General features: G+C 36.1%; 2 protein-coding genes across 4 annotated transcripts; one reads left to right on the top strand and one right to left on the bottom strand.

Moving 5' to 3' along the window:
- Positions 1 to 22,074: 22,074 nt before the first annotated feature.
- PFN2 (profilin 2) lies at positions 22,075 to 32,161 on the top strand. Of its 2 annotated transcripts, none has more exons than XM_074298348.1 (3): positions 22,075 to 22,483; positions 26,077 to 26,269; positions 30,369 to 32,161. In XM_074298348.1, exons 1-3 carry the CDS (start codon positions 22,352 to 22,354, stop codon positions 30,464 to 30,466), a joined length of 423 nt encoding a protein of 140 aa, XP_074154449.1. In that variant the 5' UTR covers positions 22,075 to 22,351; the 3' UTR covers positions 30,467 to 32,161. The 2 variants fall into 2 exon arrangements, with proteins under 2 accessions (XP_074154449.1, XP_074154450.1); XM_074298349.1 differs by having other exon boundaries at positions 22,222 to 22,483; positions 30,059 to 32,161.
- A 2,932-nt stretch (positions 32,162 to 35,093) lies between these two features.
- Positions 35,094 to 117,065, bottom strand: RNF13 (ring finger protein 13). 2 transcript variants are annotated; one of them, XM_074298346.1, is made up of 10 exons: positions 116,597 to 117,065; positions 104,968 to 105,090; positions 101,498 to 101,578; positions 88,242 to 88,367; positions 79,483 to 79,570; positions 69,737 to 69,827; positions 56,353 to 56,458; positions 53,019 to 53,112; positions 37,052 to 37,132; positions 35,094 to 36,577 (listed from the first exon to the last, which is right to left on the bottom strand). In XM_074298346.1, the coding sequence occupies exons 2-10, from the start codon at positions 105,079 to 105,081 to the stop codon at positions 36,210 to 36,212; spliced, it is 1,149 nt and encodes a 382-aa protein (XP_074154447.1). In that variant the 5' UTR covers positions 105,082 to 105,090; positions 116,597 to 117,065; the 3' UTR covers positions 35,094 to 36,209. The 2 variants fall into 2 exon arrangements, with proteins under 2 accessions (XP_074154447.1, XP_074154448.1); XM_074298347.1 differs by lacking the exon at positions 69,737 to 69,827 and having other exon boundaries at positions 79,473 to 79,570; positions 116,597 to 116,799.
- Positions 117,066 to 143,439: the final 26,374 nt, after the last annotated feature.

Below are 143,439 nucleotides of genomic sequence, written 5' to 3' on the forward strand. Positions count from 1 at the left end.
AAATGCTTTTCCTGCATCTATTGAGATGATCATATGGTTTTTGTTAATTTGGTTATTGATATAGCCAATTATGCTAATAGTTTTTCTAATATTGAACCAGATTTTCATTCCTGGTATAAATCCTACTTGTTCATGATGTATTATCCTGGGGATGATTTTCTGTAATCTTTTTGCTAATATTTTACTTAAGATTTTTGCATCAATGTTTATTAGGGAGATTGGTCTATAATAAGGCAAGAGTTCTTGACCATTGCATATCATAGACTCTCACTGGCAGTCTGGCAAAGCCCTATGAACTACTCAGAAAAATGTTTTTATATAATTTTTAAAAATGCTAATTTTTATTTAGACATTAATGCGGAGGTAGAAGATGGGATTTTTTTCCCCATCTCAGTTCAAAGGTCTCCCTAAAATCTGGTCTTGGGCATCCATGTACTTCAGGGTAAGAGCTCCTAATCTAATGCTTTGAGAATAAATGAGATTTTTTTTCTTCTAAATGTTCTAATCTCTCAAAAAAAATGAGAGCATTATTTGACTCAGTGTTGTGTATATATGTATGCATGCATAAAATAATCTATGATCTTTTAAAGATGATCCAAAGTCTACTTTTCAGGCAAGGTCATGGATAGACTTCCATTTAATTCAAATATTTTCCAGTTGCTTCAACACAACAATTAATTGATTGTTAGGTGATTGACTTTAGTTTAACTTCTGACCAAATTTCATAAACTTTGTGATTTGAGGCAAATGTTGTAATTTGACTTTTGGGAAATATTGTCCTTCTTTTCCATCAATTTGTTTTGAAAATCAGACTCTAGTGACAAACCTTTTATGAAACATTTAGTACTCTCTACAAAGCTTGTAATGCTGTTACTCCTTCCTAGCTCTTTGATTATTTATTTTCTTCTTTAAATTCATTCTACCAATTTTTAAAAACAGGTAAAAAGTGAATACTTTTGTAAACTTTTGTCATGTTTCTAGATTTTCTTGGGGAAGGGAGAACTGACAAAACTTTGGCATATACACACAAATATACATACCCAGTATATAGCTACTTCAGGTATGATTAAGCATAGGGTATATCCAAAGGCAAAATTTTTGTAACTGACTATCCCCTTATCCTATTTTCACAGATCCCTGAATCTAGCTATTCATTCTATACTTACTTTCTTTATCCATCCATATTTGCCTCTATGCTTATAATTCCCTTTTTGAATTTGTTTGGCCCACTCAAATTTGTCTATTCACAGTCTCCAAAATTATCCTTGTGCTTTCCTGCCTCCTTAACTTTTCTGAGACTACATTGAATAAAAAGTACCAAACTGCATTCATAAAGGTAGTTTTTTCATTTGGGAATTCCCAATATCAGTGTTTCTTAAAGTGTGATCCAAGGACCTCTCAGGTTGCCTGAAACATTTTCTGGGGATCCATGAGGCCAAAATTATTTTCATCATAATATTAAGATAGCATTTGCCTTTTTCACTCTCATTCTTTCATGAGTACACAATGGAATTTTCCTGAGATTACATGACTAGTGACTTAGGAGTTTAACTAACAAACATGAATTCTGAAGAATTACACTTTTGCCTTACAAATGGATAAATCTACAGACAAGGTTGGAATTGCTGTTTTGCTTGTCCAGTATCTTTTATGTGAATATTTGGCAGCAAATCCTAATAAATGAAATATTGAATATGAAGAATTAACTGTTATGCTGAGGCAGCTCAAAAATGTTTTAATTAAATGAAAGTTTACCCATGACCTTGCCTGGAAAGTAGATTCTTGATGGATATATGTATGTGTGTGTGTGGGTGGGTGTGGATATGTGTGTGTGTGTGTATATATATATATATATATATATATATATATATATATATATATATATATATATATATATATATATATATATATACATAGAGAGAGAGAGAGAGGCACAAACATATGAGCATATGTATTTTATATATATTTTTATGCATATAGAGAGAGAGAGCCAACAATGAGTCAAATAATGCTCCAGTTCTTTTTGAAAGATTAGAACATTTAGAAAAAAGCTCACTTATCCCCAAAACATTAGCTAAGAAATTAAAAATTCCTGGGGTCCATGGAATCCCACTGTGTTTGTGGACAGGTTTTAAAGATATCTTTGCACTGGAATGGGGAGTCCATAATTTCCCCCCATTAATCTCTAAATGTTAAAGAATTTTTTTGATCTCATAGTTGATCCAGGAACAATTGTGTTGATCTTTGCCCTGATAGTGAAGAAGCAAAGGTGGGTAAAACCATTGGTGCTTTAGCTCGGTTCAAAGCAGCAGCACCAAATTCTACTAGTTGCCATTGTATTCTTCAAGGTCAAAGTGCCAGTTGTCTTAAGAGTGACACTGTGATAAAGTGTTCATTTATTCAACCTCAGCCCTTGTGCACATGTCTCTTTAACATTCTGAGTGACAAAATGGCGAGTCTATTTGGGAAATACACTTCAGCTGCATTCCAAAACATGACAGTTGTGTCAAGGAAAAGCACTTATGTGGCTGAGTGGCGAGCTCAACTACAGGCTTTTTTTCATGAAACATCATTTTTTTTTTTTTAACTTGAAAGAATGACTGACAAACTACAGTTATTTGGGTGAGTATCTGGCAAAGAGTTTCTTGAAAACGAATGAAGTAAGCCTGTCACTTCAATGAAAACAACTGACAGTGTTTGTTGCCAATAACAAACTTTGAGCTTTCAAGCAAAAATGAGAATTTTGGAAATTTTGTAGCCATCATCATGAACTTGATAGTTTCCTAATACTTAAAGATGTTTCTAATGAGATTGGTGTAGATGTTAACAAATATAATTTTTAAAAATATTGTACAATGAAATGGTTCAACATTTGGGAAATCTGCATAGCCCAGTGAATCAATATTTTCTAAATGACCATTGCATGATGTTACAAAATCATGGTGGGTAAAATATCTATTCAAAGCACAATCTGAACCAATGGATTTTCATGTAACAGATGACAAAAAAGTAATTGACGTGGCTTTAGATACCACATTGCAATTAACTTTTAAGAAACTGCCACTGGGGGGACAGCTAGATAGTACAGTGGATAGAACACTAGCCCTGAAGTCATATTTGGTCTCATACACTTTACATTTCCTAGCTGTGTAACCCTAGGTAAACCACTTAACCCCAACTGCTTTGCCTCAGCAAAAAAAAAAAAAGAAAGAAAGAAAGAAAGAAAGAAAGAAAGAAAGAAAGAAAGAAAGAAAGAAAGAAAGAAAGAAAGAAAGAAAGAAAGAAAGAAAGAAAGAAAGAAAGAAAGAAAGAAAGAAAAAGAAAAAGAAATTGCCACTTGTCAAGTTTTTATCTAATATCACAGAAGAATTTCCACAATGATCCGAAAAGATTATTGAGATGCTCTTCCCTTTTCTAATTACCTATCTGTGTAAAGTCAGATCGCCTATATCAACCAAAACAGTATCACAACAAACTGAATGCAGAAGCAGAAATGAGTATCCAGGTGTCTTATTAAACGAGAAATTCAGGAAATTTTCAAAAACATAAAATGATGCCATTATTCTGACTAATAATTTTTGGTATAAAAATATGGGGTTTTTACTTATAAAAATATATTATGTTAACATTTATTGATTTATTTTTAAATGATTAAAAAAACTATGAAATTTTTTTTTTAATTTAAATTAAATAAATAATTAAAATTGATGAGTTTTCTTTGCTAATGTGACAATATCAATAGATGTGACTCACATAAACAAAAGTTCTTTGGAATCTTTAATACTTCTTTTAAGTGCATAAAAAAGTCTAGAGACCAAAAAGTCTAAGAACTTCTATGCTATACTGGTGAAATCATATTCCTGATCTCTTGGAACTAGAAAGAATCTTAGAAGTCACTTAATTAAGCCCTTAAATTTTACAGAATAGGAAATAAGATTAGGAGTTGAATTAGACATAGATTTTGAGCTAAAAGGAATCTCTGAGTTGATGATGTCTAATCCAATCATCTCACAGATGAAGGAAGGGAGGACCAGAGAAATTGAATGACTTGCCAAAAGACACAGTAGCAGAACTGGAATTCAAGTCTGATTTTGTGGGTTCCAAAATGAGGGTTATTTCTGATAGCCTAAAGGGTGTCCAGCTTATGTCTAAGAACTGAGATTGTAACAGTTGTCATCCCTATTTTGCCCAGAAAAGTTCTTTGAACAAGGTAGACACTCAATCAAAGAGAAGGGAAGACTCAATTTTATCAAAATAATAAGAGACAATCTTGAGGTTTTCAAATTGCTTATTTTAATTGAACCTTACAAGAAACTAGTGATGAAAAGACTATTGATATTTTCCCTGTTTTGTGCATCAATCAGTAATTATCTGAGGCAGAATTCAAATCCAGTTCTCCTCACCTTCAAAGCTTTCAATTCTGTCATTTCACAATATAGCCAATCTGGTGATATGATGAACTCTAAACTTACTTCCAGATATGAAGTTTGATGACTCTACAATAAAAGCATGAATAAGTAGTGGTAAAGAGAAGGAATATTCTCACCCAAACCTCCCCCAAAATTTATTGTTCTCATACACATAAATTTCCCTCTCTGTATTTCTAGCCTAATAATTTTCAAATTTCCCAAACCCGATTGGCCAATTCAAATAGCAAGAGTATCAAGCTCTGGGGAGAAGAGACATTAGGGGATATGAACCACTAATGAGTGGACTATAATTCCCAGACAATGAGAAGAAACTTTGCTATAATAGAAAGAAAACAGGATTTGGAGTCAAGAATCCCTGAATTCAAAACCTGACTATGTAGTATTTGTGTGACTTTGGGCAAATCACAACCTTTCTGAGCCTCTATTTTTATCATAGGCTGAGTATATAACCTATCTCTCATGTCTCAAGCTTGAAACTTCAATTATCTTTTTCACCCACCTGATATTTTCAATCAATTGCTAAGTTTTGCTGAACATACTTCTGCAATGTCTTTCACATTCTTCCCCTCTCCATCCATATAGTCATTACCCTAGTTTATGCCCTTATCAACCCTTGCCTGAATTGTTTCAAATAGTCCTCTAACTGATCCCCTAGCCTCAGATTTCCATGCTCTGCAAGCCATGCTCCACATAGCTGATAAACAGAGATTCTTACAACACATTCTGGCCATGCATCCCCTATTCAATGATCTCCAATGCCTCCCTATGAAATCTAGCACAAGGTACACCCCCCTTCTCCATCTACCCCTGGTTTGGTCTTTAAAGTCCTTTGAAATTTGATCCCAACCATCCCTTCTCTACTTAATCCATATTTATCCTTCTCACAAACACAAATTCCAGCCAAACTGGTCTACTTGCTGCTCTCTTGTACATGCCATTCTGTCTATTCCTCATCATTCCCTCCTCACTTCTGCTTTTTTTACTTCCTGGCTTTCTTCAAGATTCAAGCACTTCCATGTACATGAAAGTCTTTCTTGTTGACCCAAATTAGTATTTACGTATGTATGTATGTATGTATTGTTTTCCCACAAAGAATGTAAGCTTCTCGAGGACAGGGACTCAATGTCACTATAACGCTCCCTAATTTCTAATAGGTGCTTTATAAATTTATTGGAAAATGATGAGAACTAAATACTGGAATTTATGCTCAGAACAACAAGAATTACAAAAAAATTAAGTTTATTATTCATTTAATTGTTTTAAAATATTATCTGCATGTAAAAAACATGTAAAAGCTTTTTTTTAAGTTCTGAATTCCAAATTCTATCCTTACCCCCCTGAGACAGTTAGTAATCTCATATAGGTTATACATGTGTAATCAAGCAAACATTTCCGTATTTGTCGTTTAGTACTACTTCCACTTTTGAGGCTATTCTCCCTAGAGATCAAGGTTGTCACACATACCTCTGGGTATTGGGAAGAAATGTCTATAATCTCAGTTCTTGTTATATCTTCTTGTTGTAAAATTTTGTTTTTGTCATTTCAGTTATGTCCAACTCTTTTGTGACCCCATTTTGGGTCATCTTCCCATATAGGAATGCAAATAGTTTAACCTTATTGAATCCTTTATGATTTCTCTTTCCTGTTTATCTTTTTATGCTTCTCTTGAATCTTGTACTTGAAAGCCAAATTTTCTATTTGGCTCTGGGCTTTTCATCAGGAATACTTGAAAGTATCACTTCAGATACTGGAGTGCTTTGTCATTTTCTTTTCTTAAATATTCATTGGTTAAAATAAAGTAGAACTGGTCACTAACAGGAGGGGAAATACATTTAATGAAGCTTTAATTGATAGAATTAGAGAAAGTTACTTCAATCCCTTGGGATTATGCCAAATATCCTCCATCTACGAGATAGAGCTACACAGTATTGTTACAGTCATTTAATATTATTATACTCATTTGAAAAATTAGGAAACTAACTCTTGAAGAGGGAAAATTATCAGCCAAAGACAAACAACTAGAAATTACTATTATTTTTTAGGTAAAATACAAATCATCCGTCTGGTATTTCGAGCCCTTTACAATCTGGCTCCACCTGAGTTTCCAATCATTCCCTATTACTCTCTTTCATGTCATCATTCTATATTTTAGCTAATTGACTTTCTAGCTGGTTTTCACCCATGGAATTCCAATTCCTTCATATCTTTGTACAAGTGGCTGCCATATCTGGAATACTTTGTCTTCACTTGTGATTCATAGAATCCATAGCTTTGTTCAAAGTACAAGGCAGGTTACACCTCCAAAAGGACACTGCCTTGGTTCTTTCTTCCTTCTACATAAATACTCTCTCTACTAAGAAGAATGTAAACTCCTTGAAGGCAAGGATTATATAATATTATCTTTATATCCCCATTGTTCCTTAGAAAACATTTGTGCAATTAAGCCAAATATATTGCCTTAAAGTCTGCAAAGATACATTATTTTCTTTGAAACCTATAAAGTGGAGTCTTATGGGGTTCATTAATCCCATTTTACAGAAGAAGAAACTGAAGCTCCAGACATTACACAAGATACAGAGAGGGAATTTAAACCAGGAATTCTGGTGGCCCAAGTTCAGCCTTCTTTGTCTTGTGCAGACGCAGCCTAAATTGATAGAGTTTCATCTCCAGAAATTTGCCATCGTGTGATCAAACTTTTTGACCAAGGAAAATCATAAATGGGAGTAAGGATATGAAAAGGGGTAGCTATTTTTATTAATGGCAAAAGTATCTATAGAGATGAAATCTTGGAGCCTTGAAGTATTGACATAAAAATGCATAAGCAAGATGTGCCTTGCCTCCACCCATTTAAGGACTTTGATCTAACCTTGATGGTATCTCCCTAGACAAAGTGCAAAAGCCCTTAAAATATCTAGTGATTGGAATTTGGTTTGGTCATTGATAGGTCTCCTTGATAAGAGGTCCTTCCAGTCCTAGTTGACACATGAATGTGTATGTGATTAGATCACACTCCTGGAATACATCCTTGGGGAGAGGGCAAAGCTGGGGAGATTAGATAGAAAAAAAGGCAGTTCTGTGCTGGATGTGCCTGTCTGCATGCATGCATTTGAGCACATGCACCCTCCCCCCCCCACACACACACAGACTCAGTTCCCTAAGAGAAAGTTTCCTTAAAGGAAAAACCTCTTCAGGGAACTTGTATGCCCAAAAGGAGTGCTTCTCCATATTTTCTCCATACATCCATCTCTCACTGTTCCTTTTTTTTTTTTTTTTAATTATAGCTTTTTATTGACAAAATATATACGTGGGTAATTTTTTACAACATTATGCCTTACATTCACTTCTGTTCCAACTTTTCCCTTCCTTCCCTCCACTCCCTCCCCTAGATGGCAGGAAGTCTTATACATATTAAACATGTTAAAGTATATCCTAGATACAATATATGTGTGCAGATCCATACAGTTCTCTTTTTGCACAAGAAGAATTGGATTCAAAAATAATCTGGGAAGAAAAACAAAAATGCAAGTAGTCCACACTCATTTCCCAGTGTTCCTTCTCTGGGTGTAGCTGATTCTGTCCATCATTGATCAATTGGAACTGAACTAGAGCTTCTCTTTGTCGAAGACATTCACTTCCATCAGAATACATCCTCACACAGTGTTGTTGTTGAAGTGTATAATGACCTCCTGGTTCTGCTCATTTCACTCAGCATCAGTTCATGTAAGTCTCTCTAAGCTTCTCTGTATTCATCCTTCTGGTCATTTCTTACAGAACAATAATATTCCATAATATTCATATACCATAATTTACTCAGCCATTCTCCAGTCGATGGGCATCCACTCACTTTCTAGTTTCTGGCCACCACAAAGAAGGCTGCCACAAACATTCTTGCACATACAGGTCCCTTTCCCTTCTTTAAGATTTCTTTGGGATATAAGCCCAGTTCACTGTTCTTTTTTGAAGATCCTAACTCTTTTAATCTTCACCCCACTTGTATGCCCACCAATATGTTTTTGCTTTTCCAGCATCTCTGATTTATATCTCAATAAGAGCATTTAATGACAGACATCTAACATTGTTACTTAATCATTTCATGTCACTCCAAAGCCTGTAAATATCTTGGAAAGCAGAGATCTCATTTTTACTTTTTTTCATTTCCTCCCTCATTGCCCACCATAACCTGAAAGGCAATACTACAGCCATAGTAGATGCTCTTGTTAAACTTAGACAAGAAAATTTAAATCCTTGCTAGGAAGATATGATATAACAGAATTCATCCAAACAAAGCAGGCAAAACATTTAAAAACAAGTTACATCTAAACTAAAAAAAAAAAAAAAAAAAAAAAAAGGATAGAATCCAGGCCTTTATATTAAAGTAATAGAGATGACCTTTAGATTTCTAGCAGTTGAGCTTTCCAGTCCCCACCCTAGTTATGTACTTTAGCGTCATTCTTTATTTGCCCCTTAAATTCACTGACCTTTGACTCATAATTGAAAGAAATATCTTATCATTCATTCATGTATTGGTTTAATCAGTTATGTCCAAATATGATAAAATAATATCTTCCTTTAAAAAAAAAATAACATTGTGACTTTTTCACATTTCACAAAACAATTGGTAATTTTGTTGGCTCTTATGTTAATCAAATAAAATGAAGAATTTTGTCATAATATCAACCAATATTGAGCATGCAATAAAGTAATATAAACATGTTTACTGATATATCCCTTTTTCAATTTTAAAATCTATAGCTTACAAAATAATAACCATAATAATATTCATATCAATATGTTGAGTGGACTTGTTTTTCAGCATTACTTCACTAAATGCAATGTCACTGATGACATTACTTTCCTTAATTCCTCTTTGAGCACTAATCAATATCAATATGTCATCTTTCAGGTATAAAATAACAATAAAAATAAGCTTGTTTCATACCGATGATACATATGGTAATAATAAGTTGTATTGTAGTGTTTGATAAATCAGAGAATTCTTTTAATTACTTAGAACCAAACCCTAATGAGATTTGGGGGTTCAAAAACTTCTTTTAACAAACTATCTCAAGGCAAGCCAATTAATTATTTTTATTCAAATGGAGTAAGAACAAATATATCAATCATAATTATACATGGCAAATGGATTCCTTATCCATTCATATTTAGACTTAGGTCTTTAAAATAAAAAAAGGAATTTTTTTTCTGTAGATTAGCTGACTGATAGATATTAACTTTCTTCTAATGAAAAAGAAAATAAATACTTTTTTGCAAGGCGTGAGTTTTTTAATTGGGAAGCATATCAAAAATATTTTGTAAATTTACCATAGCTGTTTCATAATTAAGATCAATTTGAATAGTAACCAATCTTCTTTAACCTAATCTTTTTTTTTCAACAATATATTATACATATAAACTTTTCACCTTACTGCTGAAAACTCTCCATATTTGGCCCAACCTAGACCCACCAGGCTGCTTTCAGCTCACTTTTATACCATGTCTCCTGGATCCTAGCTTTAACCTAGGCTTCCTGCTCCATATTGTAGTTCTGGCACTGGATCTCTGGGCTTTTAATTACTGAGAGTTTTCCATATCTAGCCTGACCTAGATCTACTATAACACTCTCTGGCTATCATCATGCTACACCATGCCTTGTATGGATCTCTTCCTGCAGTGTCCCATTCCCAGCTCCTGCTTTCCATCTCTAACCCTGGAGACAGTAATCAAATCAACACTACCATTCCTGAAAAGGATGTGTCAATCAATTGGCCAGTCTAGATTGACTTTTGATACCAAAACAAGCCTCCCTAGCTACTATTTTCCTACATTTAACTCCTCTATTAGAATAAAAATTCCCCGAAAATAGTGTGTCTTGCCTTTTGTTTTTATAGTATCTGGCAGAGATGAGAGGTTTTTTCATTCATTCATTCATCCATCCATTCATTCAGATGTAATCAAATGAGCCTCTTTAAAACTGTTGTTTTACCATTCACATTGAAAAAGAAGATTATAGTTCCTCAGGTGAGTTTAAAGATTTTCAGAAAGAGATAATTCTCCTACCCATTGTATTATCTACATGTGGAATCATTTGAAGTTGTTCTGTATATTATTTGCTGAGTAGCATTTTGATCATATGTGAAGAGAAGAGGAAGATATAGGAAGCCCTATATAAATGTTAGTTGTTATTATTGTTGTTATGGTACCTATGATGTTCCAAGTGCTGTGCTAAATATTTGACAAATGTTTCATTTGATGCTGACAGCAATCCTGCAAGGCAGAAGCTATTATAATCCTCATTTTGTAGTTGAGAGAACTGAAGTACAAAAAAGTTAAGTAATAATATAATAATAGCTTATGTCTACATAGTAATTATTATGTGCCAGACACTGTGTTAAGTGTTTTACAATTATTGTCTCATTTGATTCTCATAACAATCCTGAAAGAGAAGGGTACTATTATTATGCCTAATTTACAGATGAGGAAAATGAGGCAGCAGAACTTAAATGACTTGTCCAGGGTAATACAGCTAGTAAAAACAGTCTAAGGTTGGATTTGAACTCCTGGTTCCTGATTCTAGACCCAGTGTTCTATTTCATCACCTAGTTGATTACTTAATCATAGCAATTGCTATAACTAATGCCAAAATTTCTTATATCAGATTTTGTCCTAGGAGGATGCACTCCCATCCCAGTTTGAAAAATTTAAGGTTTCTGCTCTGATTTTTTTCTCTTCCATATTTGTACATATATAAACATAGATCTATGTTTAATATGATAAAAAAAAATTTAGCAGTGGAGTAGGTCCACAAAATTTTCTATACACTAGATATGCTAGATAACTTCTTAACATATTTAACATAGTCATTTGGAAATTATTTTTAAATTCAATTCAATAAACAACCACAAAATAACCCTTATGTGCTTGAAATTTAATAAGATCTTTAATCCAAAAGACCACCACCACCACCAACAACAACAACAACAACAACAACAACAACAAAAACCACCAACTAATCAATCCAGTTCCTGCCCTCAGAGTGCTTATATTTTATTGGGAAAACCACATGTACACTGATAAGTAAATAGCAGGCAATTTGAGGAGAGGGAGAATAACAAAAATTGGCAACATTAAGAAAGACCAGGTATAGAAGATAGCATTTGGACTGTATATGCCTTGAAGGAAACTAGGGATACTAAGAATCTTTTATGATGACTTTTAAAAATTAATTTTATAATTATAACATTTTTGACAGTACATATGCATGGGTAATTTTTTACAACATTATCCTTTGCACTTACTTCTGTTCTGAATTTTCCCCTCCTTCCCTCCAAACCCTCCCCTAGATGGCAGGAAGTCCCATACATATTAAATATGTTATAGTATATCCTAGATACAATATCTGTGTGCAGAACTGAATTTTTTTTGTTGCACAGGAAGAATTGGATTCAGAAGGTAAAAATAATCTGGGAAGAAAAACAAAAATGCAAGTAGTCCACATTCATTTCCCAGTGTTCCTTCTCTGGGTGTAGCTGATTCTATCTATCATTGATCAATTGGAATTGAATTAGATCTTCTCTATGTTGAAGATATCCACTTCCATCAGAATACGTCCTCATACAGTATTGTTGTTGAAGTGTATAATGACCTCCTGGTTCTGCTCATTTCACTCAGCATCAGTTCATGTAAGTCTCTCTAAGCTTCTCTGTATTCATCCTGCTGGTCATTTCTTACAGAACAATAATATTCTATAACATTCATTTACTACAATTTACCCAACCATTCTCCAATTGATGGGCATCCATTCATTTTCCAGTTTCTAGCCACTACAAAAAGGGCTACTACAAACATTTTGGCACATAGAGGTCCCTTTCCCTTCTTTAGTATTTCTTTGGGATATAAGCCCAGTAGTAGCACTGCTAGATCAAAGAGTATGCACAGTTTGATAACTTTTTGGGCATAGTTCCAAATTGCTCTCCAGAATGGCTGGATTCTTTCACAACTCCACCAACAATGTATCAGTGTCCCAGTTTTCCCACATCCCCTCCAACATTCATCATTATTTTTTCCTGTCATCTTAGCCAATCTGACAGGTGTGTAGTGGTGTCTCAGAGTTGTCTTAATTTGCATTTCTCTGATCAATAGTGATTTGGAACACTCTTTCATATGAGTAGAAACAGTTTTAATTTTATCATCTGAAAATTATCTGTTCATATCCTCTGATCATTTATCAATTGGAGGATGGCTTGTTTTCTTATAGAGTCAGTTCTCTATATATTTTGGAAATGAGGCCTTTATTAGAATCTTTAACTGTAAAAATGTTTTCCCAGTTTATTATTTCCCTTCTAATCTTGTTTGCATTAGTTTTATTTGTACAAAAGCTTTTTAATTTGATGTAATCAAAATTTTCTATTTTGTGATCAATTAGGATCTCTAGTTCTCCTTTGGTCACAAATTCCCTCCTCCCCCACAAGTCTGAGAGGTAAACTATCCTATGTTCCTCTAATTTATTTATGATCTTATTCTTTATGCCTAAATCATGGACCCATTTTGATCTTATCTTGGTATGTGGTGTTAAGTGTGGATCCATATCTAATTTCTCCCATACTAATTTCCAGTTTTCGCAGCAGTTTTTGTCAAATAATGAATTCTTATCCCAAAAGTTGGGATCTTTGGGTTTGTCAAACATTAGATTGCTATAGTTATTCACTATTTTGTCCTGTGAACCTAACCTATTCCACTGATCAACTAATCTATTTCTTAGCCAATACCAAATGGTTTTGGTGACTGCTACTTTATAATATAGTTTTAGATCAGGTACAGCTAGGCCACCTTCATTTGATTTTTTTTTTCATTAATTTCCTTGAAATTCTCGATCTTTTGTTCTTCCATATGAATTTTGTTGTTATTTTTTCTAGGTCATTAAAATAGTTTCTTGGGAGTCTTATGATGACTTTTAAATAGAAAACTTTGTTTTCAAAACATCTACATTTAGTATAATCACTATATCTAGAACATGTATATTCTTACATTTTTGTATCAAATTTAGTATAATCAGTGCTTGTAGACTCAGAAGCCATGTGCCCTTGAAGTCAACCTTTGGTTTATTAGGAAAGAAAGGGAAAATCCTTCCACATATTTTTTTTTTTTTTTTTTTTTTTTTTTTTTTGCTGAGGAGAAAAAAAAATGAATAGAAACTTTTTTGTAGTATTGTGATAGAGGAAAAAATAGAAATTATCTATTTTAGTGATTTCATAGAGTTTATGCAAATCATGTGCTTGTCTCACATAGGCAGTGCACAATGAGCTAGAGTTATCCAGAGGGGGAAAAATACAATCCCTTTCCTCAAGAAGCTCATGTTCTAATGAAGAGATGGCATGCATCGCAAATAATACAAAAGCTAACTAAAATGATAAAAGTTGGAGGTTTTTTGTTTTTGTTTTTTGCTCTCTTTTATTTAGAAATACACAACTTGACTTCTCTAAAAATCTAATTTTTTGGATAGTAATAAATCAACAAACATTTATTGAATGCCCATTATCTCCAAGCATTGGAAATAAAACCAAAAAGAATTAGTTCCTGCCCTCCAAAAGTTTACAGTCATTATTGTTGTTGTTCAGTCACTTCAATCTTGTCTTACACTTCATCCTCTCATTTGGAGTTTTCTTGGCAAAGATACTTAAATAGGTTGCCATTATCTTCTCCACTGATTTTAAAGATGAGGAAATTGAGGTAAACAGAATTAAATTACTTGTCTAGGGCCATACAATTAGTATGTATCTGACACTGGATTTAAACTCAGGTGTATGGTTGTGCTACTTATGGCTACCTGCCATTTTATATTCTATAAGGAGAAACACCACACACACACACACACACACACCAAAAAGGGTTAAGTGACTTGCCTAGAGTCATACAGCTAGTAAACATCTGAGGCTGAATCTGAACTCAGGTTTAACTATTGGGTCATCTAATTGCCCTCTTGTGTTCTAATGAGGGAGATAATATGCAATAGATAAAATGTGTTCAAAATATAATTGGAGAGCACTAGTAGTTAGTGGGATCAGGAAATAGCTCACATAGATAGGACACTGAGCTTAGTTTTGAAAGAAACTAGAGATGCTAAGAGCTTTGCAAAGTGAGGAAGGAATGCCCTTCAATTACAGAGGTCACATGATGTAAAGGAATGGAGATGGGACATTGAATGGCATGCATGAAGAATTATACAAAAATTAATTTGGAAGGACTGAAGATTGGGTGAAATGGAAAAATGTAAAATAATTCTGAAAAGGTCAGGAGTCAGACAGTGAAGTACACAAGATTTTGTATTTAATTCTAGAGGGGCTAGGAAGCCACTGGAATTTATTGTGCATAGAAAGAAAATGGTCAAACCTGAGTTTTAGGACTATTACTTTGGCAATCATGTGGGAGACTGATTGTAGGGGGAAGCAATTTGTGGCAGGGATATTAATTAGGAGATTGTTGCAATACTCCAGTCAAAAAGTGATAAGGATGGGAATTCGGAGAATGGTTGTGTTAATACTGAGAAGGGGACTGAGAAGTGCTATGGAAGTAAAAAATGGACAAAGTTTGACAACTAATTGGGTATGTGATATGATAAGGAAAAGCTGGAGATGACTAGATTCAGGGACCTAGATGACCATAGATGGTACCCTCAATTCAAATGGAATTTCAGAAGAATGGTAGCTCTGGGGAAGGGGAGATGAGTTCAGTTTTGAACATGTTTTTGAGATGTCTCTTGCATATCCAATCACCAATTGACAATGCAGGACTGGCTCTCAGGAGAGAGAGAGAGTGGGATTGGATGTGTAGGTCTAAAATTTCCACAGATTTAGTGAAACCATAACAGCATACTAATGAAGTAACTAAGAGAAAGAATAGGGGAAGGGAGAAATAAGGCCAGGAGTGTTGGGGTCATAGTTGTGGGGGAGAATGCCATGATGACTCAGCAAAGGAAACTAAGAAGTCTGACAGGAGAACCCAGTATACACCCAGAGAGGGATCTAGGCAACAAAGTGGATAAACTTCTGGATCTGAGGTGAGGAAGACCCAAATCTGAATCCAGCTTCTGAAAATTAGCATCTGCATAGCCCTGGACAAGTTATGTAATTTGTTTGCCTCAGTTTCTTCATCTGCAAAATGGGGACAATACTTTTCAGGGATATTCTAAGAATCTAATGAAGTATTTGTAAAGTGCTTTGCAAATCTTAAGACACTATATAAATGCTAAATGTTTTTATTATCCAAGATGAGGAGGCAGTATACACTATCAAATGATGCATGTAGGAGACCAAGGAAGAGAATTGATTTCATTCCAGATTCATCTTTTTCACCCACTAAAGCAAAGATGCTGAGCCTTGTAGTCTCCAGTACATAAACAAAATGATAGCTTTTCCCTTAAGAAGGTACATTAACCCTTTCTGCCCAATTTGTGGCTGCCCTAATGCTCCTGAATCAGCTCTTTGTGGCTTGGACATTACAGCAGTGATGCATTACATGGCTCCTTAGTGACCTCAGTGGGTGAAAGCAGTTCCCTAAGGGCAAACCTTGTAATAGGAAACTTCAATAAATTAATTCAGAAGCCCTAATTAAGTGCTCCCTAACCTGCCAAGGGCTCCTAAGCCAAGGAGCCAAAAAGCAAAAACAGTACCTGCCCTCAAGGAGTAAAAACTCTAATTGGGGAGAGTTGGTTGTTTAATTGTTGTCCTTCATTCTCAAAAAAGACCAAAGCAACTTCATTATGTTAGCATCAAGTTAGTGTGTCTGGCTGTGGCTGATCAGACAAGTTCAGAATGCTCTGTCATAGGTCAGACACAAATAGTTTTTAATGAACATTTGGGGTGTGTTCTCTAACTTGGAGCATCCCAAGTTTCTTCTAAACTAATTCAATTCTGCACAGTACCTTCCCTAATGAAGGCATATCATGCTGGACAGACCTTTGCCAGTGTCTCCCATATTATACAAACAACTTCTAATAGGGGAGAGTATATGTATATGAATAGGTAGATAAGAATTCAGTGAATACTTGGGAAAGTATTGTGGAGAGGAAAGCTCTCATAGCTAAGCAGAAAGCTGATAGACTGGTTTGAAACTTGAATCAAGTCAGAGGTTCTAAGAGGTGAAAGAAAGGAGAAAGAATATTATCAAGAAATCAGACTGGTTAGAGATTGAAGTGTCTTGGCTAACAATTTTTAAGCACTTGTTTTAATGCTTGCATTTTGCCATCTTCCAAAAATGTATGAGTTTACTTTCCTGCTTAAGATAAATATATGAAATATAGTTGCATTTCTATTTGATTATTGAAATTTTTGCATTGTTCCAAGGCCATTATATTAACTTACAGTGTTCCAGAGCGCTACAGAATTAGATGAGATAGATTTAGGCCAATTATGTATTCATCTCAGTTCTGAGGAGTCCAAATTCAGTTCTGATTAAAGTTGATTTTGTTTTTTAAATAGGCCCTCCCCTTTACATCTCCTCTTTCAACCATAGTGAAGCAGAATTCCGTTTTAAAAGAATTTTTATATCTACATTATTTAGCACATGTTTTGCTGTGTTGTGACTTGCCCAGGATCACATAGCTGGAAAGTGTCTGAGTTCATATTTTGAACTCCGGTCTTCCTTATCTCAGTCCCAGTGCTCTATCCATTGTGCCACCTCCATACCACTTTAGCATAGTGTTTAATAAATGTTGACTGACTTCCTTCAAAGCACAGATTAGATGCCACCTCCCATATAAGGCTTTCTCATCCCATTAATTGATAATGCTATATTCCTCCTAAAGTTATCGTATATGATTTTATAGACAGCATGTAGTGGTTACAGGGTTTACCCAAAAGCACTAGGTTTAAGGCCTCTGACACATACTAGCTATCTGGGGCTGGTCACCTAATGTCTCAGTGGTGTAGCAATTTTCAAAGACTCTGTTTTGCACAGAAGGTGCTGATTTGCGCTGTTAGACAGTTTCTTCACTTGGGAGTTCCTCATGCCAATAAGATCACAAGTTTGGTCTTTATTCCTAACTCATGCTCCTGTTGTATTCCTTTCACTTCTTAGAAATATAAGCTCCTTGAAGGCAGGAACTAATGTGTTTCTGGTCCCCAGGACCTATCCAGTGCCTTTTCCCACGGAGTTAATATTTGTTGAACAGAATTGTCATTTGAGTTAAGTATATTCCCAATAGTTGAATTGAGATCTTAGCGTAAGTACAATCATCATACTAGCAACTGTTGGTTTCAGTGTTATTGCTGGTCAAGCTTGCTGTCCCTTTTAATTAGCAATAATAACTTAATGTAGATGCACACATATTAAATAATTCTTTAGCTTTTAGAAAGAACTCATATTAACTTAGGTACTAAAAAGAATGTAAAATATTTTGGTTTTACTCAAATAGAGAATAGGGAATCATGGCTTCATTCCAAGGATGATTGATTTCAGTTTCCATGTTTTTTAAGATTTAACTTCAATCTTATTGACTAGGTCAGTGATTCTCAAACTTTTTGGTATTGGGACTCCTTTACACTCTTAAAAAATAATATGGAGGACCTCTCTCCAAAGAGCTTTTGATTATGTGGGCTATATCTATTGATATTTATCACATTAAAAATTGAAACATGCTTTTTCCTTCTCACAGCTTATTTTCCCTTTGGGTCTGTTTTTTTCTTGCACAACATAACAGATATAAAAATATCTTTAAAAGGATTGTTCCTGTATAATCTATAGATTGCTTTGGGGAAGGTAATGAAGGGAGAAAAAATTTCAAACACAAAATCTTACAAAAATGAATGTTGAAAATGATTTTTACATTTGGAACAATAAAGTACTATTGATAAAAAAAAAATTTAAACTCAGGATCTCAGGATCCTCAAAGGTGTTAATGTCATCCTTTGAGAACTGTTGGATTTATCAAATCATCACAGTATCTATCTGTATTAATAAAACCATGCATTTCTTTTTTGACATACAGCCCAGCTATTCTTGTTATTTTTCTAGTCCTGAGGTTCCCCAAGAAATACATTAATAATGCATTCTCATAATAAATATTTAAAATAATGATGAATTGTGGAGGGGATGTGGGAAAACTGGGATATAGATGCATTGTCAGTGGAGTTGTGAATAAATCCAACCATTCTGGAGAGCAATCTGGAATTATGCCCAAAAAGTTATCAAACTGTGCATACTCTTTGATCTAGCAGTGCTACTACTGGGCTTATATCCCAAAGAGATACTAAAGAAGGGAAAGGGACCTGTATGTGCCAAAATGTTTGTGGCAGCCCTTTTTGTAGTGGCTAGAAATTGGAAAATGAATGGATGCCCATCAATTGGAGAATGGTTGGGTAAATTATGGTATATGAATGTTATGGAATATTACTGTTCTGTAAGAAATGACCAGCAGGAGGAATACAGAGAGGTTTGGAGAGACTTACATCAACTGATGCTGAGTGAAATGAGCAGAATCAGAAGATCATTATACACTTCAACAACAATACTGTATGAGGATGTATTCTGATGGAAGTGGATATCTTCAACAAAGAGAAGACCTAATTCAGTTCCAATTGATCAATGATGGACAGAATCAGCTACACCCAGAGAAGGAACACTGGGAAATGAGTGTAAACTGTTAGCATTTTTGTCTTTCTTCCCAAATTATTTTTACCTTCTGAATCCAATTCTTCCTGTGCAACAAAAAAAAAAAAAAAAAAAAAAAAAAAAAATCAGTTCTGCACACATATATTGTATCTAAGATATACTGTAACATATTTAACATGTATAAGACTGCCTGCCATCAAGGGGAGGGGATGGAAGGAAGGAAGAGAAAAATCAGAACAGAAGTGAATGCAAGGGATAAGGTAAAAAAAAAAAAAAAAAATACCCATGCATATGTACTGTCAATGAAAAGTTATAATTATAAAATAAAATTTTAAAAAGAGTTGGAAAAGAACTTAAAAAATAGTAAATATTTAATAAGCTTAGTTAAGACAAGTTGCAAGTCAATGTTCTATCTCTACCTTCTAAATTTGAAAGTGCCTAAGATAGGCTATAGCAAAAGCCACAGGAAACCAGCAAATTTCCTCTTTTTTTTTTAATAACCAAAATATATAATGTATCATGATGTGAAAGAAAATCAATTTCCAACTGTAAAAAAGAATAACCAAAGAATTGCCTTAAGAGAATACATATTAATGAAAACAGAAAGCATAAAAATTCTGTCAATGAGAATTAACTGATTAAAATTGTTTTTAAGCTGTTCATTTAAAATACTTTAATAAATATTTCTCAAATCTTAATTTAACTATGTAGTATTTTAAAACACCTTAATGTATGTCTGAGATCTGGAACCGTAATTTTTAAATGCCTTCACTACTTTCTTCATCAATAGTCCAAAAAAAAAAAAAAAAAAAAAAAAAAAAAGATAGTATGAGTGGGATTTCAAATTCTGGGGAGAATAGAATAGAAATTATACCATGTTTCAAAACATTTCTGCAACCTTTTGGAGGAATCAAAGTATATATAGCACAAAAGAACTGTGCTGTCTGAAAATTACACAGAAAATTGAGCAAAAACTCAAAGCAAAATAAATAAACGGATCATAAGACTGAAATGTCTTGCAAACCTTGAAATAAAGACAAAGTTTCAACAAATCTGTAAAATTGTCAAATTTTAAGGCAACGCTAGGATTGCAAATTACACATAATCACTAAAGGAGAAGGGAGTCCGGCACGGAGACATACAATCTTAAATGTTGGCTAGATTGAAACAATTTGGTGTCCTCTTTTGATAATGTCAAGATACTTTGTTTTCAAAGTAGGAAAATAATTTTCTTTCCATTTGAAGTCCAGGGAACATATACTTTGTAGCTTGGAAAGCCCTCATTACACATGAGGGAAGTGAGGTTGAGTGACTTGCTTGAAGTCCCACTAGTAAATGGAAGAGTGGCCGGCAGTTCAGTTCCTCAGTGGTGAAGCTGGGCTTGAAGTGGCGAAGTCCAACTGTGATCCCAGACACTTACGGTGTCATCTTGGACAAATCCCTTAATTTCTGTTCACCTTAATTCACTGGAGAAGAAAATAGCAAAGCACTCCAGTACTTTTGCCAAGAAAACCCAAGGGACAGCGCGTAGGTCGATGGGGTTATGAATTAGATTGAACATCTTTGTAAGTCCTCCAAACCAAACCCACGACCCATAATGCCATGTTGGCGACACTTCATTTTTTTTCATTCTGCTGTGTTTCAGCTACATTTCAACATATGCAAAGAAGAAAACAGATCTCTTTTTCCAGAACCCTCCACTCTGCAAACCCACATTGATTAGCAACACTTTCACCCCACTCCCTTCTTAACCGGCAAAGGAATATATAATCACTTAAGGCAGAGTTTTTATTTTTTTTTTTCCACAGTAGATCCCTTTTCACCTAAGACATTTTTACACAACCTCAGATATATAGGTATATAAAAAAGTATATAAATCAAACTGATAACAAATCATAAAAAACTAAAAAATGGTTTTGGTATCCTATCATTTTACTATTCATTAAAGCCAAAAGCAAATGTGCACATTGGGGAGATGGCTGTGGAGTGTTTATTTTTATTTTTACCTAAAGAATTAAATTTTTAAAAAATTAAAGAATCTTATCCTGCTGCCAAATTTCCCATCCTCGCCGTACCCCTCATGGGGTCGGGACGCGCAGTTTCAGGAGCTTTGATTTAAGGGGCTGAGTCTGGCCTGCGCCCATCATGGCTGTTAAATGGCACACGAGGTTACTTGGGTCACTTTGCCAGAATCGCAGGCACCTGGATTCTCTTACCTCCCTAAGCGCACTTTCTTCCGTGGCTCCTGCACTAACAATGAGAGCTTAAGAGCGGCAGAACCCCGAAGGACTGGGGGGACGCCCCGGCTCTAAGAATTCGCGGTCAGTTTCAGCTGCACGTGCCGAGGATGCCCAGGATTGACGCGCTGTCCCAAGGACAGCCAGGAGAATGGGCAAACGAGGCGCTGCGGAGGAGCTCCCCGTACTCCGCCGCTTCTCGGGGAGCCCCGCGGGTGATTTTTGTGGTGGTTTATTTCTTGACTAGCCTCTATGGACGAAGATGGGGGCACTCTGGGTGGGCGTGCTCAGGTAAGGGCAGCCACAGGGGGCTCCTGAGAAGGACTCGCCAGCCCCCCGGCCCCGGAGATTTCCCACCCCCTGAATCACAACAAAGGATCTGAGCAGTCTCGGTGAGACCCCTCCGCACTGAGGGGCTGCCCCCGCCTCCCACGCCTGGGGAGCCCCTCAGAGGGGAGTCAAAGACTGCGTCTTCCCCAGCGGCTGCGCCCTCGCGGACAAGGTCAAGGTCGCGAGGGGAGCCCCAGCGGCCCTCCCCAGCTCTGGGGAGGCGCGAGGGAAGAAGGGAGCGGCTCAGCCCGCCCTCGCCTCGAATCGGGGCCCCGTGGCGCGCCTCCCGCCGGGAGCCCGGGGCGGGGGGGCGGGGGGGGGGGGCGGGGGCGGCCGCACGTGTCCGTGTTCACGTATCCCTCCGCGCGCTCTCGCCCGCTGGCTCGCTGGGCGCCTCGCGCGGCGGAGGGATCCTGCCGGGCCGCGCACGCTCGCTCGCTCGCGCCGCCCCGCCTGAGCCGAGGCTCCTAGGTGCCGGCCGGCCTCTCACTCGGAGCGGGGACGCGTCGGGCGCTGCAGCATCGTCAACTAACAGCGCGAGGAGGGCTCCGAGCGACGAGCCGCCTCAGCCGCTGCCGCGGGGCGCACGCCGGCCCTGCCCGCCGTCTCCCGGGCCCGTCCCCGCCGCCTCCGCCCGGCCCGGCTCGGCCCGGCTAGGCTCGGGGGTGGTTCCGTGCGTGCGCAGACCCGCCCGCCGCCCGCGCCCCGCGCCCCGCTCGCCCCGCTGCAGTGCGGACGGACGGCTCGAAGATGGCTGGCTGGCAGAGCTACGTGGACAACCTGATGTGCGATGGCTGCTGCCAGGAGGCCGCCATTGTCGGCTACTGCGACGCGAAGTACGTGTGGGCGGCCACCGCCGGAGGCATCTTCCAGAGCATCACGGTAAGCCGCGACCGGCCGCGCGGCCCGGGAGCAGGGAAGAGGCCTTGGGGGGGCCGGGGAGGGGGAGGGGCTCATGGGCCCCGAGAGCCTTCATCCACCGGGGGGAGGGGCGCGTGGGGCCCGGGATGCTGTTCCCCCTCGGAGGAGGAGGGGGCTTTCTAGGCTCCGGAAAGCTCCCCCATCCCGGGAGGAAGGAGGGGGGGGCTCTCGGGACTCCGGGATGCTGCCCCCCCCCCACCTCGGAGGAGGAGGAGGAGGTGGCTTTCGGGGCTTCTAGATCCCCCCCCTTAAGAGAAAGAGGCCTGCAATAGGGGAGGGGGCGCACAGGGATCTGGGCTGTTCTCCTTGGAGGAGGAAGCTGCAATAGGGGAGGGGGACGCTTGAGGATCCGGGCTGTTCCAGTAGGGGAGGGGGCTGTGAGCCCTGGGCTGTTCCCCTCGCCTCTGCTGCCCCGGATGCAGGAGACTTAGCCCCCTCTTCGGATGTCTTCCCCGGTTGGGCCCTCATCGAATTGGCATCCCTCCTTCCATCTCCGCATCCTCTCCACCACCCCCCACCCCCAACTTCGTGCATCCAGAAGGAAGGGTTAGGATGGTGATGGAGGGTGGAATGGAAAGGAGCATGGGCAGAAGGGAGCGGTTTCCCTTGTAGATCTCCTCTTTCCCAGCAGTTTTGGGATGGAGGAGCCAGAAAAGCTTGACAGCCTAAAAATGCGACTGAACTAGTTTCTCACGGGGTGGGATTCTCCCACTGTTTCATTCTCTTTTTAAAAAACCTTTTTTGGTCGCCCCACCCCCATCCCCATCCCTATCTAGTTATAAGTTTCTCATGGATCTCAGTTAATATTGAGACGAAGAAAAATATTTTTTAAATTAATTTTTCTTCCATTCCCTTAATATCTTACCTTAAAATTTTGATTTGTTCAAACATGTAGGATTATCCCTTATGAGGATTAATCCTGTTGAGGGAATCTGTTTTTGCTGCTGTCTGGCTAGGCAGATATGTGTGTGTATGTACATATAAGTGCAAGGAAAAGCTTTATGTATATAGATAGGGGGTGTATACATTACATAGAAATGAATGTAAGCATAAAAGGCAAACCAAAGCTTTGTGTTCTTGTATGTATGTTGGGGGTGGGGGTGCGTGTGCCTAGCAAGACCAAGGCAGAAACTGCTTCCCTGGAACATGCAGAATGTGTGTGTGTGTGTGTGTGTGTGTGTGTGTGTGTGTGTGTGTGTGTTATATAACAGAAATGTCTAAGTAAAGCATAACGTTAAAGATGAAGGTGTGGCGGTAGGATCAGGGGCTAGGATGCTGCAGCCAGAGGTTACTTTACCTACTTAATCTTCCTTCTTTTCCCCACCCCCAACCTGAGGCCCGGAGCTTTGCCTCCTGCTTGAAGCCTAGGCAGTGCTGCCGGGCTTTCTCTGTTTCATTGCGCTCCTTTGGGCAGCCCGCAGCCCAGCCTTCTCGGGACGTAAAAAGGGATTTCTGAACCCAGAGGGGAAGGCACACTCCCAACCCTCATGATGACGGCAACAGTTTTTGGTGATTTGTGGGTTTTCCGTTTTTGCCCACCTGCCACTTTGGGGGATTCGGTGTGTCGTGAGAGAAAAGGGTTGGAGATGGAAGGACCGTTCCGCACTCTGATGTCCGTGCCTGAATGTTTCATTGGCTCCGCTAGCTTAAGGAATTGCCGGCATTGCGGCTTGGGGTGGGAGGAGGCCGGGCTGAGGGAATTCTCTGAGTCTTTGCGTAGGTTTTCTTGCGTCCTGGCCTCTAGTGCTTGCCGCAGACTTAAGCCTTCAACGTAGGTGTCTTTCGAGAATCCCAACCTTAACGTTGACACTGGGTTTTTTTTTTTTTTCCCCCAGATATCCTCCAAGATGGCGAACTGCCATTAATTTTTCATTCCATACACCGTTTTCCTTCTCCTGCGAAATATTAATCCCTAACCTACCCAAACTGTTATTCAGTTTAGTTCCAAAAAGACAGATTCTTGGGAGGGAGAAGAGTATGGGGGGAAGAGAAGAAGGGCTTTCAGTTGGTTATTTTAATATTCTGGCAATATTTAATATGTTTCTACCACTCCTTTTCTCCTTAGTGGTATTTCAGCAGGAAGGATTTGGTTTAAATTTATTTCTGTTGAACATAATATGTTTGTAGATCTGTATAGCAACCTTTTATCTTGTTTTAGACATAAGTAGTAATTGATTTTGTTTAAAGCATTAGAGGTTGGGAGGTCTTGACTTAGTTGCCATGTTTGAGGAGAATTTGCTTTTTAATCTTTAGCTACCAATCATTTTTGCTGCTTATTTCTGCCCACAGGCCTTAAAAATAAATCATTGAAATGGTACTGTATCAGATAGTTTTGCCTTTTTTCCTTCCTCTCATTTCTCTATCATTCTAAACTACTGTAGCTTTACTTAATGTTTGTGAGTTGATGGCATTTAAAGGGTAATCTTGGACACTGGTCCTTTAAGATTTTCTGTACCTGCAGTGGACTAGTGTTAAAGGAAAACCCTGAGGTCTGGCATCTGGGGATCAAGTTTCCCTTTACTGCTCTCAGCCTTCCCCAGCAGCCTTTGTGTGCCTGGCTGCTGTCTGGCTGGGCAGACTCCCCCAGTGTGCTTGGACATGGCTGGGCCTGCTGTGACTCTGCATTTCTGATGGGGGCGATGCCTTCTTTTTCAGTCCTAGAGTGTTAGAAAGCACATTTTCTCTTAAGGCCTATTGGCAACCTCACTTTTTTCTACTTCCCTCCATTTTCTGTTCTTTTGCCAGTGCTATCCCAGTATTAGAAAAAGAATTCTTATCCTTTTGCCTTAGAGCTCACTATCAAAAATGGGAGGGGGGGGGGAGAGATGGTGAAATGAAGTAAAATGAAAGAGGTGAAAGAGTAATGACTAGAAAGGGGGGGGGGGATGACTTAGAATCTTGTAATTCTTATGAAATTCCTCCACGTTTATTAGCTCTTCTATTCAAACCAAGAATACCAACTAAGGGTTTTGTTAGAGCAATGACTTTGTTAGGAGATTTCAGGACTATGATAAACTCAGATAATATTGGGTAAGAGACAGATCATAAATTCATTTTTAAAAATGCTGTATCTGAATCTGTGTAATTAGATGATTTTTAGGAACTTGATCTGATCTAAATAGAATTTTTTACTTTATTATAAAGAGAAGTTTTATAATAAAGTAATATGAATGTGTTACAAACAGAAATGTATATGACTGAAATATTTTAAAGGTGTCTGCCTTTGAAAAATTTTAATTTGTATCACTGTTTTTCAGTTAGCAAGTTCTGCTGTTAATTATATTATGGGGAGTATTTCCCATCCTATTAAAATTTAATCAAAATTACTTACTAAGATTTATAAAATCAAGTTTATAAGTTTTCTAACTACTTATTAATTGGATAAGACTACATTCAAAGTTCCAAAGTTCTAATTTTTCATAATGAAATTTGGAGGCCCTGATAACTTAGTGATAATGTTGCTAATTTCACTTGCTGAATTTTCTGTTGTTAAAATTTCAAAAGAATGTACTGATTTCTGGTTTGGTTTTGTTTTTGCTTTGTTTTTTTGGCAGCCAATAGAAATAGACATGATTGTAGGAAAAGATCGAGAGGGTTTCTTTACCAATGGTTTGACTCTTGGTGCAAAGAAGTGCTCAGTAATCAGAGATAGTCTGTATGTGGATGGTGACTGCACAATGGACATCAGGACAAAGAGTCAAGGTGGTGAACCGACATATAATGTTGCTGTAGGCAGAGCTGGCCGAGGTAAGTCAGTCTTTTTGAAAACAAAAGTAGTTACTGTAAGGTAATTAGTTAACTGCTATTGCATTGCCACCTTGTAACTTGCATCCTTTAAAAAAAAAAAAAAGCCTTTTAATATATAAAAAAATGTCAGTCCATAACCAAGGGATTAATCCTTAATTTAAAAAAAAAAAAAAACTATTAAGATGGTTTCCATGTATTGTGTAGCACTAGATGACAAATGTACTAACATTTCCTGTCAAGTGCTAAATCTTAATTCTGTCATCATTCTGAATTTGAATATTCTGTATTAACACTGATCTTTACATTTGTAAATTTCATAAATTTCATTTCTTCGAAAGTACTTAGCATGTCACTAATAATAAGATTATTAAAATATACACATTGATTAAATAAATTAATAGGGAGATAATCATAGAAGCATAGATTGAATAGCTGGAAGGGACCTAAGAGGTCCACCTAATTCTATATATTACTTTACACCTTAGAAAACCGAGTCCTGAACAGGTTAAATACCTTGCTAAAGGTCCCACAGCTGTAATAATGCAGAATTAAAGTTGAAATTTAGCCTATGTCCTCTGCTTCAGATCCATTGTTCTACTTATTGAACAGCACTTCCTTTGAAAATTAATTTTGTCAGGTTTCCAATTTTCCTTGCCTTCATAGTTTATTTGCTTTTTTTTAAATATTCATTTTATTACTTTCAGACTTTATTAGAGAAAGAAATCTTGGAAGAGATTGTGTAGTGCACTCTCCTGCCTCACACAGAGGCAGAACATCCTAGAACATCCCTGATAGGTGGTCATGTATTTTGTGCCCAAATAGACCTAGACAAGGAGCTCATTATATCACAGATCATCCTGTTTGATTTTTGGAGAAGTGTTCTAATCCTTCACAGAAGGAATCATGATTCAGAGAAGTTAACATGAACTGCCCATAGTGACACAGCTATGGATTAGACATGAGTCAGGACCAAGTATTCTGACATTAAATCCAGGACTCTATGCTACACTGTGTTAAAATGTTCTTCAACATGTTGAGCCAAAATCTCCTCCCTGTAGTTTTTACTCTCTAGGCCTAATTCTTTCTTCTGAAGCCATACAAAGTAACACTTACCTCTCCTTTTTAGAAAACATCTACCCCTCTTCTCTCTGGTTTTTATCCTTATGCTAAACATAGTAGTTCTGTTCCTTTAACCTTTCCTTAGGTAACACGTTATAGGGTCCCGCTCTGGATTGGTTCCAGTTTGATAAGTCCTAAAATGTGTTCAGATCTGAGCACAGTATTTCAGATGTGGAAAGCCCATCACAGAATATTGTTAGACTCCTTTCCTCCCTTGTTCTAGAAATTATATCCATATCAATACTGTCACTTGTTGAATTTGCAGTCAGTTAAATTCCTATTTCTCCCCTCATGTAAACTGCAATTTTAAGTTTTTCCCATTCTAGTAAAGTTTTTTTCCTTAAGTGTTTGTTTCAAATATCTATATTTACATATCCCTCTGAACTTTCATCTTCATTCTGTTAATTTTTTGGAACTTGATTCTCTTTGTTTTTAAAAGCCTTCCTTCAGGTTACATCATATCCAGATTTGATAAATCTGCCTCCTAGATTTTTATCAGGATCACCAATAAATTGCAGTTATTTCATTTTTCTATTAGACCTCTACTTGAGATGATTAAAATGAAGATTTATGTGATCTGCTTTTTCCATTCTATCCCTCTTATTGTTTTATTTTCAAAATCCTATAGGACTGAGCATCTGAGAATACTTAGATTTTAAAATATCCAGAGAACCTAAGTTCTTTTTCTGACAGTAGTCTAGCCTTACAATTCATTCAGATATTTATTAACTATATGGTCAAATTCCAAAAGATTTTTATTCAGTGAACTTAAAAGGAATAAACCCTTGCTGGTTTTTAGGGAATGATTCTAAAGGGGGTGGGAAGGATTGGTAAGGATTGGTATTTTCCTCAATTGCTGTAAAATCCATTTATAATATAAAATTGTAGAGTTATTAAAAACTTTATTTAAAAAAAGCCAATTGCTTCAGCAAAAAAAAAAAAAAAAAAAAAGGAAAATCCTTCTTTTCTAAAATATCCAGGTTTTGAGCATTTAATTTGAAAACAGCATTATCATATATGAACTAACCATCTAATAAATCTTTAAAATTGGCTTTTCATTTACAGTATGGTTTTAATGACTAAGATTGTCATTGCCTCAAAAGTTATTCATATAAATTGATTACAGCTCTGGTAGCTGAGATGACTGGGATCTGGAATTTTTTTTTTTTTAATGTATACAGAATTAGCTAAGTATAATATATCTGAAATGTAAGGTTCTACATGTTAGATGCATAGAGATGTAAAGACACTGATTTCAAGAAGTATCTTAGGAGTCCTGGCTCCTTGTCAAATGCATGATCTCTCAGGTCTTCAGTTTTATCTCTAACATTGGGCACAAATATTTGTACTGCTTGTATCATGGGCTGTTCCTTTCCAAAATCATAGCTTTAGATCTGAAAGAGAACTTAGAAGGATGGCTAGAGGATTCAGTCTCCTATAGTAAAGATAAAATGAGATAACATAAAAAGAGCCATGATAGGTGTAAGCTGCTTTAAAAAAAACAGTAACTACACACCCGTACTTAAAAGTTCTTGAACCATTTTCTTTAAAAGTCCCTTTTTGATGCCTCCTAGTATATTAAGAATTCCAAGTTCTTGAAGGCTATACCAATAAATTGTGGTAGATCCAATGAAGCTAGAAATGCCTCTGGGCACATCCTGGCTGGCAATAGACTCTATTTCATAGCTAAGTTTGGAAAGGATCAGCATCAGGATATTGACCACCAAATGGTAACTGTCTTTTAACTTTAGCACCTCTTCAGGAGAGTTATAATCCAGGTCTTCTTTAGACACTTATGGTCTCATGTACCGTCTTTTGTTTTACTACATAAATAGAAACATTTGTTTTATGTGGTATTTTGACGAGAATTAAAAAATTTTAAGGACGCTATTCTTCATTGAAGAAGTATCTGTACTGATTAATTAGTGAATACTTAAAGTTATAATTTTACTGACATCTAGTGGCAGTCAATATAAAATTTCCATCCATTCACTTTTTAATGAATTTTGCATTATACAGATATACCTCTTGTTTATTATTTTGGATCTAATTCACTTGGTTTGGTCTTACATAAGAACATCAGTAAACGCAATTTTAAAAATTTTATTTTTTCCATAGCTAAAATCCAATAAAAATTGTAACTCAATTACTTTTTCGTCTTAACATCCCATATAGCAATAAAAGGCTAGTCATTTCTTAAGTGGTATTTTAAAGTGTTTGGAGGAAAAAAAAATGCTTTAAAAATAGGAAAAATGTATATTCTATTAAATAGAACAGCATCTAGTTTAAGTTATTACTTGCCTAGGCATTTCGATATTTTTATCCCAGGTTTTCTCCTATACTATACAGGTTATTATTTCCCCATTACTATATTTATACAGAATTCATTCCCAGCTATTTCAAGGTTCTTTAGTGACCACAGTAATTGCTGTGCATGAGATTGTAGCTTCTTGCCAGTTTGAAAAAAAATCAATAAAATTTCTAGTTCTGTTTTGGAATGATTTTTAACTTTCTAAATGATCCATTTGGCACCAGTGCTTGGTAGCTCATGGAAAACCAGCTTAATATAATAACTTTTATTAATTTTTATTCCATGTGCTGTCTGCTAAAACTTACATGACTTTCTTGTCTAACACTTCTTTTGAAACACTTTTCTTTTTTCTCTTTCAGTCTTGGTCTTTGTAATGGGCAAAGAAGGGGTCCATGGAGGTGGATTGAATAAGAAGGCATACTCAATGGCCAAATACTTGAGAGACTCTGGGTTCTAGCTGCTAGGCAAGACTGTTAAGTATTAGGGGGATTGCTCTTAAACTTTCCTAATTGTAAGCGTAAGTCTTCATTCTGGAAATTTTATTAGCAATGCAGGTGATGGGATTATGAACCTGTGTCTTCTTTGTATCCCTTTGTTGGTGGGGAAAGGTGTTTTTGTTTTTGTTTCATAAGTAATTCTGTTCACTTTTTGTTTCCTTGTGTACTCCAGCATTGGTTATAGTCATGGGAAAGGAAGGTGTCCATGGAGGGACACTGAACAAGAAAGCATTTGAACTCGCTTTATACCTGAGGAGGTCTGACGTCTAAGCAGCCTCTCCCCATCCACCTAGCAACCGTCTTCATCGCCACCCCACTTATGTTCATAATACTACCAGACAGTAGATGGTAGTTCATTTGTTTTTATTTACCTATTTTCTAATGTCATGATTCTGTTTACCCAAATGGATCATTTGTATGTTAACCACTGTATGTAATAAGACCCTTATCTGGCACCATCATTGCAGCATAATAATGATATGCATGATACCTTGAAATTTGGGGGGAGGGGGGCATGCCAATTTGGGCATTGCTTTATTTTAGCAATTAGTGGGATCTTGAGACTCCTAAAATAAGTTAACACTAATTAAGCGAGGTGCCGGTTGTACAATCTCCAATTTGATCAATGTCTTTTCAGCACTTTGAGCAATTACACGGCTCCCTTAGTCTTCCTTTTATAGAGCATGGTTGGGAGGAAAAAGTGCATGCATCTCTCTTCTCTCCTCCCCTCTCCTCCCTTCCCACATACGGTATTTTGTTTGCTTCCATCTCCTCATGCAGTGCCTGGATTATTCAGCTAGTTTAACACTATCTTTGTTTATGAGCTGCTGAGAACTGCAGGACATTTTGCCTTAGTATTGTTGTTGTACTCCAGTAGAGACAAAGTTTTTTTTTTTTCCTAGTGTCTAGAGCACACACTTCTTTGAGTACAATGGCAAACAAGAGCAAAAGGTGCAAAAGGGCACACTTCCTTCTCAATCTTACAAAAACTATATCTGGATTGACTCCCCAGGGACATTCTGTCACTGCAATAGCTCAGGCACTTGAGAGGTCTGTGTCTGTCTTTTCTTTTTCATATCAGCTCCTGTTCTGTTTTTTAAAATTGATTTATGAAAGGCTGCCATCATGGACATTAGATACCCCAACATAACCATCTGGAGTGTGTCCGATTTTTTCATAGGACCAATTTTTATTTGCAGCTTGGGTTTTCGTATGAAATTATGTTGTTGTTGTGGAAAAACTGCCACCTTCAGCTATATATACTGGTAGTCTAGACTGACTTATTTTGGTCTGATCACTGATTGGTTAAAAAGTAAATGGAATTGCTGCTTTAATACCGATATTTGGATGAGGGTTGGAAGTTTTATAAGCTAAAATAGTTGAAATAGACACATTTCAAATTCTAAAACCTGCATTTGGCCTGTCACACCCTTGCTGTGGAGTAAATCTGCCTTGTGCTCTAGTCATCCAAAATATGTGTAACCAAGCTGTCAGTTCAAAGCACGGAACTAACTTGTATGTTCATTTTAAAAAAATAAATAAAAAAACAAATGAAGACTTCTGTATAAAAAAATAAATGGGAGATGGTATTGGTTGGAATAACTGACTTGGCTGTCTTGTGATGAATTTTTTAAATATGTATTCTGTGCCATACTATTGTTAAAAATGAACTGTTGCTATTGTGAGATGGATCTTAACTAACCCATTAAGGGTTTCTTATTTTGAATGGCACTATTTTAGGGACATTCTCGTATTTGCTTCTATTGTTTGGGCCTTGTGGATAATGTACAGATTTTAAAAAAAAAAAAATCTTGTTGCTGATTTATCCATTTCTTTCCCTGCACTTTGTTACATCTGGGATACAGTCTAACTCATCTGATTTAATATGCATTTCAAAAAATGCCATAATTATTAAAACACCTTGTTTACAGACAGATGAAATAAATTTATTCCAACCAAATAAAATATAGGCTCTTGTCTGTGTAACATATGGACTTCCTACTTTGGTTGACTTTCTATATCCATGTATATTTCTTCCTCTCCACTACAAAAATGGTAATATATGCTTGACTAAATCCTGCTGTAAACCATCATAACAAAAATTCTTAGCTGATTGGCCACTAATTTATTCAATACCAAGTGAACTATCCTTTGTTCACAGAAATGAAACATGAGATTTATTCCTGGAATTGGATTTTGATGGTGTGGGTGCTCAGTTTATCACTAACCCACCCATGCCTTCCTTCATCCAGAGGGGGTTCTGTCCAAGGTGCTGAGGAAGGAGTTGCTTTGACATCGTATAAAACCCAGGGACCATGTAGACAGTGCCCATTTATTATTCCAGTTGTTGGTTTTTGGCATCTACAATGACATTTGTTATGGTTCCCGAGTATTTCTCTTCCTTAAAGTTAAAAGGCAGTATAGTGGGGAGTGCCTCAGAGCCAAGAATGTTTGGGTCCAGGGTCTGACGCACATCACTCAGGGCACCTTATCAATCAATCACTGTACTTTGGACACCTCTCAAGATTAAGTCACAAAAGGCACTGGCAGAGGCATTTACCAATAAAACTACAAATCTAATCCTCGTCTGTTGTTTGTTTCTGGGTTGTTCCAGTTGTCTCATCCCCAGGTAAAGCAATTTCCCCCTAGGGGGCAAAAGATTAAAAAAGGACAATCTTCACTTTTTTGAAGAGTGAGGTGCAGAGAAGATTTGTGAGGAATACTTGCCACTCGAATGATGAGGATATGGATTGGAGCTCTTAGATCCTCTTTTTAGCTCAAAAGTTCCATGACACAATTTGAAAACTAGAATTTAAAAAAAACTAAATAGCTAAGCAAGTAGTAGTACTAGGGACACCTAGGCAGCACAGAAGCCTCAGACACTTTACTAACTGGGTACCTCACTTTCCTCATCTGTAAAATGATCAGGAGAACAAAATGGTTTCTTTGCCCAAGAAAACCTCAAATGGGGCCAGAGTCAGACACAACTGAATAAACAGAGCACTAATATAACTTGATAATGGGACTTCATTACACATTTAAGAGTTCAAGAGATGAAATAACTCAGATGCATTCTAATTGCTCTGTTCAACTACAGTTGGATAGCCAATGCAATATGCTCTATGTCGATAATGTACACCAGGCACTGCCAACATGACTACTCTTGTGGTTTCACAGTTCCACTGACTGTAGAAACAAGAGTTTTTGACTAATTAATAACTCACTCAAAGCTGGTATGGTAGTGACTACATTCTTTCTCTGCCCCTACTTAGTCCAAACTGGTTCAGATCTCTTTGATTTACTGCTAGGTCCAATTAAGAAACAACACTATTGCAAAGTGCCCCAAGCAAAGTCTATTCTTGTGGAAAAAAGTCTATCAACTAGTAATGATGGTCATAAAACTAATATTTAAGACTGCTAATTTTTTTAAAGGACATAAATTCCTTTCTTCCCACACTATTATATAATTTTGACATTATGTTCTTATACTAGTGATAATCTACCACACCCACATTATATAACATTACATATTGTACATTATTATAGGCTTCTTTGAATAATTCACAAATAGCATGTTTAAATGAACTGATACAATGTGTATCACTGAACTTGAGTGTGTGGATCAGTGTGTTTTAATTATGCTTAAATGCTGATGTTTTATTCCACCTTATTGAGATTTTAAATCTTGAATATGTTATTACTACTTGCAACTGAGCTGTCATGGGCTAGATAACAATTTCACAGAAACAAAATTATTTGTTAAAGATATTTAAAGCTAGAAATGATTTATGATCTATTCTATTTCCTCTCTTCCCCACTTTTTACAGATGAGAAAACAGTCCCAGACAAATATCATAATTTAATTAAGGGTGACCATCCTGATGTCACAGTTAAGGTTGGAAATCAGCCAGAAGATGCCCCAGTACACACACAGTTCAATTCCAATCTCAAAACACTTAAGAGCTGTGGACAAAATACTTTACCTCTCTGCCTCAGTTTTCTATAAAATGGTGATAATAGCCCCTATCTCAAGGCTGTTGTGAAGACTAAATGGGATGATCATTTAAAAAGTGCTTAGCACAGTGCCTGACACATGGCAGGAGCTATATTATTGACAGCTTAATACATATTCTGTGTCACTTGGTTTAAACAACGCTTATATGCAGAAATCTGCAAATGTGGAAAAATTGGACTTTACTATTGAGAACTTAGAAATTCCAAAGAATTTATCTTGCTGTCTTAACTGGAGCAGTTACTTGAAAATTCTACGTGAAGTAAACCCTGTACTCTAGTGTTTTGTTTTTAAAAATAACATTTGTCTTGGAAGGGAAAAGAGATTCCAACATGAGGTCTCTCTGAACTTAAAGGACCACCCACAACAATCCCCTTCTTCATGTGAGACAAATTAGTGTTACTATACTGTCATTTCTTTACAAGTAGATTTCGAGAAAAGCAAAAATGATAATTTAATAGTCTTGTGACATAATATCCATGAAATAGATAAAGGTGTTTCCTTGAAACTTGTATAAGATTCTTGTAGCTAAAAAGTTTTTCCCCACCTGGCAGAAAGTGTTTTTGTGAATGAAGTTAATAGAAGAACTGCTTCATTTAAGAAAATTACAATCTGTAATTTTTCAAGAATGTATCATTTTCATAAAGTTAGATCTAACAGCTGTACTTTAAACAGTACATCAGTTAAAATTAAATTTTAGCTTTCTTAGCATATATATAGACAATTCAGGTATCTGTATAGTAGTCAGAATCATACATTTATAAATACCTGTGTGTGTATATACATGGTACTTTTATGTTTTTGTAGCACTGTTCTTAGATCTAAAAAATGTTAATAAAGATGCAAATTGCTTATAATACTTTGGTACAGCATATCAGCTATAACTTAAAGTGGAAAACGTGTTTATTAACTTTCAAACTTCCCTCATACAAGGCCATAAAAAAATTCTCTATTTTCATTATACATGAGTCTTAACATCTTTCTACATAGTTACAATGGCATATATATTTATAATTTAGCTTTTCATAATACATGTTAAAGTACATCATGAGTTTTGTTAAATATTTATAAGCACTCATTTTCAAATCAAATACTTCAAAAAAAATTTTTCTGTACATAGTTTAGGAGATTAGCATATGATACTCTATTAAGGTGTGTGTGTGTGTGTGTGTGTGTGTGTGTGTGTGTGTGTGTGTGTGTGTGTACACGCATGTGTGTGCATGAATATGTGATCAGAAGATCAATAGAACATGTGCTAAATTTTTAGTTAGCATTCCTATGTGGTATTGCCTATCTTTTTGCTTTGGTCACACAAACACACAATCCTTCAGTTCTGAAAATTAATGTGGGGCCATATTAGTTTAGCTAGCAGCTGGATCAAACTAATATTCAACACTATTAAATATAAGAACTGTCTTAATATCAAATTTTTCTGCACTCTATTACAAACTGCTGGCTTCTGGCTTAAAATACTATCTGTGAATAGGAAAGAGAATTCTGCTACTAAGTATTTCTATTTCATTTTGTAGTATTCATAAGAAAAATACTGAATGGCCATAATGAAAACAGTTTTGGGGGTTCCCACAAGTTGATACCAAAAATTCTGGGAAGCTGGGCTAGGCCATGCATGGTATGGCAGCAGAAATCATCATGGGAATAAATATATTTGTACACTGTAATCAAGTCTTCACTTGCAGTGGTTTTTCTTTTTCAAACTTTTTGGCTATACTCCTTTCCAAAAAAGAGAATGATGCTTGAGATCCAGCACCTTGATAACATTATGCTTTAGTAATAAGCAGTGTGCTTTTTGTGGATGAAAACCTGATTAAGAAAAAAAAAATTATGCAATCAAATTAAACCATAGAACACACTAAGATTCCTCTCTACAAAGTAACTGAAGGGAGGTGGACAATGAAAGTATATACTTAAATACACATATAGGGATAAGCTGATAAACAATTTTTTTTCATACAAGGTATGAAGATGAATAGACTTGGAAGTTCAAACCGTATTTGCTATATTATAATCCCTTTCACCATTGGGTTGCAGTTGAACAACTACACTCTCTTGATTCACTTCATTTTCAGCATCACTACTATCAATATCTTCATTGTCATCCTCCTCCTCGTAGTCTGAAGATTCTGTCATATTCTGATGGGAATGTGATTCTGATAAAGCTCCAAACGACTGGGCACTAACAGAAGCTAAAGGTCTAAGTAAAGGAGTATGTTCTGAGACTTCATTCTCTTCTTGACTACTGTCCGTATCAGAGTCTGAATCTCCTTGTGAAGGAACAACTTTTTGTTTACATACTGGACAGGTTTTTTTGGTCTTAGTTAGCCAAGGATCCACACACTTGCAGTGGTACGCTGTTGAGAAAAAAATACATGTTATTCAGTTGGCAAAATGTGCTTGGAGTATACATCTTTTTTCATTAGAATGTTCTATATTAATTACTAACTGGATAAAAAGTACACTAGGAAATTGCAGTTTATATTTTCTTCTGAAAACAGGTACTCAGTGAAGTATATTCTACAATTCCCCTATTAGAAAGTATTCTTCTTGGGGACGAGAACTCTCTGTCTGTTATTTGTCTCCCCAGTGTTGACAGCAAAGTACCTGACACATGGCAAACACTTTTAAAATGTTTTTTCAGTCATTTACCTATTTATGTACTTTTATGAGATCATTATTTTCATGGAAGGACAAAAAATGAGACATCCTATTTCTGTAAAACTTTTCTCAAATACATCTCAAATATGAACTAACTAAACAACAAATACTACGATGCTTAAAACATTTTGAATACAATGACATAAAAATCAATTGAAAATTGCTCATACCATGGGAACAAGGAAGGATTCTGAGTTTATCTCCATCTTCATATTCATCCAAGCAAATGGCACATACGTCATACTCATCTCCTAAGTTAGAAAGTTGTAAATTGAAACTATAAGACTGATAGCTGCCATAAGATTTTAAGCATATCAAATTAGGTTTTTATTATTTTAAGAAGTTTTTAGAGTAGGATATTGAGGGTAGGGGGGGTATGTGCACACCATTCTTATTTGACACAGGCTAATGATATTTTAAAAACTTAAGGTATCTACATTCAAAAAATCAATTTCTATGCAAAATGCATATTGGATTTATTTATGCATGCACAATGCACTAAATGCATTTGCTACTATTACAAGGCAGACTTGGGAAAACCACAAATCTGAAAATTGCTATTAGAATTCTAATGTTAATTATTATTTAAAAACAAAAGACTCTTTCCTAAAAATACTCAAATTATTGATACTTCTTAATCCAGAGGACATTTCTAAAATTTCATTTATTATCATTTTTATTAATATGGAGATAATGGCTCAAATCCATAAAATGATGGAGGACTAGCTTTCCAAGTTTCTTTCAGTTTCAGCAATGTTTTGGCTGTCTGCTTCACTCCGGATTGTTTGGCTTATAATTATGAAACAATGTTCTAATTTAGCTCTTACATATGGCCAGAAAACTTGACTACTTTACAATATAATTTTCATCAATATTTCCTCAGTTATCCTCCAAAATCAAATTATAAAAAAGCTGATCTATAATTCGATACATATTACCTGCAAAGAGAAGGGTAAATGTTCACAACATCACAACCCAAGTGAGTTGCTCTCATTAATCACAGGAAGAATGTTAAAAAAGAGGCAAGAAAACTATTCTTTATGCCTGAAGCCTTCAGCCCACTCTCAACACCAAAATGAGGCATTTCCCCCCCCCCCCCCAGTAACCATGGGAAGTTCCACAGTAAGAGTAAAACATATGCCTCAGTTGCTGTGTGGCCTATACAGTAAACAAACTTCTGGAATCTAGAAGTGAGAAAACCTGGGTTCCAATACTATCTGATGCTTAAAGAATGTACTACAAATAGCTGGTTAATAAATGTTTGATAAGTAAATTGCATTAACTGGCACATCACTTAATTTTGCACCTCATCTTCAAAATAGGAATTTTAGTACCCACTTAACTTATTTCAAGGCTCAAAAGAGAATCTAAACTTCTTTGTAAACTTCAACACACTATCAAGTATTATTAGAGTTTTGTTCAGGATCTTTAAACATAAATGATGTCAAATATTAAATATATTTATAGTATTAACTATGCCAAAAGATACATTGTGCTAAATGCAATTATTATGTTGCTTTGACAATATACTGTTTTTCAGTAATGTTCTGTGGCCTAAAAGCTTGCTGCACTCAGCTCCCCCTTAGGTCATGACATTTAGCCTATGCTGTTTTCCTAGAATTGGCTAATAGCGTCAGATCACGTGGGCATGTATGCACACACATATGTGAAATTCTGAGTGGGAAGACACCTCAGACGTCATCCAGTCCAATATCTACCTGAACAAGAAAATCTTCACACATCCCTGACAACTGTCATCCGACTTCCACTTGGAAGATCTTCACTGATGGAGAATAGGTACTTCCCTGCCTAAGAGACAAGGTAGCCTAAAGTTCACAGCATTCTGGATTTGAATCTTACCTTGGTTACTTAACTATCCCCCTGCACAAGCCAGAGACCTCTCAGAACCTGTATTTCATTATCCATACAATAACATTTGCCTTAACTACTTTATATACTTGTAAAGAAGTGATGAGTTTTAAAATTCTACAAATTAGTATAACTCATCACTAGAGTTATTAGTAACTCTACTTTAGACAGCTAAAATTTTAGAGTGGAAGAGTGAAAGGCTGGGAATAATGCCAACATAGGAACTGAGGCACTGAAGAAAGAGAGGGGGTGCCTTTAATAGAACAGGGAGTCTGGAGGAGGGACTGGAAGGAAAAGACAAGGAAAGCAAGAGACATAAAGACTGAAGCTGTTTCCAGTGATCTGGAACCTAAGTGGCAGAGAAAGGGGCTGGACAAACATCCTTTGCACTGAGGTTATAGCTAAACCCTTGGAAGCTCATAAGGAGACTGACAGGGTCCCAAGGGAGAAGAGGGCTAGCTAATAGGGACTGAGGAATGATCAGACACATAACAGAAAAACGAGGAGAGAATGTCACCATAAAAACCCCAAGAGGTCAGCACCCAGGAAATGAGTATGGTCAACTGAGCAGAGAGAGACCAAGGAGGAGGAGGATTAAGGGGGAAAAAATTGATCAGATCTGGCAATCAGAGGCCAATAGTAAGTGCAATTTCAATGAGTGAAATGGTGCAAAGGTTGAGAAGTGAGAAGGGAAATGGGAGGCAGGAATATACATCAATTTTTCAAGTAATTTGACTAGGAAAGAGAAAAGATCTAGGAAAATATTTTCAAGAAGATGACAGTGAAAGTATTTTTAGGGATGAGTATGATCTGGGTACCTTTGAGAGTAGGACAGATGAAATTAGTTGATGAGAAGAGAGTTGATTAAGGGCACAATCTTCTAGGGGCTGGCAAAGAGTAAAAGAGACTAGGAGATTATATAAATGGGTTTTGAGGACTTCCTTTTTTACTAAAAATAAAGTAGCAGCAAGGTCTTCAATTGAGAGAGGAGCAGAGGAAGAGGTATAGGGGTGGGGGTGGGGGAAGAGGTCTGAAATAGCTCCTGTGTGTAGTGTGGTAGGGAATCAGATCTGACCATGTCAACACTCCATAACCTACCCGCAACTCCCAGTGAAAACTGATCATCTCCAGGATTAAATAGAAAATCACCTGTTTGGCTTTTAAGTTCCATCATGACCAATCCTCCTCTTCTCACACCTTCCATGAAATTTGTGATCTAGTAACAATGACTTCCTTGTGTTTCTTAAACACCACACTCTGATTTCCTCACACCAAGCATTTTTACTATTCCCGTGGCTGAAATAATTTCCCTCCTCTTCTCCAACTCCCTCTTAAACTTAGTGCTTTCACTCTGTTAATTATCATTTGTACTCAGTTGTTTGCTTTTTATTTCTCTGCTACATAGTGATATCTCTGAAAGCAGGGCCTGTTTTGCCTTTTTATGTATCCTCAGAACTTCCCACAATGCCTACAACCTAGCAGGTTCTTAATAAACAAATAACTATTTGAGTGACAGAAACAAAAGGCTTGCTTTACTGTACTCAGAGTCCATTTAAGGTTGGATAAAATGAAATTACAATATAGGAGTAAACCAGGGTTAAGGTCTGGCAGGAAAGGAGCAGGGACAAGACAAGAGGCCCAAGAAAGTCAAGAGCAAGGGGCAAGTGCAGAAGCATAGTGGATGGTCCTCAGATTAAGGTTGCAAAGAGAAAAGACAGTTTAAAAGCAGGGCTAATGGTCATTGCTGCTTCAAAATCATAGGTTCAGATCTCCTCCTTTTCCCCAAAAAAAGTATGAAAATATTTCTGACCCAAAGAAATCTATCATAATATCGTCCTATTAATAGGATTTTGTTCTTCTAAGGAGTTGTTTATAATAACCAATTCATACTCTTGTCATATCCCCTTTGTAAAACACACACAACGATAGGTTTGAGTTATTGGAAACAATCTGATAGCCATAGAATTAACTGAGGATAAGTGATTGAAGAACTGAAAAGTGGCTACTAGATACTGGAATCAAGCCCATGATCTTGATTTCATTAGCACCATGTTCTAAGAAACCTGAGTTAACTGGCTACAGAATCACAAAATAAATAAATACATAGTTTGCTTAGCCTTTTATGCTAATTTCTTTCAGGCTCCTTTGAATAAAGTCTACTTGTTTTCTACTAAGGCCAAAGTGTCATAAAGCATAACATTTACTATGCATCCAAATACATGTCACTATTTTGTTCCCTTAACTTAACTTATTTATTTTTATGTACAATGCTTTATAAAAATCATATTGGGAGAGAAAAGTAAGAACAAAAGGGAAAAGACAGAAAAAAGAAGTGAACATAGCATGTGTTCTCCTTAGTTCTTTTTCTGGAAGCAGATGGCATTTTCTGTCCAAAGTCTACTGGGACTGCTTTGGATCACTGAACCACTGAGAAGAACCAAGTCTTTCCTAGTTGATCATCACACATTCATGTAGTTATTGTGTACAATGTATTCCTGGCTCTGCTTGTTTCACTTGGCATCAGTTTATGTAAATCTTTCCAGGCCTTTCTACAATCAGCTTGTTCATGATTTCTTATGGATCAATAATATTCCAATGCCTTCCACAACTTATTCAGCAATTCCCCAACTGATGGGCATCTACTCATTTTCCAATTCTTTGTTCCCACAAAAAGAGCTATTACAAACATTTTTGCACTTGTGAATTCTTTTCCTTCCTTTATGATTTACATGGGATATAGACCCAGCAATGGCACTGCTGGGTCAGAGGGTATGCAGTTTGATAGCCCTTTGGGCATAGTTCCACATTGCTCTCCAGAATGGTTAGATCATTTCACAACTCCACCAACAATGACATGTTAATATTTTTAAATAGGAAAGAACCTTGTCTGTCCAAAATATATTTTGGTACAGACAGACATAACTCCATTTATTGCACTTTGAAAGTATTGCACTTTTTACAAATTAAAGGTTTATGTCAACCAGATTTTTCCAACAGCATGTGTTTACATCATATTTCATTTTGGTAATTCTCACAATATTTCAATTTTTTTTTAAATCATTACTATTATCTGTCATGGTGATCTGTAATCTCTGAGGTCCCTTCTATCTCCAAAACCAATAAATTCCTCCCTTCATACATCTGAGAGATAGGCTATCTCTTATTCTCCTAGTTTGCTTATAGTATCACTCTTTAGGTGTGATTCATGATCCCATTTTGATCTTATCTTAGCATAGGGTGTTAGATGTTGGTCAATCCCTAGTTTCTGCCACTTCACCTTCACTTACTCCCTTCTACTAGCTACAACAGGGGACTTAATGTGGCGTCTGTGAAATTGTTTTATTAATTTTTAACTATTTCTAACAACTGCTTTTCTTTTTAATTATAAGTATTTTATTTTGTAAACTTTTAAAACACAATTCTCAGAGGTCCATGAGCTTCACCAGACTGCCCCACAGGTTCAGTACATACAAAAAGGTTAAGAACTCCTGTTCTATGATCTCATTTCTAACATCTTTACTTCACTGAAATAGCTCTCTCTAAAGTTAACAATGCGCTCCTAACTGCCAGAACTAAAGACTTTAATTGCCAAATCTCAAACCTCATCCATCCTGGCCTCTCTGCAGCCTTTGTATCTTAATCACAGGCTCCTCCTACAATTTCAGTCCTCTACTTTCTCCCAGCTCCTTCCTTCTCAGTCTCCTTGGTTCAGTCTTCATTCCTGTCACACTCACCAACTATAGGTGTCCAGCAAAGCTGTCTTCAGACTTCTCCTTTTTTCATTCTATACTATCACACTTGTTTTCAGTTTTAGTTATTACCTCTAAGCCATTATTCTCAGTTCCAATTTATCTGCCCTCACATCTCACCTGATTGTCACCAACTGGCTTCTTAGACCCCCTCAAAATGGATGTCCCAAGTACATTTCAATTCAACATGTCTAAAAAAGAATTCATTCCTCTCCCCCCCAATCCCAACAGAACCTCCCCTCTTTCCAACTTATCTATTATTGTTGAGGGCTCCCACTATCCTCCCAAACAATTCAAGCTCACAGTCTCTGAATCATTTTAAACTTCTCACTTTCACTCCCAAATCTATAAAGGCACATCTTCAAAACATCTTTCATTAATAACCCTTTCTCTTCATTTACAAAGCTGCCATCCTGCTGCAAGACCTGTAGCACCTCCACCCTGGACAAGACCTTGCTAATTAGTCTCTTCCCACTCCAATTCATCCTCCACTCAGCTAGCTCAAGTCTGACCATACTTCTCATATACCCAAGCCTTCATAGCCCAGTCCTTCCACCTTTTCTAGTCTTCTTGTAACTTACACATCTCTACTCTAAAGGGCAGACTGACAACACAACCTCTTGCTGTCCCTCAGATATGACGGACCATCTCCTGGATCAGTGCAGGCTCCTTTCCTCATCCCCATCTCTTGACTTCCTTCGTCCCAAATTCAGGGAGACATTTTAAAACAGGAGACGTTTTTAAGTCCTAATTACTAGTTCCTTCCTTCTGAGATTATCACCTTCCGTTTTTTATATATATATAAAATTAATATTATATATATATACATGTATATTATTGCATAATTATATGCATGTTATCTCTCTAATTAGAACATGGGTTCCTTTAGGGAAGGTACCATGTTTTTGCCTCTCTTTATATCTCTAGCATATAGCACAGTGCCTGGAACATAATAGTAACAAATTAACAAATGCTTGTTTTTTTAAACTGGCCAAGTGACAAACTCTATAGGCCTCCGTTTTTGTAAAATCTCTGCACTGGATGAAAAAAGCATTCTGAAAAATAACTAGAGTGCTCCTACTTATATATTCTAAGTCAAGATCCCTTTGTATGGTTTGCATATTTACTTTGCTTTTAACATTTTATTTTTTTACTTCCAATTCTAGCTGAAAAACACAAAAAAACTTGTTTAGTTTATTTGTCCTTTTTTTGTAAATAAACAATTTATATCATATCTCTTACATTCTAAATTTGAAGTATTAGATCACCTTGGAAAAATAATCACTATGATGAAAATTCAGGCAGAAAACAATAGACTCTTAAGAGTCATGATTTTCTACTAAGCAAAAAAAAAAAATCACCTTAGGTTTCACATGTGGTCACATTGAAGAAAGATAGCTCCATGTCATCCCATATGCTTACCCCCTACAGAGATAATGTTACAGTCACACAACGTCTAAATAAACTACACCTGTTCATATTCTAATCAGTCATTATCAAATATTTATACATTTCAGGTGAAATACCCCCCCCCAAGCACATCAAGTTGGTTAAGCTCTTTAATCTTTTGTTTTATTTTATCAATACTTTCCACAGGAGGCTGTGAGAATTTCTACTTTGTAGAGGAAACTTTTTATAACTCTCATACTTTTTAGATGCTCCATCTTAGAAGTACCACGTAAGTCTGCTAAAAGGGACAGGACAAATGGATGTCCTTAAAACTACAAGTGCCATCTTTTGCCCTCTTTAATCTATATCTAGACAGATAATCACTAGCAAATCAGTAGAACTATTCATGGGTTCCCCATTAAGTTTTATTTCCAAAGATCTTCTTGAAAACAAAAGACATACTTACTGAACACATTCAAGACAAACACATAATTACCACTCTGGGGAAACATTTGCTCCATGCACTACTCCCCAGTGTGAACAAAGAAGATAAATATGATTAAATACCAATCTTGAATCTACACAGACAGATGCTAGAAACTCTAAGACATGAGGCTGAAATGGTTTTGTTGGGACCTACATGCTCCCATCAGTCATATGCCTCACTCACCTAGAAAGAAGAAAGGAAGAATGCTGATTCTCCAGCCTCGACAGAGCTGTAGCTGGCTAGAGATGGTGTCTTAAAATCAACACAACTGAAAACACAAAAAAATCTGGGTGAAAGAACTATAAACTAGATGCCTTAGAAAAGCCTGGCCAAAAAAAAAAAAAAAAATACATACATATATATGAATGTATGTATGTATATATCACGTCTGATGAGACTTCATCTTCTTGGTTATGAGAATTTTGTAGAACTTTTAATAAACAGCATCATCCATCTCAAAAGAGAAGATGTAGGTGCTTCTTAAAGAGGCAAACTATATAATCACTCAAGTACTGGGGCTAAAATTGCCCAAAATTTGATTCACAATGAAATAACTATGACTAATTTATTTTCTCTTCTTAAACATATTTTTCATGCATACTTAAAATTATTCTATTTTCTATAACTACTAAAGGTATTTTCCAAATATTTGCTACTTTGGCAGTTACACATATGAATAAAATATTACTTTCTGATTTTATTCAGTAAATTCAATATTAAACACCTACTGTATATCAAACACAAGGAATACAAAGATTTAGAACTAAGAGTCCCTTATTCTCGGGATATTTATCTACTAGTTAAATTATTACTGAAAATTTTACTAAATCAAAACTATTAAACATGAATGGTCTATGATAGAAATATAATATAGTGTTTCATGATAATTATCATGAAAATAATTAAATTCACAAAAATTGAAGAATATTGTATTTCACATATACAGAATAACAAGTCTTAAAATTCAGTTATGTTGAAAAAATTGGGAATAGAAAAATAGCATCTATCAATTCTAGGACGACTCAACAAATGTGTTCTTAAGCTGAATTAAGTTTAAATTCAAGATATTGAATTAAATTTTTTTATTTCAATTAATTGAATTAAATATATTTTAAGATATAAAGAATCTTATGATTATCTTTTTATTTAATAAATTTGGATATCACATATTAGAGACTATTAAAAGTCTGAAGTTTTATAGGAGGTAAGGATCTGTAATACAAGTGGTTTAAAAAAAAGATTGAAACTTTATGAAAAAATATTAAGAAAATGAAATACTAAAATAAAAAAGAAAAAATAAAAACCACCAATATTTTAAAATGTTTTAGCTAACCACAGTAATAGTCTTAAAAGTTATGCTTTTATTTCAGAAAAAACAAAATATAAATCAGGTATAAAATAATGCAGAGATATAAACTAGACTACATTGTGATCTAGTTGATTCCACCTTATCATTACGAAATGTGCCATTTAATAATTTATAAACTATACTCTTGCACATTAAGATAGCATTTGAGAATACTCAGTTACAAAGTGAAAAAATGTATACACACATATTGTATGTGTACATACACACACATGTGCACACATGCACATAACACACATCAGAGAGGGCTCAGAAAGATAAAAACAAGATTATGAGTCCAAAGGGAAGACAGAACTAAGTCACTGCCAATTTTGGCTTAAGCATGAAATTAGGGTTAGGGTTTGCAGGTCTAAAATCATCACATAGGTGAATCTGAATGAAGAATAATTTGTGCCTATGTACAATAGCACATCATAGATTAAGAATCGGCCCGTGGAAATGATGAGCAGAATGCTCCTGCAAAATCCTCCATGAAATGAAGCAAAATGAAATGTAGTATGTACAAAGTAATAGCAATGTTTTGGGATGATCAGCTATGATCAGTCAGCTATGAATGAATTTGCTATTCTCAGCAATGCAATCATCCATGACTCCTCTGAAAAACCTAAATTTTGATGAAAAATCCTATCCACACCCAGAGAAGGAACTGATTGTTCTTTGTCTCTCATTTATTTTTCTTGAGAGTTTTTGTTCGTTTGTTTGGGGGGAATATGTTTTCTCTCACAACATGCCTTTTATGGAAATATTTTCCATAACTTCATAAGTATTCTATTACTGGGGACTGGAGGTGGGGGATAAGGGAGAGAATCTGAAACTCAAAAGTTTTAAAAACAAATGTAAAATTATTTTTAAATATAATGGGAGAAAAATATTAAATAATTTTTTTAAAATGTGCCTATGGTTACATGGGCAATGAAATTAATGGGTCAATGAAAAGTTCTCAGAACTCCAAGTCCAGCATTCTTTCAATAATTCCATATCACCTTAAATACAGGACTTCACATTTATCCCTGTTAAAATTTCATCTTACTGGTTTTAGATCAAGCCTGTCAAATTCATGTAGAACATTCATTCATTCATCACTCACATGGCTATGCTTCTCAACTGTGTTAATTGCAAAAATACTAATTTCTTTTATATCGTCATCCAAAGCACTAAGAAAAATCTTCAGTAAGGAGCCTTGTGGTACTCCACAATGGATCCAACTCCAATTTAGCAAAGCTGTAATTTGATATAGAACCATTAATCAATACTATGCATATGGTTGTTCAATCAATTTAACATCCACCTTACAATTAAACTCAGTACAATTCAAAAACATTTATTAAATGTCTCCTACATTCAAAATACTAACCTTCAATCCAAAATTTATCATTTCAAGCCACAAAAAAATCATGGTTAAAATATTCCTGCGTACCTATTTCACTTGGAATAATCTGGTTGGGTTTAATATTAACTTTTTTTGGATATTTTAACCATCTTATTAATAACCTAAATTCCTTATTTAGGAAAAGTTAGTTCTGTTACCATTATGTTCTGCCTCCAATTTATGAAAACAACATGCTCTACATTCCTTCAAAAAATACTCAAATATGAAAATAAACTTTTTCTCATAGTGTGCCTATGCGATTAGCAAGCTTAAAATAAAGAATCAGGTTGCAGAGGCAAGAGGGGGGAAGTAATTGGAAAAAGTACACATCTGAACTCTATCCCACAACTATTGCAATCAGATCTAAAAAACGTTCCAAACTGATTCCTGATCAGAAAATTTCAAAAAAATTTCACACTAACTCATTTTTTTCCCAGCCCAGGTCAGCAAAAGAAGACAGAAGACTGAGGATTGGTGCTAGCCAGGAAAGACTGGGACATTCTGGTGAAGGGAAAGGCCATGTACCATTTAAAAAAAAAAAAAAAAAAAAAAAAAAAAAGAAAAGAAAAGAAAGAAATCCCAGATTCATTTAGAGGGACCTAACTAACATCTTGTAGAATGTATTCAAATTTACTTTGAGGGTAAAAACTCACTATCTGACAAAAATATGTGTTTGGGGGAGGAGGGGTTGTATATATATCTTCACATACATAGTATGTGAGTAAAATTTATAAAAATAAGAATCATTCTCCAATTGATGCATCATCAAGAACATGAAAAGGCAGTTTTCAGACAAGGAAAACAAAGCTTTCAATAGTCACATGAAAAAATCTATCTCCAGCAAGATAATGGTGAACTCTAAGTGCAAACTGAAGCATACTTTTAAAACTTTCTTATTTTGTATATGTATTTTATTTTGTAATATGGCTTATAGTTCATATTTTACATGACTTCACATATATAATTGATATATTGCTTACCTTCTCATGAGGTGGGAGAGAAGTAAGAGAAAACTTTGGAATTCAAAATTTTTTTAATTAATATTAAAAATTCTTTACATTTAACTGGAGAATATTTCACAATAAAAATATACTTAAAAGGGAAAAAAATACACTCAATTCTAAGTGACAGCTCTAAAATGGATTAAGAAGAGGGACCAGAGCCTATCAATACATTTTGGTCTGAGAAGTGGTTATGTGCCCTAAACTGTATAATGGAAAAACAAAAACAAAACCAAGATCAGAAGCAAGCAGCAACTGTGTGATTCTCTAATCAAGAAGAAAAGGGTTCCCAACTGAAGCCTGCAGAGGAATCACCAGGGCAGGAATCTCAGACCAAATGGAATCTTACCACTTTATCATGCAGACCTAGCAAAACTTTCCAAATGACTGTTAGTGATTTAGTCATGTAGCACTGCATTGGAATTTCCAAGCAAAGACAAGCCCATAGGAGTGTTGTTTAGACCCAAACCCAGAACAGAAACTTCTACTAAGAATTCAAAGTAGGAAGTCAGTGTTCAAACTTTACTAGGGATCACACTAAAGTTTGCAAGTTCTCAAGCTAGACTGTCCCTGAGATCCTAGAATAAAACAATACTCAAAACCCCAAGAAAGTGGCAGAAGGACCTAAGAGGATGCAAACACCCCAGATAGTCCCCTAGATATTACAAAGCACAGTCCAGAACCCAAAAATAAATAAATGTATAAAAAAGTAAATAAAGAAGAAAGGAAAAGAGGGAGTCAAAAAGTCAAAAAGTAGCCTGGAAAAATGAGCCAAAAAAATAAAAATCCCAGAATAATGAACAGCTATGGTAACAGAGACACTCAAGATGCAAACTTATAAGAAAATGATAACAGAGAATCTACAAAGCCTCTGAAAAGAAAAGCACAGCTTGGACATATGTTTAATCAGAATTACTGAAAGAGATGAAGAAAAAAAAAACTTTTTTTTTAAGTAAGAAGTGAAAGCTGTAGCTGTAGAAGAATTCCAATAAGTACAAAATTTGCTGAAAGAAACAATCTCCTTGAGAATTAGAATAAACAAAATAAAAACTAATGACTCTTAAAACAACAAAAATTACTAAAATAAATTTACTAGGAAAAAAAAAAGAAGAAAATGTAAGGTATCTCATAGCAAAGAAAAAAAAAAACAACTGACCTGGAAAACAAAGGAGAAATAAATTTAAAACTCACTGAATTATCTAAAAGCCAAGATTAAAAAAACAAAACAAAACAAAACAAAAAAAAACTACTCAGATACTTCAAAATAAGAGGGAAAAGTGAAAATGGAATCCACCAGCCATCTTCTAAAATAAATCTCAAAATGAAAACTGGAAACATCATAGTTAAAATCCAGAGCTTCTAGGTCAAAGAAAAATTAGTTCCAGAATGAAAAGATTGAAGTCACAGTCAGGATCAGATAAGATTTATCAATATAAAGTAGCAAAGAGCTTGGAATATGATATTACAAAAGGCAAAGAATGGATCTTCAAAAAAAAAAAAAAAAAATCTCTAAGCATTCCTTAAGAAATGGCCAGAGGGGCAGTTAGGGGACTCAATGGGAAACAAAAGTTTATTTGGCATTCCGTCTCCCATTCCTTCCTGCATGTTACTATACTCATATTTTCATGGACCCCATTATAAGAAATAGTAAGTTCTTCCCCTTCTTTCTTCTTTTTATGCTTATATACCACTCTTCCTCTCCCTTTCTTTTGTCCTTTTAAAACCTTCAGAACAGAACTAATCCACTCCCAAGTGTCCACTGTTTTTCTTATTTAACTTTCCCAATGCCCTGTGGAGACATTAATTCTGAAGGGACCTTGTTTCTTCTTCCTCCCTATTATATAAAGCACTCAGAGGCTATCCTCATCTGAGTAAAGCAGTGAGCCTGTTAACAGTGGGATGCAGTTCTGGAGTAGAAGTCATCACTTATGCTGTAGTTTCTGATCATTATTTTAAGGTCTGATCTGTTTCATTTCCCCTCTATTCTGGGATGACTCTGACTTCTCCATAATAATCCAGGAAGCTCATTACTAGAAGAACTTCATCATCCTGCAAGACCACAGGAGCCTTAGTCCTCTATCTCACACCTAGTCTCTGCCCCACTGATGGAAGAGCAGAGCCATTAACTCACCAAAACTCCACTTCCAAAAAGAGCTCAACATTTTCCCATTTCTCACCCAGCTTCACAACTCAGACTTCTCTGACCTTTCCACTACATCTCAAGAAGAGTACCTTCACTTACTCATCCCTACCCCTGGCCTATAGTAAGCAAATGCTTACTCAATATTTATTGACTACTGGCAATACCAGGTTTTTTCCTGGAATAAGTGTGAAAGAGAGGGCCAGCCTGCCATTAGGTTGGAAGTCCAACAGACTTCATTCTTGACTCCTCTATAAGCTTCTGACATTAGAAGAAACAATTCTCTCCTACATTTTCTCTCATCCCTTGGCTTTCATGGCACTATATTCTACTGATTTTTCTACCTACCTGACCACATAATTTCCTTGGTATAGGAATAGGTAGTTATACTTTTTTAAAAATAGTATTTGATGGATACATTTCTGATCTTGCTATCACTCATAATGTGAAACTCTAAAATTTCTTTGTTTTATTTCCTATCAGTCCATCTGCCTTACCTCTCCCTTAATCTATTATTCATATTCTTGCCAAGCACATCAATTCCTCTACCTTTCACTGTCAACATTTTTTAGGACATTATCCCTGAACTTGGCTATCTTCTCTTCCCTTCCAATCTCAACTCCTTGGTTATCCAGTAAAACTCTTCTCTACTAAGGAATTCATCACGTTCATGTCCTGCTAAACCTCAGTCCTGGATTATTCTAACCATCAACTCCCTCCTGCTTTAATTAATTTGCATGCTTCTGAACAGTTACCATGGACTTCAGATGACTGGGTCCTCATTGTGGCAAAGCAATTCTTCTCTTAAAGCCAGCCTCAAATCTATATACACATTCGAAATCTTCTCTAGGCCTCCTATTACACGCCTTTCCCCCATCTCTTCCTATCAAACTCCCAGTAATAATTATTTTCCAAGTGAACATTTTAATCATATCAAAATAAATTTGTTCTGATCTCACTGGTATTAGTATGGTTGTTCCATTCATCACAGACTGAAAACTTTCTGTATCTTCTCATGAAGATTCTAATCCATACCTTTCTATATAAATTTTCCATAACAGATTCCACCAAACTGTCTGGACAGATTTCTCTGATTCTATTACTACTTTACTCTGCAGGATGCCAACACAGCAAAAGACTGCACATTTTTTGTTACTTACTTTCTTTATTACATAGCATTCCCATCGCTCTCTCTGGGGCTAATCAAGTCTCTGATACTGTCTTTTATACCATTTTTTGCTGATAAGTCATTACTGGTAATGAGAGAGAAGCTATTCCTTAAGACTATATATAAAACAATTTGTTCTACCTACTGCCAATACACATATGATCTTGGTAAGTCTGTTTCCCAGAAAGTGGAATGGAAGGGCTGGCCCTGCACTTTAGAGCATGCTCAAATATTCTCTATTTCTTTCTGCTTACTACCTGAAGAAAAAGCCTTTTACTTGGCTGCTAAGGGAGAAATGAGTATGCATGTAAAAATCACAGACAGACAAAATCAAGCTTTCTCTTTCCTGGTAGTGACTAAGGTAAGAAACTCTCAGGATTAAGGCACAGGTCCTACAAATGGACAATTCCCACACTGGCTATCTGACAATGGCCATGAACATATGGATAGTGCTTTTGTTTCTTCCAACTCTGTCGAATTTATTCTTTCCTGATATCGGAAAAATGAGTATTATAAATGGAATAAACCAGATTGCAAACTTGTAAACCTGAAAAAGTTGGAAAGCCACCAGAAGTCCACTGTTGGGAATTCCAAACAAAGACTGGCACAGAGGCCACAGCTGAAAGAGAATCTGTGTTTCCTGGCCCAGCAGTGAACCCACACAGCAGCTGATTCATCAAAATCCCCGCATGCAAGGTAGTGACTAACCCATCAAAATGACCTCAAAAATGAGTGTGAGAGACAAATGTTAATAGCAGGCATTTTAAGTTTGGATATCACTCTCCTAGGATCTAAGGTGGTGAAGGGAAAAGCCCCAGTTGGGGGAAAATTTTTGTCCTTTTGGTTTTGCTATTTCTTTTCAATAAATATCCTTTTGTAAAAACAATGGATCCTAATTGCTCATCCTCGAATTTCCAATGTTAATTGATTAAATGATACTGGATAGGATACACTAACTGCCGCTGGCAAATGATACTGGGACACAGTAGAAGGAATGCACTGGATTGGGCTTGGAATATTGGAAGAGTAGCTCCACTGGAGTACTCCTGGGATCCTGAAGAAAGATGTATCTAGGAACCTGAACTACCAATGGAATTGGGCTTGAGAGCATGAGACTAGCAGTGCTAGAAAGGTAATATGCAACAATTTTTACCAAATGATCAATATTTCTAAAATAAGACCTAATAAAAAGTATATCAGAACTTTGAAAATAATTATCAGACAGAAAATGGTAGAGAAAATGTGCCCAATAGTGCCATTCTTTCAAAATTTTAAAAAATATTAAATTCACTTTCATCTGTCTGATTCAGAAAATTCACATTAAAACAAATACTTTAGTGAAAAGGATTTAGCTAGCAAATATTTAAACTGGAACCTCACCATACTATTTGTTGCCAAGTGGAAGTTGGTATAAAATGAAACTATCTTACTCATAATTCAATGGTATTCTGTTAACAAACTATCCAAAGGTCCACGTCAAAAATTCATATTCCCTAAGAGAAGGCTCCAGGAATCAACCTAAAGATAGTATTATAGTGAGCTTGCAAAATATTTAAACCCTACTGACAGCCATTTCAGAAACAAAAAATATTCACTTACCTTTCTTGAATTTATGTATAGGGAGCTTCTTAAGTTGATCTTTACGAAGTCGATTCCTTCTAGCTCTATGCCTGTCTTGCACAAATTTTGTGATCTAAAATCAAAAGAAAGGTATTATATATAAACCAAAAAAGGGATTTATTTTAAAGATATCTTAATAAATTTATTTTTATTTATTTGTTTGTTTTCCTAACAAATGGCTGCAAAGAAGGTTGAAATTAATTAGTGATTAGTTTCCCAAAGTCTTTTTGCATTTGGGTTGCATTGTATATGACCTTTGCATAATTAATTTACCAAAAAAGAATACAAAAACAAAAAATACATACATGTAAATTTGTATAATAGAAAGCTTACAGATTAAAATTAAAATATTGGCGATTAATGGGGCACTCACAATGGAATTCTATAATTCTATTATCCCCTGGGCCATAGTTAGTAAAATATCATAAAAAAAAAAAAAACCAATAGCACTATTACTTACCAGTGATTATACATACTTGCTTAATTTTATCTTGAACCAATACAATGGCTAACACAAGCATTTCTTTTGGCAAAATCATCACAAACTACAAAATGTTTATAATGCACTTTCAACAAAAAGCATTTAAGCATAAACTAGAAGAGCTAAACTTTCTCCTTTTCTAAGGAACATCAAAGTAGTATAAAGAATGACAGTCTAAGATGTGCATGTGTATGTATGCTTAAAAGGAAAACAAAGAACAGATCAAAATATTAAATTAAAGCTTTATTGTAATAGCCCAATATAACATTTTATATTATAGATCGATCACTGTTTAAATGTCAATTAGAAGCAGGAGAGAAAAAACAAAAAAATAATCAAAGAAGAGATCAAAAAAAGCAACCATGGATGGTTTCCATCTACAATTACGATGACAAGAAGCAGTAAGTAATATTTTGAACAACTCACAAGAATTTCTATTCTAATATGTGCAAAATACAGCTGCATAATAATTGTTTTAAGAGATTCTTTTCTTCTATGAGAAGGATGGTACAACTAACATGTACTATGAATTTTTAATTATTTAATATAAAAGGGAACTCTTTAATATTTTATCTTTACATATTTATATTTCATATGTTTGTTACCTTTAAGATGTTTTAAAAAGAAATGAAAAGCTAAAACTTCCAAGTTAATGACTACACATTGTGTATGTGTACGTACACACACACACACACACACACACACACACACACACACACACACACACACACACACACACACACACCCAGCACAGTGAAAGGCACTATGCTGATCTTTAATAAGGCACTCTAAATATTTGAGACAGACACAGACACACAACATAGACACACACACACAATTTTATTATTTCCTATAAATCAAAAGTTTTCTTTTGTCCATGGTGAATATGATATGGTTGTTTATTTGTGCCAATTTAAGGTACAATAAATTGAATCTTGAAAAAAAAGGTCATCATATTAGCAAAGTTAATGTTCTTGTCTGTTATGATGACTAGGGCAACAGATACTTTAAGTGATAAACGTATAAGCAACTTAAGGGGAAAAAAATATTCTCTTACTCATGTCCCCTACCCTCTACCACACTGTTACAAAAATGATAAATATGCTCACTTAGTATTTATGACTACAATATTCATATATAACTTTTCTTTCCCCTGTTCTTACAATGTCAACATGTTGCTGATTCACATTATGGATAACAGCTGGCACTGGTTGATGATATAAATGCAAGTCCCTTCAGCCTGTTATTCTACTTATATTTTACACAGTAGTTAGTGAGTTATAGTGATGGTGGTGTCAAACCCAAATAGAAATTAATCCCTTCAGGATGCATACTAATTTAGGAAGCCACAAAATACTATTATCTATTATATTTTTTGTTTATTTTGTTAAACATTTCACAATTACATTTTAATCTGGTTTGGTCACATTGGGGGATTTTGAAGGCTGTTGGCATCTCTAGGCCATGAGTCTGATTTAAGGTTAACTAATAACACAGGACACAATGGAATATACGAAAGTTACTTACCTCCTGATATTATAGTTATTAAAAATACTAAAACCCATATTCTGACACCAGAAGAACAAATGAAAATGTGGTCATAAAATTCAAACAATTAATTAATTCTTAAATAATTCTTAACTGTAACAAGATGAACTCCGACCGAAATTATACAAGTGGATTCCAAAAGACACACAACATATCTTCTGTTCAATAAAAATAATAAGAGATGAAACTAACAGAAAAGAAATAATATTTCTTGATTATAAATACTGACGGCTTAATTAATTTAAAACTGAATGACACAGAATTTTAAAATGCACTAAATTCTCCTGACTGTCCCTTTTCCTTTTTTAATAGAAGGTTAACAATCTTTCCTGCTTAAAAATTTATCAAATGTTCAAAATCTTCTACTCAACTCTAACGGTATCAGAACCAATATACTATATATTACATATTACAATATGCAATATGCTGTGTATAAAAGATCAATTCTCAAGTCTCCAGTCATATAAATTCAACACTCCTCCCTGATTCTCTATTCAAAACTGTCATTACTCTAAGCTTTTATACCAACCCTTCAACAGAGTACTCAAACTCATACTTTACTGAGAATAGAGACTATCGCCATGAGCCTTCTTCTTTTCTCTGTATTGTTATTCCCTTGACTTCATCCCCTGATCTTCTTTGCTCTGTCCTCTGCATAAGATGATCTTTCTTCTCATCAAAGTCAACCATATATCTTTAATATGACCTTCTTTAAATTTCTTCACAAGACTGATTTCACATTCTCTAAATTCACAACTACAAATTTGGACATTAGTTTCTTCTTTCTCCCTATCTACTTGGCTCTTGCTTTGATATTTAAAAATGCCCTTACTAACACCACAGCCCTCTCTCTATCAACTTCCAATGTTCTTTTTCACGTTCATATTTGCCATCTTTGCTTCTCCTCCTTCTCTCTCACTAAGTTCTTAAACCATTGCTAGAGCTTTCCATATTACTTAATTCTCTCCTCTCTAGGTTTTTAGAACATTTCTCTTGGTTGATTTTTGTGCAACCATATGACTGTTCCTATTGCTCTGTCACAGTCTCGCTTACTAAACCATTAGTCACAGCCCTCATTTCTCTTAAGTTCCAGTCCCTTTTCACCAATTATCCAGTTGTTTACCTGACTGGTTAACAAATTTCTATAACAATAATTATGTATTGCAAAAATATTTCATAAGGTCAGCACTATTAGGCATGTTATTCCTATAAGGAAACAAAAGTATCATGCTAATTTTTCACAATCCTTAATTCTAGTTTTAAAAAGTACTTACAATTACCTACCATGAAGATGACAATCAAGATGAGACATATTCCCACTATGATGAGAAATGGTATTAGATAGTATTCTAGAGGAAGGCTAAACTCCGGAACCAAAACAATATGGCCTCTAAGGAAAAACACAAAACAATATTTGCAAAACATCAGTATTTGTCAAATCATATTCTACAAATCCCTAATGCAGTAAAACAAGTCTCAGGCTCAGATTCTTCCCCTGACACTTCACAGCTAGTGATTACCCCACATAAGATCCTTTATCTCCTTGAAATTCAGTTTCTTCATCTATTAATGTTTTGAACCTCCAATGGAATAATCAATGGAAAAAACTTTATAAGGTGTCAAGTATAAAAACTCATTTTCATAGGAAAACACCAACAAATGAAAATGTACACTTTTAGACATCAAAAATACATTCTCTTCCATTAATTTTCACTAAACTCTTACTCTCCTATGTAGTACATAGAAGTGTTTCTAGATTCTCCAAGGTTATGCCCAAAGAGCACAAGCTACAGAGGATCCTTTCAGGCAGGAATATTATTATAGGATGAACCTGACAATAGAAGCTTTGTCATGTGAGTAGCCATCTAGGTATAGGAAGTAAGGCCCTAACAGAAGGCTAACCATCAGATGACTAATTTTTTGAGATTCAACTCATGAATATAGTCTGGGTTGATAGAAAGGATAATCATACCAGGGAAAACATGGATCCCTGAAGAACTGGAGCAAAAATGCTAATAATGATACACATATGGCAGTATGTGTCTGTGTATATGTGTATCTGTGTGTAACAAATAGGATAATAGTCAATGAAACATGAAATCAAATAAAAAATGATCTATATGATGGTAAGTATATTAGTTATTTAACGAATGCTGGACTCAAGTAAGAAGAAGCTTATTTTCAGGACTAGGTGATAGGCAATCAGACCTTACAATTACCTAGACAATGATCAAGGAGGACAGAGCTTCTTAAGCATTTTGTTTCAGGCCATTTTAGTGCAGTTTAAGGACTCCTTACCAAAATTATGGTTTTAAAAACATAAAATACAACACAACACATCCAAAACTGGACTCATTATCTTTCTACCAAAAACCCTCTCCTCTTCTTAACTTCCCTAGCAGGAGCCACCCAGTTCTCAGTTACCCAGAATCAAAACCTCTAGGTGTAATTCTCACATGCATTTGTTCTCATTGTTTCTTAGTCATCTATTGGTATCCAACTCTTCATGATGCTATGGATTATACCGTCCATGGAGTTTTCTTGCCAGAGATACAGGAATGGTTTGCCATTTCCCTCTACAGTGAACTATAGCAAACAGAGGTTAATTGACTTGCTCAGTGCCACACAAGTAGCTGTGTCTGAGGCTGAATTTGAACTCAGATCTTCCTGATTCCAAGCCTAACCTATCCACTGAGGCACCTCGCTATCTCAATCGTTCTTTTTACCCCCTCCCATATCTAATGAATGGTAAAATCTTGTCCTTTCTGTCTCTGTAACAACTCGTGTGTGTGTGTGTGTGTGTGTGTGTGTGTGTGTGTGTATCCACCCCTTTTCTCCCATGAAACGACCATCATTCCACTAGGCACCCTCATCACCTCATACCTAGATTACTACACTGGTTTGCTGCTTGGTCTTGTTTCTTCATCTCTCTCCTCACTCCAAACCATTCTTTGCTTGGCTGTTAAGCCTAAATCCTAAATCGCAGATCCGATTATGTCAATCCCCTTCAACAAACTTCAGTGGCTCCCTATCACCTTCAGGGTCAAGTGAAAATCCTCAGTCTGGCTTTTAAAAGCCTCTATTTGGGACCTTCCCAGACTTTTATAACTTCCTCCCTTTCCCCTGGGGGAACCACTAGCCTGCTCCCTGTTTCTCAAACATGAGACATCATCTCCCAAGCCTGAGTTCTCACTGGCTGGCTGTCTCCCATGCCTGAAACTCTGTCCTCATCTCTACCTGCTGGCTTGTCTGACTTCCTTCAAGTCTTCAAGAGATGAGAAAGTAATCAACATTATCAAATGCAGCATAGGGATTAAGGTGAATAGAGACTAAGGAAAAAATCCACTAGAGCTATGGATTATACCGTCCATGGAGTTAACTTTATGGGAGGAAAAATTAATAGAAGGATTAGCTGAGATGGAGGATAAGATGGCAAAGTGCTGGGTGGGGGTGGGGGGTGGGGGGGAGAGAATTAAGACTTCCCCCACCAAACACAAGCTAATTTGTCTTTTCAGGTTATTTTGGTTTCTCTTTAGAAATCTATTTCATTTGGTGCATAGGTAACATCAATAAGATTATTAATTTTAAGTATTTATTTACCTCTTCATATTTAAAATGTAATTTCTTGCCTATTCTGCCAAACTCTACCAAAAACTTCAATATGACACAATTCCATGGAATATCACCTACTTTCAAGAGCTCAAAATGGCAACAATGACAAAGGAATAGATTTTTAAAATACATGATTTTTTTTTACAATATTTTCTGAATTTTTGTTTCATAACAGAGCTATAATCACCTACCTGAGAGGATTACTGTGTCAAATAAGATCATACTGTAGACACTTTGTTTATCTTAAAGTGCTATTTAATCATTTGCTAGCTATTATCTTCATCCTCATCTTCATTCAGGTCACCTTGCTTCTTAACATTTGTTCTGTTAAATAAATCAGGCATATAGAAATAACTAGCAAAGGGAATCCTCTCTAAGAAAAGTATGTCTATTTCTATTCTATTTTTTTCAAGCTGTTTAAAATGCCATTATTTAAAATTATTTATTTTTAGCCATAGAAAATAGTTTTTATGCTATCTTAGTTTCCTTATCTATGATGGAATATAATTTTCACCTAAAAATATGCTACAATAACCTGGTATTGAGAAGAATTCTAAATCCTATATATGAATATTTCTACACTTCAAGGCTAGTACATATCACACTTAAGACTCAGAAAACCAACTCAAAAAGTCACAGTAACAAAGATACTTTCTACAGGGATAATAAATATTCTATTGTTCCAATTTTAAAAAGTAGAAATACAGTAGAACACTTTAACTTGATACCTCAGACATATTATATTCTATGGAAGAGCAAGGTTGGAAGGCTATTTTTTCTTTTTCCTTTCAAATCTAAACAAAGAAAGTCTGTCAGATTATACGTATAAATACATTTATTTAAAAGGAGAAGTAACTTGCCATGGAAGTTTTTGGTTTTTTGTTTTTGTTTCTAATACAGAAAAGCAGCATCAAAGCCAAACTAACTCATCTAAAGAGTCTCTTGCTATAACAAAAGGAAGATGAAGATTGAGCCTCTGTAAATAAGGTATCTGTGCATCATATTCCTCATTCTTTAATAAAACCAACAAGAGGAAACAAAATTAAAAGCAATGAAATGTCTCTACCACTTAGCCAAAGTTTTGTCAATTGGCTGGATGAAAAAACAAGAAATGTCTTGTGATCTCTTCACTTTAATATTAATCATGCTATTAGTTAATGAGCTAATACTATTATAAAAAATTAACAGTTTCATGAAAATGACCCTGTAATCAGCATATGGTGGCCAGCCTTTATGTTACAGTAACAAAATTCCGCTCCTGATGGCCATCGCACCAGACACCCTCTGGCCCCCCCTACTGGATGCTTGCTGTTAGGAAGCCAGACAAGGAAAGCAAAGAAAAGGAGCCACTGGGTTTTCCTACACATCCAATACTGTGAAAACAACCACAGGAAGGGAAAGACATAAAAACAATTTCTTTCTTTTGAAGAGCTCCTTGTTTTAAGACCTCATGCCTAATTGAGTACAATTCCGCCAAAGCTTAAGACTTTGAATACCACGAGATTCTTCATTTGCTTTCTGCTTAAGCTTCTTTGGGCACAAACGGAAGATGACCACGTTCCAATCAGGTCAATTCCACAATTCCTGCCCTGTCTGCCTTTACTGAGGATTCCTGCGGGAGGTTCACATCTGCTTCGGGCACACATCTCTAAGGGCCCAGACACACGCTCAGGTCACACACAGGCCCAAAGGGCCCCGGGCCCAGCGGAGGAGGCAGGTCTCCTAGCCTGCTTCCACAGCTCTGGCCAGTCCTCAGGGACTAGCCCTATACTAAGTCCTCTGCCTTCGTGCTTCTCTCCAGCCTTGCCTGGGGATTGGGTCACAAGGAGCTGCCTCAGATCACTGAGAGATCAGAAAGAGCAGGGGTTCAAGTACCATATCCTCCAAATATTCAACTCTTAGATATCTAGGAGAAAGTACTATATAAAGAGGGAGTTCAGTGTTGTGTGTCTTCAGCTTGTAGCTAAAGTGATTCATTAATTATAGGGAATAACACAGGGAAAAAATGCAGTAACTGTTAAAAGGGCTACATAAGTACAAAAAGGACCTGTAATCTCATCAATGTACCTCCTGCCTCCAACAATGCCAAATGAAATGAATTTTTTGCCTGTCCTTCCTGGAAAAATGTTATCCATGGCCCTGCTTAAATCTGTCCCAAGTGGTCTACCTAATGTTCTTTGAAGCCTCCCTCACTTTCTCTCCACATTATGAGGATATAAATGGATCACTAGTTATTCCTTGTTCCTACCTTTTTTATCCCCCTTTTCCTTTCTAAAAAATTTATTTTTTTGCACAGCTTCTCCTTTGCAATTTTTTTCTTCTAATGTGCTGCAGCCTTTTCAAATTCAGCATGAAATTCTCTACTGGATGGTCCTCAAATGAAATTTTTCAGAAACTAGAATCTCCCTAACTTATGGCCATACAACACTGAAAGAATGTACACCCCTGTCTGTCTTTATCTCACTATCTCTATATCCCTGTACTTGTCTCCATATTATTGTCTCCTCTGTCTCTCTCAACAGAAGAATAAACAGTACATAAAAGAAGCCTAATGTCGCACAAACAATCCTCTTTTTCTGTTCAGCCTCATGCAAAGGTAGATTCTATTTGTTATCTAGTGATCTTAAAAAAAACTTTGTAAATTACCCAAAACAACCCAGCACCCTTTCCTTCTTTTCATTTTGGGTCTCATTGCTCCTTGGCAATCTCTATCCAAAATTTTTATCTATTCATCCATTCATCAACCTAATTACCTGGATGACCTCACAAGCTGTCCCAAGACTCAGACTGAACTTTTTTTTTTCCTCTCTAGATAAGCTAAGCAAAATTCTTTAGGTAAAAACTCTTCTAACTGATCATGGATCTCACTTAAGAGATTTTGTAATGTTACAGGGCTTGAAACAATTAGCACAGTGCTATCCCCAATCAGTGGAGGGACTTGACTATTAAAAAAAAATAGGCACTGAATACTTGACTAGGTTTCTGCACTCAATCTCCTCCATGACAGTGGGAAATGAATAAATGAAAAAGGAAGAGAAAATATTTTTCATTGAAAAATAGAGTAAAATCATGTTAGCCCCAAATTTATGCTCTGGTGAGGTACCTAAAATCGGCTGCACTGAACTTTTTGTTATTTTTGTGCGTGTCACCTTTCATCCTGAATTTTAAATAGCAGCTCTCTTGTACATGAGATATTCAATAAAAAGTAACTGTTGGATGAATTATAATATACTGTGCAAGCAGGTTTTTTTTAAATAGTGTAAAAGAGTCTTAAATGAAGAACTCCATTTTGATCACTGTTTCAGAATATAGAATGGAACTCGTGATTCTTGGCTTGATTGCTTGCATAAATGATCATAAAAACACTCTCAAGGATGGGAATGAATGTGATTTCAGTTTTTTATCAGTTCATTAGTATTTCCTTTGGTTTAACTTGGTGTTATCTTTCTCCATTGTCTCTCCATGTTTGTAGGGAAACATGATGAAATTTGTGCTCCAAACACTCAGACACTGGAACAGAAAATTATGTCTTTGTAAATGAATGACAAGAAATGATATATTTATTAGGATTGGTGTTTATTTCAATACTTCAATGATATGTAATGTTGATAAGGGTAGATCTTACATCAACTGACCGCAATCTCTCTCCATGATAGATAATAAACTGAATGAAAAATTAATAATAAATTAATAAGTGAATGAATGAAAAAGCTTCCTAGATATTTACTATTTGCAAAACAATGTGTTAGATGTGTTAGAATAACAAGAAAATCCCTATTCTCAAGACTTCACTTTCTAATAGGAATAAATAGTACATAGAGAAGGCTTGAGCTGCTAATCAGAAGGAAAGGAAGAAAGTTCTCTGGGTGCAGGTGCACAACAGATTTAACGCTGGTAGCAAGAACTTTCTTTTTTAGGTCTTCAGTAGCTGCAGCAGCTGAGGAAGCAGGGGCTGAAGCAACTGTTGGTGGCAGTTGGTGGAGATAACAGGTCTCTTCTCTACAAATATGGAATAAATGATGAGGAATTGCAATTATCTAAATTATCTGCTAAAGCTCTTTATCTGTCTAAAGCAGAACTACTAGTATTTTTTTTTACTTATTTTAATTATTAAAAGGAAGAAGAACTAGTGAGAAAGTGTACTGAGAGTACTCTTGGGCAAAAAAATTCATAATCTTTTGGTTAACTTGATAATGAGTCTCTGCATATAGCTGGGCTGGTCCATGTACAACAGACAAATTATAACCATTCTTAGACCCCATTACACTGTGAAGATGGTTCTCAGTTCTCTGATTTTCTCAGCTACCAAATCACAAAATGCTTCTAGCTTGAGCTTGGTAATGATTAGAAGGCATATCTAGTTAACACTCTAGAATCCATGGCTAAATCCTGTAGAATTCATTACATTTACTCTCTTGCTCAAAATAGGAATCACTTTAAATTTTACCATTAAGAAAGGCATTTCTCATTACTCTGAAAATCAAAACTCCAGTCTTCCTTAGCAAACTATCCCTATTCTGACCCAATCAGTTTAGTTCAAGGCAATATGTCATACAACTACAAAGGTAATAGAAAATTTGGGAGTGATTCTGAATCTTTTAATTGAAGGAAAATTTATGAGTTGAAAAGGGAATTAGGAGAATGAGAGGAGAAAGAAAATGTAGGACTGAGAAAAGAAGAATTTCTGGAGAATTCTTGGACTAAGTGTAAGAGGAGTATAGGAAGGGGGGGGGGGGAGGAAGAGAAGTCTAAGATTGAAAGGAGAAAAAAAATGCAGGACTGAGTTAATGACAGTAAAATCTACCAACCAACAAATCTAAATCATTTGTGAAGCACCTGAGCCTCCAGTTCACACATTTCCTTCCCAAATATATTCAGTACTTAACTTATAAATCAATTTCTCTTCTCCAGCCCTTATAATACACTGACCTCCCAGTCCTTTCACTAAGCTTTCTCAATCATCCAAGTTCTAATCACAACCTCACCTCGTTTTCTGATGTTCAAATAAATTTCTTAGGTACCAGAATGTCTCTGCTTAAAATCTGCTTAAAATCATAGAAAATTCCTTAACAAAGACTACAATCAGAGAAGTAACTTCATTCAGTGACTGATTATTAAGCAGCCATTCACCACTCACTATCACAGAAGATGTTCTACACAACGTCCAAATGGAAAAGGGATTCCCAAACAGATACTGACATCTTCCAGATATTCTTTGGTTTACAAGAGCAAATTGCTGCTGTTATGCCAATGGCATGAAGCCCTACAACATTAGAGTATCTTTTTGAAGGAATCTAAAACTATTCTAAATAAATAAATTATAACAATTTATAGAGGGAAACCTAAAAGGATGAAAAAATGCTTACTACTGTCTACACTGAGGCATTTGACTAGATTGAATCTATGTAACAAGAGATAAATCTAGGTTAGGTTTTGTTTGACAGTGAGTTGGTCCCAGAAATGAGTAAGAGAAAAAGAACTGGCTGAATTGCTATTGGAAACTGTGCAATGTTTTAATGATCACAAATTTTTCCTTATTATAAAAATTCATTTTTTTTTTAAAACCACAAACATTCTCCCACTAGGGCTGTATGGTGTAAATTGTAAAACAAAACAAAACAAAAACAAAAAAACAGTCCTTAAGAACCAAAGTTACATGGGAGGCAATAGAGAATGGAAAAATAAATGGTAAGCACAAGAAGGCTATAGTATATATTGCATAATGATCAATATGTGCAAAACAGTGTCCAGGAAATATGAAATATGACCTAAAAAGGCTTCTCGGGAGGGCTAGTCATGTGGTGAGGATAACAAAGAGATAGACATTCTAAGTGCTTCAGTACTAATTTCCCTAAAATATAAAAAGAACTAAGAGGAAACCACAGGGAAGCGGGGCAGATTCTCTATGGAAGTTCTATGGAATAACTGCAAAAAAAAAAAAAAAAAAAAAAAAAGAAAGAATGGACAGGTTATATCCTTCATTGATGGAAATAACTAATACCTGTATATGAAACTACAGTTGCACTGAAAAATGAACATAAAGGTTCCTGTGAATGGTCTTTGAGTAAAATATCAAAGTATTACAAGAGACATGCAAACCCCACAATACAATGAGAAGAGTAAGGCTCTATTTCTGAACAGCTCTCAATGACAGCATCTGGTCCCTCCTTCAATACAAACCTTGAACCACTGTGTAATTCCATGTTACCACACGCAAAGAGCACACTCTAAATCTTCTCAAAATCAATGAAACCCAGCACCCTCCTAATAATATAGCTCCCCGGCTTTCCTTTCCAGTACTTCCCACATTTTAACTCATCCTACACTCTCCTCACCTTCACTGGTTGAGGTCAGGGAGGTAAAATACAACTTTTGCCACTTCCAAGCTCTCCCTCTGCTTCCATCTCTCAGTAAGCTTCTTTGGAGTTCATTCAAACCATATTTATCACCCAATCAAGATTTTGATAAGTGTCACCAACTGAGTTCCAGCACATCACTCTCCTTCAGGTGATTTCTGTCTCCCTCTTCCCCCCTTCTATCTGCACTCCAGTGGACTTAAATTACACGTAGTGACATGCTCTCAAGCACTCTTCCCTCCGAACTTCCCTCTCACTCATCCCCCCTACTCCCCTACCCTGCCCCACTGCACTCCCAACGCGCCTCTTCCACCTTCGGGGACTCTGAAATCCCCCTGACTTCAGTCAGGCGTCACCTGCTGCTCACTCCACTTTGCAACACTCCCTCACTTGGTTCTTTGGCTTCATCCTTCCGTCCTTGGGTCTTAGGCCACAGCTTTGACCCAGACTCCGGGACTTGCCTTTTTCCAGCCTGTCTTTTCCCTGGTCCCCCCTCCTATTGAAGATCTGAGACTGGAGATGGAGATGGAGGAATGAAAAGATGTGGGGAGCAAGATAGCAAATCATTCAGAGGCATAGAAGAGTCACTAGAGATTATGTAACACAAGTTTGTGGTGGATGGATAAATGGAGCAAGCATCTAAGTCCCTAATCTGTGCCAGGCCCTCTACTCAATGCTTTACAAATATTATCTTATTTGATCTCCCCAAGAACTCTGTAATATAAGTAGTTATTATTTCATTTTATAACTGAGACCGACAGAAATTAGATAACTAGTCCAGATTCATATAACTAGTAAGAGTCTAAAGCTGAATACTAATGCATTGTTGGTGGAATTGTGCCGTGATCTAACCATTTCTGGAGAGCAATCTGGAACTATGTCCAAAGGGCTACAAAACTGTGACTATCCTGATACAGCAACCCAAAGAAAGCATCAAAAGGAAAAAAGAATCTACCTGTACAAAAAATATTTATTGCAGCTTTCTTTGTGACAGCAAAGAACTGGAAATTAAGGGGAGACCCATCAACTGGGGAGTGGCTGAACGGTTGTGAAATGAATGTAATGGAATGGTATGGTGGTGTGTATAAGAGGATGAACAGGTAGATTTCAGATAAAACTGGAGAGACTTACATGAAATGATGCTGAGTGAAGTGAAGAGAACCAGAACATTATGCGCAGAAACAGCAACAATGTGTGATCAATTTTGATAGATTTAACTCTTCTCAGCAATAATCAAAGAAAATTCCAAAAGACTGATGATAGAAAATGCTATCCACATCCAAAGAAAGAACTATGAAGTCTGAATGCAGGTTGATGCATACTATTTACCTTTTTTTTCTTGTGTTTTTTTTGTTTTGCTCTGATTCTTCTTTCTTTCATAACTAATGTGGAAATATGTTTAATATGACTGTACATGGATAACTTATATCAGATTGCTTGCCATCTTGAGGAAGAATTAGGGGGAGAGAGGAAAGGAAAAAAAAAATTTTATAATTCAAAATCTTATAAGTGAATGTCGAAAATTATCTTTACATAAGGATGAATGTTGGAGGGGATGTGGGAAAATTGGGACACTAATGCATTGTTGGTGGAGTTGTGCAATGATTCAACTTTTCTGAAGAGCAATTTGGAATTATGGCCAAAGGGCTATAAAACTCTGCATACTCTTTGATCCAGATTTGTTTCTACTTGGTCTGTATCCCAAAAGATGCCCACATGCAAAAATATTTGAGGCAGCCCTTTTTGTAGTGGCAAGGAACTGGACACTGAGTGGATGTCCACCATTTGGGGAATGGCTAAATAAGTTATGGTATATGAATGTTATGGATTATCGTTGTTCTATAAGAAATGATGAGCAGGCTGATTTCAGAATGGCTTAGAAAGACTCACATGAACTGATCCTGAGTAAAGTAAAGTATAACTAAAAAAACACTGTACACAGAAACAGCAAGATTATATAATAATCAACTGTAGTGGACTTGATTCTTCTCAACAATGAGGTAACTCAAGGCAATTCCAATAGACTCATGAAAGCAAGTGCCATCCACATTCAAAGAAAGAATTATGGATACTGCATGTAGATCAAAGCATAGTATTTTCATCTTTTTTTTTCCCTTCTTGTTTGTTTGCTTGTTTTCTTTTTCCTTTTTTATGTTTTTTTTTCCCTTTTGATCTAATTTCTTTTTGCACAGTATGATGAATGTGAAAATGTTTAGAGGAATTGCACATGCTTAAATCTGGAATACAAGGTTTTGCAAAGGTGAATGTTGAAAACTATTATTGCATGTATTTGGAAAAATAAAATAATATTAAAAATAAATATGAGCAAGAAAAAACATATCTTTATATCTAATTGGAAAAAATAAAATAATATTAAGTGGTCCTTTCCTACCTTTCCAATCTTCTTCTATCTTACTCTCTTCTACATATTCTGGGATCAAGTAACATTAGACTGAATGGTCTTTCTTCTACATAGAACTCCCAATTCTCCATTTTCACTCAATGTCCCCCATATTTGGAATTGTCTCCCTCCTCATCTTCATCTCCTGCTTTCTCTGTTCAGATGCCTTCAAGTACCAGCCAAATATTATCTTCTCCAAGAGTCCTTTCCCAATTCCCCCTATTTATTATTTCCAAATTAGCCTCTATATATCAAATATTTGCCTGCTATCTTCCCCAGAGTAGTAGCTCTTTAAAAGCAAAGGGACTGTCTTTTGCCTTTCAATATGTCAAAAACATATAACACACCCCCCTCCAAAAAAAAGGACAGTTAGGTGGCAGAATGGAAAGAGCACCAGGTCTGAAGCAAGAAGAACCTAAGTTCAAATCCAGCCTCAGATACTTAACACTTCCTAGCTGAGTGACCTTGGCCAAGTCACTTAACCCCAATTTGCTTCAGCAAAAAATAAAATAAAATAAAACCACAACATAGCGCATGGCAAATTAATAGGTATTCAATCAATACTAACTGACTAACTTGCTAAGGCCCACACTATAAGTTTTGGATTAATCAGATCTCATGCTGATCAGGCTGATTATTATTTAATGGTTTTATTCTTGGCATAAATCCCTCTGAACTGCATGGAGTCACACCAATCTGTTTGAAAGATTTATAGTTGCAATACTGTTTCAGAACAAAGAGTGCCTTTTGAACTGGAAGATGCCACCCTAAAATCTGCCTTAAATTGTTCTTTCAGTAAACCAGCAAGTCAGCATTCCTTTATTCCGATTTCTTATGACTGCTTGACCAGCAAACTACAGTGTCCTATGAGATAATCACCAAGACTTCTCTTACTTGACAGGCAGCAAGAGGGAAGGTTACATAATTTTTCTTTCCCCAAAAAAAGCAAAGGAGCACAGAAGGTGAGAAAATAAATGAGTTTACGAGGAAGATGCACTGTGGTTTGTACTCTGATGAAATATCAACATCTAAACAGGCCAGTTCCTAAAGGCTAGAGGGGAACATGAGGTTCTAGATCCAGTATCCCCTTCTCAGCACTCACACCCTTCATGACCTGGCCCCTTCCAGCCCAGCCAGTCTTTGGACATGTTCCTCTGTGTCCCTCTGGGCAGGGATGTCCCCCACTGCTTCGCATTCTGCCGACTCTCATCTGGTTGGCTCCCTTTTCCAGACTCAGTTGAGACCCTATCTTCAATAGGAGGTTTTTCTCAGTCCCACAAGCTGCTTTGTTTTGTCTTCTAAAGTTACTTTTATCTGCTGTGTAGTACATAAACACGTATGTATGTAGTGTCTCCATGATTAGAATTTATATTCAAATTCCTTGAGAGCAGGAAACTATTTTTTTACTTCCATTGTATTCTCAGTTATTAGTATAGTACTTGGCACATAATAAATGCTTACTTTAATTTTTTACTTGCAATAAGTAATTCTTATAAATAAGTTTAAATGCTATTTGGGTAACTAATTGATTAGGATGCTGTGAGGAAAAGAGAGACCTTTACCACAGTAACTTAAAACAGGGGTATTATGTAAATTTTTATTATGAATTAACTATTAATTATTGATGATCATATGACAAGTTTAATCTGGGTAACAACATTACAAAATCTTAAAACTGAAATGAATCCTTAGAGGTCACTTAGTCTAATTCCCTCGTGATTTATAATTACTAGCTAAGTATGAGTTGGACTAAAAAAGCCTCTCAGGCATTTTCAGCTCTCTGAGTCAGAAAAAAAAAAAAGAGAGAGAGAGAGAGAGAGAGAAAAAAATCAAAGCACACAGAGCCTGAAACAAAGTCCTTATTAGGATTTCAGCTCTCCTAATCCAAGCTCCCTAATTTCATAGATCAGAAATTATATCTAAGTAACATTAAATGACTTGCTCAAGACTTGAGACTTGGATCTTAAGTGCTCAAATATCAAATTTATTTTTCTTTCCATGGATTTGCTGTTGCTAATTATAATTTTCTAATAAAATCTTTCTTCTTGTTCCCACTTTCCAAATTACTCACCCAATCAAACTTTTTTCATCATACTAAATATTACAATTAAATGGTCTTTATTTCACTTTTCCTTTCACTTTTTCCCTATCAACTGAAGCCAAGCATGGAAAACAAAATTGCAAAGGCTAGACAATATGAACAATATGGGAATCAGCATGAGATCTGATTAATCCTAAAGCCATACAAACATTATTATAGAATAAGAATTTCAAAGGAACATTTTTGTCAATTACTTACCCTTTTTCATATGTGAATTCATCTTTAAGTGAATTGGCTGATGCCTCACCAATAAAGACAGAAGGAATATCAATCTTCTTTAAAATACCAACTGTTTAAAAAAAAATATATCATTTCTATTTGTAAATGAAATTGACCTAATAATAATAATAATAATTAATACTTTAGGAAGTTTATTATTCACAGATAGATTTTTGACATGAGTTTTGTTCCAGCAAATTTTTTTTATTTAGAATTTTTTTCCCCACAGTATATATGCATGAGTAATTTTTTTTATAATATTATCCCTTGTATTCATTTTTCCAAATTATCCCCCCCTCCCTCCACTCCCTCCCCCCGAAGACAGGCAATCCCATACATTTTACATGTGTTACAATATAACCTAGATACAATATATGTGTGTAAATCTCATTTTCTTGTTGCATATTAAGTATTAGATTCCGAAGGTGTAAGTAACCTGGGTAGATAGACAGTAGTGCTAACAATTTACATTCACTTCCCAGTGTTCCTTCTCTGGGTGTAGTTATTTCTGTCCATCATTGATCAACTGTTCCAGAAAATTTTTATATTTTTATAAAGAGGCTAAGAACTATTTGGATTGGATACTAGATTGTTTTATTTATTTCATTACTTTAAAAAGTTAATTCTCTACTAAAGATCTCTAATACCACTGTGACAATTCTCTGAGCTCTTGAAGAGATAATATATATAAAGTGCTTTGCAAAGCTAACATGCTGTAGAAATGCTGTCAGCTGTGACTGCTGCAGTTAAAGGCTATGTCAGCAAAGTACATGTTCTGACAGATTCTATACCAAGCTGGAGAGGCTGTTCTCCATTCAGACTGAATGCTTTGTCACCAGACCACTGATATCACTCAGGGAAAAAAGTTTCATCACCAGGTGCCAAATGCTCATTCATTACAGCAACTCTGGAAACTTACCTACTAAGACATGGAGGAGAAAGCACTTATATCAGGGGAAGGGAACTCACAGTCTCTTTATGTTATAGTTTCTTTCCACATTTGGATCAGTTACTAAAACTGGTATTTTTCTAAAAATGAAAATACTACCCACTTTTAGAGGAAACTATAAATAAGCCAGATGTAGAATGCTAAAGAGAATAGCTATACTATGAGTTCAAAATGTTTTATGGTAAGAGTCTGAGAATTAACCTCATACTTCCCTAGGCTGCCATAACAATTAATAGTGCTATTTAAAGCTTTTAATCATCAAAGTATCAAGCTAAAGTTCAAGTCTCTTAAAAATGCTTCTTCAACATTTATTAAACTCTGTAGGAACTAACCACTGGGTAAGAGGGTACTTACTTATGTCTTTTATACAGTCTCCTAAGCCAAGGAAGAACTAGTGGTCTCTGGCCACAATCACATAGTAATAATATAATTAATGCAAAAGGATTTCCTTTCACTGTGGAAAATTAAAAAGCTCTTTTCTTTAATCTGGGGACTAACTGGGGGAAGTTGTGAGGAGGATTGCTACTTCACTCTCTAAAGCTCTGCCAACATGAAAGGCAGCGTATTTGATGACTTACTAGGTTAGACTATCTATCCTTGGTGGAAAAACAAAACCAAACATTTCTGTGGTTAGGTATCTAAGTGGTTAGTGGTTTCTAAAATGCCACTCAAGCTTGGACTCATGAATTACTCCTATCCTAGGAAGATATCCATACTTTGACATGGAAGTAAGGTCTATTTTAGCACTTAAAGTGGTCCCCAAAAAGAACAAAATAATAATAAAAGTATAGCACAAAAAAGTTTACAAAATACTCCCCAATAAATAATCAAAGGATATGACCATATGAAAAGGAAGAAATTCAGATTACCATTAGCCATGTGATAAAAATAGTTCAAATGACTCATAATTAGAGAAATACAAATTAAAACAACTCTGAGGTTCTCACTTCACACTCATCTTATTGGCATAGCTGACAAAAAAGGAAAATGATAGATGTTGACAAGTATATAAGAAAAGACATATTAATGTACTATCAGTGAAGTTGTGACATGGTCCAGACATTCTGAGAAGAAAAGGGGGAAGGAAAAGGAAGTCTTTTCAAACATAGAGGGAACTGAGTCAAATTTATAACGATAAAAAGTATTCCATATTTGATAAATGGTCAAGGATATGAACAGACAGCTTTCAGATTAATGATATCAAAGCTCTCTATAATCGAGGCAGCTAGGTGGGGCAGTGGATAGAGCACCAGCCTTGAATTCAGGAGGAACCGAGTTCAAATCTGATCTCAGACACTTAACACTTCCTAGCTGTGTGACCCTGGGCAAGTCACTTAACCCCAGCCTGGGGGGAGGGGGGAAGTTCTCTATAATCAATATTAAAAAAAAAAAAATCACTACTAATTAAAGAAATTAAAATTAAAATAAAAACTTATGAGATTGCCTTTAAAAATATATATATCAATCAAACAACAAATGTCAGTGGGAAAATTGGGAAACTAAGAACTGCTGGTGGAACTGGAACTGATCCAATCATTTTGGATAGCAATTTGGAACTCTGCCCAAAGGGTAATAAAACCATGTGTACCTTTTGACTCATCGATACCGGTAGTAGATCAGTATCCCAGAGATTAAAAAAAAAAAAAAAAGGAAAAGGATTTGTATATGCAAATATGTATAGCAGCTCTTTTCGTGGTGATAAAGAATTGGAAATGAAGGACTCAATTGGGGGAGTAGCCAAACAAGTTACAGTACATAATTGTGGTGGAATATTATTGTGCTATAAAAAATAACAATCAGGATGCTTTCAAAAAAACTTGGGAAGATTTATGTAAACTGATACAAAGTAAAATGAGCAGAACAAGGAAGACATTGTACACACTAACAGCAACATTATCTTAGCTATTCTAAAATAATATAACAAGACAATTCTAAGCAATTCATGATGTTAAAACATGTTATCCACCTCCAGTGAAAAAACTGATGGATTCTAAATGCAGACTGAGGTGTGCTTTTTAAAACTTTATTTTTCTTCAGTTTTTTTGTTGGTTATTTTTTCAGGGGGATCTGGGTAACTGTGGGGATATGGACTTCTCCAATGCAGGTTATGTTACTCATTATGGCTCATCAAAATTTACTTGCAGAAAGGTGGGCTTGAATGCTCTCTTGGGTTCTGTTTACACTTGTTCACACTTAGTAGAGATGTGTTCTCATCTGATAAAGATATCAATGGCTAATTACACAAAAGAAATAAATTTTTAAAATTTTTTTTTAATTTACTTGCAGAAATTCTCTAAGACTACAGATGAATTCTTTCCTTACTACAACTTTCTTCTCATCTTAAAGCCTTCTGGTAAAAACCATGAAAAGATTAGGGACTCTTGTATTTGAATTAACAGTCAATCAATTAAAAAATGTCTAAAGGATGTGCTAATATCTTTAGTTTCTATCTCCCAATGCATGTTTTAAATTTATTTTCTTCTCTAATAATAGCAAGTAAAACTAGAACTAGAGTTTTTATCAGTAATAGAAGACAGAAGACACTACCACTTTAAAAGTTCAACTTAGATTTTAACTTCTTAAATTTAATTCATCGCTGAATCACAGCAAAATAATATTTAAAAGCCAGATTTTAGAAGACTCGAAGGGACTTTTTGTTCCCAACATATTTAGCGTAAGCCATTAACTCAATAATCCCATGCCCAATCCTTCTTTGTCTTTAATGATATCCTTCAACAGTTGCACATTATAGTTCAATACATACTCTGAACCAAATGGTTCTTGATGATTTAATGGTATTCCAGTTTAGGTATTAGGAGAAAGAATAATTAAATATGATGGTAAAAGGAAAAATATTATAGTATTCTACACAAAACACTGCACGGGTTACACTGCTACAAAGCAATTAACAAATCTCTCTTCATTTTAGGCCTCTTCTTCTCCTGTTCCTTCCACCCTCCAGTTTTCCAGACTAATTTCAGATGATACAGCCTCTCCTGGCCATTCTTCTCTCATAATGTTGACTCAGTAATCTCCAAAAGGGAAGCAGAATGTTTCCTCTTGCCTACCATCACTCAGAAACCTCTCCCCCGTCCATCATCTTGCCATGCAAACCCAGTGTAGATATAGCCTAGCTGACTCAAGTCAAAAGTTCAAGCCATCAAGGTCTCTGACACTCTCAAACTGACAACAAAAACAAATATAATCTGACTAGGAGAAATGATATTAAAAAGAGACACTGCCTCCTACTTTATGTCTATGCCCTAAGGACTATAGGACCTTTCCATCTGACTTGCAGATGGAGCCTTCCTTCAACATTCAGCTCAAGCTCCCCTTTTTGTGAGAAGCCTTCTTTGATCAGCTGATAATACTCTCCCCCAAATTACCTTTTTTTCATCACCTATGTTTATGTGTATATGTTTATTTATTTATACATCATCTTCCCAATTAAGATTTCAGCTCAGTTGAAAGCAGAGACAGTTCCACTGCTGGCTGCTGTATCCCTAGGACATGGAATAGTGCCTAGGTACTTAATAAATGCTTATCGATGGGTGGACCACCATATGGCATGGGTTCCAGAACCTTCAACACCCAAGTAATAATCCCTCCTTTCTGATTTCAGATACAATAATGCTAATTTGGTATGAGTAAAGTAGATTTTAGAGGGTCTACACTTTCAGATTCATATGATCTTAAGGGCTACTAAAATTAAAGTGAAGAATAAAACAAATTGAAAATAATAGCTATACTTGAAAACATGTCAAGAGGAAGAAATTTGATTTATCTTTCTTGGCCTTAGAACTTACATAAAGGTAAATGCAAGAGTAATGCCAGTAAGAGCCTACTCATACATTTTTATGCAAGAGTGCAAAGGGGGCTTTCTCAGAGAAATGCTATACTAGAGGTCTCCAGCAGAGGCTGAGCACTGTGTATGGCAGAGAGAAGGTTCTTCTAGAGATACAGTACAGACTTGCACATCACTGAACAGCTTTGTAGTGCTTCAATCTGATCTTCCAAAGTCCAAGCCCAGTCCCAAGTCTCATCTCAAATCCTACTGTGTGCACTGAGTTAGGTCCTCATGCCCTATAAGATCCTGGGAAAAATCTGAGAGATGGAAATGAGGAAGAAGAACATTTCCAGCATGCGAGAATTATCTGTCTTAAGGCAAAGAAACTGGAGAAGGACTACTGTGCATGAGGAGCAGCAAAAACAAAAATGAGAGTCTTAACTCAAGTCTGGAAAGGTAGGGCAGAGGAGAATAATCCAGAGTTTTAAATGCTGAAGACCTTGTCTTTGATCCCGGATATCGCAGAAGCTGAGTGATGTGCAGAGAATAACTTGGTCAGATTCACACTTCATAAATGTAGATTTTGAATTAGGTATATTCTTGCACATTCATATTCTACCTAGTTAGGAATCAGGACATCATTGGTGACCTAGGACAAAGAAGTTTTAGTAGTAGGACTTGGAATATACTTCCATGCAGTAGCTTTTTAAAAAAGAGAATTTTTTTTAATGCAAAATACAAGTATGAGATAAAGATATGACAGTTTTATTCATTCTATTTTTTCAATTTTCAATTCTGTAATTTATTGTCCCTCTCTTACTCTCAAAATTCTGTTCTAATATTACCAAGGGCAACCTATATTCAAAGCTTACTTCACATCAAAAAAACCTGTCAGTTTATTCTCTGACATCATTTTTTACTTATTTCCCTTAGATAATCCTCCCTTTTCCTCCTACTGTTAAGAAGAGTGACATCTGCTTCTACAGAGATTCTCCCAGCATTACACTGTTAAGCTTTTCAGGCTTTTAATCCCTCAGACAAAGAAAGAACATGGGTTGCATAGTACCTATCCCCTTCCTCGTTTCCCCAAATTAGTTACTTAATTCGTAAGTCTGACTTGTTTAAACTTTCTTTCTCCTAAGAAGTAAAACCCTAGATTTTTCTTCTTTTCTTTCCCTCACTGTTCATGACTTTTTTTTTTTCACAGAAAATCATGAACTAACATATTATAAGTTTAGTTATCCAACTTCTCTAGAAGCTTTCAGTCTCAAAGGAAGAACAATTCCTTCTAGTCTAACAATCAGGAAAGACAACTAAACAGAAAAGAGAATTTAAATAAGCTTCATCACCATCTGTCCACATTTAATGCCAATATGATAGATTCCTAGTGTGAGATGAAGTACACCTAACAAAGGCTGATAAGAATAGAATTTCCAGCCATCTTGAGAATTTAATTGAATGGGCTTAAAATAAAAAGGACGGAGGGCAGAAAAGACTACGTATGTTTATATACAAGTTATATTCTATAGGCATCAATCATAAAGAAGGGGGGGAAATCATTCAGTAGTAAAACCCACATACTCAGGTACATAATACATACATGTCAAAGTTCAGGCAACAAATGAGGAAACAGAAGTCTTATGGAAAGGAGACAAATTTGACTTCACAGATTTGAGGGGAAAAAAATCTATTATAGGATTGTAGTTCTTAATGGATTCACCTTATGCAGAAAAAATTCTTATGCAGGAGAAAATCTTCTACAGGATGGATATGAAAGGAAGAAGTAAAGTATCACCTATTAGGAAGATATACTGCTATAAGGAAATCCAGGAACCAGAAGGAGGAAAAATAAAGGAGGATATTTTCCTGAAGGTTAGGGAAGAAGAAACAAAGTGATTATATCATTGGGTATATGAGAGAACATCTGAACAGAAAGGAAACAGATGAGTTTTTTAAGAAAAACTACAAGCCTGACACAGAGGCATGATACAGAGTGATGAGAAACCTTAATTATCCTGACATCTACTGGAATTTAGTGATGATTTCAGCCTTAAAAGTAACAAGGGAAAATTCTATTTTGAAAGAAAAGAAATTGTAGATAGAAGGAAAAAAAAATTCACCTATCTCTACGGTCTAAGATACTAAGAAACCTAATGAGGTTGATGAACTAGGAGCCCTGAAGACTAAAACATAGTTTACTGAATAATCAGCTTCTACTCCCAGCAGGACTCACAGACTTGAAACCAAGCTCTGCTCTGCCTTAGCCTTAAGCCCTGACCCCGAGCTTTAGAAAGCAGGAATCCTGCTCTGCCTGAGAGAGGAGCGGCTTTCTGTTGTTTTTCAGTGGAGCATCTGGCTCAGAGGGACCTTGGACAGACTGCCAGGATGAGCATGGGGCTTCACCAGGCCTGAGAGAAGAGGAACTAGCATCCAAGAGAGGTCATTCCCCCCTCCTTACCCCTAAAGTCATTTCAGACAGGGAAAGAGGCTGGTAAAACATGAACTAGTCCTCACAGGAGGAAGCTGAGACAGCTCTGAAGTTCAGCCCCAGGAGAAACTGCCATCAAAGGGACAGGAGTCAGAAATGGAGCAACAAGAGAATATGATGAAAAAAAAAAAAAAGAATTTTAAAGAGGAAGAAAACTAAAGGCCGTAAGCACAAGCAAGTAAATCAACAAGGAATAGATAAATAACAGAAGGGAATATGGACTCCAGATCAGCTAAGTGAATCCATTTATTTACGAATTAATGCAAAAATCAAAGGAAAATATATCAATATCGGATGTTCCAACAGAGCTTGAAGATTCTTAAGTGGAAATGGAAACACCACAGAATGTTAATGAATAGTTCAACAGAGAATAAACAATTACAAAAGCAGATTTTATGGGCTATGCAGCAGAAATAATAGGCAGAATAGAAACAATTGAATCCACAAAGGCAATCTCACCAAAGTAAAAGTGAAGAACAATCTGAAAAAAAGAGAAGCAAAAAAAGCATTAATGAGAGAAAGAGACAGAGACAGAGACATAGAGAGAAACAGAGAGACAGAGACTGAAAGAAAGAGAGGGAAGGGGCCAGGGAGGGAAGGAAGACCTCCAAACAAGAAAAACTCTTGAATGAAGACAGGATGAATAGAAACAATTTAAGAATTTTAGGTCTAGCAAGTCAAACATGACAAATCAAGAAACATAAAAACATAATGTGAGAAAACTGTTCAAAACTTTTCAAGGTAGAAAACAAAGTGACAATTCAAAGGATGCACAGAGTGGACAGGAGTCAGAGAGAATATAGAGATACCTATGGTGTCAACCACAACAGCATTGACTTCCCTTGCTCTCACTCACTCCTCAAATCTTTTTTAATTCTAGCTTCCAATGTCATCACTCAAATTGGAACTGTTTTCTCCAAAGTTAACAAACTCTTAAATTATCTAATTTTTTTTTTTACATATTCTTTTCTATTACTCTGGAGGATTTGACGTGGTTGACCATCCTTCTCTTCTGCTCTCCCTGGGTTTTGAGGACACACTCTTCTTAGTTTTCCTATCTGTCGAATTATTTCTTCTCAATTTCCTGTTATTTCATCTTCCAGATTACTAAAGTACAATGTACTCACAGGCTTTTTCTGGGGTTAATTTCTATTCTCTCTACGTTCTGACATTTGGTGACACTCTCAGATCCCATGAGTTTCATTCTGGATATAATCTTGGCACATTCTCTAATTTGGCACATTAGATACCCAATTTTCTTTCCATATATGTAGAATACATAGATATATGTAGATACACACACATACTATATATATAGATATAGATATAGATATAGATATAGATATAGATATAGATATAGATATATAGATATAGATATAGATATATAGATATATATAGATATAGTTATTTTCAATTAACAAAAATTTTATCTCGATATTAAATAGCTAATTTAACACTCCCGCCTTGGCAAATTGGTGTCCTAACCCATAATATTTAAATATATTTCACCAAAACCAGCTCCTTTCTCCCAAAGGTTAATATTTCACTCAAAAATCTAAAGGCATATTAAAATATATGTTAAATTACTAATAGCTAATTATCATACATTTTTAAAATGTCCATCTCCTTTAATTTGGAGATCCCATGATAAGGTATATATTCTAAAAAGACTAAAAGAAGAAAAGGTTCATACTTGCCAAAATAAATCTAATCAAATAAGGAGAAATGACAAATAAGAATTCAGAGAATCTTAGGAAGAGATATATGGACCCATGCAGATTGAAGCAACCAGTATCAGGAAAACAATAAACATGGTGACTACAACCAACATCAGTTTTAAGACTTGGCCGATATGCTTAGTTTTGATGAACTGCTTTTTCCTCCCTTATTCTTTGTTAAAAAGATGTCTGGAATTTGTTGAAAGGAGGAGGGATATATTAAAGCATGAAGATGTTGTAAAAAGAAGAGTTATCAATAAAAAAAAAAAAAAAAAAAAAAGCTCTGAGATTCTCGTGTTCTTATAAATTATTTTACTATATTATCAACACAATACTTGCTTATATAAATCACAAAAGAATTCTCAAAGGTCTTTTGCAACTGTCCTCTGACTTGACATTTTCCTACTTGTCTCTTACTGAAAAATAGAAAGGAATCTAAAAGGCAAATAATCTGATATAAAAGCAATGAATTTGCTGGATAAGAAACAAGCTTATTATGTTGATAATGTATAGGCCACTTTTTTTCCCCTGAGGCAATTGGGGTTAAATGACTTGTCTAGGGTTACATAGCCAGGAAGTGTTAAGTGTCTGAGGTCACATTTGAACTCCGGACTTCAGGGCTGGTGCTCTCTCCACTGCTCCACCTAGCTGCCCCCATGTATAAGCCACTTTTTAACATCCAAAGCATAACTACAAATTGAAACATGAAAGAAAGAGATATTCCAAGTAAAATTTGAGTACAATTTTCAAACAGGAGAGAAGAAAAGTGATACCTGTACTTACTGTCGTTGGATCCCATGCTAATTAGGTCATCAGAATCAACATTGTGTACTATGGCTGCTTTATATCCAGCTTTCTGTGCATGTAACACCTGCAAGTCAGAGCGAGGACAAAGTGTAAGGAATACTGACTTCTTGTACACTAAACATTAGCAAAGGTAAAGCCAGAGAGTTATAGCGATTAGGAAAGGGCAGGAACAGGACCAGAAGCTGCCAGGTGAAGAACCTCCTGCTGTGGAGGCTGGCACCTTTTCTACAACTCCCACCCCTGAAGGATGGTCAAGGACACTGGTGGGTTAACAGCTTGCCCAGGATCACAGGCAGCTGGAGACAATAGCAGGCTCTGAACAGAGGACTTCCTCAATTCAAGGCTAATTATTTCTACACATCCCTGACTCCTATTTACACCTATTTAAAATGTAAATCTTGTTTCTTAATGTACAATAATTTTCTTATTTCTTTTAAAATACTGTACAAAAAAAATGGATGCTTTCCTTTCCTGCTCTGACTTCTTAAGACAGATGTTGATGGTACTGACAAATAGTTTTAAGTACTAGATGACTCTGGATTAAATTTCCATCTTAATCCCAGATCAGTAACCATGCTCATACCTAAACATCTTCTGGGATCTCACCTGATTTTTAGACCTCCTAAAATCACAGGTAAGAAGATACAAGGATTCTGTGGCACATGGATCCTTGTTACACTTTTCTAGCCCTGGCCCAATCTATGCCACAACTACCCCAATACACACAGAAAGGACAAGGGAACAATTGAAAGTGAATGCTATGAAATTATAGTGACCAAGTGACCCTCCCCAGAAAGGGATATGAGACTGCACCTCTCCTTTCTTCTCTGCAGAATGTGGGGCCTATCTATGCACATGGAACTTTGCATTTCACAGCAGAGTTGGCTGATGTGTTGATTAGTTTTGCAGTGTTATTAAAAGAAAAAAAACTATACCTTCAATCAGAAAACATTAAGTTTTAGCTTTGACAATGATTAATGTCATCCTAGATACATCAATTAACTTCTCTAAAATTTCCTCCTTGAAAAAATTTAGAAAATACTACTTATACTATCTATCTTCACTGGGGTAAGTAAGGGTCAAATGAGATAATATATACAAGAAAACTATAAATCTTAAAGCTATTTTTATTTTTACTTGTAGCATCTGAGATGTTGTCAACATGGGTATTTTATTTACTGACACATATCACAAATTCACATATTGTTTTTAAGTGTGGCTGCTGTCTGAAAGTTTAATCACCCTGCAACCAATCATATTAAGTCTCTCCAGACTTAGTTAAGTTTATTCTCAGATAAGAGTCTGTCAGTGACCCCATACTTGGTAATAAGGTTCTAGAAAGACAGATGCACAGAGACACATATCACAGGACAGGCAAACAGAAAAAGACCATGAGGTGTTTTCTACATTCCACGTACTGTACTAAGAGCTGGAGCTATAATATAAGTAATTGACACAGACTGTCCCTTGGTAGAGCTACATACCAACAGGAAAAAACAATAAATTAAGATGTACTGGGAGGGGGCGGGGGAGAAGTTGGGGGGAAGTACCCACCCAAGGGCCTAGTTCTCACCAAGATCCAGTAGATTGGGGGAAAGGGAGAAGGGTATGCAGAAGTGGGAGTGATCTATGAGCACAGCCTCTGAGAAGCCAAGTTGTTTGTCACAAATCATTGTAACAAAAATTTAATGGATAAATATGGTATTATAATGACCCAAATAACACTGTTATTTGTAATCACAATATTTGTGATTAATTTTGCATGGAGCAACGTTTTTCCTTCAATATTAAAAAAACAGTTGTTTCCATTATCTTGACTGTAGATAATTATCTCCAAATGGTTACTGGATAGTCAAGAAAGAATCTGATTAACTGTATGAATAATTCAGTACAAATACATCCCTCTCCAGACAAAGGACACATTTTGCAGATGATGGTTCTATACCATCATTTAAATAAAGAACAGCACACCAAAACATGGAATGAAATGAGGCAATGGAGGAAAAAATATGTGGAGGAAAGAGCAAAAAAGACAGTTTACTAAAACCTATTTTAAAAATTATAAGAAAATTACATGAGAGAAAATGTCTCAAAGGTATATTTCTGGACAAATGAAAAAATAATAGGAGACATGCCTATTATTTTCTTCTCATGAGCATATGCTTCTTAGACAAAAGTAAAAATGTCTTCCTATCAAAAAAAATCTATATTAAAAAATGCTATCATTTCTAAGGAATAATTGCTTTTAGAGCAAAAGAAAAATTTTAAGAGGGTACTTTTGTTTAAAAGATCCCGTTACTTAGTTGTAATAATCTTGATGGAATCTACATAACATAGAAAATATCAAGATAATTATGAAAAAGAGTACTTCATTAGTCTACAGAAAGGATATTTAATTGTAGTTAAAATTTATTTATCAGTAGCTTGAATACTAGGCAGTTAAGCAGTGCAGGGATAGAGGATTGGGTCTGAATTCTAAAAGGCCTAAGTTCAAATCCAGCTTCAACTAATTACTAGCTATATGACCCTGACTAGCCAGCTCTCTTAGCCTCAATTATTAATATCTCTCTCCCAAGGTTATTGTAAGGTTCAAATAAGATCACATTTATAAAGTGCTTGGTACAGTATCTGGCACACAAGAAGGCACGCTTAATAAATATTTATTCCTTTGAATAATCTATTTTAAATTTTCTGAAGGTTAACAAAAGTATAAGCAAAAAAACTAAGGAAAAATGCTTCCATTATGTTTCAAAGCCATCAACAAAGCAACTGCTTAGAGATATGAAAGAAATGTAGAATCATAACAAAAAAAATTATCCCTTATCATGTTAACACACTTAAGGCACAAACAGTTAATGTACATAGTTCCTGAAATGACAAATATGAACTTTGCTACATTGCGGAGGTCTGAACATGAATGACTTCAAACTCAGTAAATTGCACAGGTTGAGTCTTACTAAAAGTAAAAACAACTTTTCCTCTGATGGAAAATGATCTAGTGAGAAGCCATGATCTCAGCTCCAAGTTTTCCAATGATTAATTCATCTCCTTGGGTTGTTTAGTAGAAGTAGCTGACAGATTTTCTAGGTAGTCACAATTAAGACAAATCCAGCAAGTAGATCCACATAGCTGCAAACTGCATGGGGATGCCTGAATTTAGATAATTAGGAAAAAAGACTCCAAAGCCTTTATGTTGACAGCTCTCACTCACTATTAGGTTCTAAAATATCAAGAGAATATCAATCAGTGCTAGGTTTCTGGTCTTGGATGGTCAACGGAGGATGCAGTAAATCATAAAAAGGTGAACTCCAAGGGGTTTAGAGATAAAGTCTTTATGCTAAGTTTTAATTAGAAAAAATCTTGACATACATATTTCATTCTAGAAGTATATACAGTATACAAAAGATTTTCACCAACCATATTTTTGTTTCTTTTAATATTTTTAAATGACAGAGTAGATTATATAAACATTATATAAACAAAGTGACAGTACATTATTTTCCTAAGATGAACAAGTTTTCCAAATTTTCCTTATTTTTCTTCAGAAAGAAATCGTTCAATTATTTGTAACTAATGTTGTCAAATGCCAACAACAATTCTTTAGAGTTGTCATGTCAACAGCAGAATTAACCATTGTTTTTACTCAGAATAGTAACCGTAATCGGTGAAATTCAAAGTGAAATTGCTAAAGATGCAGTTAAATCTGGTCACTGGACTTGAATATAATTATTGCTATCAACACATTTATTGAATATTCTTTGAAAAGTAAAAATAATCTTTCATTCACAATAATAAACTAATAATATTGGCAAATAATAAATAGAAAAAAACAAAATAGGAACATATTCAGTAGTCACAAAGCAAATGTTAACAAATATTAAAACATGTTTTCCAAATTTCAGAAAGTGAGAAAGCTTCAACAATCCTGAAAAGAATCAACAATTACATTAACATATGGACCAACAGGCATACAAAATATAAACAAGGAAAATCCATCCAAATTTAAAAACCATATTACATGTGTCAGTCAAATTAACTTATATTTTCAACCAAGAAGCAGCTGGTATTTTTAAGAATTCAGGAGGCAGAAATAAAATCTAAATCTTTTTATAAGCAAGTGAAAGCTTTCAAGTTTATAAAATGTAACTTTGCCAAACATATGGTATCAGAGGGAAGCAAATGAGAGAAGACAAAGTAAGACATGTAGAGCAAAGAGGGTGGAGGGAGATGTATATGTACCTCAAACAGTTTGACTGCCCACAAGAGCTCAGCAAAGAGTAAGCAAGCAGGCTGCCTGGCAATCTACTTCCCTGAAGGTCTTTGAAAGCCTTTTTAACCACCTCTCTGTTACAGCATTAGCAATCCTCTTCCAGTTTTTGCATCCTCAGCAGCTTTTTATATCTAAAAACTACAGACTGATGCATTTCACTTTAACATTGGATAAGAAAGTAGAATCTAAAATGAAAAATTATTTTAACAAAGACAAACAGAATCCTCCATAGAAAAGTCAACATAATTCTTCAGAAGAAATTGTAAATGATAACCTTTGGGGAGAGAATCACAACGTTAGAGCTTTGGAGATAACTCCATCCACCTCACAGGCTAGGAAACTAGTATGCAAAATCCATGGTGACCTTCCCAAGGCCTTACTAACATTAATCACTGAGACTTATTCCAAATCCAGGACTCTTTCCACAACTGGAGATTTTAGGGTTTTACCACTATCTCTTCCTCATCATCATTTCACAGTACGAGGTGAGTGGTTCTTTTTTTTTTGCCCAAAGCACTTAAGTGAAGCTAACTGTACAAGTGATTCCACTCACTCCTTTTCTTCTTGAGCCAAATGACCCTATCACTCTTACTCACTCATCTTCAATGGCTCCCTCTCTCTACTAATCAAAAACATGTCCTTTTCTCCCCAATCTTCAAAAAACTTACTGTTTGAAAAGCCTGAAAAGACTTACATGAACTGAAGCTAAGTGAAATGAGCAAAACCAGAGATTGAATGTGGTTTGAAGTACAGTGTTTTCCTTTTTATGTTTTTGTCTGTTTTTTCTTTCTTGTGGTTTTTTTCCCTTTTGGTTTGGTTTTTCATGCACAAATGACAAATATGGAAACGTTTAAAAGGATTACACAAGCCTATATCAGATTTCTTGCTGTCTTGGGAAGGGAGGAAGAAAAAATTGGAATGCAAAAGTCTTACAAAAATGAATGCTGAAAAAAAAAAAAACTATCTTTATATGTATTTGGAAAAATAAAATACTATTGAAAACTTAAAACAAGGGCAGCTAGGTGGCACAGTAGATAGAGCACCTGCCCTGAACTCAGGAGGACCCAAGTTTAAATCTGCCCTCAGACACTTAACACTTACTAGCTGTGTGACCCTGGGCAAATTACTTAACCCCAATTGCCTCAGGGAAAAAAAAAAACTTTAAAACAAAAACAAAAACAACTCACTGTTCTTCCATTCCAACTTGTCATTTCTATGTAGAGAACTCACAGGGCTATCTCAACAACCCCAACCACTCTCCCTCATCTTCCAGTCTCACATCTTCAATTTCCTATTGGGTATCTTCCCCCACAGTTTCCTTATCAGCAGAATCAAAGCCCACCTAGTAGCATTCAGCTTCTCATCATTTGGACATCTTTCCCCAATATCGCTTCCTCCACTCCAGTCTCAGACATAAAGGCAATTCTCCTCCCTGCAAAACCAAACCCTCTACATGTTATCTTTGATCTGGCTCTAGGCTCCTGAATAAGAACCCTCTCTCTGACAAGGCAGGTGTGGCAGCTTCTCTGCACCTTGTAGTTTCAGAATTTATTTCCATTACACAGAAGTTCACAGACTGATCTCTATCTTATACATAGGCCCATATGTGTCTGCCTTCACACCAGAACAAGAGCCACCTCTCCCCAAGCCTACCCTACCGCAGCAACCTGAGACATCTCTCCCCACTCCAGTCCGTCTTCCACCAAGCTACCCCAGTGATTTTCCTAAAGGGCAGGTCTGTAACTTCCAGACTAGAATTTCTCCTGCCCACCTCCAATCTTGTCACATACCCTTTGATCCAGGAACACTGGTCCTCTGTTCCTCACAGAAGACACCCCACAGTTCAGCTTTAAGGATCTTCCCCTCGTTCTCACTGCCCCCCAACTCTGGATTATTCTCCCTTTTCATCTATGCCTCCTGTTCTCCTTAAACTTCCTTCAAATCCAAACTAAGATATCACTTTCTACAGGAAGCCTTCCCAATCCCTTTCTTAATTCATTTCTTATTTATTTCCTACTTAGCTGTATGTATGTCACTCATTTGTACATATTTGTTTGCATGTTGCTTCCCCCCCTAGATTGCAAAGTTCTTATGGACAAAAATTATCTTTTGCCTTTTTTTAAATATTCCCAGCACTTAGCATAACACCTGGCACACAGTAGGGCCTTAATAAATGCTTACTGATCAACTCTGCAAATAGGTAAATGGCAAAAGGCCATGAATCAATAATTCCCAAATGAACTTTGGGCCATTAAGAACCTTACAAAAGAATGTCCCAAATCACTAGTATTGAGAAAGTTTTACTTCATAGTCATCAAAATGGTAAATCACCTTCTACTAATGTCCTTCATGTAGTGGTTAAATATAAGCTTCTGAAAGACAGAGGTTCAATGGGCAGCATACCATTTTGCTCTTATTCACTGAGATGGCTTAGTGATTTCACTGTTGTAGTTAGTATTTCAAATAGCTGTCTACTGCCTACCCATTCTCTGACTTTTGTCCATAGTCTTCCATAAAGTCACAAGGGATTCAAACATATTAGAAGCTTTCCTCTCAATCATTTTACAACCTGGGGACACCAATGTGATGATACACTGGCCATTCCAGTTATATTTTGCTCCTGACAAATGATGGGTCATCCTTTGTGTGTGTTAATCATATATTGCTTTGATGAATGAAAATATAATTAAATGAAAAAAATGTACAAAGTACTTTGTGAACTGTTAGGATTACTAAGTGAGAACTCAGGTTGTCTGGATAGTGACAAGGTGAGAATTCAGGTTGGACAATTACAAGGTGAGAACTCAGGTTGACTTGATGGAAGGAGCAGGCTCATTGGCTGAGGTGGTTCTTCCCAGAAGCCCTTGCATTATCCCACGCCCATTCTCTGGGAGTCCTCTCTTTTATTCTCCCAGAGAATGGGCGTGGGATAATGCAAAATCAAAATCAAAAGAAAGGGGGAGATGTTAGGATTACTAAGTGAGAACTGAGGTTGTCTGGATAGTGACAAGGTGAGAATTCAGGTTTTCTGGACAATTACAAGGTGAGAACTCAGGTTGACTTGATAGAGGGGGCAAGCTCATTGGCTGGGGTGGTTCTTCCCAGAAGCCCTTGCATTATCCCACGCCCATTCTCTGGGAGAATAAAAGAGAGGACTCCCAGAGAATGGGCGTGGGATAATGCAAGGGCTTCTGGGAAGAACCACCCCAGCCAATGAGCTTGCCCCCTCTATCAAGTCAACCTGAGTTCTCACCTTGTAACTGTCCAACCTGAATTCTCACCTTGTCACTATCCAGACAACCTGAGTTCTCACTTAGTAATCCTAACAGTGAACAGCAGAGGAAAGTTAGAAATCCTTGCTTTTAAGGAGTTTATATTCAAATGAAGGAGAAAATGCATATAGGAGATTTCAACTGCCAGTCCATGGAAAAGTCCCATGGTTGTTGGGAAACAGTGACAAAACAAAGAGCAACGCCTTTTCTTTAATGCACTTCCTACTGTTAAAATCTAACCCATATGTGGTATTCAACTTTCTGATAGTAACAAGAACTTGGATGACAAAAACTGTTTTCTGAAGGCTGCACTGCCACAGGGAATATTTACCACAATGATAACTATGGTGGAAACTTGGAGTAGAATCACTCCACAATAATTACCATTCATCATGATCATTGTGTAGAAATTATTTCTGCCATGTTTTATATATTGAAAAAAAAAATGAAATCCAAATGGAGCCATAAAAAAATTAATTTTAGTACAGATTTAAATAGACAGGCTGTGAAATTTTTTTAAAAGACTGTAGTATCTACTACATACATACATAGCATAGCATAGCATGCTTATATTATGCTGCATTTCATCAATAATGACACGTTAAAATTTTCCTTAGACCAATAACGAAAAAATAGTACAACATAAAGCTATTTCATATGGACTACACTAGCCAGTTATTTCCCTAAAGTTTCTCTTAACCCAGATCTAGCAATACAACTTTAGAAGAAATATATCTATAGCTTCTATATGCGTATAGCAACCATCTGACTCTCCTCTCTCAAAGCATGAGAAAAGGACATGTAAATGGAAGTTCATGACATCTGTCACAGAACCAGCCCAGGGGAGTGAGCTCTTTGTCTTGTAAAGCAATGAGAAGAGATTCCTGCTATACTTCATTTTACTACCAGACATCTCACAAAAATAAAGCAGCACTGGAAGCCTGACTAATCCAAGCCAGTCAAACTGCCAGGTGACAGAGCCGACCAAGTCTACTCACGACAGGGGTCTTTGATGAAACAAATAAAATGAAGAAACCACACATGTCATCAATTTTATCCCTGTTTCCATGTTAATTCATGATTTAAAACTAAGAACTGAAGGTTCCTGGGTCTATCTGAGATAAGAGTCTTAAGTTGGCATAAACAATAATCTAAAATTGTCCTTTAAAAATGATAAGAAATTATACAAGTACCTTAATATCAAAATTACAGTCAAGTCTTCTAATTAACACAATGAAGGCACTGGATGAGTTGTCTTTCAGTGGTGGAGGTGCAATGGGTTCGCAGGCATTCTCTGGTTTTGAGTTTATCAGAAATCCCTGAAACAAAGAAAGGTATGATAAGATTGTTTAAAAATAAACTTTCAAAATTTGTTCTTTCTAGTCCAAAGGCAAAAATAAGCCAAGGACATATCCAATTTTTAAAAAATAGTAACTGACAATTATATAACATTTTAAATTTTATGAAGTACTTTATAAGTCCTATTTATGAGGTCTCATAAATAAGTGATTATCCCCATTATAAATGAGAAAACTTGGTGCTTAAAAGGGTAAAATGATTTGTACATAACAAAAAAGCAGGAGAGAAAGGATAGACCAAAATTTTCATCATACCAGGTCCAACACTCTAACAGACATAGGTAGGTACCACACACACTACCTCTCTTTCTAGTTAATTAGGACTCCTTATCCTTATATATTGGAAAAGACCATGAAAATAAGTTCCCATATATTTTTCAGAGCTAAGAAATTAGAATGTATCTTTTAGCAATTCTAGGACTTGAAGAAAATTGATTAGTGAGTTATAAAACATGTACAAAATCTGTATCAAATCATTTGCATTTTCAATAGGCAGGAGAGGAGGGAAGGGAAAGAATCTGAAACTTAAAAGTTAAAAAACGAATGTTAAAAATCTTGATTCTATATATGAGGGGGATAAAATACTAAAAATTAAATTAAAACAAATAAAAGTTGCAGAAACATTAAAAAAAAAAAAACATGCAAAGTATTCCTTTAAAATTTCTGAAAAAAAGTGATGCAGGAAAAAGGCAGCCCACCAAATTTAAGTTTCTCTCCTCTGAAATGAATGCCTGTGGTGCCTGAGCTAGTCAGTCCTTGGCAATAACTAACAACGACTTCTATAAAGTTTCCTAACTGTTGCTGAGTCACAAGGAGAGAGACAGGCATTACCCAGATCAACACAGCTGAACCAGTTCCCACTGCCAACCTGTGTCATCCAGCTTTGGCTGGAAAGCTCAGGTGCCCGCCTGCCCCCCAGCACCTGCCTCCCCAGCACCTGCCCCCCAGCACCTTACTCCAATGCCTGCCCCCCAGCTCCTGGGACCTTTCTGGGACCAAAGAGAACAACAATCTCTTCCTAAGACAACCCAAATGCCTGAAAACAAGCTCTCGAACTCCCCAAATGGCCCAATCCTGTTCTCCCAAGGCTAAAAGTCCCTGCTTCTTCCAAACTGATCCTCTCGTGAATTTATCAGGAAGCCCAGCACATCCTGGGACCCTCCAGCTTACCAAACTGTGGTGCACACCAGAACACTTTTTGTTTGTTTGTTTTCAGTAAGCATTTTGTTCTGTATATAGTCTAAGAAGGACAAAATACAGCAGCATCATGAGCTTTCCAATCCTGAACACTAAACTTCTTTTAATGCAGTCTCAAATAATAAGAGCTTTTTTTGCCTGTTGATGCCTTGATATGTTATTAACATCCTTTGAATTCTAAAATAATATTTTTGAGGATTCCTCGATCCTTCAGACTCTCTCTGTTTCACTCTTACTTTGCCATTCTTTGTCCTCACCTTAAAGTACTAGTCACTCCCTCTTTTACTCACACCTCTCAGATTAGCTAATATGGTAGGAAAAGATAATGACAAATGTTGGAGGGAATGTAGGAAAACTGGGACACTGATACATTGTTGGTGGAGTTGTGAACTGATCCATTCTGTGCATACCATTGGATCTAGTAGTTTCACTACTGGGCCTATATCCCAAAGACATCATAAAGAAGGGAAAGGGACCCCCATGTGCAAAAATGTTTGTGGCAGCCCTTTTCATAATGGCAAGAAACTGGAAACTGAGTGAATGCCCATCAATTGGAGAATGGTTGGGTAAACTGTGGTATATGAAGATTATAGAATATTATTGTTCTGTAAGAAACAACCAGCAGGAGGAATACAGAGAGGCTTGGACTGATGCTGAGTGAAATGAGCAGAACCAGGAGACCATTATACACAGTAACAACTATACTATGATCAATTATGATGGACATGACTCTTTCCAACAACAAGATGATTGATGCCAGTTCCAATGATCCTGTGATGAAGAGAGCCATCTGCAGAGAGAAGACCATGGGAACTGTGTATGGATTACAACAAGAGTATTTTCACTTTTTCTGTTGCTATTTGCTTGCTTTTTTTTTCTGTCACATTTTTTTTTCCTTTTTCATTTCTTGTACAGCATGATAATTGTGGATATGACTAAAAAAATTGCACACATTTGATATATTTTGGATTATTTGCTGTCTGGGGCAGGAGTGGGGGGAAAGGGAGGGAGAAAAAAATTTGATACACAAAGTTTTACAAGGGTGAGTGTTGAAAATTATCTATGTTTTGAAAATAAAAAGCTAAAAACAACAAACAAAAAAAAAACAACTATGGCTTGAACTAACGATCCCTATTGTTTCTCTCTTCAGATAAACACCTTGGTACAATCACCTGAACTTTGCTGTTCAGTTGTTTTCATGCATGTCTGACTCTTCCTGACACCATTTAGTGTGTTCTGGGCCAAGACACTGGAGTGATTTGCCATTTCTTTCTCATGTTACAGATGAGAAAACTGAGGCAGGCCAGGTGAAGTGACTTGCCCAGGCTCACCTAGCTGGTGCCTGAGGCTGGATCTGACCTCCATGCTCTTGTGCTCTTACTCACGTCTCAGCCTTCTTACATCTGGATTCAACTGGATCACAATGCTCTTTTAACTGACAAATTGAATGGCGGGGAGCTTTCCCAGTCAGAGGCTTCCTGCCTTAGATGCACATCTGAGCCCATCACTCTTCTCCAGCAGGTCTGGCTGAGCTGCGTCGCCCACGTCCTGCTTCAACACCTGGGGCTCCGCACTCTCTTAGGGGCAGCACTGCTCGCACGCATAGCCCTTGGGTGGTATTTTACAAACAAGGGTAAACAAAGGCACTGCCCCAGATCACCCCGTTTTTCTAACTGACCAGAAAATCAAGTGGAGAATGAGTAAAAGCAACTTCTGCTCTTTCATCTTCTCAAGAGAAGCAGAAGGTTCGAATGAGCCCCTGGACAGTCTCTGAAGGCAGGTGCGAGGCTGGCTCCTTTGGACTCCAACAACAGGGTTGCCCTGAGTGGACGTTGCCCTCCACTTCTATAACACTTGAAAGGGGCTTTTAGCTTGAATTTCCAATTCTCAGTCTGGGCAGAGTGTTTCAAGACCAAAGGAAAATCCTTTAGTTGATTAATTGTGGAAGTCACATGGTCAGATCTCTATTGAATAAAGATAATTTGGGCAGCAGTAGGTAGAAGAGACTGAAGTCAAGACTCGAGGCAAGGAACCCCAGGGAAAGGCTGCTGAAATAACCTAGAGAAGGGAGGATGAGAAGCAACAAACAAGGTGTCTGGGGAGGGAGATGGGAGAAATGTCATGAAGACATCAAGATAGAATGGAGAGACTGGGTGAATCTAGATCTGTGGGATGGAAGAGAAGGAGCTTAAGGTGATGTGGAGGCAAAAAGTCTGGGAGATCTGATGTAGTGTGCTTTCAAGAGCCCCCACTCTGAGGTACCAAAATATACCATCCGGACTATCTCTCTGGAGGATCTCAGAACCAACCTGAGTTCTTGGTCTTAGTGGAGGAGTGAAGAAGGTAGGAGACTCACAAGGATGGTCAAAGATGGAATCCCTTTATTTCAAGTCCTCTCAGCTCCTAAATACCTTAATAGAAGTACATCACTATAGCACACTGAGCATGTGCCAACTATAGAACCATTACATCACCACAGCACCTGTGCAAGTGCTAACTATAAGCACCCTGCTATTAATATGTAAATACCTCCTTATTGTAAATATCTTTGCTTCAATTAGAACACAGGTGGTCCCCCCTCAGATGGGGAGTCAAACCAGACATTGTCAGCAGGTTCCCTCTGGGCTGAAAGGTCTTATATCTCCCCAGAGTTCTCCCACTAGCTGCAGTTCTCTACAATCTGAAACATTCCCTCCTGCAAGAATCTAACAATGAAAACTTCCAGGAGCATTACAGCCAAAATCCATAATTTCCAAGTCAAATAACTCCAAATATCAAGAAACTACAGTCAGGATCATCCAAGATCTAGTGACTATCACTGTAAAGGAGCACAGCTTAAAACATGATATTCTGCAAGCAAAGGATACAGACTTACAATCAAGAAAAAACAATATAATCCCATAAAAAGTTCAAAGAAATAGAGAACATCAAAAGCATTCCTGATGGAAAGACCAAAGCTGCACAGAAACTCTGCACTACAAACACAAAAATTAAAAAAATTAAAATTAAAAAAAAAAAAAAAAGAGGAAGGTAAAAATGAGGAGAAAATGATAAGGGACAAAATGAGGGAAATGACCTAAACTCTAATATGAAAAAAATGATACATATATGTGCCCTCTAAATTCTACCTTAATCAGAAAATCTAATGAGACAGGAAGCTTAAAAATAGTTCTGTTATATTCTGAGGATTTTAAAAGGAGACTGGACCAGGAAGGAAAAAGGAATTGGGAGCAGGGGGAGAACACACAGAAAATGGGGAAAATTAACTAACATATTCAAAGTATGCAAAAGAAGAATATATGAATAAGGAGGGAAGGAGGGAATAAGCAGGAACACCTACTATGTGGCAGGTATTGTGCTAAGTGCTTCCACAAATATTATTTTGCGCTTTACAACAACTCTGAAAGGTTGGGATCACTAGCTAGTAAGTGTCTGCAGCCACATTTGAACTCAAGTCCTTCTGACTTCATTTCCAGCATTATAATCTCAGCTTCTAAGAATAAAACAAGGTAGGAAGCAAGCTACACTTGACTTTCACTCTCAACTGAAACAAAGAAGAGAAGAAAGTACAAAGAGATTTGGGTATAGAAAATAAAAGTGCTAGGGGCAGCTAGGTGGCGCAGTGGATAGAGCACCAGCCTTGAATTCAGGAGGACCAGAGTTCAAATCTGGTCTCAGACACTTAACACTTCCTAGCTGTGCGACCCTGGGCAAAAGTCACTTAACCCCAGCCTCAAAAAAAAAAAAAAAAAAAAAAAAAAAAAGAAAAAGAAAAAAGAAAGAAAGAAAAGAAAAGTGCTTCAAGGAGAAAAAATTAGTTTTTAAAAAAAAAAAAATAGGAAGAAAGAAACCAGGGCGGGGGAGAGAACAGATTTGAGGAGAAATATTAGCCCTAAGCAAATATATAAAATGTATAACAATATTTATATGAACAAAGAAATAGAAATTCTGGAGATGTCCATCAATTGGGAAATATCTAAACATGCTCTGGTATATAAATGTGACAGAATACTACTGTATTGTAAAAAATTAAGAAACTCATTTCAGCTAAATCAGAGAAGACTTATATGAAATAATTTTAAGTGAAATGAGCAGAACTAAGAGAACAATTTATATAATAATAATATTACTATAAAGGCGAAAAATTTCAAAGATTCAGGAACTCTTAGAAAATGGAAAATTTTATTATATTAACTTCAAATGTTTTTCTACAAACAAAACCAATGTAACCAAAACTAAAAGGAAAGCACAAAGATGGGAAACAATTTTTATAGCAAACATCTTTGATAAAGACCTCATTTCTCAAATTTATAGAAAACAGTCAAATTTATAAAACTACACATCATTCCCCATTTGAAAAATGGCCAAAAAAGCATATAAAATAGGCAATTTTCAGACAGAGAAATTAAAGCTATCTGTAGTCACATGAAAAATGTTCTAAATCAGCACTGATTACAGAAAAGCAAATTAAAATAAATCTGAGGTACTACCTCACAACTATCAGATTGGCTATTTTGACAGAAAAGAAAAATGATAAATATTAGAGATGTGGGGAAACTGGGACATTAATGCACTACTGGTAGAGTTATTAGATCTACCACTGGTGGATTCAATCATTTTGGAGAGCAATCTGTTATTATGATCAAAGGGCAATCAAAATGATTTGAATCCAGCAATACCATTACTAGGGCTGTATCCCAAAGAGATCTTTAAAAAAGGAAAAAAGATCTATATGCACAAAAATATTTACAGCATCTTTTTGTGGTGGCAAAGAATTATAAATTATGGAGATGCCCATCAACTGGGGAATGGCTGAACAAGTCATAGAAAATAGATATAATGGATACTACTCTAGAACAAAAAATGATGAGCAAGATCCTCTCAGAAAAACCTGGAAAGACTTATAGGAATTGGTAAAAAGTAAAATAATAGAACCAAGAGAACAATATACACAATAACAGCAACATTGTGCAATGATCAACCATGACTGACTTAGCTCTCCTCAATAATATAATGAAGCAAGACAATTCCAAAGAGGATTGACGAAAGGAAGAAAAAAAAACTTTCCAAAAGCAGAGAAAGAACTGATGTAGTCTGCAAATAAAAGCATACTATTTTCACTTGTTAAATTTTTTTTGTAGTTTTTTTTCATTTTGTTATGTTTTTTTCTAACTCAATATAGCTAATATGGAAATGTTTTACAAGACTGCACATATATAATTTATGTAAAATTGCTTATTGTCTTAGGGAGAAGAGAGAGAACATTTGAAACTCGAAATTTTATTTTTAAAATGAATGTTAAATGCATACTTAATACATTCAATATAGGTATAGATATCTTTCTTACTCTGCAGGAAAATAGGAGAGGAATGGGAATACAGGAAGGGGGAGAGAGTGATAAAAGAGAGGGGATATTAGTGAAAAGAGAACCAGTCCTGAAATCTAGAACCTGAGTTCAAGTCTGATCTCAGACACTTAATACTTCCTAACATGTGACCAATTGCTTCAGCAAAAAAAAAAAAAAAAAAAAAAGGGGGGGGGGGGAAGAGATATTGGAAGGGTGAGTGATCAGTAGCAAAACTGATGAGCAAACGTAATAAGAGATAGAAAATAGAATAGGGATGGAGGAGAATACAGTTAGCAATAGTTAATTGTAAAAAAGAATTTTGAAGCAAGTTTCTCTGATAAAGCTTATTTCTCAAACATAGAGGAAACTGAATCAAATATACAAAAATAAGAGGCATGTTCCAACTGATAAATGGTCCAAAAATATGATCTATGCCCAAAGGGTTATAAATTCATGTATATCCTTTGACCTAACAATGCCACTACTAGGTATGAATACAAAAAAAGATTTTAAAAGGGGGGATGAGGGGAAGGACCTATATGTACAAAAATATTTGTAGAAGCTTTTATCTTAGGACAAAGAACTGGAATTGAAGGGTTACCCATCAATTGGGGAAGGGCTGAACAAATTGTAGCATATGATTATCATGGAATATTGTTGTTCGACGTGAAGTGATGAGCAGAATGCTTTTGGGAAAAGGAAAAAAAAAAAACAAAAAACCTGAAAAAGCCTTCATGAAGTCAAGCAAAATGAAATGTACTATTGTAAAGTAATAGAAATATTCTGAGATGACCAGCTGTAAACGACTATGTTATTCTCAGCAGTACAATAATCAATAATTCCTCTGAAGGACTTATGAAAAATCCAATCCATACCCAGAGAAGAAACTGATTGTGTCTGAATACAGATTGAAGCATATTCATTCATTCTCTCTCTCTCTCACACAACTTTATTTTTTCTTAAGAGATTTTTTTTTTTTTAATTGGGATGGGAGATCTATGTTTCCTTTCACAACATGACTATGGAAAGGCTTTGCATAACATATGGTTTGTTAATGGGGGGCTGGTGTGAGAATAAGCTAGAGAATCTTGAATTCAAAAGTTTAAAAAAAAAAAAAAAGGCATTCTTTACCATCCAGTTGTTAATGCTTCACTCCTCAAATATCCTTGCATTTATTTTTTGTGTACATACTGGGGTTTTTTCCCCCTTGTACTTCAATGTGGATATGTTTTCTTATTGAAATGTAAGTTTTTAGAGAGCTGAGACCATTTTATTTTTATCCTTGTATATGCATTACCTAATACAATTCTTTGTGTATTAGTAAGCCCTTAATAAAGTATTATAGATAGAGCATTAAAAAATGTATATTAAAAATTATGTTTATATATGATTGGAAAAAATAAAATACTATTTAAAAGAAAAAAAATAAGAACCAGAAACTCTGATAAACACAATATGCAACCACAACTCCAGAGACCTCATGATGAACCATGCTATCCACACCTCCTAATAGAGGGATGATGAACACAAGAGTGCAGATTGTGACTTAAAAAAAAAAAAAAAAAAATCAATATGGAAATTTGTTTTGCTTGACTGTAGGTGATTGTAATGAAAGGAAGATGTTTATTTTTGGAGCAGAGGAAAGCCAAGGTAGAAGAGAGAGATAAGAAGCCTTTTTTGGTTGAAAAAAATTTAATTTAAAAAAAAAATCACTGAGAAATTTGGTGAGAAAAGTTACAGTTTAGTGATGAGACTGAAAGGCAAACTGCAATGGGTTTAGGAAAAAGAAGAGGAACTAGACAGCAAATGAAGACAACTTTTTCAAAGAGTTTAGATAATAAAGGGAAGAGAAATGCAGGTTTAATTTGAGGGGACCAAAGGGTCAAGTAAAAAAATTTAGTTTAGTATAAAAGGACCTGCAAAATCAGATAGTTTACTACTTTTCTTCAGGTAGACAAAAAAAAAAAAAAAAAAAAAAAGTAACTTATTTAAAACATATCCTGCTCTTTCCCATCTATTTCTGTATCTTTGTTTACACCATGCTCTACAAACTATGGAAATTTCTCTCCTACTTCCCACAATTTCTAATTAAAGCAATTTCAGTTGGATTGGCCTATATTGTGATTAATCCAAATCCAAGAAAAAGAATTCCCTATAAAACATACCTGATAAGTACTCCTTCTGCCACAATTTGTTTAAATGTCTCCAATGAGAGGAAATCTCTATTCCTTGAAGCACTCCACTCTACTTTTTATCAGTTCAAATTATTAAGAACTTTTTCCTTCAAATTTGCCTCTTTGCAAGTTTTATCTTCCTTTTATAGTTGTTGAAGCCTTATAAAACTAATCCAATTCCTTTTTCATGTGCCAATCTTAGAAATACTTGAACAAAATTGTCCTTCTGAGCCTTCTTCCCAAATTCTTTCTACTAGTTATCATGACAGAGGCTTATGAGCCTTCCTTCTGGTTGCCACAATTTATCAACATCATAATTGTGCTTACCTCAATGCAGCTCAGGTCAAACAGTCTCCTGACCTTCCTTCCAGCATTTGAATTTTCTATTTCTTGTTCTGTTAATTGGATATTCAATCTTATTCTGTTAATTCAATTAGGTAATGGCTTATTTACTTAATTATTTTATTTTTTTAAAAAAACTGCATTGCTTTAATCATTAATTCAATGGCATTTTTTTTTTACTTTTGATTTTATTAATTTCTCCTTGAAACTTTAGAATTTCTACTTTGATGTTTAATTTGTTTTCTAGGAGATTTCCTCCTTTTGTCAAAGAATTTGTTGAAATAAAATTTTTCCCAAGGATTGAAATGAATTTTGCTGTATAACCTCATAACCCCAATTTTATAATTTTCTTTGATACATTATATGCTATTTCTATGATATATTCTTTGATTCATTTATTTTTTAGAATATAGTTATTTAGTCTTAAGTTCCTTAAATTCTTTCTTTAAAGGCCAAATTTTTACTTAATGTAAGTTTTATTACTTTGCAATCAATAAAGTTATGTTTAGTACTTCTACACTTTTTTACATGTTTATAAGGTACTATGTGTATGTGTGTGAAAGGTACTAATATGTGGTTAATTTTGTTAGTGTCATATACAGCAGAAAGATGTGCATGCTCCTTATTACTGGAGATTTACCATATCAATTTCTCTAAAGGTGCCATACACAGCTGAGAGGTATGTACACTTCTAATTCCTATTCAGTAACTCCTAGAGATCTACTATATATAATTTTTCTAAAATTCTTTACAAGTCATTCATTTATTTCCTGCTCATTTTTTGGTTTGGTTATTTATTTGGACTACAATGGCCCCAATTATTACAGTTATACTCCCCATTCCCCTTGTAACTCGCTTAGCTTTTCTTTTAACTATTTAGATGCGACATCTTTGAGATCACATATTTATTGGTATTAATTCATTATTAACAGATTCTTTCTGTGTCTTTTTCAATCAAGCCTAAATTTACAGCTGTTTGATCTAAGGTAATGACTGCTACTTTTTCAAAGATCAGCTAAACAGTACCAAAAGTGGCAGTCATCAAAAACCATTTGGTACTGGCTAGGAAATAAGAATGATGGATCAGTGGAATAGATTAGATACACATCACTTAGATACACACAATCAAGGCCCACCATAATCTAGTATTTGATAAACTCCCAAACTACAGCTTCTGGGATAAGAACTCACTATTTGACAAAAATTTCTGTGAAAAGTGGAAAACAATATAACAAAAACTCAGCAAAGACCTACATCTCACATGCCATACCAAAATAAGATCAAAATGGGTACATGATTTAGGCACAAAGAATGATACCAATAAACAAACTAGGAGAGCAAGGGATAATTTACCTAGTAGATCTTTAGAGAAGGGAGGACTTTATGACCAAAGCAGAACTAGGAATATTATGAAAGGCAAAATGGACAATTGTGATTATATTAAATTAAAAAGGTTTTGCACAAATAAAACAAACAGAAACAAGATTAAAAGGGAAGTACAAAGCTGGGAAAAAATCTTTACAAATAAAGGTCTCATTTCTAAAATACATAAAGAACCATGTTAAATTTATAATACAAGTCATTCCCCAAACGATAAATGATCAAAGGATATGAACAGACAATTTTCAGATGATAAAATTAAAATCTATAGCTATTATGAAAAAGTGCTCTAAATCACCATTGATCAGAGAAATGCAAATTAAAACAATTCTGAGAAACTACCTCACACCACTCAGATTAGCTAAAATGACAGGAAAAGATAATGATGAATGTTGGTGAGAATGTGGAAAAACTGGGACAATAATACATTGTTGGTGGAGTTGTGAAATGATCCAACCATTCTGGAGAGCAATCTGGAACTATGCCCAAAAAGTTATCAAACTGTGCATACCCTTTTGACTCAGCAGTCTATATTCCAAAGAAATCATAAAGGAGGAAAAAGGACCCATATGTGTGAAAATTATTTGTAGCAGCCCTTTTTTTTATAAGAAAGAATTAGAAAATGAGCTCATCAGCTGGGAAATGGTTGAATAAGTTGTGGTACATGAAGGTAATGAAATATTATTGTTCTATAAAAATGATGAACAAGCTGATTTTAGAAAGGCCTGTAAAATTTTACATGAACCGATGCTGAGCGAAACAAGCAGAACCAGGAATACATTGTAAGAACGTGCAATGATCAACTATGAAAGACTTGGTTCTTCTCAGTGGTTCAGTGATTCAAGGCAATCCCAACATACTTGGAAGAGAAAATGCATCTGCGTCCAGAAAAAAAAAAACTAAGGAAACCGAATATAAATCAACACATGCTATGTTCATTTCTTTTTTCTGTATTTTTTCTCTCCCACAGTATTTCCCTTTTGTTCTGATTTTTCTGTCTCAACATAAATTCACAAGAAATGTGTATTAAAAATAAATTAATTAATTAAAATAAAAGTTCAGCTAAAGTACAATAAATTTTGTTCCAACCTCTTTTTTTAAATTCACTTTATCTTCATGTTTCAAGGGCAAAATTCCTGATAAACAGGAAGCAGTATATATAAGCAAGTCAAACCACCATCACCTTGACTAAGCCAGCCCAGGACCCTGAACACAGAAAATTGTGAACGTCAGTGTCCCTAAAACCACCAGACCTACTTCCAGGCCCAGCTTCACAGCCATCCTCAAGGGAAGCAACCTTTGTTGAGTAAGGGCTAGCCATAACCACCAACTGCCAAGCAAAGGCCATTCACAAAGCAGTAAAACTTGCCTAGCTGACACAGCAACATACCCTTAGAGAAACATACAGCTGCACATGCCAGGAAAAGTCAAACTATGTCACCACCTTGGCCACCATCTCCCCTCAGACCTTGATGGAGACAATCCAGAACCCAGAAACCAAGACTCTTAAGAAAAGCAATGATTTCAGCTCATCATCCTGGGATGACAGGCACACTGGTACACTGTTGGTGCCGCTATGAATCAGGATGAAAATTCCTGGAAAACAATTCGGAATCCTGAAAATAAAGCGACCAAAACATATGTACCTTTTGACTCAGAAATTCTGCTGCTAGGCTTATACTTCAAGTTGATCATTAACAAGAAAAACTTACCAAAATATTTATAAAAACTTTTTGTTACAGCAAAGAACTGGAGATAAATGAGATGTCCATCTACTTAGGAATAACTAGGCTAAACATATTTTTGGCATGTAAAATGATGAAAAGAGAAATATAAAAATGCCTACATTAATTGATGCAAAGTGAACCAAACAAAAGCAAAGAGGCTTAGACATAGTTCAAAGGGAAGTGGATTCCTGGAAACAACACAAAGACTTATTAGGTTTAATGCCAAGTCAGTCATGCTAAGGGCACTGTGGGATGTTACTTTTTTTATTTTAATGTTTTGCTATATTTAAACTCATCTTATAATGTCCAAAAGTATTGTTACAGTTTTGATTTACTGTTTTTAATTGCAAATATTTGCTACACAATGAGTTAAATCAGACTTTGTATAAAGATCTGTTGAATCAACTGGCATTTACACCATCACTGCTACAGCCTTGTATAACAAAAACACTGCTAAATTTTTTTTAAAGTCAGGTGACTAAGCTTCAAATGCAATGAAGCATGAAGCATGAAGCTTCAGGCATGAAGCACTCACAGTAGAACTCTGGACAAGTTGTTCAGCTTCTCAAAGCCTTTAGGCTCTATCTGTAAAACTGAGATATCAATACCTGCCCTACCCATTTCACGATTTTGTTGAGAGTACTTCATAAATCTTAATGTGTCATTTAAATATTATTATTAAAGGGAAATGCACTCAAGGATTCAAAATGTTGGCATTAAAAATGAATTTCTGAAATATATAACTTCTTCACATTAACTGAGGACAACCTATAATGGATATCAAAAATTGAAGTTCAAGTGATCAAAATATTATAAAACTTTTAGGCGATCATATATTCATATTCTTTTAGATATTTTAAACATTATCAACAAAATATACTAACATAAAATAATGCTAATAATTTACTAAATACTATTTCTTACCTTTAAACCTTCAGTTGGAAGTCTATAACCAAATCTTGCTGGAAGGTCATCAAATGTCTGTGATACATTTTCAAAGTTGTACTACATGGAAAATTAAAACGATCAAGTTAGATTCATATTATGCAACAGAATGAAAGCAATACATTTATAATTATATTTAATCAGTTCTACTGCTACCTCATTTATGCTACATATACATGTATATACATATATACATATAAATCCTTCTAACCTCATCTACAAATGCATTTTCACATAAAATATGGCAAAAAATATGCTTAGCATCTATTCTAAGCCAATACAAATACTTCAATAGGCATTCTCCTATCACTAGTGCAGAACACAACTCTCTACCACCTTAGATTATATTCATGAAGCTTTTTTTTATATAAAAATTTCAACACATTGAATGCAACTTGGTAATGAGCTCCCCCCCCCCAAAATTTAACTAGACTAGTCCTTGAACACATTAAAAGATCCAGATATGAAGTATTAACAGCTTAGTAAGATCTTATGGAATTTGCATGCCACTCACAAAATGCAAGAGGACACAAGGACAGAATTTCCATTTAAAATTCATAATCTATTTTTAGTAACCTATGATTTAAGTGAAAATTTCACTAAATTCTTAGTGATTTCACATACACACGAATATAGGGTTTCAAATAGGATGGTTTCTTTGCAAACAATTAGCATAATAGGCAACTTTTATGGGAACTAATTAACTTACACACAGATTTACTAATTTATGCACAATTTACCCCTCAAAAACATCCATTTGATTTTCTTTCTTTTGTAAAGATTACTAGAAACAGACTCCTGTTTTTCTGACCCCAATCAATACTATACTTCCTGATGAATTTGAAAAGTTTCAAATGTACTTTTAAAAGAAAAAGAGATTGTTTCAATATACTTACATATTCATTTTTTAAGCTTCTCTAAGGCTCAAGAAAGAAAATGAAACACTAAGCAAAATCCAGCAAAAAAGTAGTTTATTTAGAAAACAACATTTGAACAACACATACATAGACCCACTCAACACACACACACTCACTCTCTCACACACACACACACACACACACACACACACACACACACACACACACACACCCTTCATGTTAGAACAAAACAAAAGCAATACCATTTATTTCATAATTCTACCCATAATTTGTTTGATGACCTTGAAGAAGCTTATTTAAGCTTCAGTTCCTGTATCTGAAACATTAAAGGAATTGAACTAAATTTTTAAGCACCCTCCTGGTTCTGAATTTCTTTGATTTTGTGTTTTTAGATTTTTATCTGAAGAATAATCTCGTATTTCAAATGAGGAAAGGGGAGAAGAAAAATTTTTTTAAAAGACATCACAAAGTTAAATGTACTGATTCCATTTGTGGAAATGATCATAGAATTTGGAACTAGAAAAGACCTTAGAGATACATCCTCTTATTTGCAAATAAGGAAACAGACCTAGTTCATAATGTTGGCACATCTCATAAAAAAATGATGTAATGAGTCATTTCCAATGGTATCATCTCCATGCCTAGAATTCCTCATTCAGCTAAAGTAACATACTATTCATGTTAAGTTATTAATTATTATTGGCAGGAGAAGTCCAGCCTTGGGTTCTCATGCCATGAAAGGGTGTAGTCCATACCCCAGATAGGATCAAAAACACTTGCAAAATGATGGAATATAATACATAAAGTGAAGGAGATCAAGGGGCTACTAATGCCAAGATTCTGAAGTTAGGTGACTCTAAGTTTGATCTCTTTGACAGAAACCAGGATATGTGAAAGAACTAGGCCATGAGCAGGAGATAATAACAGCTTCAGGGAAAAAAAGAGATTTCGAGGATGGGGTAGTCCTGGGCATCTTTGCAGAGTTGGAAAAGAATTATGTCATAGAGAAAGGTATGAAGATTATCAGGAACCCCAAGAAAACAAAGTGAGACCATAGTGCTGGAGTCAACAAAAATGTACTTTACATCCACTGTGTATGAGGTGTTGGGAACTTAAAATGTACTGGATAAAAAAATAGCAAAAAGTTGGAAAGTTGGGACTTTGGGGAGTGGCACATTTCACAGAATAATAGAACTGAAAAAGACTTCAGACATCAACTAGGCCAGGAGGGAAGCACCATGGCAGGCAGCCTTAGGACAGGCTCACAGGGCCGTAGAAAACCCACAGCCTCAGCATATGTAGCCCATTGCAGGTAATGAGCCTTTACCAGCGGCCATATAGGACAAAGGAGAAACACCCTGTTGCTGTGTGCAAAGTACACTGTGTCCCTAGCTCATCGTCTCACTTCCAGAAAAAATCCAACAAGATCATACAGGTGAGCTTCTTGCTAGCTCTAAAGTTTCCTGGTCATGTTACCACATTTCCAATTCTAAAGTCATTTTTAAATAAGCAATAAGTAATCAATAAAACTGTAACTTATTTGTGACATTAACACTTCAAAGTTATGAAGCTAGGGAAATATTTCCAAGTGCAAGAAGAGATCTTAAAAAATTGGTCCACCTTAATTGTTATTCTAAGAAAATGACTAAAATCACTACAACCATTGATTCATTCAAGATGGATATCACAAGGAAATTAATAATAAAAAGAAAGGTCTCTTATAGAACAAAATATTTATAGCAACACTTTCAGTAGTAGTAAAGCACTAAAAATAGATTCCTGTCAACTTAGAAATGGGCTAAATGGATTATCATATGTTAATGTTATGAATTATTGCAGCACTGTAAGAAACAATGAATATGATGACCATAGAGATTTAAATGAACTGTTGCAAAGTGAACAAGTAGCAAAACAATAGCCATATTAACTACGAAAATGGGAAGAAAAATAACAAATGACACTGTAAAATTATAATGAGCAAGCTTCAATTCCAAAGAGATACAAGACTAAGCTTCCCCTCTCCCTTTGCAAAGGAGAGGAACTCTGAATGTGTGAATACTGCATATGACAATAAACTTGGTTAATAAGTTAATTTTGCTGATTTTTTTTTATTCTCTTGTAAGGGACAGCTTTATGAATAGAGGAGGAGGAGCAATATTATTGGATGCATGTGACTTTGAAACAAAAGTTGTCAATTAAAATGCTTTTAAAATCAGCTTAAAGTTTGAGTAACAATCCCAGAAATTGAGGAGTTTCTTCCTAGACTATCTTTATAAGCTTCATATCATAACTGATAAAAGCAACGAAACTATAAACACTTGCATAGTTTCTCATTCTTATGTAAATGTCATTTTTTTCAATAACAACTACTCTTGCCTAAATCACAAAATATCTATGGGCAAGATAACTGCAAAGCATTAGGATAATCATGAAGTTCTAAATTACTTATCCCATAAAGTAAGTATATTATAAAAGTCAACAAACACACGCACATAACCAGTTTAGGTGGTATTTTGTTAAATTTATCTCCCACTTATTTCAGACACATTAAGTTGTTTCAGTTACACTTACCGCTAAAATATCTGCCTCCACAGGTAATAAGTTAAAGAATGCAAACAGCTGGACAGTCAAAATAGTATATATCTGCGTGGCTGACAACATTAACATCCCTATGGATAACAGCATCTTAATCACCTGAAAAATAAGCACATAAGAATGATGAGAAGGCCAAAAAAAAAGATACTGATTTCTTAAAGTGGCACTTCACAATATTCAAATGATGCTAGTCATCTGGCATATATTTACTAAGGAGAAATAACTAATTCATTAGCAATTCAAAACATTGTTTTATGTTATTACTAGCATAGGGTCCTTATTCAATAGAATACATAAATATGTAAACTTCTTAACATAAATTCTTAAACTTTCAAAGTATATTTGTTACAAATATATTGCTATTAATGTTTCAGGCCAAACCCATATTTTAAAAGGAAAACGTTATTATGAATAACTAATTAGTAATAACACATTTATATGATAAAAGGTTTATAAAAAATTTCCACAACAATTCCATGTACAACTATTTTTATTCCCACTTTTACAGATTGTACTTGCAATTCAATCTGAGTCACATAATATATATTGTTTATTATGTCCTGCAGTTCTACTATTGGGATTATACCCCAAGGAAATACTAAAGAAGGGAAAGGGACCTGTATGTGCCAAAATGTTTGTGGCAGCCCTTTGTGTAGTGGCTAGAAACTGGAAGATGAATGGATGTCCATCAATTGAAGAATGGTGGGGTAAATTATGGTAAATGAATGTTATGGAATATTATTGTTCTGTAAGAAATGACCAACAGGATGAAAACAGAGAGGCTAGGAGAGACTTACATGAACTGATGCTGAGTGAAATGAGCAGAACTAGGAGAACATTATACACTTCAACAATGATACTGTATGAGGATGTATTCTGATGGAAGTGGATATCTTCAACATAGAGAAGATGTAATCCAGTTCCAATTGATCAATGATGGACAGAATCAGCTACACCCAGCGAAGGAATACTGGGAAATGAGTGTAAACGGTTAGCATTTTTTGTTTTCTTCCCAGGTTATTTTTACCTTCTGAATCCAATTCTTCCTTTGCAACAGCAACAACAACAACAAAAAAAATTCGGTTCTGCACACATATATTGTATCTAGGATATACTATAACATATTTAATATGTATGGGAATGCCTGCCATCTAAAGGAGGGGGTGGAAGGGAGGAGGGGAAAAGTCAGAACAGAAGGGAATACAAAGGATAATGTAAAAAATTACCTATGTATATATACTGTCAAAAAATGCTATAATTATAAAATTAATAATAAAAAAAATTTTAAAATAAAATAAAATATTTTTAAAAGTGTTTATTATGGTATATGTAAAGTATATATATATTAGGAACCTGATATACAAAGGAATATCAATTCAGTAGCCAGTAGAAAAATTGGTAACAATATTAGAAGTTAACAGTTAGCATTTATATAGCATTTTAACTTTGCAAAATACTTTAAAAAGTATCATCATCATCATCTCATGGTGAAGCCAGTTTCAATGGTCTCATGATGGAGAGAGAACCATCTGCACCCAGAGGGAGGTCTGTGGGAACTGAGTGTGGATCACAGCATAGTATTTTCACTCTTTTTGTTGTTGTTTGCTTGCATTGTTTTCTTTTTTGAATTTTTTTTTGCATTTTTTTTCCTTTTTGATGTGATTTTTCTTGTGCACCATATTTGTGGAAATGTATATAGAAGAATTGCACATGTTTAACATTAAAAAAAAAAAATCTCATTTGAGTTTTATCAACATTATGAGACAGAGACTATTTAAAGATACTTATATTCAGGGGCAGCTAGGTGGCGCAGTGGATAGAGCACCAGCCTTGAATTCAAGAGTTCAAATATGGTCTCAGACACTTAACACTTCCTAGCTGTGTGACCCTGGGCAAGTCACTTAACCCCAGCCGGGGGGAAGGGAGGAGATACTTATATTCTAATGGGGGGGCAAGAAGCAAGTTTCCTTTCAGAGAATTAACATCTTCAAACATCACAGATAAAGTTAAATAAGGCAAACACAAGAAAGACACAAGTGAAGCTTTTTTGTGTTTGGAGTTTTTGTTTTTTTTAACTTTACTGGTCTTAAGAAATGAGAGAAAGAATAGAAGGAAAAAGGATTTACTAGGGAAGAAATGTGGAAGAAGATTTTAAGATTTCACAAAAAACAGCACATGAAAAAGATATAGATACTAAATCAGGAATGGGGGAAACAGGATTCTCATTACCTATTTCATATATGAAAAATAAAACTCACCTAAAATTGAACATACATACTTGTGGTAGAAACACATTAAACAAAAGAAAAACAGGCAAGATCAGGGAAAGGGGGATAAAAGGAGAGGGCAGGAAAGGTCTGTTGCACCAGGGTAAGAAGGCCTTGGGACCATAGGGGAAGAAATGAGAAATGCTGGGAGGAATATGGGGAATATGAGACATTAATGAATTGTTGGTAGAATTGTGAACTGATTCAGCTATTCTGTAGAGAAACTTGGAACTAGACCCAAAAGACTATAAAATTATGTATACCCTTTGACCTAACAACACCATAACTAGGCATATATTCCAATAGATTTTTTTAAAAGGAAAATTATCTATGTGTATAAAAATATGTATAGCAGCTCTATTCTCAGGGCAGAGTTGAAAACTGAGGAGATGTCCATCAATTGGGAGGATGTGTAAATTGTGGTGTGTGATTATGAGGGAATATTATTGCTCTTTGAGAAATAATGAGCAGGGAGCTCTCAGAAAAACTAGAAAGTCCTCCCTGAGCTCTTGCAAACTGTTTACAAAGTAATGGCAATGTCAAGATGATCAACTATGAATGACTTTGCTATTCTCATTAATAGTGATCGAAGCATACTCTGAAGAACTTATGATGAAAAATGCTATCCATACCTAGAAAAATGATTGTGTCAACATACAGATTGAAGCATAGTTTTGTTTTTTTTTTTGGGGGGGGGGATTATGTTTTCTTTTGCAACATGACTTTTATGGGAATATTTTGCTTAACTTCAGATGTGCCTTCTCAATGGGAATGTGAGTGGGGAAGGAGGAAGGGAGAGAATTCTGGAACTCAAAAGTTTTAAAAAAATGTTTAAAATTGTTTTACATGCAACTAGGGAAAAAATCAAATAAGTGGGGAGAAAATATTATGACCATCACTGTATATAACTGAGATGAGATGGAGCGTTAGATAATGAAAAGTGAGTAGGTGGAGGAACTAACAATTAGAGTGTTTCAGGGAATGTCAAGGTAGGCTGAAGTTCCATGGTATTAGGGCAGAAATTAGGAAGGAGAGAAATATTATGAGCCAGGAAAAATTATTGGGTGATTAAAGTGGGAGGGAGGGACCTGGAAATGGTCATTTTGAACAAGGAGTGTTGGAATACACGGGAGATACCTGACAATGGCTGCAGGAGCTCCAACCCAGAATGGATTGTGAGGATTGTGAGAGGATGATACAAGGAGACTGAGAGGCAGTTGCTGTTCCCTGACCTCTCTGATTGAGAGGCTGTTGCATTGTCTATCCTTTCTCCTCTTCCCTCTGCCTCCAATTTATCTCATTCCCAGTCCACAACACCTGTGTCAGCAAAGGCTGCCTTGCAACTCCTTCAGATGCTACGATGCACAGCTGTGAAGGCTCTCGGTGAACTGACCTGTCCCTCAATAAAGGAGCATTCCAATTCCCTATCCACTATTAATAACTTATCCATTGTTTATCCAAGAGTTTCAGTGCCTGTTAAAAGCAAAAACATCTAAACAGCTAACAGTTTGTATAATTCTTGTGTAATTAATATTTCCAAAATACTGTGATTATACCTAAAACTATAAAATTTCTTTCATGTAGAGCTTACTTTTAAAAATACAATAAATTCAACATGTAATTTTCAAAGTTGTCTTGCTTGTCTTATTACTAGACTTCCTTCTAGTCTCTTATCTTCGTTTTTCTTTCGTGGAAGAGGGGAAAAAGTCTCTAACATCTACTTTTGCTCAAAGGTCCCCTTCCTGTTGAAAAACAGAAACAGAGTTCTCATTTCTTGTAACACAATAGTGTTCTGTTCTATTTCACATATCATAATTTATTTAGCTATTATTCTCCCACTGATGGGTACCTTCTCCTTCCTCCAGTTTCCAGTTCTTTGCTACTACAACCCTATATTTTTGGCCATATGGATTTTTTTCCGTTTTCTTTTTTCTCTTTGGGGTAAAGCCTGGATTATCAGTGGATCAGAAGGTATGCAGAGTTGGTGACTTTTTAGGTATTACTCCAAACCACTTTCAAAAATACTTGAACCAATTAATTCACAGCTCCACCAAGGATAAATATGTCTATTTTCCCAAAGTTTTCTCCTTTATCTTCTTTACCATACTGACGGAGTATGAGAGGAAATCTTAAAAGTTTTTTTCCATTTTTACTTCTCTAGTGCTAGTGATTTGGAACTTTTTCCCCCCCTGAGGCTGGGGTTAAGTGACTTGCCCAGGGTCACACAGCTAGGAAGTGTTAAGTGTCTGAGACCACATTTGAACTCTGGTCCTCCCGAATTCAAGGCTGGTGCTCTATCCACTGCGCCACCTAGCTGCCCCTACTTTTTTTTTTTTTTTAAATAGTGATAGATTTCTTGCTATAAAACGGAATCATTTTCTTACATGTAGTAAATGACTTTATTAGAGAATTCTCTGCAAAGATTGTTTTTCCAATTAACTGTTTACCATTCTCATTGTAACTGCATTAGTTTATTTGTGCAACAACTTTTTAATTTTATATACAAAACTGTTGGTTTACACCTCATTTCTGTCAACACTTTAAAATTTTCACAGCAGCTTTTGTCAGGCTTTGAGTTCTCCTCACAGTTGATCTCTTTAGCTTTACTATTCTATTAATGAATCAATTTATATTGTAACTAGAACCATACTAAAGAGTTTTAATTTTTATTGATTTGTACTTATCTAAATTGTGATATTAAAGGAAAAAGTACACAATACATTTAACAAACAATATTACATTTGTATCATCATCAGTGTAGTTATGGTCCTGGTTTGAGAAATTTTTTTTTTGTAATTTACATTCACTTCTCTACATAGACACGTAATAATCAGATGATTCATGGTAATTATAACAAAATGATATTCCAAAAATCAATACAATCAGTGAAGTATCCCCAGCAATAAACAAGCTTCTTCTATAATGGGCTCCCTTCTAGGCAATCTCCACCAATCAATATGAGTACGTACAGAGAACAAAAAATAAATTTAATTCTTTAAGGCATTCTAAAACCTAAACAAATTATCCGATTTCAATAATAAAAATAATCAATAATTTATTATATGTGAAAAATGTAATAGTGTCTTTATGAACCTAATGCAATAAGCTTTTTAAAAATAAACTTTCAGGTTTACAAATACAAAACTAGGCTGAGAGTCCCATTCCTATCTTCATCTTTTAAACAACCAATAACTTCTCTTTACTCTTATTATTCTATATTACTAACCTATCTGATAATGAAATTGAGTCTTAATATTTAAAAATTAGTAACCATTTTGGAAGTTTTATGTTCTTCTGTTAGATAACAAAATATCTTTACAATTACTTTGACACTACTACTAGAAAAAGAGATCAAGTAATTGGAAAATGATTGTTCTGTAAAAACCAGTATGCCAATAAAATATGTAAATCACATGTATTTGGATACACACACACACACACACACACACACACATATATACACACACATATGCTAAAGATGAATTACTCCTACCAATAATAAATAAATATTCATGATATATATCTTCAAATTCATTAACTGTGTTTATGGTCCTCTAAAAAAAAAAAAAAAACTAACTTATATCATGTTATTTCAGTAATATAAAAACATGCAGAGAAAAGATAAGAGTTTAAGAATTGTGACCATTTCACTCTCATTAGGAAAATACAGAATAATAACTAGGATGTAAATACATAAAAGCTGTTTGGAGGAGTTTGTTTTGTTTTGGTTTTTTTGCGAGGTACTTAGGGTTAAATGACTTGCTCAGGATAACACAACCAAAAAGTGTTATGCGTCTGAGGTGGCATTTGAACTCGGCTCCTCCAAAGCAGATGCTCTATCCACTGTGTCATCTAGCTGCCCCAAACGGCGCTTTTTTAGTAAAATTACCATCCAATTCTTCTTTCAAGCCCTACTTCCTACTTGAATGATAATTTAAAGGTGACTATGTCCTCAACAGCTATACTATGAGAATGTAGGCTGTGACAATTCCTCATCTAGAAAAGTTCTAAGTGTGAGCTAAGCAATACTATGCTGGTTCTCTGATCACTCCTTCATTTCCTTTTGTTTCTTTGTAAACATATTTTTTAATATTGCTAGCATGTCTCATAAGCCCCTCTCATTCCTCCCAACAAAAAAACCTTCTCTTAACAACTAAGTCACTATTCCCCAGCAGATAATCAAATGATAGATGAGAGGCAATTCTCAAAATGAAAAATTGTCCAAATCACTAAATAAGAGAAATTTAAATTAAAACAATTCCAAGGTTCTACTTCTTACCCATGACAAAAATGACAAAGGAAAATGACAATTAGTGTAGAGGATATGGAAGGAGACAAATTCTAATGCAGTGCTGGTAGAGTTATGAAATGTATAGCCACTGTGAAAAGCAATTTACAATTATATCCAAAAAAGTCAAAAAAACTGTGGATAGATATCCTTTGACCCAACAATACTACTACTAGGTATAAACTACAAAGATCAAAGAAAGTACTCTATATGCAAAAATATTTACAGCAGCACTCTTATAACAAAGAACTAGACCTACGGGAATATCCATTAACTGAGGAATAGTTGAACAAACTATAGTACATGAATATAATTAGATAATATTGCACAGTAGGATACATGAAATAAAAGAATGGAGTAGAAACAGAAAAATAATTTCTATTACTACAATATTACAAAGAAAGACTTAAAAGAATATATGCAATGACCAACCACAATTTCAAAAGACAGGTAGTGTAATATTCTTCTCTAAAATGTAACTTCTCTTGTTGGGATTTCCTTGGGGTCTCTAGAGGCAGCCTTAGTTTCAGTTCAGTAATCACCAAAATAACAGCCAGGTATTAAAGTCCGAATCCTTTATTGTCTCTTTCCAAGTCTTGTCTCCTTTCCAGCGGCCTGGTTAACTTTCTTAAAGGCCTTGGTAGTCTTGGTTCCAAAAGCTTGAGTTCCCACCTGCCTTCTGGCTTCTGAATCTCCCCAACTTCCAAGGGCTTGTGCTTGAGCCTCCATCCACAACAAAGGTGGATGATGGAATGAATCTGTCTCACCCTCCGAGAGCTTCTAGTGAGCTTGTAACTCTGGCCCTGAGAGCTTCTCCTCATATGCCCCACACTGAATACAAACCAATCATTATATCACTAGGAAACCATTATTTGGTAGGATTAAATCAATGCTAAACTAGATTTAACCATTGTCTCAATTCCACTTAGTACCTTGTTTCAATTTCTGGCCCATAACATCTCCTTGTAGGATTAAATCAATCAAACTGAACCATGCTAAATTAGATACTATTCTCTCTAATCAATTCCACTAACTTAGAACTTTGTAGGAATCCTTTGTTTCACATTGAGAGTTCTGGCCCATAACAAGGTAGGATAAAGCATTGTTTCTACCTCTTGACAGAAAAGTGATGGATTAGAGGTATAGAATCAGACACACATTTTCAGACAAGGTCAATATGTGAATGAATTTGGGACTCTGTGGGTGTGTGTGACTATGCAAACTTGTCTTAGGAGAGTTGGGATGTTCTATAGGGGCTAGGCTCCCATCCTTACTATATGATGGAGGAGGACTGGTCACAAGAATAAATCTGCCCAGAGACTTTTCCTCAGCACTTCGGAGCGGCACCTTAACATCAAGGTGCAAATCTGAGAAGAGCTAGTGGTGCCCTATTTTTTGATCATCCTGAAAGTGAAGAAAGGGCTTGAAGGTTCAGAAAACCGCAAACTACAAGGAAGGGGTAACCACGGTGACCTCGTCTCCAGATAGGCCTCCTGATGCAGCTGCGCAGGACTCTTTATAGGATGAGGAGGGAATGACTTGGGCTCCTTTATCAGCAAGGTTCTTCATGTCCTAGAAACCACTTCATGCCAGAAAACCACTTTGGCAATGGAATCCCCCTAGGAATTACCTAAGCCCTTCCCTCTCATTGGGCAGCATCTCCCAAGGCTTCCACTGATGGCCAATCATCATTTCTAGAAGGATGAAATCAGTGCTTTCTCCAGTATGCCTCTTCCTTCCCTTTTTCAGCTTCCTTTTCTTGTGTAGTCTTCTCCCATTAGAATGTAAACTAATGGTCAAAGCAGCAAACTTCCTGCCCCTTAATAACCTTTTAGCTCATATTGGCATTCTCAGTGTTTAGCACAGCACCTAGCATATAGTAATGCTTAACAAATGTTTGATGACGGCCAGTGATGGGGAGGAAAAAAGTCAAGCACATGAATGAAGCAAGTTTTAATGTGCACAGAAAAGAAATATCCAAAGGAATGCTGACAAGGGGGCAGTTGTTGGCCCTTAATGTGCTGAATCGATAGAATATGTTTTAATAAAACAAGCTCTATATTATTATCTTTAGTTTCATGGGTAATACTATATCTTGTTTTATAAAAAAGCTCCCACTTAATGGTATTAAGTTCAGGATAAGAAAAAAATTAAAGTTTAAAAAATACAGCCACACTGACTTCTTGTTTTACACATTCATTAAACATCCTTTCAATTAAGACATTCTAAAATTTTATTCAGAGATATAAGTGGTAGAGCCAGTGTTTAAACTAAGCCTTTTAAACTCAAATACTGCAGCACTCTTTTCACTTTACCGAATAGCTTTTTCTCTACTTGTCTCCATACAATTCCTAGAATACTATTATGAAAATGGCAAGCACTTAATATTTGCTGAATTAAATCCTATGACCTTATCCCATGAACATCTAACTAGCAAGATTCTAATGACTGCATGAATAAGGAAAACTAAAAAGTCAGCTTCACAGCAATAGGGAAATGTGGCTAATCCCTACTCCCTTCCCTCAGCAGAAAACTAGAATTGGATTTTATTTCAGTACCAACAACAGATTTACACTAATCTTGTAGTATTCTCTTCTCCCTCTCCCACTCCCTGTCCTGCTCCCAAATCCAGTCTTCCTTGTGACTAAATGCACACATTTTCAAAATGATGAGTCAGGATTTCTATTTGGAAAAACAGTAAACCTAAAATGGAAATACAAGAAAACCCATGAATGTCATTTCATCTGCACTAAATATCCAGGTTACTAAATGTCAGTTCCTTTCTCAAGTAGAAGAACACACAAGATATTCAGCACAATAGCTATACAGCAGTACTATCTCACTGATTCAATTTGCCTTTTCAACTTTATCATATATGACTATTTCAAACACCCTTCAGTAAAACCAGCCTTCCTGAAGAATACGGGCCATGTACAGCTTTCATCTCCTTTTCTGTAGGATGTTCGGTTCTGCGTGAACTACACTTCCCTACACTTCCATGAGGGGAATGCAAACCGAGTCTTAGAAACCATTTTTCCCCTTAAATTATGCTCAACAGTAATGAACTGAACCAGCTACACAGCAAAAGAACTCTGGGAGATGACTATGAACCATACATAGAAAACCCAATCCCTATTTTTGTCCGCCTGCATTTCTGATTTCCTTTGCAGGCTACACTATTTCAAAGTCCGATTCTTTTTGTACAGCAAAACAGCTGTTTGGACATGTATACATATATTGTATTTAATTTATACTCTAACATATTTAACATGTATTGGTCAACCCGCCATCTGGGGGGGAAGGGGAAGGAGGGGAAAAATTAGAACAAAAGGTTTGGCAATTGTCAACGTTGTAAAATTACCCATGCACATATCTGGTAAATAAAAACTATTTTAAAAAATTAAAAATAAAAATAAATTATGCTCAAATATCATCTTCTACATAAAGGATTTTCCTGATCTATCCAATTGCTAGCATTTTCCCTACCAAAAAAAAAGTAATTAGATACTCATTTATGTCTATGTGGTCTCAAATACAAAAACAAAACAGAGGCTCCCTAAGGAGAAGGGAATGTTTTATTTTCTCATTGTATCCTTAATGCCTATTATAGTTCCTGTCATATAAAAGATACTTAAGAAACATTTCTGATTAATAACTAAAAGCAATTTATTTTTCCAAATAATCATCCTAGCCCTCTTTTGAGAGTCTAACATTTCCCCAAACAATGCGGCCTTTTTGTGGTGTCTCATGTCAAAGCGCCATGTGACACAATACCTTGTTAGAGCGGGAACTGGCTGGATTCACTTTATTTCCAAGTGAGCATTATTGCTGTCCAACCAGTAACTACCTAGCAAGGACCCTCTTCTCTCACTCTCTCACTTCCAGGGGGCCGGGAAGGTCAGCACCTGCCTCAGGAAACAGCCCGGAGCCGGCACGGACCGGACTGGCCGCACCTGGAGAGGAGGGAGCTCTCTGAAGACTGGAAACTTACGAGGGGACGAGGGGCCCAGAATTTTTTGTTTTTTTTCTATTTGAAATGTAACCACCTGCAAAGCAAAGTCACCCAGTAGCCCCAAGCTTGGGTCTCCCGGAGCTGCCACTCATCCCAGGCCTGCCCCAGGCTGCCCCCAAGCAGAGGCCTCGGCATTCCGCAGCGCCTCCACAAATCTCGGGCTTGAAATCTCACTAATTAAGGCTAAACCAGGTCTATTTCACTCAAGCCTTTCATTTTACAGATGAGGAAACTGAGGCTCGGGAGGGACCGGCCAAGGTCACTCCCTGTCAGGGGGGCGGGGAGCTCCCCACCGCGGCACCCGGCTCTAGGGCTCCAGCCTGAGACGGAAGGAAACCCCGCGGCAGGGGTGGCTATCAGCCCCAAGGTGGGGACGATGCACTTCACGTCCCGGAGGCCAGCCCACCCAGGGCAAAAGGAGGCCGGACCGAGCACGACAGCCGCTGAGCCACGCGCGTTTCTCGGTGTCCCAAGCGTGCGGGAGCTCTCGGCTACAGGGCGAGGTGATTCCCCCATCGCTCGAGGAGGATGTCCCGACGGGCGGCCCACCTGGCTAAAGGAGGATCCCCCTCCTCACCACACCCTCGGGGAATAGCGGAGTCCCCCTCCAGAGAACCCCAAGAGCGGTGAGAGCGCTACTCTCCCGGCGGGTTCCTCGCCTCCACGGCAGTAGACACGGGGGTGGGGGTGGGGGGAAGAGAGACAAAGTCACGCAGGTCAGGGGCGTCCTCGGCCGCCTTCTCCCACCTTCTCCCACCCGGCGGCCCTCAGTCGGTCTCGAGGGCGGAGCAGAAGGAACCCAAACAAATTAAAACTTTAAGACACCCACTCCGCCCTTTAAAAAATTAGTGGGGGGAGGGGCGGACGGGTCGCGGCGGGGATCAGTTCCCGCAAAGGTTTCCGCAGCCTGCCCCGCCCCGGGAAGTGAACGGGGGGTGGGGGAGAAGAGAGCGGGGAACCCACGCTCCGGGGACGAGCGGCAGGACGGACTGACGGACGAGCGGACGGTGTAGGCCCCCGCCGAGGCGCGGCTCTCACCTGAGGGAGGAGGGGTCGGGGCTGGGCGGCTGGACCGTCCTGGCCAAGAGCGAATTCGTCCCTAATCCCTACTCAGTCGCGGCGGGAGAGCCTAAGCGGCATCCATGACCCCGGAGCTCGCTCTGCGGGCCCAACGGCGGAGAAGCCAAAGAAGAGACGACAACACGGCTGGGAGAAGGAAATCCCGCCTTCCTAGCGCTCTCATTGGTAGAGGCCCGGGACGACGGGGAGGAGCTAGGGAAAGCGCTTGGTCAGGAGAGCTGTCCGTTAAGAGAACTCCGAGACCTAGCTCCGCCCCCTCCTCCCCTCCGCCTTCGCCCCTGGGCTGCTGTCCTCACTGCTGTAAAACCCAGCTCCTGAGTGGACCGGCTGGAGGGAAGGCGGGAGCCGGCGGGGCGGAGGCGCGGGGCTGCTTGGTGAGCCTGGGAGGGAGTGACAGCCTGCCCCGGGAGGAGACGCGTCAACTTCTAGGCGCAGGACTGGACCCATTTAACAGATTTAACCTTGGAGGTCTGATAAGTGCTGATCCCCGCTAGGGAGCACGCGCCGGGTCGCACAGCTAGGCTCCTCCCTTTTTCTCACACCCCGCTGCGCCCGGGCTGGCCCCAGGCCCCTGCTTGGACTAGATCGGACCGGTCCGGGATGAGTGGGAGGCTGAGCCTGGAGACTTCTGGTGAAGGCGGCTCCCTAGCTGACTTCCGTGGGAGGCGAGAAGCCGCCGAACCGAAGCACGCCCCGGGGCTGGGGCGGGGTGTGTGTGGAGGGGGGAAGGGGGGAAGCGTAGGGATCTGTCGGGATTTGTTTGTTTTTTCTCCGAGGAGGAGTCCCGGAATCTCGAAATTGTCTGATACTGGGGACCCCGTGGTCCGAGTCCCGCAGCTACAAGCTGCCCTCAAAGATTTCCAGGGAGGGTCAGCCCACCAGCAAAAGAGAGAATCTCTGTAAGCCTTTTAGCCTGCACCTCCGAAGCACTGAGGAAAAGTGAGCTCCCTTCTTCCCCGCGGCCACTCATTCCACTTCAGAGTAGCTCATTTGTCACGGAACAGTTTTTCCAAGATTGAAAACTACTTCAACTTTCACCCATAATACCTAGTTCTGCTTTCTGGGGCCAAGCCCGAGTCTATTTCTTTTTTTTTTTTTTTTTCTCCAAGCCAAACATCCCAACTTCTTCATCTTCTTCCGATACCTTAAGCTCTCTGGGTTCATCCCCGCGATGGACGTTCTCTACTCTAGCTCTAGATAAAACCTTCCTAAAGTGTTCCTCCTGGCTTCCTTAAGTCTCATTAAAATCCCCTCTTCTGCCAAAAGCTTTCCCCAGGCTTGCTTAATGCTGGGATCTTCCCTCGGACACTACCCCCATTTAACCTGCACATAGCTCTTTTGCCCGTAGTTGTTTGCAGGTTTCATTCAGCTGGGAGCTCCTGCAGAGCTAGCTGGGAGCTCTTGGAGAGGAGCTGGGAGCTCCTGCAGAGCTAGCTGGGAGCTCCTGGAGAAGAGCTGGAAGCTCCTGGAGAGTTAGCTGGGAGCTCCTGCAGAGCTAGCTGGGAACCCCTGCGGAAGAGCTGGGAGCTCCTGGAAAGCTAGTTGGGAGCTCCTGGAAAGCTAGCTGGGAGCTCCTGCAGAGCTGGCTGGGAGCTCTTGGTCTTGGAGAGGAGCTGGGACTGTTTTTTGCTTTTCTTTTTATCCCCGGGGTTAACATAGTGCCTTGCATATTAGCCACCTAATAGATGCTTCTTAATTTCCCCTAGAAGAACTGAACACAATTCTTTAGATGTGGTAACCATATGGCCAGATGGGATAGAGCAGGTTATCCATCCCAAAGTTCCACAGTTAATCTTTCCACAAAGAAATGACACCTGGAATGTTCTGACCCCCAAACTACTATCCACTATAATAAAAATATAATAACTAGGATAATAGAGCTGTTATCTCGATTTATCCTCACTACCCTGTCGGGTTGGGTGCTATTATTATCCCTATTTCAACAGCTGAGGAAACAAGTTACGAATGAGTCACTGGTCAATCCTACTGATCCAGTAATGTCTGAGGCTAATTTTGAACTCGTGATTTCTGAACTCCAAGTCACCTACTCCCTGCCTCATATCTGGTTGGTCTGTTTTCGTTGTCTTGTTCCTATGTTTTCTTTCTTTCTTTTATTCAATGCTTGACCTGTCAACTTTACTGCACATGGATTTCCCCATTGCCCTTAAGAAGATCAAAATACTGACCAGGTGCCACGTCACTGTTTGCAAAAATCCCTTTCCTCTCTGCCCCTCATAAATCGACTCATAAATCTAAGTGACTTGTTCTTAGTTGCAGTGTTAAGACCAGCAAATTGAATTTGAATCATGTTCTCTCACTTAAAAATCCAGGACTGTTTCCATAATGCCTAGCTATCTATCTCTTAGCTACCTAAACGGTTATTTAGAAAAAGGGGGAAAAAAATCATAGACTTTTAAAGGTAAAAGAGACCTGAGAGATCATCAGCTCTCATTTTCTTGATAAGAAAAACTGTAGAGGGAAGAATATAATCTCAGAATATTACAGGGATCCGATGACAGTAGTGCACATTAACATTTTCTCCATCACTTTCTTAAGTCCATTAAAAAGCAACAACAACCTAAATCAAGCCCTGATTTACAGCCTTTTGCCAGTTTTCAAATTGCTAATGCTCATGCTGAAATTTTAACAATGTTAGGAATTGATTGGAGTTGGCTCCAGTATACCACCAAAAATGGCTCTAAATGGCTCAAGTATGATTGAAAAGAAACTACTAGAAGGTAGCACTAATTAATGATCTTCTACTTTAAGTTATGAAAGCAAAAAATTATTCCAAGACTTTAGGATCCCTCTGTATTTTCCAACCAGCAGTACAGAGAAACTCTTATTCATCTGCAATATTTTTTACTGCCAAAGGTCCTTTCATAAACCTATAGGCTTGAAACTTACAGTTGTTCTGTTCCTCTGTACTCTTGAGTTTAGCGTCTTGCTCTTTAGACCAAGAAAAGTCTCCAGTGGATGTAAAAGCATAAAATGTGGATTAGCAAATTCTATATGACCTCGTTTTACAAAGGAGACAAGCAGGCTAAATGATTGGATAGATATATGTCTGCATATGTGTGTACGATGTATATGTTTGTTATTTGTCCCTCATTCTGAAAGAGGGCCATGAAATCAGGAAGGTGATGCCGTGGCAAGATGGATTGAAATGAGCAAAAGGTGTCTCTGCAAAGTCACTTGCCTCTTTTTCTCCTCCAGAGCCACCTGCATCCAGTGATTTATAGATCAGGACCACTGGAGATGATCCTGGATGCAGTGGGAGACCTTGGCGTTTTGTAAGGTCTTTAACAATTCTCAGTTTGAGACAATGCCATGGCATTCAGTGATTAAGACCTGAAGATAGTTAAATGGCATATAAAGGAAATAGACAACAAAACTACACTAATGAATGACTCTAACTTTCCCCTCTAAGAGTTAGGTAAACCTATACATAAAATAAACAAGAAGGAAACTAAACATATTTAACACACTTGTTCGACCTGCTATCTAGGGGAAGGGGGAGGGGGAAAGAGGGGAAAAGTTGCAACAGAAGGTTTTGCAAGGGTCAGTGCTGAAAAATTACCCATGCATATATCTTGTAAATAAAAAGTTATAAAAAAAGAAAAAATAAAAGAATAGTTGAAAAGTTAGATATAATAGACCTCTGAAGAAAACTGAATAGAAATAGAAAGGAATATAACTTTTTTGCAAATACACACATGCAGGCAGCTAGGTGACTCGGGGGATAGAGTCTGGGCCTGGGGTTAGGAAGACCTTCCTTTAAATCCATCCTCAGACACTAACTAGCATTATGGTTCTGGACAAATCATTTAACTCTGTTTGCCTCAGTTTCCACATCTATAACATGAGCTGGAGAAGGAAATAGTAAACCACTCTAGTACCATTGCCAAGAAAACCCAAGAAGACCCACTATAGTCCTTAGGGTCAGGAGAGACTTACTATTGAATAACAGCTAGATAGATAGATGGAAAGAAAGAAAGAAAATAGATGGGTGGAGGAAGGGATAAACAGATAAAATGACTGAGCTCCAAGTCAGACATTCTTCACCATATTGGTTCCTAGGAAAAGCTAAGAAATACAAGTCTGAAGACAAATGTAACTGGATAGTAATGGTGTTTCTATTATTCTCCTGGATAAATATGTGTTGCATCACAGACTTTAATCTTATGATTATCACATCCTATTTCTTTTTTTATTAAATTATTTAAAACAAAGACAAAATAGAATAAAACAGAAAAAAAAAAAACATCATGTGTATAATAATGTGAGGGGATTCAAAATCTGTAATAGCAAATTTCCATTTCAAGAAAGTGTATATCGTAATAGAATACGTATTCCAAACTGTCCATCTTTTCTTTGCTTCCTTGTAAATTTTCTTTGTTCTCTGCTGTGCAGTTTTTGCTTTAGTCTTTTTTCTCCTTTCTCCCCCCACCTTTCTTAAGCAGGCTATAATTAACTACCAATATATTTATGTGTGTGTGTGTGTGTGTGTGTATACATAGATACAGATATACACACATATACATGTATTTATAGATATGCATATACACACATACAGATATACTATCTATAATCTATATAATCATACAGATATACATTCATATGCATGTATGTAAGGTTGTACTAATTCGTCCTCTATTTCTCTGAAGATGTTTAACTTCTTCCTTCCTAGGCCCAAATCTTTCCACATTTTTCTAAATCTACCAACTTCTCATTTCCTATGTCACAGCAATACTCCAACCTTATAGTAACTAGTTGTTTTGAATAGTCTGAAACAATATGAATATGGCTGACATATAATCTCCCCTTTATTCTCCTTTGATTTTAGGTTTAACTTTGACTACCCCTGCTTTTTATCCCATTCTATTCCTATAGCATCTATAGTCACCAAGTAGGTATAATAAAGGCTTTTAAAATTACACGTGGCTGTTCTTGAGTGCGCTACTAGTTATTAAACTATAGATTCAAGAGATCGTGGCCAGAGACCTTTGAAGGCCTCAGAGGAGGCGAGCCGGGTAGAGTTGACACTGCAAAGGTCAGTGGTCAAAGGTACTCTGTTGGGCGTAGGGCAGACTACTAATTGTAACTGCCAGGAGGGCATGTTACAAATGGCGCCCACCCTTTCCCCATCTCAGGCTCATCATCTCTGCATTATTGTGGATGCCTTGCTAGGACAGGGCCAGTCAGTTGCCAGAGATATGTCATGTCTGCCTTCACAAGATCTACATCTGACATGGAGTCATAGCTGCCACTCTAGCTCAGGTCCTCATCACCTCTCATCTAGTTTAGTGTCACACCCTACTGACCCATTGGTCTTTCCACCTGAGTCCATACTCCACACTGCTGCCAGATATTTGGCTGAAGCACAGATTTGACCATGTGACTCACCTACTCAATCAACTTTTCTTATTGCCTCTAGGATTAAACATAAATTCCTCTGTTCATCTTTGAAAACCCTAGACAACCTGCCCCAGCTCTGTCTTCCCAGCATGTCAGAACATACCTCCCATACTCCAAGATTCAGATAAACTGCCCCTCCCCACATACATCCCATTCCTCACATCCTTGTCTTTGTACTGATCGCTCCACATGCCTGTTGCCATACGGGAGCCACCTGACAGTGGCTGCTGGAGGTCTAACTCAGACCTGTAGAATGGATCTCTTTCTGTGAGAGCATGATGATGATACAAGGAGACTGAGAGGCCGTTGCACTGTCTGACCTCTCTCCTCTTCCCTCTGCCTCCAATTTATTTTCCCAGTCCACAAGCAACCTCTGCATCAGTAAAGGTGTTTTGCCACTCCTTCAGAGGCTATGAGCCACAGCTGTGGAGGCTCTAGGAGAATTGACCTGTCCCTTCACTTAGGCGTGGTCCTTAACACATGCTTAGCACATTCTCCTTTTTCCCCTCAAAAGTTTCTTCCTTTAAAATGGATCTTAAGCACCACCTTCTATATAAAACTTTATAAATAAAACACAACAGATACTTAATACTTATACTTAATACTTATGTGTTGTTCATAATCATGTCAAATAATATTCCTGGATACAAAAAGTGAGTAGGGAGGTAAAAGTCAGTCTAATAAGAAATAATCTTCCTCCCCCAATTTTATTTTTTCAATACATATTGCTTTATGAATCATGTTGGGAAAGAAATAAGAACAGGAAGGAAAAACCATGGGAGAGAAAAAAAAAAAGTTAACATATATTGATTTACATTCAATTTCCATCATTATTTTTCTAAATGCAGATGGCATTTTCTATCCAAAATTTATTGGTATTGCCTTGGATCACTAAACCACTGAGAAGAAGCAAGTTTTTCATAGCTGATCACGCAATCTTACTGTTATTGTGTACGATATATTGCTGGTTCTGCTTGTTTTGCTCAACCTCAGTTCATGTAAATCTTTCCAGGCCTCCTAAAGTTAGTTTGTCCATTTTTTTAATAGAACAATAATATTCTGTTACTTTCATATACTACAACTTATTCAGCCATCTAATGGGGAATAATCTAATGAGTAAGAGCATATGCTATTTGTTTGGCTTTGACAGCCTAATTATCTATCCTCAACTCAATGACTTTGATAAGGAGAAAAACAAAGATTATTATAAACTAAGTTACTCTTCTTAATCAAATTAGTAAGGCTGAAAGGAGAGGGAAAAGGAGAGGTAGGAAAAATAGGTCTATAAGATGAAAAGAAATGAAATTAAGTAATTTGGAAAAGAAGGAAAATTCAACAATAGTCTTCAAATATATAAAAGACTATTTGCTTCCACACTCCCAATCTGCTAATGAATTTATAATCTGCTAATAGACTTATAGCACATTGTTTATAATTACTTCTTCCCCTAGTCTCACTTCCTTCAGCCCAAACCTAGATTTCATCAATGTTGGAAACTCCACAGAATTCCAGAGAGGGATGAAGTTAAGAGTATTTTGGATTTTTTTTTTTTTTTTAACAATTGTTTTGATAAATCTGAGATTAAGGGAAACTGAGGCACAAAAGTCAGAACATAATCTAGCAATTACCAATAATTGAGGGCAATGATCCCTTAGTAATCAAAGACCTACTCAACTAATGAGAACTTTCTTTTATGTAGTCTGGTTACAGAAGTTCCTTACATAATGTCAGACTGGTGCCAACTAACCTAAGACCATGATTGGTCCATAATTACACTGACTTGCAAAAGGGGTCCTCCAGAGCCAATGGTAACAAGAACACAGAATTAATCAGCTGCTTGGAAAGTCCCTAACCCCACCCTCCTTTGTACTAAAGGAAAACATCTCATGATCAGATTGAATCACTTCAAGAGTTAGGTTCACTCTTAAGTCACACTCTCCAGTCAAGTATTATATTGCTCAAAGTTATATACATAATTTATCAAGTATCACACTACCAAGCCTATATAAAATAGTTCTGAAGCAAAGCCTTTAAAATTGATTGTAATTATTACTGTTGTGATTAATGAAATTCTTTACTAACCAATCAATGATCAATTTCACAAAATAAAAATGCTTCAACAAATAAAAATGAAAACACTAAAGAAAAACTAATGAAAGCTATGGAAGACAGATTTGGAAAGGGGATTAATATCTTAGCACAAGATAAGGGACAATTTGACAAAAACAAATGCCCTGAAAATTTTTATGTTATTGTTGAGTTGTTTCAGTCATGTCCAACTTTTTGTGACCCTATTTTGGGGTTTTCTTTGCAAAAATATTGGAATAGTTCTCCATTTTCTTCTCTAGCTTATTTTAGAGGTGAGAAAACAGTCAAACAAGATGAAGAGAATTGCTCAGGGTCACAAAGGTAGTTAAGTATGTAGGGCCACATTGAACTCATGAATATAATGTCTTCCTGGTGCCAAGCCCACTGCTCTATTCACCATGCTACCTAGACCTAAAAATTACAATGAACTAAATAGAGGCCAATGATTCTAAAAGACAACATGAAATATTAAAAGCAGTCAGAAGACTAGATAAAAACAGAAGAAAATATAAAGTATATAAAAACCAACTAACCTGGGAAACATCATAGGGGCAAACATTTTAAATCATTGGACTACCCAAAAGACAAGACTAGAAAAAAAAACCCTACATATATTTTAAGAAATCTTAAAAGAAAACTGCCTAAATATGTTAGAACCAAAATGAGAAGTAGAAATAAAATCCAGTCATCTGTAAAAAGAAACCTCAAAATGAAAACTCCCAGGAATAACATCCAGAGCTTTCAAGTCAAAGAAAATGACAAGTTGTCAGAAATAAAGAATTAATGTACTAAAGAACTATATTCAGTATCACACATGACTTAGTAGCTACTACTATAAAGAAGGAAGGAACTTAAAACACAGTATTCCGGAAGGCAAAATGCACAGATTAACAGCCAAGACTACCTCATCCAGCAAAACTAAGTATGATCCTAAAGGGGAGAAAATGGATCTGCATAAAAATAGAGGATTTCCAAACATTCTTGATGAAAAAACCATAAATGTATAGAAGCTCTGAAGAATACCTGAAATGCAAATAGTAAGAGCAACATTAAAAAGTCAACTCAAAATAATAAAGGATTAAACAAAGAACTGCTTCCATTCTAAAATGGGGAGATGATACATATGTCCCTTTTGAACTATATCATCAAAAGCATAGAATGGCAGCAATTCTAAAAGACTGCTGTCCACAGGCAGGGAAAGAACTATGGAATCTGAATGCATACTATTTTCACTTTTGTTGTTTTTTTCTTTCTTCTAGTTTTTTCTTTGTTCTGATTCTTTTTTCACAAAATGACTAATGTGGAAATATGCTTAATATGGTAATACATGTAGAGCCTATGTCAAATTGATTGGTATATTGGAGAGAGGGGGAGAAAAAAATTGGAAATCAAGATTTTATAAGTTAAATGTCAAAGATTAATAAATAATTTTTAAAAAGGTAATAGAAGAGTTCTAATGAGAAAGACCTGGGAGTGGTTCCATTATATCTTGTTGGTCTTAAGAGAAAGCTTGAAAAGAAAGGAAGAGGAAAATACTTCAGGGGAGTGAAGGAAGAGAAAGGAAGATTAATGAAAATTACCCCGGAATGATCAAGGTGTGTAAGCAGAAGTCTGTATAAACAAGAAGACAAAGAGAAGTCTATATAAATAAGAAGGAGAAGACAAAGAGAAGTCCATATAAACAAGAAGATAAAATCTATATAAACAAGAAGGAAAAAAGACAAAGAAAAGTCTATATAAACAAGAAGGAGAAGACAAAGAGAAGTCCATATAAACAAGAAGACAAAGTCTATATAAACAAGAAGGAAGAGATGACAAAGAGGAAGCAACTGACATTTAACAGTCACCCTCATCTGAACTGGTCAAAGGAGAAAAGAACCATATAGATTGGGAAATAGTAGGGAAAGGAGAGAAGGGAGTATTAGAGAGATAGTAGATGTCGGTAGGAAATAATCTTAAGCAAAATAGACTTTAAAGATGTACAAAAATATATATAATGCTTTATGATGTGGCAAAGAATGGGAATCTGAGCGGGTACCCATAAATGTGAGAAATGGCTAAACAGTTTACAGTATATAATACTATTGTGTCATAAGAAATGATGGGAATAATTTCAGATAAATATATGAACTGATGCATAGTAAAGTGAATAGAACCAGTAGGATAATTTATCTAATAATAATATGGTAAAGACAAACAACTTTGAAAATATTAGGGGCTGCTAACAATGGAATGATTAACCACCATTGCAAAGGACTAATGATGAAATATGCACATGCTCCATCCACTTCCTGATAGAGAAGTAAAAAAATTCACAAGCATAAAATGAGAAGAATATTTTTTTGGATTTGGTCAATGTGAATTTTTTTTTTTGTCCAACCATACATGTTGATAAAATAATTTTTTGTTTTTCTTTTATTCTCAATGAGGGAAGAGAATTTTGATGGGAAAGAGAGAAGGCAGAATCATTGCAAATTTAAAAATAATATATAATTCTAAAAAATTAATTGGAAACTAAATTGATTTTTAAGAATAATGAGATCAAAAATCAAAACAGAAACAATAGATAACCTCATCAAAATAGCAACAATGAGACAACCTGCTAACACTTTGAGGATGCAACAAAAGCAATTGTTAGGGGAAAATTGATATCTCTAAACACTTGTGTTATTGTTCTAAATAAATCAATGAATTGAGCAGGCAACTAAAAAAAACTAACCAAAAAAAATTTAAAACTTCAATAAATATCAACATAGAAATTCTGAAAATCATTTAAGAGATTAATAAAATTATGAACAAAAAACCCCATTAATATAGTAAAAATTGTTTTTAAAAAAACTATTAGTTAATTTGATTTTCACAAAGGAAAAAATAAAACAAATTTCGGTTCTGCCTTTTATTCTTCAGATTGGTAAAGAAGACAAAAAAAAAAGTTGATGGAGGGGCTGCAGGGAAACAGGCACTTCTACTGTTGGTCAAGTTATGAATTGGTCCTATCATTCCAGAAATTAATTTGGAACTATGCCCCAAAAGGTGTTAACCTTGACATCCTTTTCTGATTCAATCCCACTACTGGGTCGATACTCTTTTTTAAAAATTAAGAAAAAGTGGGGGAAAGTATGTACAAAAGTGTTTTTAGCAGCTTACTTTCAGTAGGAATTTCCTGGAATTCCTATATATTGGACAATTTATCCTATATATCTATATATAGGATATCCTATATATATATATATATATATATATATATATATATATATATATATATATATATATATATATATATATATATATATATATATCCTATATATCTCAACAATTTTGATTTCTGGAGAAAGTAAGCTTAGAGTTTAATGATTTTTCTGCCAAGATGATGCGAAAATGTGACAAAGCCGATGAATTTGCTACACCCTCATGGATGCCTCTGATCTGCTTCTATGGCAGGCCAGACAGATTGCTTAGGACTTTGATCCTCAGGGCCTCTACAGACTGTCAGAGAAATCTGCCATGGACTTTAGCTTCCAGCTCTCTGCTCATCTCCTGCCTTTTTGAGGCTCACAAGGTGTCTCTGGTCTATTAGAAGAAAGGACCAATGCAAAAAGGCAAAAACAGAGACCAATTTTCGTTGGCTGCATTTCAGAAGCCCAGGTGGGGAAATGAAAGGTCCAAGTCCTCTCTCCTCACACAGAGGCTTCCAGCATCTTATCTCCATGGCAGCCAGCGAGAGAAGCTCTGACTGCTTAGTGCCTTCTAAATGCGATTGTTCCTTCTCATTCAGCAGCCAATCAAAAGACTTCTTTACACATTAAAGGGAGCAGAAGCGGTCAAAACACCTGTGCCTGTTCTAAATTGGGGAGCAGGGCCTTCCATTTTCTCATTATGCTTTTCCAGAAATAGGATTCTCAGTCTCTTCAAAATGGGCTGGCAGCAGGCAGAACATGCTGTGCATGATGAAGTCTCCCACTGGCCAAGTTCCCGTTATATACGCAAAACAGAATTCATCATCTAGATCTGCCCCTTAAGTCAAATTTTCCGCTTTTTATTGAAGGCTTTCTATCTTTCTGGGTAGCCCACTTCCAGTTTGTACCACCAGACTGATCCTTAATTCTCCCCTTGCTTTTATCCCCTACCTCCCAACATACACACGCCCCTGACCTGTTGTCAATTCTGATCTATTCTATTTCACCAATATCTCTTACATCTCCTTCCTTTTGTATCATCCACTCAATAGCCTACCATTTTATCACTTCTCACCTAAGTAACTACAATAGTCTCCTAATTGATCTCCTCACTTCCAAACTTTCCCTTTTCCAATCCATCCTTTTCACAGATGCCAAAATAACCTTCCTAGGACACAGGTCTGCCCAAGTCACTCTCCTTTTCGAAAGCCTCCCATAATTCTGTTGACTACAAAATATAAATCCCCCAAAGAATTCAAGATCAATACAGTGTTTTTCTACCTTTCTCTTCATACTCCTTTTCATACACTCTACAAGATGTAAAGAGATGATATTTGTAAAGTGATTTGCAAATCGCATCATTCTATAAAAATTCTGGAAATGATCATTTTTCAGCCAAACTGAACTAATAACTATTCCCCAAAACTGACATATCATCTCCAGCCTCCTGATATTTGCACAATCCATCCCCAGTGCCCAGAATTCATTTCCTACTCATCTCTGCTTCTAATGATCCTTACTTTTTACAAAAATCTTAGTGTCTATACCCTGACTCCATAGTGCCTTCCATGACACATACAATTTAGCAAAAGGATAAGGTGGAATAAGGCTAGCTTTTAGTGAAGTGCCTTGGATTTGAATTCCATCTTTTCTACTTACCACCTGGACCAGTGTCTTAAATCCCCTACCTCTCACTTCTCCTCATCTATAAAATTAAGAGGCAGAAAGCAGTTGAGTGACTTACTTAAGGTCACCCAGGAAATGTTTAAGACCAAATTTGAACTCCAACCTGACTCTAGGCTCAGGGCTCGATATCCACTGCACTGCCCAAGTGCCTCAACCATTGTGATAAAATGTCTTATCCCAGAAGCAAGTTGGCAGGAATGTCTCAAGTGCTAGTCTTGGAGTGAGGAATTTAGGTTTGATTCACCCCCTCTTAGACACTGACTGGCTGTGCTTCCCTCAGTAAATTATTTATCCTCCTGGAGCTTCCATTTCCTCATCTCTAAAATGGGGGAAGAACTAAGACTGGTTATTATTGAAGCTCAAATGATATGGATGGATGGATGAATGAATATTAAGAATTTACTATGTGAAAAGCTCTGAGATAATGTATATAAAGATCTGTGCAAACCCTGAAGGACTAAGTGAATTTCAGCTATTGTTTATTATCCAGCCCTGCTGGCAAAGCACTTCATTCTATTCAATATTTTTCCAGTTAGCAAAATGATTCTGATATGAAGGTCACCAAAGACATTTCCCTCTCCCACATATGACACTTTCTATTTCTCTTCTACTCCCAGGGCTTTTTCCTTTTTAGAATTAGTGGAAAGATGAAAAAGTAGACATTGCTTTTTGAGAAAAAACATACCCACTGCCTTTCCTCTCCTTTTTTATCCCCTTCCCTTTCTAATCTCTCCCTTTTCCCCTCCCTCTCTTTCATCCCTAATCTCTTCCCTCACTCTCTTCCCTCCCTTTTAATCTTCTCTTTTTTCTTCCTCCACCATTTTCAGTCTTTACCTCTCCCCCATCTCTCTTTTCTTTTTCTTTACTCCCTGGTCTTTCCCTCCCTTCTTCTCCTTTACCCTTTTTCTCCATCTTTTTCCTTTACCCTCTTTTCTACCTTCCCCCCTTTCTGATATCCAGAAAGGCTTCTAGAAAGAGGTGGTACTTGAAGGTACTTGAACAGTTCCAAGAGGTGGTAGGAAAAAGAACATTTTTACGTATGGGAAACAGCCTGTAGAAAGCTTTAATAATATGAAATTACTGGAAATCTTAAATGTGACTCTTCTAACAAATGAGAAATTTGTAAAAAAATATTTAGCACAGAGCTTGGCACATAGGTGTCACATACATGCTTATTCCCTTTCCCTTTTTAAATTTATTTGACTTATTAATTTATTGCTTTTCATTTATTATCTATAATATTGTAAGCACTTAAACTATATCTTTACTTCCTTTCCAAGGTTCTTTTTCTTTCTCATTTTTAAATTTACTTTGCTTATTGCCTAATTAACTTATTGCTTTTCATTTATTGTCTATAATAATGTGAGCACTTAAATTATACCTTTGCTTTCCTTCCAAGGTCCTTTCCCAGTGGTCCTAACCTAGAATACAAAGTCTAGGGGAAGCTGTTATGGCTCAGCATGCAAGTCTCCTCTTGCCTCCTTCTAACAGAATGTCATACCAGCTATAAATATTTGATGGCACTGGCAGGCCTCCAGGTACTGGCTTACATCTTCCACTGCCCAGAAGCCCTTTACTGTGGTGTTATTTCTACTTTATTCTATTATGTAACATGGACATTGGACGGTAGAAACAGATGGGATAGGGTTTTTTCAAATACAAATTGCTTTGCTAAAGTAATCTGCTGGGTAATAACCTTTAGACCTTATGGAACCACATACAGATTATTATGACATAACTGATTGTAAATCCTGTTAAAGACACAAACAGAATTAGATATATATATATATCTTTTTGGTAAAAGCTCAATAAATTAATTGGACTTCCAAGAACTGGATCATTTGCCACACGAATGTCACATGTGTTGCTCCACAACATAACTCAGATGTTTAAGATCACACTAAAACAGATAAATTGTACTATAATTAATCAACTCAATTCTGATATTCATGATCAATAAATTGTTCTTGCTCATGAAGAACACTATTCATATTTGGTGTTTATTCTAAGAATATCATATTGTAACAGACCTTTATTTTGAATCAAGAAAAAAAACCAAGGGGCAGCTAAGTGGTATAGCAGATGGAGCACCAGCCCATGAGTTCAAATGTAGCCCAAATTCTTTCATCCCAATTGCTTCCAAAAAGAAAAAGAGAAAAAATTAATTGGACAGTGGTCTTAAAACAAATTTTTCCAGTAGAATGTAAATACTTTGAGAGTAGGGACCATCTCCCTTTTGAATTTGTGTCCCCAGCTCTCACCATTGCCTCTGGCATATAAAGGGCACCAAAATATTAATTGATTGATTGTAAATGGGGATTTGAGTTTGCTGATAAGCAGAATTATAACTAGGAATATTTGCACCTGTGTTGAGGACCATAAACTGTACTTGGGGAAAAGAGTAAAAAATATCTTCAATGAAGGGAAGGAGACAAGATTAGGAGATTAAAAACTCCTAGTCATTGGGAAGAGAGTAGACAGAACAGATTCAAGAAGGAAAGAAACTCACCCAAATCTATCATCTGGTGATTTCTTGTTTTAATTATTCTTAAGGCACTTTTAAAGAGCAGCTAGGCCAGAGTTCAAATATGGCCTCAAACATTTATTAACTCTTTGAATTTAGGCAAGTCACCCCTGTTGATCTAAGTTTGCTCATAAAATGAGCAAAATTGAGCTACAGAAGGACATGACAAGCTTCTCCATTATCTTTTCAGAGAAAACCCAAAAATGGGATCATAAAAAATCAGATATCACTGAACACCAACAATAAAACTTGAGGCTAAAATGCTGCTGAAGGACTGCAAGTATTATCAGTACTTTAAATTTGGTGCCCTAGGGCAAAAATCCTGTTGCCCTAAGCTATAGCTCTGCTTAAATAAACAGTGATTGTTTTTATAGAAATATATTTTATAGTTGTACACTTCTTGTTCTCTTTCTGAGTTTTAAATAGATTACTGTTTTATTGATACTTCTTCTTCCCTCTGCATGCTAAATGTTGATGTTAGTCAAGACTTCTCTTAAGCCCTGTCTTCGATTCCTTCTCTATATTTTTCTTTGGCAATGTCCATACTTCTCAGAATTTCATCTATGTCCTCCATATGCACAATTGCGACAAATATTTCAAAACCTGACCGCTCTTCTCAATTATAGATTGAATAAGTTGAAATGACCTACAGATATCTCCACTTATATGTTCAATTGTACCTTAAACTCCACATGATTAAAATTAAACTCGTGGTCATTCCTTCTGAAGGCTTTCATTCCTTTTCTTGGTTTCCCTGTTTCTGTTAATAGCAATGTCTGTTTCCAGAACTTGAAACCCTGGAGCCATTTTTCCCACCTTTCTTCCCCCATATCCAGTCATTTGTCATGTTATCTACCATCATTCCACATATATTTTGCATCTGTCCTCCACTTTCATTCCCACTGCAAGCACTTTATTTCAGTACATCTCAGCTGGATTATTTTAGTGTTTCCTAACAGATTTCTTGGCCTCCACTCTCTGTTCTATTCTACATATAGCTGTCAAAGTAATCTTAGGACATTGTTCAATCTTTGACTTGGAAGGATTCTTAAACACCATCCAGTCTAAACTCCTAAAACCACACAGAAGATGTCCCAATTGTTTATGTTAAATTACTAAATCTTAATTAAGCTACTAAAGCTTAAAACTGCATTAAAATTTTGAAGGTACTCTGTATTTAAATCTTGGAGGGACCTCAAAAACCTATACTATCCCCTTCTTTCAGACGAGGAAACTGTAGCTAAGAGAAATTGGGAGACATGCCCAGGGTCATACAATTAGTAATTACATTAGAGTAATACAATTAGAAGCAGTATTTGGGACAAAGCTGACTTAAGTTCAAATGCATTATACCAAAGCTTCTTAAACTATGGGTCACAACCCCACATGGGGTCACATAACTGAATGGGGGTATACATTTTATATACCTAGATAAAAATTTCTTGAAAAGGGGGCTCACAAGTGGAAAAAGTGTAAGAAGTCCTGTACTATACAAACCATTTTGGCCCTCTTTATGCAGGAATCTTCTGTTTAATATTTCTAATATGTGAGCAATCAACTTTTGTTTAAAAACTTCCAGTAATGGGAAATTCACTGCTTCACAAGACACAGCATTCCATTGATAGAGAGCCTACATTATTAAGAAATTTTATGAATGGGAAGCTCTGATCACTTCACTCCTAAATTCTCTATGGCTTATAAAATATAATCCCAACTTCTTAACCTCGTATTCCGTGTTCCCAAATCTGCCTGCAACCTACTTTTCTACTTTTGTCTAATATAACTCCTTTTACGAATGGGATGATCCAGGCAAACTAAACAGCTTACCACCTCCAAAATTTATGAATTTATCTAGGTTCAATTTCTAAACATTTATTAAATACGTGCTATTTGCAAGGAGCTAGGTTAAGCCTGGAGATATCAAGATGAAAAACATTCATCTCTAAGAATTTAAACTTTATTGGGAAAATACAACTTGTGTAATTAAAATACAAGGTAGAAAATGCTAAGAGTGAGAGATCCAGAGAAAGTTCACTAACCAAAAAAGTCAACATACACATATCTATAGCTATATGTAGAGAGAGAAACAGAGAAAAAAAGAGAGAGATACTGCAGAAAAGATTCTCTGTTATGGAAGGTATGTTGGAGCACATGAGGTTAAATTAATTTCAGGCATTTATCACATTCTAATTGGTATTATAATTATATCAACTTATCTCCTCTGCTAAATAGTAAGCCTCCTAAGGCCAAGGCTAATGGTTTCTTTATATTGGTCTTTAACTCACTGAATAGTGGAGCACTTTACAACTTGTAGGTTGCTTGATAAATCAACTGACTTGCAGATTTTCTTTAAAATATATTAAATAACTACTAAATAGATCATAACTATTCTATCAATTATCACCCATCACATCTAAATAAATTATGTTTCACTTCTATTTTACTATTACTATTTTCAAACAAGTCAGAAAATTCAGGCTCTTGTGAAACTGTTGTAGAATGCTTTAAACATTTTTATCTCTTGCTTTCCTTCTTAATGAATTGGGAGACAGCTGTATAAACTTAGATTTATGATGCACAGCTTCTAGTAATTAATTTTTTCTACTTCCTCCAAACCACAACAAACACTCCCTGCAATTTTTAATGTAGCTTGAAAACATAGCCTCTATTTTTACACTTTCATAGGAGAAAGAAACAAAATTCAATTCATTGAAAGAAATGAAAAGTTGCAAAAATTACAAAGAACATCATTTGTGGTTCTTTATAAGCTGTATGATGCTGGACAACCGCCCCCCCCCATCTCAATTTTCTCTTATACTGAACTAGAGGGTTTCCCTTCCAGTTCTAAGAGCCAAAACCAGTTATTTGATTCTAACTGTGATAACAGGGAACTGCTGTTGAACAGAGGAATGAGGAGATCAGATCTGAACTTTGAGAACATCACTTTGGCAGCTAAATGGAAGATGAAATGGAGAGACTTGTGGCAGGCAGACTAACCAAAAAGCCACTCACTAAGCCACAGTACTATAATGGAAAAACACTAATAATTAAATTTAAAATGCTATAAAAAAATTCATTTTGTTTCATTATTTTTTTCACTAGTTTCCTTCTTTAATAATTTTTTTTTTTTTTTTTTTTTTTTTTGCTATGGCAATTGGGATTCAGTGACTTGCCCAGGGTTATGCAATTTAAGAATTTTTAAAATACATGTTTCTACTGTATATGTACGAACTATTCTAATGTATGTATATGTACATGTTTTGTTTGTGTGTATATATGACATATATAAACACACATATCATTTTTCAATTCTTTGCCTCTCTGGAAATACTCAAAAATCAACTTAAATGGGCAATTTAGCTTCAAAGAAAATAAAAATTACTAGTGACATTTTAGTTTAAAAAAAGTTATAAGTATTAAGAATTAAGTTGAGCATCAAGTAACTACAGTTTTATATCATAATCACTTGGCTTAATGATCTTTCAGAAGGTTCAGAAAATAAGCTCTTTGCTACCATAATGATTTTAACTGTTTCTCTCATTCTATTTAGCAGAACCAGTATTATCTACAGCAATACCATTGATTACATGATGAATGACAACATTATATTTATCATAATATATTATTAGCTAATGTTTAATTCTGATATAATATGAATATAATTATATTTATGTTGTATATATTAAAAGAAAAAGAAAGCCAAAGTTAATGTTACCTCCAATCACCTTGAAAAGGAATAGAGAAAACCTGCTGAAAATTGTAATGTAGTCCCCTTTACTTTCCCAAAGACATGGGTTTGCTTAAAAAAAAAAAAAAATCTTTTTAGGGTTCAGTGATCTGAACTTTGTCACTTTGTGCATTTTCTCAATAGAATGAAGTTCAGATAGGAAGAGAGGCAAATAGGGTAGAGCTGGCATAACTTTTAAAAATATATTCTATATTTTAAAACAATAAACTACATGTTTCATATACAATCTGCTTTTTTTCTATTCTATGAAAATACTTATACTTGTTGATGTTTGACAACTTTATCATAAAAAATTTAAATGAAACTACATTTCTGATAATTGTGTCAATTTATTTGATACTAAATGCTAAGGATTTGAATACAGTGGTCTGTGTTTCAGCCACAATCCTGCCAGAAACAATTTTAATTAATTTGACATTCTTCCAAATTCAAGCATTTTCTTCCTGGAGAGAAATTTCCAAACTTGCAGAGTCCCCTCATGCCTTCTGTCAGTCTCTAACAGACACTTCTGAAGTAACATTTATAGAATCTTAAACAAAGAACAAGGAAATCTCACAATATGTCAGTTCAGGATTAACATTCTCCTTTATCTACTTGAAAATAGTCCTTTGATTTCTAAAAATATCCCTGGGGAATCATCCTCCAAAACCACCCAACACCTCCTTGACCATTTTTTTCAGATTCTCCTGCAGCTGGTCACAAGTCAGTCAGTCAATTAACATTTATTAAATGCCTACTATGTGCCAGGCACTGTGCTAAACCATGGGAATACAAACAAAGACAAAGAGTAATCCCTGCTTTCAAGAAACTTATCATTTTATGGTGATATAAAGAAGTAAAAAAAAAAACAAAAAACAAAAGGGTTGCTTTTGATTAATATCCCAGTCCCTTCAGGAAATGGTCAAAAACGTAATTTATTACTCTCATCCTTTCAGGTAGATCAAACCAAGGTCTCTGGTCCTTTTGATTGTTCTTATTTGGTCACCACCCTAATTACATCCAAGGATGAATTCTTTCTGTACTTGATTTGGAGAAAGGGGAGCATAACACTGTTTCAGAATTGATAGTTAAAGAATTATAAAGGTTTTTATCCTTGATTAGTGCAAAATCTTCATACCAAGATACTTTTAAAGTGCTTTCTTAATATTTCTTAAAGGTGAAGTGAGTATGTTTTCACAGGATTTATGTGAGATTAAAGGCTTTATTTTTGTAGGTACATTTGATTATTTCTATTTCTGAATGACTACCAAGTTTATGATCAAAAATATCATTAATGTGCAAAGCCTTTTTCCTTCTTCCATTTCAAAATATATTTTGTTGCTATTTCCTTGATGATTTTACTTTCCCCCTTTGAAGTGAAGTCAACCAGAAAGAGATGACATATTTTGAAAAATTATTTTGTGTTCTTATTTATTCATTAAGAAAAGCAGCCTGCATTAAAAATGAACAAAGAAAGAATGTGAACATGGTTTTCAGGGTGATGGTTCCCCCAAGAAAACAAAAATCTAAAACTACAAGAAAATTATACCATTGTTTTACCTCTATCCCCCAATTTCACAGATGTTAGAAAATGATGGAGTTCAGAGTAGAGAAAAAGAAGTCATGAAAAATAGAAATTGGATAAGATAGGAGTTCTTAACTTGGAGCCAGGGACCTGATCAGTTTTAGGGGGTCTGTGAACTTGAAAAGGAAAAAACATATCTCTCTTCATTAAACTTAATGGAAATTTAGCATTTCCATCCATTTTTACATTATTCAAAAAGGAGGAGGGAAAGAGCCAAGATGGCAGAGAGTGGACAGATCTTTATTTGAGTTCTTCGTGGTGTTCCTCAAATCAATAAGAGAACAAGCCTCTGAACTGGTTGGAGTGACAAAATCCATAAATATTTGGAATGTAACAAATTTCCAGCAGAAGATATTTTGGAAGAATTTCAGAAAAGGTGGAGGAAGGGGCAGATTGCAGGTGCAGTGCAGGATCTGGGGAGTCTATTGGGATGCTTTTAGCCAAAACACATGAGCATTGGCTACTCTGTCCTGTTTATAAGCCAATGGATCAACAGACTAACTGTGAGATATCCAACACAAATACAAAAGGCAAATAGTGAGCCTCTGAATTCCAGAATAAGACAGGATCTGGCCAGCCCACTCAGCACTGGAAGTGTGGATGGGCTCCAAGACAACCTAAAACCACTGTCCCTTATAAAGGAAATTTGGACAATCTGCCCTTTGCCCTAAGAGCAGACCTCAACCTTAAAAAACAATCAGCAAAAAAAGCAAAAAGAACTCTGACCAAAAATAGCTTTTATGGAAAAAGAGAAGAACTGCCCTCAAACCCTGAGGATCCTAAAAGTAAATCATCTCCAGATGAAGCCCAAAGGGTGATATGAGTTGGTCTCTATCTCACCAGGCTCTCTTTGAAGAATTCAAAAAGGATCTTGAAAGAGAGTTAGAAGAGAAATGGGGAAAGGTAATGAGAACTTTGCAATAGAGTTTGGAAAAGGAAAAACAGAAATTATATGAATAAAACTTAAAAATAGATTTAGTGAAATGAAAAAATCATATAACTCCTTACAAAATAGATTTGACAAAAAAGGGGAAAAACAGAACTTGTGAAATAGAAAAAAAAAAAAAAAAAAAACAATGAACAAAACATCTTATTTAAAAATTCAATTGACTGGGTAGTGAGGTGGCTCAGTGGATAGAGCACCAGCCCTGAAGTCAGGAGGACCTGAGTTCAAATCTGGCCTCAGACACTTAACACTTCCTTGCTGTGTGACCCTGGGCTTAACCCCAACTGCCTCAGAAAAAAAAAAAAAAATTAAAAAAAAAAAGTTCAATTGACTAAATGCAAAAGGAGATAAGAAAGCTAACTGAAGAAAATAATTCACTAAAAAATTACAGTTGAACAAATGGAAATGAATGATTCAATGAAACTTCAAGAATCAGTCAAACAAAATCAAAAAATGAAATGACAGAAGGATAAAATATCTCATTGGAAAAACAACTGACTTGGAAAATAGATCTAGGAGAGACAATGTAAGAATTATTGGACTTCCTGAAAACCATGTGAAAAAAAATCTAGATATCATCTTTCAGGAAATCATCAAGGAAAACTGCCCTGATGTCCTAGAAGCAGAGGGTAAAAAAGCCATTGAGAGAATTCACCAATCACCTGCTGAAAGAGATCCCAACATGAAAAGTCCAAGGAACATCATAGCTAAATTACAGAATTATCAGATCAAGGAGAAAATATTGCAAGCAGCCAGAAAGAAAACAATTCAAATATCAAGGAGCCACAATCAGGATTATCCAGGACCTAGCAACTTCCACTTTAAATGATCAAAGGGCCTAAAATTTGATATTCCAAAAGGCAAAGGAACTTGGATTGCTGTCAAGAATCAACTATCCAGCAAAATTAAGCTTTATCTTTCAGTGAAAAAGATGGGCATTCAATGAAACAGACGGATTTTATTCATTTCAGGTAAAAAAAAAGACCAGAGCTGAACAGAAAACTTGATCTTCAAATACAGAACTCAAGAGAAGCATAAAATAGTAAAAAGAAAAGAAAAAAAAATAATTTTCTTTTAAAAGTTAAAAAGCATCTATCCCTATATGGGAAGATGATATGTTTAACTCTTGAGATATATATCTCTGTTATGGGTATACTCAGAGGGTACAGATATAATTTGATTTTATTTGATGATATAAAAAAAAGGAGGAGAGGGAATTCTACTGGAAAAAGAGGAAACGAGTTAAAATGGGGTAAATAATATCTCATGGAGAGGCAAAAAAAAGACCTATTACAATTAAAGGACAGAAGGGAGGGATACAATCTATGTACAAATACTTGATATAAATAAACAGTAAATATGTAAAGAAAGTGCCAAAATTTTTCTTTGAAGTTGTAGGGAGGCATTGAGGGCAGCTTTTTACTAAGTCAAAATCTGTAGGGATAGAAGTCATAAATAAAAGTTTATGACAAGTTTAGACAATTGGGCAGAGGCTCCTAAGGTTGCATCCCAGATACCAAAGACATCCTTTATTGCTTCTTCAAACTATAAATTAATTGATATTGCCAATGCTATTGGCAAGAATCTGTCACTCTACTCTATGATTCCACTCATCATCCCTATAACTTTCAAAGTGAAAGTACTTTCCCTGATGAACTTTCTCCTTCATATGTTATCTCCCCTTATTATAATATACATTCTTTGATTGCAGAGACTAATGGCCATAAAAACACAGAAGAACAAACACAGAAAAAGAATACCACTCAGTAAAACAGACTTCCAACAGGGATGGTGTTTGGCCATAAAGAAATCTCAACCAACTCTTTCATTCTCTCTCATTTTCTACTATTAATACAATAAACTTTCTAGCATAAGACTCAGTTTAGGAACGTTAGCCTAGATACCTATGCTAATATTTTTACAAATTGGATACAGGTAGTCTCAGAGAGCAAGGAAAGAGTGTTTTCTTAGTCTTCTTTACTTTTGCATAGTCTTTGTCAGATAATAAATGCTAAATAATATTTTTCTTTATTTTTAATTTTATACATTCCTCCATGGAGCTACTGATATGATAGGTTGGGCTGTTTTCTCCACTGAGTTTCCATTTGCTACTTCTCTACTGAATTACTACTATGCTGTTTATTTAGCAAAGGTAAGTGTTTTTTTATTTTTTTATGCCTGCTCCCTGACTCAAAGTTATTTCATCCTTTTTTTGTGAGTCAGAATCCACAATCACATTGTGCAAGTATAGCAGTCCCTTAGGTGAAATATATCTTTTTGACATCTTCATTTCTTTTTCTATGGGAATTACTCAATGACCACTGGATATTTAGTTTAACATAAATAAATTCTTTTAAGTTTCTATGAAACCCCAGACTGTTAGTTCCAAGGCCAGGCAGATTAGCCTAGAACTTTGCTAGCTATCCTGAAGGGGAGAAATAGACTGACTTTTGTACTGAATTCTTGGTAGCTATGCACAAATTGTTGCCATTCCTGCATAATTTACAATGAGTCTTCACTCATTTATAAATTTGCACAAATTAGTTTAATATGGTTGCTCTCCTCTTGCCATCAAATAAGTCCAGCATCCCTGAGAGATCAGGGGATTTGATTAGGGGAGAGATGTAATTTTGGAATTTAAAGCAGTTTGGAGTATAAAATAATAATAATACATTTGAATAGCAAGGCCATTCACACATATTTAATTTGATTCTCACAACAACCTTATGAGGTAAGTCAGGTTAGTAGTTTTATCCTAATTTCATAAACAAATAAAGTGATGCTCAAGAAAGTTTTAGTAGCAGGATGGAATACTAGAACTAGCTGTGAACTCTTGAGACTGAAGGATGAATAACAAGAGTGTAAACTTTAATATTTAAAAGCCTTAAAACTACAGATGCACCATTGAACCTTTTAAGGATACTGTTTCTTCATAAAATAAGGACAATGTAGATAATAAAATAAATATAATATGTGTTCTAGTTACTTCACTGGGTTGTTGCAAAAAAATGCAAATAATCTTTGATTGCAAAGGGTCTCATTGCCTCAGATACAGGTATACCTGAAAATGGTATAGAAGAACTCAAAAATATGTCTGATATTTTGTCATTGCTGGTCAGTCATATTAGTGTAGGCTTTCACTCAAGACCACAAGCAGTTTGTAGCACAACCCATTGCACAAGACTCTCCCCAAGACCACACAAAACCCAGAATAAACCCGGGGTGGGGGGGAGCCTGCCATTTAGGAAACTAGATTTCCAAGGGTGATGGTGTTTAGTCATGAAGAAATCTCACCAGACTCTTTCTTCCCTTCATTCTTTCTACTATAAATTCTGTATTTTAAGACCCATTTCAAGAACACCTGCCCAGAAATCTGTGCTAGCATTTTTATAGGTTAGTTATAGAAGTTGTTGAAGACCAAAAAAAAGATTATTTCCTCATTGGGCATAATGAAAACAGCTATTTCCAAACCCACAGATAATTGCCTATCTTTCTAGTTTTGACCACATGAAAGCATCTTCTAACCATCAATTGGGGAACAGCTGAGTAACCACTGACTGGTAAACATTTTAATAAAAGATAACAGCTTCAAGTCTTCCAGCTAGATCTAGAACTCTGCAGTCTCAAAGCCTTGGGCAAGGAGAAGCCATTTCAATCCACACCTTTCTTGGTTAGTTTTCTCCAACTAGAGCAGAGTTGCCCCAAACTCTAAAGAAGGGAATTAAGGACTGGGAGTTCCTGCTCCAGGCAAAGGCTGGTCCAAACTGGATTCTGTTTATACTCTAACATGAATTAGGTCTCTAATTGGGTGGGGTGCACTCATGTGCATTGAAGGCTACAAGCAATTTCACCACTCAGCCAGTACCCTTCAAAGCTGACTGACCTGTTCTGGATGGAAATAAGAGGGAAAAGAATAGATAATAAATTAATAATTAGTTATCAATATAATAGCATGATATTAATTTCTCTCAAGCATTATATAAATGTGAGCTACCAAGTAACTCAAATGAGATAGTATTGGTAAAGATCTGAGCACAGTCCCTAGCACATTGTAAATATTTAATAAATACTTGTTCTTTTCTCTTGCCCAGTTACTGAATTAATAAGTGCCAGAGGCTGGATTGCAACTTCTATGTGAAATGAGCGTAAGGAGAATTTTCTATTTCATATCTAAAAAATTTATATGTGATTTTTAAAGAAAAGCACAATGTTCAATATTTAGAATGTTGAAGTAAAATACTGGAGTTTTGATATCAAATCAAGCATGATATATTTATGATCTACTATTGTTGTGCCACTGTTCTCCTTTAATGTCCTGACCCAGTTTCCCTAATTGTCCTATTTAGTTACTCTGCCTCAGGTTATAACTATTCCCTCTTAATGTTTGATAGGCTAAAGGTCTTATATCTTGGACCTTAGGCTACACTTATTCCCTCTTAATGTTTAGTGGGATAAAAGTCTTTATCCATTTTAGATGTCTTTTGAATAGCAAAGTCTCTCCAGTAACTCCCCCATTAAGTCATCCCCACCAGGTACCTCCTCCATTATGTCATTGTTCTTGTTACCCTATAAAAGAGTCTTGCATTTGACATTCAGGGCTGGATACTTAGAGACTAGATATTGATCCAGCCAATTGATTTACTCTCCAATAAATTAATAATCAAATTGTTCTCTAATCTCTATCCTGCCTCAGTTTCTCCGGCATTACACTATGACCTATAAAATTAAACCAATGTATTTGCAATGATTAAAGAGATTTTTGTTTGTTTGTTTGTTTTTTAATTTAATTTTTATTTTATTTTATAATTATAACTTTTTTTTTGACAGTACATATGCATGGGTGATTTTTTATAACATTATCCCTTGCACTTACTTCTGTTCAGATTTTTTCCTTCCTCCCCCAACCCCCTCCCCCAGATGGCAGGCAGTCTTATACATGTTAAATATATTACAATATATTCTAGATACAATATATGGGTGTAGAACCAAATTTCTTGTTGCACAGGAAGAATTGGATTCAGAAGGTAAAAATAACAGTTTACACTCATTTCCCAGTGTTCCTTTTCTGGATGTAGCTGATTCTGTCCATCATCGATCAATTGGAATTGGATTAGCTCTTCTTTATGTTGAAGATTTCCACTTCCATCAGAATACATCCTCATACAGTATCATTGTTGAAGTGTATAATGATCTTCTGGTTCTGCTCGTTTCACTCAGCATCAGTTGATATAAGTCTCTCCAAGCCTCTCTGTATTTCTCCTGTTGGTCATTTCTTACAGAACAATAATATTCCATAACATTTTTTTTGTTTCTTTCCAATCTTTGGATACTATTGGAGAAAAACGAAAAGCCAAAAGATTGTATATATTTATTTTTACTATTACCATGTCTTTATTTTTTTAACTCTTATATTTTAGTAGGATTTTAATTTTCCAAATACATTCAAAGATAATTTTCAACATTCACCTTTGCAAAACCTATGATTCTAAATTTTTCTCCCTCTTCTCCCTCCTCTCCCCTCTTCAAGATAGCGGGCAATCCAATATAGGTTAAATATGTACAAGTCTTCTAACCATATTTTCATTTTTATCATGTTGTACAAAAAAAAAATCTGATCAAAACAGAAAAGAAAACACAAGAAAGGAAAAAAA

Source organism: Sminthopsis crassicaudata, chromosome 3 (genome assembly GCF_048593235.1).
Source record: "Sminthopsis crassicaudata isolate SCR6 chromosome 3, ASM4859323v1, whole genome shotgun sequence".
Lineage (NCBI taxonomy): Eukaryota > Metazoa > Chordata > Mammalia > Dasyuromorphia > Dasyuridae > Sminthopsis > Sminthopsis crassicaudata.

Excerpts from the sequence above, each read along its gene's own strand:
- PFN2 (XM_074298348.1), top strand. The coding sequence starts at position 22,352 with ATGGCTGGCTGGCAGAGCTACGTGGACAACCTGATGTGCGATGGCTGC. Across the intron at positions 22,484-26,076 it reads GCATCTTCCAGAGCATCACG|CCAATAGAAATAGACATGAT; the intron begins GTAAGCCGCGAC and ends TTTTTTTGGCAG. Across the intron at positions 26,270-30,368 it reads TGTAGGCAGAGCTGGCCGAG|CATTGGTTATAGTCATGGGA; the intron begins GTAAGTCAGTCT and ends TGTGTACTCCAG.
- RNF13 (XM_074298346.1), bottom strand. The coding sequence starts at position 105,081 with ATGCTGTTATCCATAGGGATGTTAATGTTGTCAGCCACGCAGATATAT. Across the intron at positions 101,579-104,967 it reads TGGAGGCAGATATTTTAGCG|TACAACTTTGAAAATGTATC; the intron begins GTAAGTGTAACT and ends TTTTCCATGTAG. Across the intron at positions 88,368-101,497 it reads TTCCAACTGAAGGTTTAAAG|GGATTTCTGATAAACTCAAA; the intron begins GTAAGAAATAGT and ends TCTTTGTTTCAG.